This window comes from Homo sapiens, chromosome 5 (assembly GCF_000001405.40).
Source record: "Homo sapiens chromosome 5, GRCh38.p14 Primary Assembly".
NCBI classification, from domain to species: Eukaryota; Metazoa; Chordata; class Mammalia; order Primates; family Hominidae; genus Homo; species Homo sapiens.
The window spans coordinates 147,836,050-147,980,228 of NC_000005.10; the positions used below are offsets into that span (position 1 = coordinate 147,836,050).

Here is a 144,179-nt window from a genome sequence, read left to right on the forward strand (position 1 = left end):
CATAGCAGTTTGTAAAGCTATCACTTAATAATTACATTGATTACATCCTCCTCCTCATCATTATCATTATAGCCACTACTAATATTTTTCAAAAGCTTCTATTCATCAGTCACTGCAGTATTTTATTTTCATCATTTTAATCCTGATATCATTGTTATTTCTCTTTTATAAGAAAGGAAACTGAAGCACAGAGATTTCAGTTTTCTTGTTCCTGGTAACAGATTAACAGATATGGTATTTACTGATTTGTGTGTGTGTGTGTGTGTGTGTGTGTGTGTGTGTACAAACTTAATGTCATGGTTAGAACATTGGATTAAACTCCAAGAAACCAGGATTCTTAATTTAATACTGCCACAAAGAAAGGGTTGCCCCCTCGTCTATGTAAACCCTGCACTTAAGCGTCTCTGTTACAGCACTTTAAACTGGAAATTCTAATTTTTCATTTTTCTTATTTGTCTCCTTTACTAAACTCCTGGATGTCATGACCTTTTATCTACACAGTCAAGTACACTGTTAGATCCAGTGGCACCTGATAATATGTGCGAAATCCATGCCTTCTAAGCATTTGTGGGCATAGTAGACTTTAATAAGATTGCAAAGAATTGCATCACACACTAGGCAACAAAATATTTTAAAAACATGTCAGACTTTATAACTACTCTTAACTGGAAGTCTTTCTTGGTCATTTCCCGCCAAGCAGTAGCCAAACTTACAAATGTATGTTACTCCATCTTCATTCTCTTTTCTACTCTCTCCAGCCAGGAATGAAACAACCAGTTTCTTTCCTTGTCTAGAACAGAAACAGATGACACCTTGGCTCTGGAGATACCATATCTAACAAGTTCTTTTCAGGATATTTTCCCAAAAAAGACAGTTCTTTCCCTAAAATAAATTCTGGTGCCAGCTGTAAAGATAATAACATTTCCAGCATGTCATTTAATGATTGAAAGTCTAATCTTTGCAGAATGACAGACCTCAGTTCAAACCTATGTGTAACTTTGAGCTAAACTTCATATTTATGACCCTCAATTTTCATAATTTTTCCTCTAAATACCCTCAGGCTGGATGGGTTTTAAAATTCAAATTTTTTTTGTAAATTTTTGAAAAGTTATATGTGCAGTTCAGAAAGCCCAGTGGTGCCTGGCACAGCACCCTTTAATCAAATACACCAATAATTCTTCTGCAAAACGTATCATGTAGAGAAAATAATTATCCTTAAATCATCTCTTGACAGATTTTGCTGTCAAATGAGTTACAAAATGAAACAAAAGAAAAACTTCTGAAACAAAACAAAAACAAAACAAACCCCTCTGTGGGGTTTGAAATGATGAATTAGGGACTGTGGACCTGTAGATACTTCACAGAGTTGTTATGAGGAATTAAGAGGATAATGCCTTTGCATAAGGCTCATAGCTCACACCAGGACAACAAGGGGTTAATAAGTGCCTGTGCCTACTTCTACTATTGCTGCCATATGGTGGCTCATGTCAAATTTGGGATCAACTACGTGCCCTTTCTCTTTCCTTATATTGGTGTAATCTTTCCTTATTGTATGTTCAATTTATAGGAAATTTCTGAAACTGCTCTTACATTAACTTCTTTTCTTTCTTTCTTTCTTTCTTTCTTTCTTTCTTTCTTTCTTTCTTTCTTTCTTTCTTTCTTTCTTTTTTGGGATGGAGTCTCACTCTGTCACCTGGGCTGGAGTGCAGTGGCATGATCTCAGCTTACTGCAACCTCTGTCTTCCGGGTTCAAGTGATTCTCCTGCCTCAGCCTCCTGAGTAGCTGGGACTACAGGCAAGCACCGTGGCACCTGGCTAATTTTTGTATTTTTAGTGGAGAGGGGGTTTCACCATGTTGGCCAGGCTGGTCTCGAACTCCTGACCTCAGGTGATCCACCCGCCTCGGCCCCACAAAGTGCTGGGATTACAGGCATGAGCCACTGTGCCCAGCCACATTAACTTTTCTTACAGGGACAAGCCATCCGTGTTGGAGGCCACCTGTCTTGGACCCACAAGAGTTTTATGAATGCCTCCCATCAGCTCTTTTCACTGATAGACCTCTAAGTCTCGTTTTCCAGAAGCTTTGCTCTTCTCTCAATCTGGCACTGATCCCCTACAGCAATCATTAACTAAATGTTCAAACATAAGACAAGGAAGCATCCAGTTGAGAAACGTGTTTACTGGAAGAAAAAACAAATGTTTCTTGTAACCTATGAAAATCAAAGAAGAATTCTGTAGCTAAAGGTAGTAGTGTATATCTGGGGACAAAAGGTCAATTAATGAATAACCACATTTCAGATAAGGAAATATAGAATGCTGTGGAACAACTATAGCAAGAGGGAGAGTGTATGAAGATCATAAAAACAATTTCAGTAGATTCTGGCTTCTGGTCCCATACTCTTAACCAAACCTCTTATGTCTTATTAATGAATTTATTCTTGCCAATTCATATGATCTTTTTTACTTTTTCTCACTTTTCTAGATGTGTTGTATATGTCTCCAGACTCTAGTTGGCTTCACTGTACTGTGAAACATTTCCATATAATGCCCTGATATCATTTCAAACTTTTATACTTTATAAAATATATCTGATTATTTTTTAACAATTCTTCTTTCCCAAATTTCTCCAGTTCTCTTGAGAGCATAGCCATTATTTCAAATCTTTGGTTTAGAGTCTCCTGGGGTCTTGTTCTTTGCTTTTCCATGGCTCTTGATCTAATCCATCATCAACTTTCCTAATTCATCTTTCATCTACATTCATCTTTCTATTCATCTTCCATCACTCTAGGCCTACAGTATTCCCCCACGGTTCCCCATGGTCTCTCCTACTTGCTATAGGCTATCCATCTCATGGTCCTGAAGAGGGAGAGGACCTGGATTGATGACTTGATCTGCCTCTCACCAACACTGTGATCCCTGTCTCCTCTTTCCCTCACCAGCCTCCTATTTCCCCTAACATAGTCACTGGATTAGTCTGCTCTCATACTGCTAATAAAGACATACCCAAGACTGCGTACTTTATAAAGGAAAGAGGTTTAATTGACTCACAGTTCCACATGGCTGGGGAGGCCTCAGGAAACTTACAATCATGGCAGAAGGAGAAGCAAACACATCCTTCTTCACATGGCAGCAGCAAGGAGAAGTATTGAGCAAAAGGGAGAAAAGTCCCTTATAAAACTATCAGACCTTGTGAGAACTTACTCACTGTCACAAGAACAGCATGAGGGTAACCACACCCATGATTCAGTTACCTCCCCACTGGGTCCCTCCCATGACACATAGGGATTATGGGAACTACAATTCAAGATGAGACTTAGGTGGGGACACAGTCAAATCATATCAGTCATCAAACCACGTTAAACCTACTTGACTCTATCTCCATATTTGTTTTGCTGATTCTTCCTCCATTCAGATGATTATCAACTTGTTGAAGTTGCCTAACTGTTCATTGCATCCTGCTATTTTAAAAATATGAAAGTATTTTAGGATAGTTTTAGATTTGTCAAAAAATTGTAAAGTTTGTACAGAAAATGTATGGATATCCCTAACCCAGTTTTCCCTATTCTTAACATTTTACATTACCTGGGTACATTTTTCAAAACTACAAAACAAACACTGGCATATTACCATTAATTAAACACTATACTTCACTGTGATTTCAGTAGTTTTTCCACTAGTATTCTTTTCCTGTTCCAGGATCTCATCTAGGATATAACATCACATTTAGTGATTGTGTTTCCTTAGTCTCTCTGATCTGTGACAGAACAGACTAAGAAAACACAACCATTAAATGTGGGAAAAAATAACTGATTGTCCTTAGTCTCTTCTGTCACAGATTAGAAAATATTAAGGAAAATCAGTTATTCCTCGTTTTTCATTACCTGGACAAGTTTTGAGGAGTAGTCAGGTATTTTTTCAAATATCCCTCAATTTTTTAAAAATGTTTTTCTCATGAGTAGACTGGAGTTAGGGATTTGGGGAAAGAACCTCTAAATTAAAGAGATCAGATACCTTTCTCATCAGATATTATGGATACATGCTATTAATATGACATCACCCGTGATGCTAAACTTTATCATCTGGTCCAGGTGGTGTTTCTCAACTATAAAACTAATTTTGACCCCCTTTTCATAGCCCATTATTTGGAAGAAAGCCAGTAAGTGCAGCCCACATTGGGGAATGAGGAGTTAAGCTTCAACTCTTTGAGAACAGAGTATCTCCATAAACCATTTCAAATTCCTCTATAAGGAACATATGTCTCTTTCTCTTTATTGATATATTCATGTACTTAGAAAAGGATTTATATCAGTATAAATATTGAGATAGAGAAGTACAAAGTCTCGTGAATATGTATTTAATATTTTGGTTATAATTCAATAATACACTATTTATTTTGGTGGTCAAATTGTTCCAGGTTTGGTCATTCCATTGGGTGAGCTTTCAGACTGGCTCCTATAGCACTTTGACATACTTTTATTTTGTGTTTATTTTGTTTGTTGAAAATTTTGTTTTTGGGCACTACGAGATGCTCAACTCTCTCTCTCTCTCTCTCTCTCTCTCTCTCTCTCTCTATATATATATATATATATAATATATATGTTTTAAGAAAACATTTAAAAATTGTTATATATTTTAAGGTGTACAACATGTTTTTATATACATAGTTAAACGACTACTACAGTCAAGCTAATTAACACATTCATCATCTCACATTGTTACCTTTTTTAAAAAAATGATAAGAATGCTTAACATCTGTCTACTCTCTTAGAAAATTTCTGGTATACAATGAAATATTATTAATTATAGTCCTCATGCTGTATGTTAGATATTCAGACTTTTTTTTGTTGTTGTTGGAGACGGAGTTCTGCTCTGTCGCCCAGTCTGGAATGCACTGGTGCAACCTTGGCTTGCTGCAACCTCCGCCTCTTGGGTTCATGAGATTTTCCTGCCTTAACCTCCCGAGTAGCTGGGATTACAGGCACCCGCCACAATGCCCGGCTAATTTTTGTATTTTTAGTAGAGATGGGGCTTCACCATGTTGGCCAGACTGGTCTTAAACTCCTGACCTTGTGATCCACCTGCCTCGGCCTCCCAAAGTACTGGAATTACAGGCATGAGCCACCGTGCCTGGCCGATATCTAGACTTTTTCATCTGTATAACTTTGTACCCTTTGGCCTCCCTATTCCCAGTTTAATCCTGCAACTACCTTACTTAAAATTCCTTTTTGCAATTATGATAAAATGCAAATCCCTAGCATTGCATAAGAGATCCTTTGTGATTTACTCCTTACTTATGAACAAATTCATCTGTATCTCAGTTTAAATTTCAGCTATTCTGAGAAGACTTCTTTTATCAGCTGCCCCTTCCCATTAAAACATGGGTTTAGAAATCTTTCTATGTATTTCCGTAGTGTGCTGACCACATGGTAGCAGACTCTGAATAAACTATATTGAATGAATAATATTGTGATCTTCACAATGGCAATTAACCACAGTGTCTTCATTTGTAAAACAAATGTGATGGCTTTTTAGACATTAATAGTTTGGATGCAATGAAATAAGTTTTTGAAAATGCTATGTGAATTGTTATCAATTCACAGATATAAATTATGTTAGAAAATCGGGGTGAGAAAGGAAACAAATTACATTAATTTGAATCAACTCTCCCCCACGCCTCTCCAATGCAAAGCTCAAGACAAGTAGTTTACTTGGCAGCAAGCAGGAGTAGGAAACCAACTGTAAGTCAGGAAAAGGAGAAAAAGGGGTGCATCATTGTTCTGATTACATTGTGAGCAACTTGGGCTTCTTTTACACGGGAAACTTGCTATTTCTTTTACTGTTGTGAACAGTGGACTTAACATTCAATGCATGCAGGAGTGGATACGAGCAGTAAAGAAGACCTCAAGCTTATAGAAAACCTTTTTATATGTCTAACATCCCTTAAGTATCTACTTAGTATGAGGAGAATGTGAAAGTGAATGAGATATGGCCTTTCCCCAAGTTTTGGTGCTTAAATGAAGCATATGCAGTCAGAGAATAAGGAGGAAAACCAAATTCTACAAACCAGATTGGAAAGGGTCTTGCTTGAATACCAGGCTACAAAATTTGGGCTTCACTTATCATATAAAGGACACATAGCGAAGATACTTAAGCAGGAGAGTTACGAGTTACCTGATCAAAGCTGTATTTTAGGAATATTGTTTTGGTGGGGATTTGAATGGATTACAATTGGGAGGGAACATTGGTAGGTGAGAAATAATTTGATGTTAACTATTGGGAGCCTGAACTGGGAGGACAGAATGGAGCATTTCAGGGTATTTCAATGTAAATGAGAAAATAGCGTGGTCAGGGCTCAGAATCTCTGAAGCTGACTAAGGATGAATGATTTGGAGGCTATATGCCACCCAGTTGTCTCCTTTTATATTTGATAAGGAGCCAGAGGTCCTCGTTAACTTTAATTTTTTCCAGACATATTTTCATATAGCCCTTTAAATTAGATCTGCTGAACATCTGAGTCTTTTTCAAAGTTCCATCAAAGTTCACAGTGAAAGGGTTTTAGGATACATCTGTATGGTATTTCCTTGTGGAACAGTGGAGCTACTTTGTAGGCTCTAGCATGCAAAGATTTTGTTTTTTTTTTGAGTTGTGTATTTGTTTACGAGTTTATATCCCCCTAATAAATGTAATGCTTCTTTAGGGGGGCAATTTGGTTTTATATATCTTTATGGCTGCTACAGAAGCTAGCATAGTACTTATCACAAAGTACTTTAAAAAGGCTTATTTTCATTGAATGAATAGTATGTTCACTTAGGATTAAAAATGGGCAAATTCTGTTCTAGGAAATATGCAATGTGTAGGGTTTGCCAAATATCTTTCAGGAAAGAGACAGATTTTAGACAGTGAGAAAGACTTAATCATTCCCAAAGAGAGTGTTTACCCAGTAAGCTGCATTCGTTCTAGGGTCCTCAGTTCTGTTTTTGGAAACTCTTGGACACTTTGAGACCTAATCAATCAGGCTCTCCTTTGTGTTCCCAGTACCGCTGAATAGCTTCTATTATAGCTTTCCATGTGAACCAGGAGGTCCCTGGAATGCAGAGTCTGCAGCTTCCTTTTCCCAGTACCTAGTAGATCATAGGTCTTTAAAAAGTAAATGATGTGCCAAACACATAGTAGGTTCTTAAAAAGTAAATGACTGAACCAAGTAAAATTGTGTTTAAAAATTATTACCTTATTCTCAGATCTTTACCTGCTTACATTAAAGAGCCCCATGTTGTATTGTGAAATAAATAAGTTACAGGATGATCCCATTTATGTATAAAACATTGCAAATGGTTATTAACAGAAGGCTTGAATATAATTGGGTCAGAGTCAAGCAGTAATTTCACTGTGTAGTACAGTTTGGATTTTTTGAAGCAATAAGAATGTTTTCCTGTATTATTTTTTATCATGAAAGTAACATTTTAAAATATGAGAAAATTATCCTAAATGCAATTTTATTTTTGAAGTACGGCCCATAGCACTAATCATTTTGCAAAGCCTGCATTTGGAAAGAGTCTCCTATAATGGCTAATTAAGCCCTTGTAAAGTGAGAGGGAACAAGCTAATAGGAGGTATCGGGAACAAGCTAATAGGAGGTATCAGAAACAGTGAACTCAGCCTGGAGACCTCTGTCTCAAGAGAGAGGAATTATAATTGAGTTTAGTACAGCGCCAGAACCTTGAAAAGAGTGGGCAAAAGCAACTGAGTCAAACAATGATTTATCCAATATTAAGGCTGCTCTAAAATACTGCAGAGGTCCTCCAGTTGATCCTGTCACCTTTCAGATGAGGATGCTAAAGCTGAAATCAAGTAAGAAGCAAGAACACTTGCTTCCCACTTGAGGTAAAAGGAGCTGTAGAATAAAGTTGTGGGTAGAAGGTTGAGAAATTCATCAAATGCACAATCAAGACCAAAATAACAAAAAATTACTGCCTAAATCCAAGAAGTCAGTCCCCTAATTGCTTCCATTCTTGGCTGTTATGATGAACAGGTGACCTCTGCAATTTTTTCCATCCTCTCAGTTTTATCCAGTTTAGCCACATTATCTCCATCTCAACCCCAGTTGCCACATTTTATTATTACCTTTAGTGAGCTCCAATATATTATGGAGGATGGATACTCTCTTTGCTGCCATTCTCAGATATACCCAAACCCATATTGTTGATTCTTTCAGGACCCAATTTTGTCATTCCTCAACAGAATATCAAATCTTACTCTAGGAAGAGACCTTAGGCATTTATACAGTTTCCCTCTAACAAATTTAACATTGCCATTGCCACAGAAATCACTGTACTATGAGGCGAACATCATCGTTGATTACATTTAGTTGTTAGAAAGCCTTCCTTGTGTAAGCCCTCATGGATTATAACCTTTATCTCTTTCTCCTGGACTAGGCTTCTGGAGATATATGGAAAAAGCCCATTCTCTAGCTTTTATGATAGCTCATCATGTAACTGCAGGCAATGACCCATTCTTCTATGTCCTTGCCAATGTAAGTCTTCTCTTCTGCAGTCTAAACACGATAATAATAAAAATGCGTTGAACTGAGATTTTTGGCTTTAAAGAAACAGAGACTTAAAAGAAAGAGTCATTCAATAGGAGGGCTTCAAGTTGGCACTGGAAAGTCATCAGAAGCTGAGATTGCTTCTGGGATCAGCTCCTCTTTCTTCTCTCTTTTGTGGGCCACTGGCTTGCTGGTCTTTTAAGGTAACTCTGCATTATCCCTCCTCTGCTCTTTCTTTCCAGATATTAGCCTCTCTATATTATTTTTCTTATTTTTCTTAAAATTTCTACTTTCTTATGATTTCACCTTGCCATGTCCCCTGTTGGCTCAAGGCAGACTTTTATTTTTAGCTTCAACCACCTGCTGCTTCATTTTCTTGTATTAGCACTTTCATCGTCCTAAAATACAAACTCTGACCTAGTTCAGTGTGTGTGCATGCATGTGCATGTGTATATCAGGTTATGCCACAGTCCTACGGCTGTCTGTAGCTCGTCTACTCTGGAGCCATTGGAGTGGGGTTTTGTGGTGTGCCTCATGGTCTTCTAGTAATAGGGGCTGTTGGGGTAGTGGGCAGCTTCCCTCAGGTATCCTGAGACTCAGCCTGTCCAGTACAATAATCCCTTACACTGGCTTAAAGCCTTTTACAATTTTTTTATTTTAATTCACAAATAAAAATTGTATATATTTATCGCGTATAAAATTTTGTTTTAAATATATATACATTGTGGAATGGCTAAATAGATCCAATTAACATAAGCATTACTTCACATACTTATTTTGTTTGTGTGTGGTGAGAACACATACCTTGAAAGCTTTCTGTGTACAAAATGCTTTTGAATACACATGACTTATCTAATACTCACCAACACTGTAAGGTAGCTACTCTTAAGTTTTAAAAGACAGAGCAACTAATATGAAGTATCTGATCCAAAGCCACCCTGTTAACAAGAGTTGTCTAGAATCATGGTCTATTTCATCTTAAGACAAGCATTATTTCTTCTCTATCAGAGTTTCTCAAAATTAGGCATGTATCAGACTAACTTGGAGGGATAATTAAACCACAAATTGCTAAGCTCCACCCCCAGGATTTCTGATTTAGTTTGTCTACAAGGGAGCAAAAGAATTTGTTGACAAATTTCCAGGAGAGGACCTTGATGTTGGTCTGAGGACCATGCGCTGAGAACCACTGTTCGACGTAAGTGGCTTCATCTGAGGCTCTCACTGATAAGCAGTTGTAAGATGCAAATGTTTTTAGCAGCTGAGTAAGCTGGAACCAGGTGACCGGCAGATATAATTCTATTTCAGTTGCTCCTTGTTATTTGGGACCTCATGACCTTTTGTTTTTCCTGGAAGAGAATATAGACCCAGTCATTTACAAGGCTGGATCAGGGACATGGGGGCTTCCCTAAATAGCATTTTAATGTGATCAATCTAATCAATTACCTAGACCAGTATAGGTCACTTAGATTTGAGGATGGTCATAGGTTACTGGGAAATAGCCTGATGATGAGTTTGGTCTCGTGGGTATTGGGAAGAGCTATAAATTGAGATCCCAGTGATCTGGATTCTAATCCCAACTACTGACTCACTGTATGACATTGAGACCACTTCAAATAAACACCAAACCTGTTTCTTTGTCTGCATAATGGATATATTTATGCTGACCACATTCCTGTATTTTTGTGAATATTACATGAAATAATATATATATAAAAATAAACTTTGTAAAGTATAAAACTTAAATCCTAATAATGGTTATGATAATGGAATAATAATGTTGCTCCTTGAGCATTCCCATTCTGCTCTGCAAACAGGGATGTCAGAAAAAAGTTAGAGATCATAAAGGAAATTCAGATGTTAGGATAGCCATTACCACAAATCATAAAATAACAAGTATTGGAAAGGAATGGAACCCTTATGCATTGCTAGTTGGAATGTAAAATGGACAGCTACTATGAATAACAGTATGATGGTTCTTCAAAAAAAATTAAACACAGAATTACCATATGACCCAGCAATTTCACTTCTGGGTCTATACCCAAAGAATTGAAATCAGGAACTCAGAGTTTTTACACTCATATTCACAATAGCATTATTCACAATAAACAAATGTGGCAACACCCAAATGCCCATCAAAAGAAGAAATGATAAATGGAATATGGTATATACATGCAATGGAATATTATCCAGCCTTAAAAGAGAAGAAAATTCTGACACATGCTAAATATGGAAGAGTCTAGAAGACATTATGTTAAGTGAAAAAAAGCCAGTTACAAAAGACAAGTATTTTATTATTTCAATTATATGAGATAACTAGAATAGTCAAATTTATAGAGACAGAAAGTAGAATGTCGATTACTAAGGGGTGGGGGAAATGGGGAATTATTTTTTACTAGACAGGAGTTTTACTTTGGGAGGATGAAAATGTTCAGGTAATGGATGATGGTGATGGTTTCATAGCAATGTAAATGTACTTAATGCCATTGACCTGTATACTTAAACATGATTAAGATGGCCACTTGTATGTTATGTGTGTGCTACCAAAAGAAAATCTGAGAGTTGGTAAATTTGGGATAGTTATGAGAATCTAGGGAAACAGTCTGGCTGCTTTTGCCCAGTTCAGAATAACTTATCCTAGAAATGCTGTGTGCATGCCAGCTGTGTGCCAAGAGTTTTGTCTTGGGGCTCATGAAATAGCAAGTCCCATTGGGGAAGATTTGTTGGATCAGGGGAATTTGCTAGAAGAAAACTGACAGGAGCTTAGAAATTGGCAGTTGTCAGTCTCAGGGCATCTGTGGCTCTCCACATTCTTTGTCAGACACCAGTTACTTTTTTTTTTTTTTTTTGAGACCTCCAATTTTTTTGATCCCAAAGGAAAAGCTTAGAAGATTGAGTGTTGAGTCAGGGGAGACAGGGATCTGTAGATGTCTAGAATGTTAGAGCCATAAGGAAGCTTATGATTTATCGAACATGGGACCCTTCATTTGAAAACCCCTGCCCAGAAAAAATGTCTTGCCTAAGGTTAGTCAGCTACTCTTAAGGGGAACAGGGATTAGAAACAAATGGCCCTGTGTCCTAAATTCTTTCCACAACAGCAGGCTGCTTCATGGATCAACAACACATAATTCAATTCCTTTTCAAAGAAGAACCAAGATAGAAATTATAGATGTTTTTGTTATTGTTTGTCTCTTCTTACTCCTTCTCTACCCACCACCACTATTCACTCCTGCCCTGCCTCCCCGTAGTTCACATAGTTGCTAGAATAAGCTTCCCTGAACATGGTTCTCATCTCACCACTTAACACCCAAAAACTTCTCGTGGCTCCTTAGTGCCTTTAGGGAACACGTGTGTTCTTCTGATTAAGACATTAAAATCCAAAATCTTGTCCTTAGTAATGAAACTGCAATGTATCCCTACACTGGAAAAATATACAACTGAAACAGGGTTAATGAAGAAGTTCCCTGTGTATTAATCGGAAAGAGCTCCAGGTCATATTGTTAAGTGGGGGGAAAAGTAAGGTGCTGGAACGTTTATATAGTATGCCACCATTTGTGTATGAAAGAGGAGGAATAATACAATTTATTTTTTATTTACTTTTGTTTACATATAGAAATGATCCAAGGATAAATAAAAAAGGCTAAGAAAGTTTTTTGTATTATTCAAACCATGTAAATAAATGTGGTAATTTTGCAAAAATAGAATAAAATCTGACCTTGCCTAGCCCTCTTTCTCTCTCACCATTCCCTGCAAAAACCTAGAACTCCCACAGCTTTAGAATTTTCAGTTTCTCATAATCCCAAGTATCTCATGAAGCTAACTTTCACAACAATACTCTCTCTCTCTTTTACCTATCAATTTCCTATTTAATTTTTCATGTCTTGCTTAGACACATCTGCTCTGTGAAACTTTTCTTGCCTCCCCAGATGAAATTTAGTCCTACCTTCCTTGGTTTCTTAGCTTTTTGCTCTTTTCCCATTATTACTCTCTCCTGTTAGTTCCAGAAGTTGAACATTCATATACAGAAAAATGAGTCACTGAAGACAAAAGATCTGATTTCCAGCCCCTGGGACACTGCTAACCCAAAGTACAGGTAAAGCATCCATTTGTTTCCTTCGTTCACAGCACTGGCTTTAACTGAAAATTCTTTTGCAAAAAATATTTATTACTCAGCATTTATTTGTCACCATAAATGATGTTTTCCAACATTCATTGAAAGTGGCCTTCAATGTTGGTTATTTCATATAATATTTTTAGCTGTAACCCTTGTTGAGAACATATCTTAAAAAAATGCATTCGTCTTTGTTCCAAGTTACTATATAGAATGGAATGAGCTTCCTTTTCTCTTCCTTTGAGGACGAAACACTAGCTAATTACGAGGAACTGGTATGAGGGTGGGGTAAGTGAGATGGAGTTGTTCAAGCACAGGGTTGAATCCTGTCTTTATTTAAAATGTCACATTTTGTTTATCATGATGTGTTCGTATTAATTCTGACTACATTGAAGTTTTATTTATCCTGGTTGCTTGAGATTTTGGTGTCCTTTTAGATTTTGCACCTGAGGCAGGTGTCTTGCTAGCTGCTTCACCCCAGTATCTGCCCTGCTGTTGTTCTGATTACCAAATACCATTATCTTAGTTGCTTGGGTGTTTCTGGCACAAATTTAAATGAATATGAGATCCAACTGGTAGTTGTGCTTTTGACAACATTTCCATGGAAGCTACAGAGACGATGTGTAGGTGGAAATTCCTTGTGCCTTTCTTGCTTCTTCACTTAGACATTCCTAGGTTCTTCTTATCTCTCCAGGACTGGGCAAAATTCCTACTCTCCCTGAGGGCTTTCTCAGGCTTAGCCTGCATCCTTCATCTACCTACTCTCGGGGCCACTTATCCCACTTCCCATCCCAGCACTCACAATTGTTTTGCCAGGACCATGGCTGTGCTCTCCTTCCAACTTCTATTTCTTTTGTATTTAGTTCTGTCTCTGAAACTTTGACTTACAGATTTTCAAGTGTTTTCTTAGCAATAAGTCTGAATTGAGGAACAACTATCATGACTGGTTAGTTCATTTAATTTTGCCCAGGAACTCTTCTCCTTAGTTTCTAAAATTATGTATTTCAAATGTTTATCCTTTTAGGTTTTATCTATCCTGGCATAGGCCCAAATCTTGAGATTGCTGCTTACCCACGTATATCATTCTTGATAAGACAGGGCTCTCTTTGAAATGGCAAATGCCTGCTGTCTTACCTCCTTCCTATCCATTAAGGAGTTAGGTCTTCATTTTAGTATTCAATCTATTTTCTACCCTCTAGGTTTTTTCTCTTTATTGATTTAACAAAAGCTAAAATAAAAAGCTGAATCACTATCACTTCCACAGGAGATGTATTACTTCTAACCCAAAGGGAATTTGTGATATCAGATATATGAAGGGCTCCCATTTCTTTAGGCCTTGGCAGATTTGGTGTTCATTAAGCTTCCCTCTTCGTGCCCTCCCCAAACCCGTCATTTAATATATCAGAACTCTGGTGAATAGCAAAAAAAATGATCAGAGCCTGGTACCCTGGTCCTATATTGATTTATAAATACTTGTTCTAGTGACTCCCAGTTTTTCTATTATGAACAGCTTTGTGGTTCCTATAGAAGGGGAAGTCTATCACTGTCCCTTTATTTATGGGTTGGGACAAGAAAGAATGGGAGCTGACTCCTCTTCTACCTGCTGTAAGATGGAAGGGGTGGTGACTCCAGCTTCTGAGTCTACTTCAGGCAGCCAGATGGCAGCCACTTTCATAATATACATTAGTGTCCCAAGTAAGCCTGGGAGGTGGAGAGTTAAAACTGTCAAGGAACCTTGAATTTAGAAGGAAAATGCATCTTTACCATTTATCTTTTGCGGAGTACCTCCTTAGTAACTCTGGGCTTCGAACCAGGACCATTTCCAGAATGCAAAGAATTACTCCTATTAGAGAAAAATGAACAGTAGATTTACAATCCTTATATTTATAAAGATTGTTAAAAATTGTGTGTGTGTGTGTGTGTGTGTGTGTGTGTGTGCAAGAACATGCATTGAGATTTTGAAACATGCCCATGGACTACAACGAAAGGTTCTTTTTTTAAAAAACAAGTTTTCTTTTGTTTTTAATTAGCTCATAATCATTGTACCTATTTATGGGGTGCAGTGTGATGTTTATATATATGTATATGTGTGTGTGTATATATATATATATATATATATATATAAAATGACAATAAAATCAGAGTAAATACCATATCCATCACCTCAACACTCCTCTTTTCTAGCTATTTTAACTTATAATACATTATTGTTGAGTACAGTCACTGCTTTGCAACTGAGCATGAGAATTATCTCTCCTAACTGTAACTTTGTACCCATTGATACCCATTGATAAAGGTTCATTTAATGTTGGGCACGACTGAGGTTTCTTGCTAATTTTTACCCCACTCCTTTTCCTCATTACACATTCACCAAGTGCTTAGCATGTAACATACACAGAAGCAGAGTGTTGGCCCATTTTTCAAGTTCCTTGGTTCAAAAACATCCTATTAACCTCAAGTCATCAAAAGGATCTTGATGACATTGAGCTATCCCTTGAAGTTTTAAAATCAAGGTAGCTCATCTCTGCTAGGTTTTACCTGACACGTATGTCCAAACTTGACTTTGATTAAGTAAAATTTAAGCAGTTTCCTGCTAGTGCTCTGGATTCTAGCATAAAGTCATTGCTGCAGGTCCTGACCCAATTTTATGACTTGTTTTGTCACAAGATAACTATCTTTTTTTCTGTTTGAGTCTTGGTGAACTGTCTTCCTCTAAAGAATGAGACCTTGTTTGTTTCTTGCCTCCATCTTCCAGGCACTTAAGGTTGTATTCTAAAACATGACCTAGCACATAGAGCTCACTTAAAAGTTGTGGTTTATTCTCTTAAATTCTGTTGGATGTTGGATTATGGTAGAGCTGTTTGGGAAGAGGATTGAGTGGTGGGAAAATGGAGTAGGAAATTGGGTCATGTTATAAAGGACTCATCTGCCTGGGAGCTGGGATTCAGGCACTATCTGGCTCCTCACTAAGTGCCCGTTCTAAGGCAGCTAGCAGGGAGTGGAGCAAGTGCTCCCAGAAATCATGCCCAATGAAGACATAGAGAACTGGATTGAGACAGCTGTTGATAAAGGCCATAGACAAGGCCAGGGGTCTTAGGAGTAAGGCCACCTGGTTCAGGCCCTCTCTGTCTTCCCGAAATGATGTGAAGTCCAGCCACAGGGACACTTGCAAGGGCAACCAGCAGAGGAAGAAGGTGGTTACCACAGTCGCAAGGACCTGGAAGGGTCAGCTAAACTTAACCAGCTGCCTTTCTCTTAACTTCAAGGCTACAAGGATGTAGTAGCCAGTGATGATAGCCAGAGGGAGAAAGAAGCCAAAGAAAAAGTGGGCTGTTGTGACCAGCGTTTGGTGCCATGGAATGATAATCTCTTTCCAAAGTTGGTGACTTCCTTGAGTTTCATTCTGCAGATCATACTGGTTGTACAAAGAGGGTGACACTTTCCACCACGAGTTTCCTTGAAGATCAAGTAGGGAACAGAGAAACAAATTGCCAAAAGCCAGGTCCTCAAGGGCCCCAGAGTTGCCTTTGCTGGTGTGCAATTGTTCCAGGACTAGATTGGCCACAGGATCACAAGTCAGTGGTCCATGGAGATGAGGGTCAGAAGGAAGACACTGGCCAGAAAGTTAAAAATAGACATGGTGCTATTGAGTTTACAGAGCAGCTGGCCAAAGGGTTACAGAGCTACCATAACCAGCTGGAGAAGCAGTGGGAAGATGATGATGAAGTCAGCCACGGGCAGGTTGAGGTACCACCCACACCGTGTTGACTGTGCAGGACATGTGGAATCCAACTACCCAAATGACAAGGCCATTGCCAGCCAAGCCTAGGAAGAAAGTCACTGTGTAGATGATCATGGAAAAGATGTCAAGAGCAGACTTGACCCTCTCCAAAGAGTCATCACAATAGTCAAACATGGACGTGGGACTCTCCACAGTCAACAGTGACAATGCAGACACATTCTCCATGCTACCTAAAAATAGCCAAGGTATATTTAGGCTCAAACTTTCAAACTACATAAACTGCTTAAATTATCACCACTTCCTTTCTTATGATGACTGCAGACAGCTTTCATGTCCCTGCTTTAGGATGTGCCATTCTCTGTTGGTGATATTCCTCCTCCTCCCCCATGTGCTCTTGCTCCTCTTCCTCCTCTTCTTGTTTTCTTATCCATATTCTTAACCACAGTTTTCACCACTTATTCTATGCCAGCCACTATGCTAGCTATGTTCCATATATTGCATATCATGAATTAAGCAGCTACTAGGAGTCCAATGTTCTGTTCATATATTGCATTTAATTTATTTCCCATAACAAATCTGTCATATGGAAAAGAATTATTATGAATGAGAAAACTAAGGTAAAGGGAGGTTACTAAATTACTGAAAATCAAACATTCAGCAGTAAAAAAGCAGAAATGAATTTTGACGTTAGTTCTGCTTAATTAAAAATTCATATACTTTACCTGATTTTTTTCTTTTTACTGTATATTCCTCCTTCAATGGGCTGAAGGGGGGCTCATATTCGTATTTTTAATTTAGTTTACAAAAGGGCTTTCCTGTGCTTCACACTATTTAATAATTTCCAAAATGCCATGTTAGCTACGTAAGACAAATGTTTTATTATTGAAGTGATTTTTGACATATATGAAAGCAAAGACTGAAAAAGGTTGTTTTCTTTGAGCTGTAGCTCACTGCCTTAGGAACTAGCAGACCTGGTTCTTGAACCCAAACCTCCTGAAACCAAATCTTATCTTTTCCTCACCTCATTACAATGCTCTTTTTTATGGGTAAAGGACATCAGGAGGTGGGTGTCCACCCTGGAGGAAGTGGGATCTCTCCTGGTGACTGACCCTCCAAACTCTCTTAAGGGAAGATGGTCACGTCAGCTGCATTTAGGGGCCACATGAATTATTGTCTAACCCATATGAATTATTGTTTTCTCATTTCCTTATGGGAAATGCCTGCTGCATATTGTTGGCATTGCTATCTGTTTCTGTCCTATTTTCCTGTTTCAATTTTTAAGTTCCTCAATGTGTGGGGCCAGTCTTCAATTCTACCTAATGCCTGCTTTTGTTTATGCTGTTCTCGCTACCTAGAATGCCTTCCCCTCCACCATTTTCTGTTGGTGAAATCTTGCACACACACATCCTAGTAGACTTACTTGCTTCTTTCTCTGTTTGTTCATAGCACCGGATGTCTGTTTAATTCTAGCAGTCTTGCCTGCATATTAGAAATGGTTGCTTTGATATCTATCTCAGGAGTCACAGCTTATTCTACTTCTACCACTAAATACCTTAGGCAAGGCATTTACCCTCTCTGAGCTTTACAGCCTTAATTTTTAAAAGCAATATATAATATTAATACATACCTCAGAGGGTTGTTGTGGTAATATAAGGAAATATTTCAGTGAAATATTTAGAAATATATCTGATACATCAAAAACACCCAGCATGTTGGTTATTATTCTTTTTATTGATACCATCATTACTATCCTAATTTTTGTTTCATGCACCACATTTGATTTATATTAACATTCCATAAACACTTGTTTAATTATTATAGTGCTGATAAAGGATAAAGATTCAATGAGATGATACCTGTGAGTATAAATTATAGAATCAAGAGTTATATAAAGCAGAATCCTTTTTCTTGAAGGAACCAGTTATTTCCCTTGTTTTAGATGCTTACTTATTTAAGTGAAGTTTTCCTCTTCTTGCACAATCTCTTCCCAACTTTTCACCCTTCATCTGGCCCCAAATGGCCACCCCCAGACAACTGTGAAACCTGCCTATGCCTCTCTCAGTAGTGGAACCCCACACACTCACCTTCACCAGCTTGGAGCTCTGCTTCCCTGCTGGGGTTTTATAGCAGCCAAATCCATTTTGGAGGCTTTTGAATCTATGGGGCCAAGGGACTCTGAAGGCATCTGTGTCAGTTATCAGACTGGTGAAGTCTCTGTGCTAGGACCTAAGTAATACAGTCGAAAGGAGGAACCTGGGGGCTCGTGTTGAGGTTTGTCTAAACGCCTAGAATTCTTTTAGGGAGGGAGCTTGGGATACAAACAATTTTTATTCATCAGGGCCTTGAAGTTCAGTGATCACTGGTCCGGATAATTAAGACTTTAGGAAATGTGACCTCATCTTTGATGAAATTTATGTCTAAGATTTTGAAACAAATATAAAGACAATTTAAAAGTGCATGAGCATAGTAAAGCTTGACGTTAATTACAACAGCAACAGCTAATATTTATGGAGTGCTTATTATAGAGCAGGTTTAACCCCTTCACTATTCTGTACTTTGGAATCAGAAGGGTGTGATGATAGGATTTTGTAAAAACCACGTCAGAGGATCCCCTGTGGAAACGGAAAGGGTGGTTGCTTAATCACAGACGGCAATGAGATGATTGAACTTTGTAGGCTTAGTGTTGAGTCTAAACTGTGAGACCAGTCTGTAAAATGAGCTTAATCTAATTGAGCTTTAGCTATAAAATCCGTATATATTCCTCTGAAGCTTAAATAAACCCAGTAAATAAAGGTAATTGGACAACCAGAAAGCATAATACAAATGTGTGATTTACGATTTGGTTTAAAATAGTTGGACATTATTAGGATGCAATATTATTAAATAGTATTTGGAAAGGCCGTCCGCATGGGACACTGTGGTAGATGAGAAAACTGATGCTCAGAGAGCTCCTGTCTGTTTATGGCTTGGTTGTGATGGTGAGGGATCTCCCCCATGTGCAGAAAGTCAGAAGTGGATGCTTCCTCAATGATGAGAGGGGCAACTTTGTGGGAGGAACAAAGAGTGAGTGAAGTTTTAAAATTGCAAGACAGGGGAAAGGATAGTGTTGGAGGTAAATGTTGAATACAAATATATGAACGTAAATCTGAATTTAAGTATTAAATGAAATATATTTACATAAACCTGGCACATTCCTGTTAACAATAGCTCAGAACAATCTCTAGTGTACAGTAGCCTTTTTGATCCCCAGTTTGCTTTTCTCGGTTTCAGTTACCCATGGTCAACTGGAGTTCAAAAATATTACACGAAAAATTTCAGAAATATACAACTCATAAGTTTTAAATTTCACACTGCTCTGAGTAGCACGATGAAATCTCATGCCCAGGGACATGACTTGTCCCTTTGTCTGGAGTACCCGTGCTGTGGATGCTGCTTGCCTGTTACTCACTTGGCAGCCAACTCGGTTATCACACTGACTGTCTCAGTATCACAGTGATTATGTTCAAGTCACCCATATTTTATTTTGTAATGGCCCCAGAGTACAAGAGCAGTGATGCTGGCAATTTGGAAATGCCAAAGAGAAGCCACGAAGTGCTTCCTTTAAGTGAAAATATAAAAGTTCTTGACTTAATAAGGAAAGAAAAAAATAATATGCTGAAGTGGTTAAGATCTATAGTAAGAACAAATACTTTATCTGTGAAACTATGAAGAAGAAAAAATTGTGCTAGTTTTTCTGTCACACTTCAAGCTGCAAAAGTTACAGCCACAGTGCATGATAACTTTTATTTCAGTACGTTGTTATAGTTGCTCTATTTTATTATTAGCTGTTGTTGTTAATCTTTTACTGTGCCTAATTTATAAATTAAACATTATCATGGATAAGAATGTGTAGGAGAAACAGTATATATAAAGTTCAGAACTATTCGAGGTTTCAGGCATCCACTGGGGGTCTTGGAATGTATCCCTTTTGGATATGCAGGGACTCTGGTACAAAGCCTCTTCCATTATATCATCATAATGGCCATGATTACACACCCAAGGGGTCATATATCTTTGAATTGAACTTTCATCCAGAACTCTTAAAAAACAAAATATGTTGGTAAATACTTAGATGCCTAAGTATTTATTATCTCTTATCTCTTCTGACTCTTCTACCTTCCAGCAGAAGACCATGGAAGAAAGATAAACTTTTAAAGCACAGCCTTATAGGAAAGTTGTGTTAATAGATGGTAGCAGGTTTTGTAATTATTCCAATAGGTAAAATGAAAATAAACTTGGGGTCAAATAAATACTCTTAGGCCAAGCCAGTACTAGGCTTGTCTGATGCATATTCACACACCAATACAATTTTATTCTTTTAAGCTACTTTTTGTTAGTCTGATATTTTAATATTGTTTATGATGTGTTAGAACTTGATTCTGGCAGCCATTCTCTGAACTAAAAAAGCTTAATGTGATCTGGGGCCATTAATAAACTCTGATGTCTTCTTCAAAGAAGCTGATAGACCTGCTCTGCTCTGTGCTAGGCAAGACCTAAATAGTATTACATTTAGCTATGGCACCACTTTGGAGATTCTTGGAAACACTTCTGGTTGTGTTGAGGAGGTGACAATGGTTGACCTTAGGCATCCAAATGTGACCTGTACATCTTATTATTAGTGCTGCTTTCTAAGTTTCTGTCCAGGACATAAACTTAGTTCTGTCCTTTCTAAATGCTTTCCACAATTTTTGATGACAATATGTTGGAATTTCTGGAGTTGGCACTCATGGACTAAGGAATGCAAGGAGGGCTGAGTAGCAGCCTGTGTCGACCTAAATGTCTGTTGATTTATCAAAATCCTAGTGTGACAGAAGGATCCTGATGATCCCCCCTATACTGCTGAATATTTAGGGGATGCTATGAAATCTCCTAAGATTAGAGGCCTCCAGGTCTTCAAGGTACATCAGCCAATTTGAGTACTTTGTCTTTACTCTTAAATTCTCCATATTCCCAAATCCAATATAAAAGTTTCTAAGCCTCTGAGTTTCTCCATACCCCCAAATTCAATATAAAAGGTCCTAAGCCTTCTGCAGCATTTGAGGTAGTATTTCTTTTAGCTGGCTTATCATCTGAGAAGTAAAACAAAAACTAAAAACAATATTTCTTCCTCCTCTTTAAACATATATTTTTTTTCCTTTTTCAATTCATTATTTTCTTCTAGCACAGGATGTGGCACAAAGATGGCCATCACTAACATTGCCTGTTAGGTTGCTTTTGTTTTGTAAACTGTAGCACAATCCCGGAAATGGCCACAAGAGGGCATTTGTGCACCACTTTGAAAGTTACTCTTGTTCAACATCGCATTCCACAAACATTCATAGTTTCCCATGGTTTGAACTTTAATAATTCCACCCTGAAAGAAAGAAAATGAAGCTGAAGTCATATCAGACATAATCTAATCCATATTGTCATTCCAAAGATTCCAGATCTCAGGACCTGTGATAGTGTAACTCTTTAAAATATTGAAGCATTGTGAATGATTTTAAACATTTCAAAAAAAGAAATGTTTTAAATATTTTAATTAGTGTTGAGGCTTAAGTAGCTGTACTTTTGACTTAGATTATTATAGATTTGACAGTCAAAACCTTAAAATATTGAGACCCATGGGGGAAAATAATGTGTGCATCAACATTTATTGAATTTGATACTTTTTGTGATAGAGTCCCAGAAATGATATGTGAGAAGCTTAATAAGGTTTAAAGTGCTTTGTTTATTGCAGTTTTAAGTGTCTTCTTCTTGAATTAAATCTTAGGTTAAGGAGGCTGTTGGAGTCATATGATGATATTATGGTGCAAAATTAATTACCTTTGCACCAACCTCATAGACTTGGAAAGTGTAATGAAGATAATCTCATCTATTCTTATCTATTACAAGAGCCTTTTCCACAGTAAATTTGGTATTAGCTAACCTTTATTTGTAGGATTCAGTATGGAGCCATTAAACTTTATTTTCTTGTAATTTGTAGTCACATTTCAAAAACCTCTCAAATTCAATCCTAAATTCATATCTATTTTTGCTTCATGATGATAGCCCTCCAAATATCTGAACAATCTCTTAAGGGTTTCTTGGTTTATCTTCTCTCCAGGCTGGTGTCACCAAGTTTATTAACTGTCTCTCATATGATCCTTCAAAAGCCTGGATAATCTTCTTATTATGGGTTTGTTGTGAATTAAATATGACCACACATTCTTTGCAATTCCTCCTACCAAGAAGTAGAGTTTATTTTCTCTCCTCTTGGCACTGGGCACGTCCTATGGCTTCATTTGAATAATAGAATGTGGCTGAAGAGATGCCATGTGTCTTTTGAGGCTAAACATTAGGACATCTAGGGTTTTAATTTTCATATCTTGGAATGCATTTTCCTGGAACTCATGAATTACCAGATGCTTTGCAAACTGCCTCCACTGAGCTCATAGCCAAAGCCAATCACAAAATGCCAGTATTCTGGCTCTCCAGCCATCCCAGTGCCCCAGTAAACATCAATCAATGAAACAGGTGAAGCAGCTATATGGTATTTTTAAAGAATCATGAAAAAAGTACACTGTGCTTGTTTTGAACCACTGAATTTTGGAGTATTTTGTTATATGGCATTAGACAACTGAGAGGTCCAGGTTGCAAATGATCTCACTGGGTTGAGTTCAGATCTAAATAGAATGTGTTGACTGTGACTAATAACCTGTAAAATAGATTTTTTTCTTATTTGATTTTGATGGCACATTTTCATAGTAACATATTTTTTCAGCCATATTTTCATAACCTGTGATATTTGAAATGATTTGAGACCAGAGCTGTTGTTGCTTATCTTGACTTAAAAAGAAAGACCACTGAAATAGAGCCTGTGACTTTTTCCCCAGTTCCTCAGTTTTTTCTGACAGCCAAAAAATAAATCCTGAATTTTTCTAGACTTGATGGAATGACAAACATGATTTCATTAATACAATACTTAACTGTAAACCAAGGGTTTGCACATACATCATCTCACTTAATCCACACAAACGTATATGGCAGCATTAATAACCCTTTAACACACACTGAAGTATTTGTGAGTGATAGGACATTGGCTAGCAATTTACTCTCCAATGGTTCTGAAAAAAAGAGTTCTATGTACTGTATTCAAATCTTTTCTGTAAGTTTGAAATTGTCTCAAATTTAAAATCTTATACCAAAAAAAATCTTATAATTTGTTCACTGGATGCAGTGATTATCCATTCTCCTACTTCTATTCTGTGTACAAGCTAAAGAAAGGTAAAATTCTTCAAAGAGAAATTACAAATAAAACTCCCCAAACATCACTCAAAATTAAAGTGTTGAGAAGTAGTTCATGAGCTTGGTGATTGTGGCTGCTCTGACTGAGGTTATAATTATGAAGCTGGATAGCTAAAAGTAAAGATAGAGAGGGGATAATAATAATAATAGTGTAACGTATCTTGAGTGTTCATTCCCAGGTACTAATTTTTGTAAGCATTTTGCATATGTTAACTTATTACTTATAACACCCTTAGAAGGAAGGAAGTTTGTTAGCCCAACTATAAAATAGTTGGTAAAACTGAGGCCCAGCAAGGTAAATAACTTCCCCATTGGAAAAGCTGTGCCATGAATACAGACAGGCTGGCTTCAGGACCTGTGCTCTTTGTCACTAAACAAAGAACAAGGGCACTGAAAGCACAAAAGAGCAGCCTCAACCCTAGAAAGATGTGGAGAAGCTGGAGACAGTGTTTAGCAAACATCAAGCTTGTCAGGAGCCCACACACCTCAGTAAAAAGGCCTCCTCCACCCTGTACTACCAAAAGAATCATAGCGCATGTTGTTAAATCAAACTAAATATGGCCTGAGAAAGCCTCCATACTTCCATATTTGAATCCTTGTGGATGAACTATAACCACCTTAGTAGGTAGACAAGACTGAAGTATGCTTCTGTAACAATAGGTGAGTCTCAGCCAATCCCAGAAGCTATACTTAACCACTCATATGCCGCTGACTGTTCAAACTATGCTCAAATAAGACATGCACCAAGCTGTAACCAATCCATCTGTTTCTGTACCTCACCTCTGTTTTTTTATACATCACTTTCCTTTTATTGTTCTGACCGTGAGGCATCCCTGGAGTCACTCTGAATCTGCTGTGATTCTGGAGGCTGCCCAATTTTTTTCTTTTTTTTTCCCTTGCTCAATTAAACTGTTAAATTTAATTTGTCTAAAGTTTTCTTTTAACAGATCTGGTGTCAGAGTGGGATTAAAAGTAAAACTCCAGCAACCCCCAGGAACACCAGGTGACCAGGTGAGGTACCTGAGGAGACTATTGTGCTCACTGCTCTCTTGATTGTAGCTGGAGGTCATGGGTGAGTTTGCTCTCAGATTCCGAGCTCCACCAACTTGTGTTCTGAGCTCTATGTGTTTATTTGAGCAATAGTTAGGCTGGACTGAGTCCAGGATTGAATTGGATTTGATAATTAACTGAACTGGATTCAGTTAGAGGTCTCAGGCCTCAGGAAGGTACTTTATTTTTAAAATGGGATCTTTTGAATCCAAAGAGTCTGGGACTCCACCTTCCAGGACTCCATGTAAATTTTATGTATAAAAATTATGGACCCAGAACATGTGCATTTTTAGAAAAATGGGTTAACCGCACTAGAGAAAACTTAGAATTAAGATGGCCACAATGGGGAAGTTTTAATTTGGATAAAATTATTTGTGAGGCACATTAGAAAAGGGGGGATCAAAAGCCCCATGAAAACAGTGGGACGTATTCTTTCATTGGTATGCAGAGGCCTCTAAAAGACCACATGAATCAAACATTGCTTCCTTAAAAGATTCTTTGCAAAAAACAAATGAAAAGCTTAAGCAAAAGACCAAGAATGTGATAAAAGAGGACTGTACTCTGACTGAACTAACCTCAACTATTCCTTCTCTTTATGTATCTCTACCTACATAGTCTGAGTCCACTAACCTTTTTGGTAAATTACCCTTTCGCCCTGACGATGATGAAAAAAAAAGAAATCAGACAGATGTCTTACAAAGTGAGACCTTCTGACCAGCTGGGCCTGCCTGCTGTAACTACTTTCACTCCATGGTCCAAAACTAAGCTTAGAGCCATTGTGAAGTACTTTCTTGATCCAAGTGAAAATCCTCAAAACTTTACTGAGGAATTTAGAATCCTCATACAAGCTTACAATCCAGGACTTCCTGACCTTTATCAATTTATTCACATGATGTTGGGGCCTGGTGAAGCTTGGGAATGGATGGCAGCAGCAGACTGGGACAAACCTGAGGCGGATGTTAAAGACCCCTCCAAAAGTTCTTCATGAGAAGGACAAAAAGTAGCTCTAAAAATTGGTAAATACCCTTTAAATTTAATTCCTAAAATTTGTCCACAAAAAACTGATTGGCCCATCATACAATCTTGTAAACAGAAAAAGGATGAACCAGTTTCAGATTACAGAACTCGCTTAGAAACACTGTGAAACATGTAGGGCTCAAAGTATAGCAAGGAGTATTTCCTGCAGGGACTGAAACAGCGTTAACTGCTCTGTTCATACATGGACTCCATCCTGAACTTAACAGTTTGATTAGAACACATAAACTGGAATAGGAAGTTACAGGAATGACTGAATTGGTGGTCTTAACTGAACATTTGGAGATGACTCTAGAGGAAGGAAAAACTCAAAAGGCTAACAAACTTATGACCCTTCAACTACAATAGTTACAGGGGCTGGGAGCAAAAGTATGGAAGGGACCTTCTCATTCTCATTTTAAATCACAACCAAAAGGACCTAGAACAAGAAGTTCTTTACCGCAAGATGTCTGCCTTCATTGCAGACAATCAAGACACTTGAAAAGAGATTGTCTGCTTTTATTTCAGTATGCCAATAAGCCTCCCTTTAGGCCGACTGTTTCCACCCTAAAAAGAACCCAAGAGACCTCAGCCCTTCTGATAAAAATCAACATTGATGAGGCTCCAAGGGATTCTCTGGTAAATTTCTCCCTATAATACCTTTAAATAAACATGGAGAAACAAAGGTTAAAATAAATGGGGAGTCATGTACAGTCATGGTGGATACCAGAGCTACCCTATCTACCGTAAACTCCACTTCAATAAGCCAACAAATCCCTTGGAGTAAAAAGGTCATTCCTGTGGTGGGGGTTTCAAATCAAGTACAAGAGGATCTCTTATCTGAATCCATCCAATTAACTTTGGGGCCTTTTCATAATAACAAACTTTTTACTATGTGATACTGCTCCAGTAAATTGGCTAGGGCGAGATTTACTTTCAAAACTAAAAGGGCACATGCAATTTTCCTTGCTCCTTTCAAATAGCTTCTCCTGAAAATTCTCATGATAGTACTTATAATCAGAGGCCAAGGGTTTTAATCTTTATATTTTTTCTAGAGGCTTTCCAAGTTATTATGGCTTGTATTACCAGGGTAACAGTAAAAATGAGATCCTCTTTAAATCAGGCCACTTTACGGAGCGCTATGATCCTTAACTGTTCTCACTCTCTGAGCAAGGACTATGACCAATTTGACCCTAAGACTGTCGAACTGCTTATATTGTCTGAACCTTCAGTTGGTTAATTTGGTTCAGTTCATTTTCACAAGAACTCCTGTTAAGAAGTATACCTTGGTATTTTGGTATAATCCTCTTTATAGTCCTAATAATAGTCCCCTTGGTGCACTGTATCTCTCAAGTCCTAAATGTCTTGTACGTGGCTATCCATTGAGAGTTAAATGGTCTCACTCCAACTGTGTCAGCAACAACATAAACATTCAGCTGGTACAAAGCTGCGACTTGTGAATTTCCTACTGACATTAAAGAAGACTTGTGAATTCCGTAATGAGACTGAAGAAGTCTTTCATGATGGTGACAGAGAATGGTGTCAATTCCTAAAGTTTGGTCAATCTCTCTAAATGGAGAGACTGACCAAAAATGGGGAATTGTTAAATCGAACTAAATATGGCCTGAGAAAGCCTCTGTAACTCCATTTTTGAGTCCTTGTGGATGAACTGTATCCTACCTTAGTGGGTAGATAAGATTGAAAACCTAACTTAGGAATATGCTTCTATAGCAACAGCTGAGTCTCAGCCCATCCCATCAGCCATACTTCAACCACTCATATGCTGCTGACTGTTCAAACTGTGTTCAAATAAGGCAGACACTAAGCTGTAACCAATCCAGCTGTTTCTGAACCTCACTTCTGTTTTCTCTACGCCACTTTCCCTTTTTTTGTCTATAAATTTGCTGTGATCACGAGGTATCCCTGGGGTCATTCTGCATCTGCTGTGATTCTGGAGGCTGTCCAATTCATTAACCTTTTTTTTCCTTGCTCTATTAAACTCTTTTGAATTTAATTTGTCTCAAGTTTTCTTTTAACAATGTAAACATTTAGCAATGGGGAAATGATTTGTAGCCAAGACACTAATCCTGGACCTATAACTTGGCAAAGTAAAACACAAACTTTTGTTCTTCTTTGATTTGCACCCACATGATGGATGTGCAGTCTGGCATTTTTTTTGGAAGGGTGTGGAGCTTACATATACAAGACATTAGGGCCAAGGTCAAAGCCTGACTGATTACACTGGTAAAGATGCAAGAAGACACTTTTAGATTTAGCGTTTATTACTTAGATAGATATCAAAAGAGTAAACCAAAAGTGCCAAACCCCTCTCATTCATATTCCACACATCAGAAAAGACCACACCCAAACAAAAGGGCCCAATAACTGCACTGGGAACTGCTGCTGCTGAGGAGCGAACGGTAGACTTCAGCTAAAAGGTTTTGGATCAGTAGTGGGTGGGGCCAGAGTCTTCCCGGACACTGAAAAATCTTCCTGTCTTGTCTTACACTAATCTGCTTTATAATCCCCATGAGCAGATACTCCTGCTTGAGAATTCATATTTATTCCCAGTGATCAAGTCATTCCAGATCAAGGACAAAGCTTATCAGTCAATCAGAGTTTAGGGTTCTGGAGCCAGACCCTCGCATCTAACTCATCTTACACACTCTTGGCTTGTCTGATTGTAAACTAAACATTGTTCGATATCTGTCATGGGCAGATGCTATGCATGAAGAGTGGTGGGCATAGAAAAGTGAAAGACACTGTCCCATGCAGCTTTCTTGGCATACCTTATTGTCTCTGTTTGTTTTCTAAAATAAGCCTTTGTGAATTCTAATGTTATTTCTCATCAAACAAACTTGACAGTAGTTCCAAATAGCCAGAAAATGGCACTTTGAATTTTTCCATCCTGCAAGATCTAAATAATTCTTATAATAAAATAGGCAAATGGTCTGAGGTGCCTGACATCCAGGCATTCTTTTACAAATCAGTCCCTTCCTAGTCTCTGTGCCCAGTGCAACTCGTCCCAAGTCTTCCTTCTTTCCCTCCCGCCTGTCCCCTCAGTACCATCCCAAGCGTTGCTGAGTCTTTCTAATCTTCCTTTTCTACAGACCCATCTAACCTGTCCCTTCCTCCCCAGGCTGCTCCTTGCCAGGCCGAGCTAGGTCCCAATTCTTCCTCAGCCTCCGCTCCTCCACCCTATAATCTTTTTATCGCCTCCCCTCCTCACGCCTGGTCTACCTTACAGTTTCCTTCTGTGACTGGCCCTCCCCGACCTGCCCAGCAATTTACTCTTAAAAAGGTGGCTGGAGCTAAAGGCATAGTCAAAGTTAATGCTCCTTTTTCTTTATCCCAAATCAGATAGCGTTTAGGCTCTTTGTCATCAAATATAAAAACCCAGCCCAGTTCATGACTTGTTTGGCAGCAACCCTGAGACGCTTTACAGCCCTAGAACCTAAAAGGTCAAAAGGCCGTCTTATTCTCAAAATACATTTTATTACCCAATCTGCTCCCGACATTAAATAAAACTCCAAAAATTAAATTCCGGCCCTCAAACCCCACAACAGGATTTAATTAACCTCGCCTTCAAGGTGTACAATAATAGAAAAAAGTTGCAATTCCTTGCCTCCACTGTGAGACAAACCCCAGCCACATCTCCAGCACACAAGAACTTCCAAACACCTGAACCGCAGCCGCCAGGTGTTCCTCCAGAACCTCCTCCCAGAGGAGCTTGCTACACGTGCCGGAAATCTGGCCACTGGGCCAAGGAATGCCCGCAGCCTGGGATTCCTCCTAAGCTTCGTCCCATCTGTGTGGGACCCCACTGAAAATCGGACTGTTCAACTCACCTGACACCCACTCCCAGAGCCCCTGGAACTCTGGCCCAAGGCTCTCTGACTGATTCCTTCCCAGATCTTCTCGGCTTAGTGGCTGAAGACTGACACTGCCCGATCACCTCGGAAGCCCCCTAGACCATCACGGACGCCGAGCTTCGGGTAACTCTCACAGTGGAAGGTAAGCCCGTCCCCTTCTTAATCAATACGGAGGCTACCCACTCCACATTACCTTCTTTTCAAGGGCCTGTTTCCCTTGCCTCCATAACTGTTGTAGGTATTGACAGCCAGGCTTCTAAACCTCTTAAAATTCCCCAACTCTGGTGCCAACTTAGACAATACTCTTTAAAGCACCCCTTTTTAGTTATCCCCACCTGCCCAGTTCCCTTATTAGGCTGAGACACTTTAACTAAATTATGCACTTCTGTGACTATTCCTGGACTACAGCTATATCTCATTGCCGCTCTTCTTCCCAAAGAAGGCTCTTCCCAAAGCCTCTTTTGCCTCTTCCTCTTGTATCCCCCCACCTTAACCCACAAGTATAAGATACCTCTACTCCCTCCTTGGCGACCGATCATGCACCACTTACCATCTCATTAAAACCTAATCACCTTTACCCCACTCAACGCCAATATCCCATCCCGCAGCACACTTTAAAAAGATTAAAGCCTGTTATCACTCGCCTGCTAGAGCATGGCCTTTTAAAACCTATAAACTCTCCTTACAATTCCCCCATTTTACCTGTCCTAAAACCAGACAAGTCTTACAATTTAGTTCAGGATCTGCGCCTTATCAACCAAATTGTTTTGCCTATCCACCCCATGGTGCCAAACCCATATACTCTCCTATCCTCAATACCTGCCTCTACAACCCATTATTCTGTTCTAGATCTCAAACATGCTTTCTTTACTATTCCGTTGCACCCTTAATCCCAGCCTCTCTTCGCTTTCACTTGGACTGACCCTGACACCCATCAAGTTCAGCAATACCTAGGCTGTACTGCCGCAAAGCTTCACAGACAGCCCCCATTACTTCAATCAAGCCCAAATTTCTTCCTCATCTGTTACCTATCTCGGCATAATTCTCATAAAAACACACGTGCTCTCCCTGCCAATCGTGTCCAACTGATCTCTCAAACCCAAGCACCTTCTACAAAACAACAACTCCTTTCCTTCCTAGGCATGGTTAGCGCGGTCAGAATTCTTACACAACAGCCAGGACCACACCCTGTAGCCTTTCTGTCCAAACAACTTGACCTTACTCTTTTAGCCTAGCCCTCATGACTGCGTGCAGCGGCTGCCGCTGCTTTAATATTTTTAGAGGCCCTCGAAATCACAAATTGTGCTCAACTCACTCTCTACAGTTCTCATAACTTCCAAAATCTATTTTCTTCCTCATACCTGATGCATATACTTTCTGCTTCCCGGCTCCTTCAGCTATACTCACTCTTTGTTGAGTCTCCCACAATTACCATTGTTCCTGGCCCAGACTTCAATCTGGCCTCCCACATTATTCCTGATACCACACCTGACCCCCATGACTGTATCTCTCTGATCCACCTGACAATCACATTTCCCCAAATTTCCTTCTTTCCTGTTCCTTACCCTGATCACGCTTGATTTATTGATGGCGGTTCCACCAGGCCTAATCGCCACACACCAGCAAAGGCAGGTTATGCTATAGTACAAGGCACTAGCCCGCCTCTTAGAACCTCTCATTTCCTTTCCATCATGGAAATCTATCCTCAAGGAAATTACTTCTCAGTGTTCCATCTGCTATTCTACTACTCCTCAGGGATTATTCAAGCCCCCTCCCTTCCCTACACATCAAGCTCCAGGATTTGCCCCACCCAGGACTGGCAAATTAGCTTTACTCAACATGCCCTGAGTCAGATAACTAAAATACCTCTTAGTCTAGGTAGACACTTTCACTGGATAGGTACAGGCCTTTCCTACAGGGTCTGAGAAGGCCACCGCAGTCATTTCTTCCTTTCTGTTAGAGACATAATTCCTCAGTTTAGCCTTCCCACATCAATACAGTCTGGTAACAGTTGAGCCTTTATTAGTCAAATCAGCCAAGCAGTTTTTCAGGCTCTTAGTATTCAGTGAAACCTTTATATCCCTTATGGTCCTCCATCTTCAAGAAAAGTAGAATGGACCAAAGGTCTTTAAAAAACACACCTCACCAAGCTCAGCCACCAACTTAAAAAGAACTGGACAATACTTCTACCACCTTCTCTTCTCAGAATTCAGGCCTGTCCTCAGAATGCTACAGGATACAGCGCATTTAAGCTCCTGTATAGATGCTCCTTTTTATTAGGCCCCAGTCTTATTCCAGACACCAGACCAACTTAGACTGTGCCCCCCAAAAAACTTGTCATCCTTACTATCTTCTGTCTAGTCATACTCCTATTCACCGTTCTCAACTACTCATACATGCCCTGCTCTTGTTTACACTGCCGGTTTCCACTGTTTTTCCAAGCCATCCCAGCTGATATCTCCTTGAGATATCCCCAAACTGCCACTCTTAACTCTTGAAGTAAATAAATAATCTTTACTGGCAAGACTATGCTGAATCTCCTTAGGCACTCTCTAATCAGATATCCTGAGTCATCCCAATTCTTAGACCTTTTATACCTGTTTTTCTCCTTCTGTTATTCCATTTCGTTTCTCAATTCATCCAAAACCGTATCCAGGCCATCACCAATCATTATATACGACAAATATTTCTTCTAACATCCCCACAATATCACCCCTTACCACAAGACCTCCTTTCAGCTTAATCTCTCCCACTCTAGGTTCCCACGCCGCCCCTAATCCCGCTTGAAGCAGCCCTGAGAAACATCGCCCATTCTCTCTGCATACCACCCCCCAAAAATTTACACCGCCCCAACACTTCAACACTATTTTGTTTTATTTTTATTATTAATATAAGAAGGCAGGAATGTCAGGCCTCTGAGCCCAAGCCAAGTCATCGTATCCCCTGTGACTTGCACGTATACGCCCAGATGGCCTGAAGTAACTGAAGAATCACAAAAGAAGTGAATATGCCCTGCCCCACCTTAACTGATGACATTCCACCACAAAAGAAGTGTAAATGGCTGGTCCTTGCCTTAAGTGATGACATTACCTTGTGAAAGTCCTTCTCTTGGCTCATCCTGGCTCAAAAAGCACCCCCACTGAGCACCTTGCGACCCCCACTCCTGCCCGCCAGAGAACAAACTCCCTTTGACTGTAATTTTCCTTTACCTACCCAAATCCTATAAAATGGCCCCACCCCTATCTCCCTTCGCTGACTCTCTTTTCGGACTCAGCCCGCCTGCACCCAGGTGAAATAAACAGCCATGTTGCTCACACAAAGCCTGTTTGGTGGTCTCTTCACAGGGACGTGCATGAAAAAAAGCTTTTCACATAACTCTTGACCCATTGAAAAGAAGAAAAAAAAACCCAACTTAAAGTGCAGGGCTGTGTTAACTGCTGACAGGGTTGAGAAAAGGAAAAAAAAAAAAAAAAAAAAAACCCTCAAAGTGCGGGGTTGGAAAGATGCCTGAGGGAAGAAGCTCTTATTCTTATGCAAATGGTTTCTCCAAGAGGGAGAGAAACTTAATTGCTGTTTGTTCCCTGGGGTTCGCATGGAGCTGGATCCCTCAGCCAGGAGAGGGGAAGACACTGTGGATGTGTGGCTAGGAACACTGGCCAGCCTGCCACATGTGGCCTTTGGGCCATGAGCCCCAGTCTCTTCCGGGAGGGGAGTGGGGCAGAGAGCTGCTGCTCACCTGTTCATTCCAAACAAATCAGGAAAATGTCATAGAAAGCCTGGCTTGGACTGAGGCTGATATCCCCAACCACCAAGAGTGATGGCGGGATGGGGGACAGTTTCCTTTACCCTCAGAAGAAGCCTGAGGGAAGAAAGACTCTGAAACAAAAGGGAAACAACACCCCTACTTCCCCTTCTTGCCTGGGGGCTAGAATGTCTTTCTAGGACTAACATTAGCCAAAAGATTAGAAATTATGATTTAGCAGTCATGTACCTGGAAGTTACAAGATTCTGACTCTCCCCAAATTGCCCCTGGGGATAACATCACTATTGTAAAACCTGAGATCAGTGCTTGAGATATTTTGCAGACTCTGCACTTGATGGATCAGTTGGCACCACCCACATGGATAAACTGGCTCATCTGATCTTGTAGCTTTCATGCGCGTCCGTGTGAAGAGACCACCAAACAGGCTTTGTGTGAGCAACATGGCTGTTTATTTCACCTGGGTGCAGGCAGGCTGAGTCCGAAAAGAGAGTCAGAGAAGGGAGATAAGGGTGGGGCCGTTTTATAGGATTTGGGTAGGTAAAGGAAAATTACAGTTAAAGGGAGTTTGTTCTCTGGTGGGCTGGAGTGGGGGTGGCAAGGTGCTCAGTGGGGGTGCTTTTTGAGCCAGGATGAGCCAAGAGAAGGAATTTCACAAGGTAATGTCATCACTTAAGGCAAGGACCGGCCATTTACACTTCTTTTGTGGTGGAATATCATCAGTTAAGGTGGGGCAGGGCATATTCACTTCTTTTGTGATTCTTCAGTTACTTCAGGCCATCTGGGCGTATACGTGCAAGTCACAGGGGATGCGATGGCTTGGCTTGGGCTCAGAGGCCTGACATTCCTGCCTTCTTATAGTAATAATAAAAGTAAAATAAAATAGTGTTGAAGTGTTGGGGAGGCGAAAATTTTTGGGGGGGTGGTATGCAGAGAGAATGGGCGATGTTTCTCAGGGCTGCTTCAAGCGGGATTAGGGGCGGCGTGGGCACCTTGAGTGGGAGAGATTAAGATTTTAGTTTCCTGACTCCGGACAAGTTGAGTAAAGCTAATTTGCCAGTCCTGGGTGGGGGCAAATCCTCGAGCTTGATGTGTAGGGAAGGGAGGGGGCCTGAATAATCCTTGAGGAGTAGTAGAATAGCAGATGGAACACTGAGAAGTTATTTCCTTGAGGATAGATTTCCATGATGGAAAGGAAATGAGAGGTTCTAAGAGGCGGGCTAGTGCCTTGTACTATAGCATAACCTGCCTTTGCTGGTGTGTGGCGATTAGGCCTGGTGGAACCACCATCAATAAATCAAGCGTGATCAGGGTGAGGAACAGGAAAGAAGGAAATTTGGGGAAATGGGGTGAATGTCAGGTGGATCAGAGAGATACAGTCATGGGGGTCAGGTGTGGTATCAGGAATAATGTGGGAGGCCAGATTGAAGTCTGGGCCAGGAACAACGGTAATTGTGGGAGACTCAACAAAGAATGAGTACAGCTGAAGGAGCCGGGAAGCAGAAAGTATATGCATCAGGTATGAGGAAGAAAATAGATTTTGGAAGTTATGAGAACTGTAGAGAGTGAGGTGAGCACAGTTTGTGATTTTGAGGGCCTCTAAAGTATTAAAGCAGCGGCAGCCGCTGCACGCAGACATGAGGGCTAGGCTAAAACAGTAAGGTCAAGTTGTTTGGACAGAAAGGCTACAGGGTGTGGTCCTGGCTGTTGTGTAAGAATTCTGACCGCGCTAACCATGCCTAGGAAGGAAAGGAGTTGTTGTTTTGTAGAAGGTGCTTGGGTTTGAGAGATCAGTTGGACACGATTGGCAGGGAGAGCACGTGTGTTTTTGAGAATTATGCCGAGATAGGTAACAGATGAGGAAGAAATTTGGGCTTGATTGAAGTAATGGGGGCTGTCTGTGAAGCTTTGCGGCAGTACAGCCTAGGTAATTTGCTGAGCTTGATGGGTGTGTCAGGGTCAGTCCAAGTGAAAGCGAAGAGAGGCTGGGATTAAGGGCGCAACGGAATAGTAAAGAAAGCATGTTTGAGATCTAGAACAGAATAATGGGTTGTAGAGGCAGGTATTGAGGATAGGAGAGTATATGGGTTTGGCACCATGGGGTGGATAGGCAAAACAATTTGGTTGATAAGGCGCAGATCCTGAACTAAATTGTAAGACTTGTCTGGTTTTAGGACAGGTAAAATGGGGGAATTGTAAGGAGATTTTATAGGTTTTAAAAGGCCATCCTCTAGCAGGTGAGTGATAACAGGCTTTAATCTTTTTAAAGTGTGCTGCGGGATGGGATATTGGTGTTGAGTGGGGTAAGGGTGATTAGGTTTTAGTGAGATGGTAAGGGGTGCATGATCGGTCGCCAAGGAGGGAGTAGAGGTATCTTATACTTGTGGGTTAAGGTGGGGGGATACAAGAGGAAGACGCAAAGGAGGCTTTGGATTGGGAAGAATGGCGGAATGAGATATAGCTGTAGTCCAGGAGTAGACAGGGAAGCCGATAATTTAGTCAAAGTGTCTCAGCCTAATAAGGGAACTGGGCAGGTGGGGATAACTAAAAAGGAGTGCTTAAAAGAGTACTGTCTAAGTTGGCACCAGAGTTGGGGAGTTTTAAGAGGTTTAGAAGCCTGGCCGTCAATACCTACAACAGTTATGGAGGCAAGGGAAACAGGCCCTTGAAAAGAAGGTAATGTGGAGTGGGTAGCTTCCATATTGATTAACACGGGGACGGACTTACCTTCCAGTGTGAGAGTTACCCGAAGCTCCGCGTCCGTGATGGTCTAGGGGGCTTCCGAGGTGATCGGGCAGTGTCGGTCTTCAGCCGCTAAGCCGAGAAGGAGTCAGAGAGACTTAGGCCAGAGTTCCGGGGGCTCTGCGAGTGGCTGCCAGGTGAGTTGAACAGTCCGATTTCCAGAGGGGTCCTACACAGATGGGACACGGCTTAGGAGGAATCCTGGGCTGCAGGCATTCCTTGGCCTGGTGGTCAGATTTCTGGCACTTGTAGGAAGCTCCTGGGAGAGGAGGTTCTGGAGGAACACCTGGCGGCTGCGGTTCAGGTGTTTGGAAGTTCTTGTGTGCTGGAGATGTGGCTGGGGTTTGTCTCACAGTGGAGGCAAGGAATTGCAACTTTTTTCTATTATTGTACACCTTGAAGGCGAGGTTAATTAAATCTTGTTGTGGGGTTTGAGGGCCGGAATTTAATTTTTGGAGTTTTATTTAATGTCGGGAGCAGATTGGGTAATAAAATGTATATTAAGAATAAGACGGCCTTTTGACCTTTTAGGGTCTAGGGCTATAAAGTGTCTCAGGGTTGCTGCCGAACGAGCCATGAACTGGGCTGGGTTTTTATATTTGATGACAAAGAGCCTAAACGCTATCTGATTTGGGATAAAGAAAAAGGAGCATTAACCTTGACTATGCCTTTAGCTCCAGCCACCTTTTTAAGGATAAATTGCTGGGCAGGTGGGGGAGGGCTAGTCACAGAAGGAAACTGTAAGCCGGACTAGGCGTGAGGAGGGGAGGCGATAAAATGATTATAGGGTGGAGGAGCGGAGGCTGAGGAAGAATTGGGACCTAGCTCGGCCTGTCGAGGAGGGGAGAGGTCAGATGGGTCTGTAGAAAAGGAAGATTAGAAAGACTTAGCGACGCTTGGGGTTGGTACTGAGGGGACAGGCGGGAGGGAAAGAAGGAAGATTTGGGTCAAGTTGCACTGGACACAGAGACTAGGAAGGGACTGATGTGTAAAAGAATGCCTGGACGTCAGGCACCTCAGACCATTTGCCCATTTGACGACAGTTTGTATTGGGGTCAAGCGGCATTGCAGAAGAAAATAAGACATTTAGGTTTTAGGTCAGGTATGAGTTGAAGAGGTTTTAAATTTTTGAGAACACAGGCTAAGGGAGAAGGAGGAGGAATGGAAGGTGGAAGCTTACCTATAGTGAAGGAGGCAAGCCCAGAGAAAAGAGTAGAGACACGGAGGAGGGGTTGCAGGGGGGTGGTTCTTGCCCTCCAGAAAAGCAGAGAAGGGGTAGGGGCATGGAAATAAGGGATTGGGGCACAGAGATAAGAGGTTGGGGTGTGGAAATAAGCGATTGGGGGTTCTTGCCCCCTAGGAAACTGGGACTTGCCGCTAAGGGTGAAGGAGAAGGGGTTGAGGGGTACTTGCCCCTGCCCCAGGAAAGCGGGACTTGCCGCTAAGGGTGAAGGACCAAGGCAGGCGTCCCTGCGTGGTCTGACACCCTTGAAACGTGAGTGTAAAATCAGAGAGGCGTCCCTGCAATGATTAAACACCAAGGGAAGGCTGCCTTCCCAGTCGGTGACCGGTGCCGGAGTTTTGGGTTCACGGATAAAACATGTCTCTTTTGTCTCTACCAGAAAATGAAAGGAATTGAAATTAAGATAAGGGAGAGACTGAAGTGTGGCGCCAAGATTGAAAGGAGAAAGAGGTTGAGGGATAGTGAGGGAGGTTGGAGAAGAGAGTAAAAAGAGGCCGCTTACCGGATTTGAAATTGGTGAGATGTTTCTTGGGCTGGTTGGTCTGAGGACCTGAGATGGTAGGTGGATCTTTCTCACGGAGCAAAGAGCAGGAGGACAGGGGATTGATCTCCTAAGGGAGGTCCCCCGATCCGAGTCATGGCACCAAATTTCATGCGCGTCCGTGTGAAGAGACCACCAAACAGGCTTTGTGTGAGCAACATGGCTGTTTATTTCACCTGGGTGCAGGCGGGCTGAGTCCGAAAAGAGAGTCAGCGAAGGGAGATAAGGGTGGGGCCGTTTTATAGGATTTGGGTAGGTAAAGGAAAATTACAGTTAAAGGGAGTTTGTTCTCTGGCGGGTAGGAGTGGGGGTGGCAAGGTGCTCAGTGGGTGCTTTTTGAGCCAGGATGAGTCAAGAGAAGGAATTTCACAAGGTAATGTCATCACTTAAGGCAAGGACTGGCCATTTACACTTCTTTTGTGGTGGAATGTCATCAGTTAAGGTGGGGCAGGGCATATTCACTTCTTTTGTGATTCTTCAGTTACTTCAGGCCATCTGGGCTTATACGTGCAAGTCACAGGGGATACGATGGCTTGGCTTGGGCTCAGAGGCCTGACAGTAGCCCCACCCAGGAGTTGACTCAGTGCAACAGGGCAGCTTCAACTCTGGTTTCATCTCCAACCTAACCAATCAGCACTCCTGACTCACTGGCCCCTCACCCACCAAGTTATCCTTAAAAACTCTGATCCTTGAATGCCGGAGGAGACTGATTTCAGTAATAATAAAACTCCAGTCTCCTCCACAGCCAGCTCTAAGTGAATAACTCTGTCTCTATTGCAATTCCCCTGTCTTCATACATTGGCTCTGTCTAGGCAGCAGGCAAGGTGAATCTATTGAGTGGTTACAGTAACAATACCATAACAAAGGCACAAGAAAAGGCTACATGGCTGTTTTAAAATGTAGATTCTATTCTTCTTGTGAACAGATCAGGAGTTGACTGCTGTTGAAAAGAGATTTTAGTGTGCTCAGATCCCAATACAAGGGGCCATGACACACCATGGGGCTGGAGGCACACGGGAAGCACCAGGGTTATTCAAGAGACAGATGGAGTGGAGGAAAATGTGAGCAGGAGTCTTTATTGTGGTTTCTGAAGGAAGACAGGAGAGATGGGGTAAGCAGGTTTTAAATGGGCTAGTGTGAATAATTTTGGTGGGCTCTGGGATCTTGGGGCTGTCCCTAGTTGGTCATGGGGTGATTAAGGCATGGGAATAATGGCCCACAGTGCACAAGCCCAATAAAGGTCGTTGGGGCTTTGGGCTCTGGATTGGTTAATTTGCATATGAAAGGCATGCTCCTGGTGATATCTCTAGGAATTAGCTAGTCCTGGGAAGGGCAGTCCTTTCAAGGTCAGCAAGGCCCCAAGGGGTCAAAACGTTAAAAATACAGAATTAAAAGACATGATTAATACAGTGGCTCAAAACATAGGAAGCCCAGAAGTGAACAAGTCCAAGTATGTTTTCAATTCTGAGCATACCCCCAATCCACTTGTTGTCTTTCACAGCTTTCTATTTGCTTCTTCAACAGCACTAACCACTAGTGTTTTCTGTTTGTTTACATGTTTCTTGCCTGTGTATCTCACTACATTGTCAGCTCCAGGAAGGCAAGAAATTTGCTTGTCTGGTTTTCTGCACTAGTCCTAATTGCTGACACAGTGCCTGAGACACAATGGATACTCAATAAACATTTGTTGAACAAATGAGTGAAAACAATAGTGTTTGATGGTTATCTGTGTATGCATAATATGATTTGCATGTACACACACATACATACTACTATTCATATATGTATATGTATGTGGATATTTGTGGGTGCTTTTGAGTTGATGTTTTTCATGTACATTCCAGTCAAGACTGCATGGCTGGCTGACTACTAGATAGACCCAACAGAAATCTATTTGCCCAGGGGTCTCAGGAATCTCCTGGAAAGAACTTGCCCTCTAGGACCAGCAGAGAAGCCTGATACAGTACCAATCATTTCAGAGGTTAAAAGAGAGAAGCATTTCTGCATGTATAATGCTATATTTCACCTGAGGAGGCCTCGGTCCTATCCCTCATGGATTTATAACTTGGCTTTTATAAGAAGTCAGTTTAGAAACTGGAAAACCTATTTTTTATTGAAAGCGCTACAATATTTTAGGATGCTGTGTCAGTCAGAGTCCAGCCAAAAAGTTAAAACCATACCAAGTGACCACACAGAAAGAATTCAACATGTAGGGTAATTTACAAAGTGCTAGAAATGCAGTTAAAGCAACCAAGCAGAAGATGAATCAACTCTGAGATTAGAAAATGCAGAAAGTTGTTACTCCTTCTAGGTCAGGAAGGACAGTGATGAGAAGGTGGGGTCTAGGAGCTGGGGCCATGCAGTAAAAGCTGGAACAATGTTGGCCTGTGTGGCACAGGGGGAACCACAGATAAAGGACCTTTCCAAAAGGAGATGAGCCTTGGAGAGGGTGCAGCCACTACCCATGATAGCTCCTGAATTGGAGAGAGGGAGACATATCCCTTCTCCTTTTCTCTCTCTCTCCACTCTTTCACCTGTGCCTTCCCCTGGCTTAACTTAATCAGATGCAGTTGGCAAGGAAGCCTGGAAGCAAGGAAGCCTGGAAACCACATTTTAAAAAGTCAACTTTCTATAATACAGAGCCAGGAATGAAAGTGAAGAGAAAGGATTTAAAAGCAAGCAAACAAATTTGAGGGCAGCACTGGTTTAGTATTCCAAAAGAGACCATAATAAAAAACTAAAGGGCGTCATTGTGGCAGGCTGGATCTCCACAAGCAACCAAGTCTCCATAAGCCCTTTGCTGTAATGATGAATGTGTAAGTTAAACATTGAAGAACTAGAGAAACTGGTGCCTGAGTAGGAGACCTGGAATGCAGAAACAAACCCGTTAAGACCCTACCTGGGCTTTCTCATCCTCAAACCTGATTGAGTGATAAAAGCATTCATGCACATACAAACCATACCAGGACCCATGTAAAATTAAGAAACTTTCCAGCCCACAGACCACTAGTTAAAGATTAGATTTAGGCTAAGTAGAAATACTCCTGCATATAGGCATAGAGCTTGAAATTCATTTATATATACTAAAGGAAAAACTCATAACTTTTAGTTGGTCTGGTAAATTACTCCGACCTTCTCCCTGTGGCTGGTTACAAAAATAAACTCGCTTCTTTCCCAGTTCACCTGTATCTCATCATTGGACCACGAGAGCAAGCAGCTGGACCCTGTTCCTCCGGCAACGGCATCAATCTTACCACCAACCTTGGCTCTTTGAGGGGCTTGGTATATTAATATCACTGGCATCAGTGGGAATATGTGGGAGAAATGGAAGCAGTACTGGTAGAGAAAGAAGGAGAAGTGGCAGGATTGAGGTGCATGGCAGGCATTCATGGTGTCTTTCATGTAGTTTATAAAGTAGTTTATAAAGTAGCAGAAAGATAAAGAAATGACAGTTACAACATGGTAACATAAAAATTAGTAAAATGTGACATAAATTAGATATTAATTTTGGTTTGGCATAGCAGAATGCTCTGTCTGCATAATTTTATTAGATCTTCATTACAATACCACACCCTCAGATGAGGACAAATAAAGCCCCAACCTCTGGCCTTACATCTTAAGGTGTGTTTTCTCAAAATTTTCTGGGTTCCACTTTGGTGGTGGGAATGGCTGGAGCCAGCAGTACCACGTGGCCGGGGAGCCCTGAGCTGGTCCTGTGCCCATATGGACTCCGCTTTCTATTTCACCCCTTCATGGTTCTTTCTTACCCTCTTCCTTGCATGTCGGGCCCACTCGATGCCCCAAAGAACTCCAGGACTTCTGCTCACAAATGAAGTTGTCCTGAGGTCCTGTGGCTGAACCCTGGATCCAGAAAGACAGCCTTGGAAACAAATTACTACTCCTGTAGCCAGTACCTTACAATTACGTATTTTTGAATGATTTTATCGGATTTGATTGCCAAAGAATCTTGCAAAAACAATTTTTTCCCCAAGCTACACACCTTATGGTTGGTTGTGTTATTTATGTTCCCATTTTAGATGAGAGGACCAATATCCTAGATTAAAAATGTCAAATCCAAGATTACACAAACAGTGAAAATTGAATCCCAGGTTTTTCAAAAGACACTCTGATTTTAGATCTTAAGCCTATTATTCTATCCAAAGGCTCAGAGAAGACATGCTCTGAACATACTCAAAGTAACTGACACTGGAAAAGGTAACAGAGGTGTGAAAATCTTACCATAGTAGATGTGTGAGTGGGCTGGGGGCAGGTGAATTCCAGAGAAATGTGGCACTAAATGTCATGAAGCTGACTCTGTATTATACCAGAGTGGCCTCCAGATTGCTTTCACAACTGGGTAGTTCATCAGCTAATGTGATTCTCCAAACTTTAAATGATTAGAAAACTGGGGAAAAATGTAGAAAACCAGAGGAAAACACTCCTTCTAATCCAAATATAAATTCTTCACTTCTTTTCAATGTTCTTCCAGGAGAAGGATTCGTTGGGCTCTTTGCCTTCTGCTTTTATTTCTGTGCAAGGGTTTATGCAAGAGGTACTTGAGAATGCTGTACTGTAGAGCTTTGTTTCTCATGGGAACACACGGGGAAGTGGAAAACCCTCCAAATTGTTTGGTGAGAAAACATAACATTTATCCCTTTCTTTGGTGGGGTGAGTCAAGTGGTAGGGACTAGAATTCAGGTCCTCAATGGGCATATAAATATGTGTGTGCAAAAGCAGCCATCACACTTTGTATGGCAAGTGGAACCACTGGCTTGGTGGATTTTGCTAGATTTTTCTGATTTTTAAACTCCTGAAAAATATCCCAGATAACTGTCATGAAGCTGGTAACTATCTTCCTGCTGGTGACCATCAGCCTTTGTAGTTACTCTGGTAAGTAACTGGAATACATCTGGAATATGTGACATTTCTTTACTTTTCTGTTAATAAGAGCACAACTAGTAAGCCTTGCCTCACTGACAGTGGAATATGGTGGTAGGAATTGTATTTTTTTTTATTTTACTTTTAACTGACACATAATAATTGCACATATTTGCAGGGTTGGAAGAAGTTTTGGAATCACAGAAAATGGTGATGTTGGAAAGTATTTCAGATCCCCACCATCTAAGCTCTAGCCCAATATAAGTATTCTAATACATCCTACATAGGAAGTTAGCCAACTTCCACGGAGGGTCAACAAAGCACATTTCACTGCTGGATATTGGTCACCATTCGTTTTTCTTATTTTCCTCAATTTTGAGTTAAAATTTGACTTTATAATTTCTTTTGTGCTTTTGAACTATATGGAGTCATTCTTGCTATCATCTCCAGTTATCCAATTTGCTAGCTTGGTTCTCCTGAGATAGCTACATTCATCTGTTTATCCACTCAATGGATATTTATTGAATGGCTACAATTTGTTGGGCACTGGATAGGCATTGGAAGATTTAGACATGAAGCAGTCATAAATATTGTTCTTAAGGTGCTACTCTGGTAGGATAGATAGGGCTTCTGCCTAAGTTACTATAATTCTAGACTACTGTAAACGTACTGTGAGATATCCAGATAGAACTCTTTTAGTGTATTGGTGGGTGATTAGTTTAATTTTCAGGTAAGGGTATAGAAGCTGGCTTCTTGGAGGAGAATGGGAACTGATTTATTTTTTTGGAAGGAATCATTGTAACTATCAGGAAGACAGTGTGGGCACATGGGAAAAAGAGATTTCATGATAGCCACTGCTCATTGAGAGAACAGAAGGCTTTGAAGATCTTCTCCCAGGAAGCTGTAAACACATACAGAGAAGATATTTACCAAAATGTCTGAAATAAGAAGTATGGAGATTAATAATGAAAAATTGATTGCCGCCCACACCTACAATGGCAACTTTGGCTTTTGATGTTTATTGAATTTCTGAAGGAATTTGTAACTTCACCAGTTTTGGATATTTCACTGTTCTCTAATGTCCAGGGACAGGTATCTATGGGCAAAGTGGCAGCAGAAAGGAGGTGGGGAAAATAAATACCGCCCCCTCTGGGTGAGAATTTTGGAGGGACAATAGGTGATTGAAAATTTAAAAAAATATATACAGGCTCCATTTTAATAATTTGAATGGGGAAATAATAGGTTTCCAAAGGAAAATAAACTATGGCAGGTCTTAGCCAGTAGGAGGATGTGTGTTCTTACGTGTGTGCTCACATGCATGTGTGCATTTATATATCTGCACATGTTTTTGTAAAAAATACATCGTACATATTTTCCTCAATCTCTACTTTTTCCCACCATTCATCTTCTACGGGAAAGTTATCTTCCTAAAGCCAAAGATATAAAACGTAATTTTCCTATGTAAAAGCCTTGATAGCGCCCCACTGCCCTCAGGAAAAAAAAATCCAAACTCCTTTGTGTGACATCCAACACTTTAAAAAATCTGACCTCACTCAACTTTTGCAGCCTCACTCCCTTTATCTTCCATCCTTTGGTCATAGCCTATTGGAAATCTGCACTCCAGCCTTCTGGGCAGAAGGCTCACCATCCTGTGTATGCACTTTTATCCTAATGGTTCCGTGCCTTTATTGGTCATGTTTCTAAAATGCTTCTCCTCTTCTTTACCTTATGATCCTGACATTTGCCTCAAGACATAGCTCTAACAGCACTTCTGGAAAATTCCTGCAGCACTCTTTCATGTTAGAATTAGTCATCCCTTTCTTGTGTTTCCATGGAGCTTTGTCCATAATGTTAGCATAGCACATGCTACACTGTGGCATACACAGATCTTCTATCACCAACTGGACTGTGTGAAGTCTCTGAATGGGCATCCTTGTCTTATTTGTCTATGTATCTGCACAGACTAGATAGAGTTGGTGCTCAATTATGTTTGTAGCGTTGAGTTGAATTGGTTGGGAGCAGTTTCTTGGGCTGTGGTTGGGTCCATTCCTGTCTTTATGTGGAGATTCACTATAGCATCTCTCCTTTAGCCTCAAAGCTGTGAGCTGTGGAGACAGTCACATACAAAATACCATCGCCTTCAGACAATCACAATGATCTGTTGAATGCTTACGCTGCCAGGGTCAGTTGTAGGCATGGGTGCATTAGCGAAAAAACACACATTCCTTGTTCTCATGGAGCCTCCATTCTAATGAGAAAATAAAGACAATAAAAACAGCAAATGAAGAGTTGCTTTTTTTAGGTAATGGTAAGAAAAAATAAATGACGGAGAGTGACTATGGCCATTGCAGGCTTCTCCGAGGAGGTAATATTTGAAGAGAGACCAAATAATGTGAGAAAGAAAGGTAAGTAGCTAGCTAAGGAAAAAAAGTTCTAGGGAGATGGAACAGCAGGTGCAAAGGGCCAGAGGTAGAAGTTTTCAATGGAAGTAAGATGAGTGGATCTGGAATGGAGCTATTGATGGACACAGGGAAAGAAGATGAGGTCATAGTCTGGGCCCAGATGTGCCTGTCTCACCTGGTTTCTCTTTTTCCTGCAGCTACTGCCTTCCTCATCAACAAAGTGCCCCTTCCTGTTGACAAGTTGGCACCTTTACCTCTGGACAACATTCTTCCCTTTATGGATCCATTAAAGCTTCTTCTGAAAACTCTGGGCATTTCTGTTGAGCACCTTGTGGAGGGGCTAAGGAAGTGTGTAAATGAGCTGGGACCAGAGGCTTCTGAAGCTGTGAAGAAACTGCTGGTAACCACAGCTTGGGAGGCTAATCTGCCAAAGGGGAGGCATACTCACCCTGAATGTCTAGCTCCTCTTCTTGTCCCTTGTAAATGTGCATTTCCACTTTACTGATTATATTCATAGGAAGTTTGCACATCCTGGAATCTCAGGAAAAATACAATTTCTACATTTCTGGGAAGGGTTTTTGAATGATAGTGACATGTGTTATAGTTGTGACAATACCATTTACCACCTTCGTGATTTTGGATGAGACGTAATCACTCTGAGTTTTTGTTTCCCCATCAGTAAAATAGTGGCCAAACAGGACACTGGAAGTGAATATGTTTTGAAACATGCGAATTACATGTAAGCTGCTCTAAATTTTGTTGTCCTTCTACATTTCAGGAGGCGCTATCACACTTGGTGTGACATCAAGATAAAGAGCGGAGGTGGATGGGGATGGAAGATGATGCTCCTATCCTCCCTGCCTGAAACCTGTTCTACCAATTATAGATCAAATGCCCTAAAATGTAGTGACCCGTGAAAAGGACAAATAAAGCAATGAATACATTTTCAGTCGTCCTATTTTTATTTCTGGGGACTCTATTCAGAAGGACGTATCCAGATTAGTTTTCCCTTGGTTCATAAACTCGAGAGAGCCTGTTTTTATAAAGAAAACCTGGAATCTTAAGTAAGACATAATCATTCCTTCTCCTTTCCTTATCTCTAATTTAAACATCTCTATTTTTCCCAAATGTTTTATCTCACGGTGTTTTCAGACCCTTCACTTTCCTATCCCCCATCCTAAATAAATTTTTACATTTAAAAAATGAAAAAATAATTTTCAAAATATTGTCTGATAAGACTAGCATCTTACTAACTTCATTGGTTTGGCTTCTGTTTCACTAGAATGCTAGTTCTTAAGTTTGTAGTTAAGCTATGGCCACTCAATAGCTTTCACCAATCCTTCCACCAAGTTAGGCCTTTACTACATCATCCTTAGGCAAATGGGTGATGAACTATCTTTTCTTTCCTTTACTCTGTCATCTACAGTGATGACAGAATTATCTTTCCAAGGAATTATTCTGGTAATATCATGACGGCCTGTAGAGCAGATTTCAAGCTTCTGAGCATGGCATGCAAGGCTGTTCATGATCTGGCTTTTGGTTACACGTCTAGTCTTCTTATCTACATTCCTTTCTTCACATGCGCTCTACTCCAGCCACACTGAACAGATAACTAAATCCTTTTCCCTCTAACACTCTTACACCTTAATGAAAAATCAAGTTTCTTCCTACCTAGAATGTCTGCCACCATCGACCTTCAGACCTGGCCTGTGTCAGTCTTTGGACTGTTTGCTGTCAGGTCCATTTCCTCCACTTCCCCTGTTCTGCTCTGCTCTGCTCTGCTGTGTGTTGAGGCAGGACAGGAAACATGATACTGATTGCTGCAGCTTGCATTTCTCAGGTTCCCAAATCAGCTGACATTTGGGCTAGGTTCTGCCCCTGGGAGGCGCAGGCAGTAGATAGGAAGTAGGAAAAGAGGAAAACTATTGTATGACCCTTTCTGGCTCTGTATTAGGGAGAAGTCTCTGGAAATGACTGTACCACGTCTGAGCTCCAGGTCCTGCTAGATAGGCCTGCCTTGGTCCCAGCTTTTGCTGGGTGAGTCCAGCCTCTGGGCTCTGGTTACACCACCTCCTTTCTTTTTCTCTCCAGCTGAAGTTAGTGGTTTCCTCCTGTTGTCAGTTTCTGGGTGCCTTACCATCACCTACTTGACTTTTAGCTCTTCTAATGTCTATTCAATCAATTCTTTGCATTACATTCCTTCTGTTGTAAGTACTTTGAGTAGTTTCTGTTTCTTAATTGGTTTCTGACTAAGATGATGTTAAATGTTATCTCTAGGGATATTATCTTAATTTCCTTCCATTGCTTGACTTCCATTTTTTGGCAACTAAAATAGCTTTCACTCTGTGAAATTTCCTACTTTATTTCCTTATTTTACCTATGCCTATAATGATAGATTAGGTTGCCCAGCTGCAGTAATAAATAATCCCAAATCTCAGTGGCTTACGTGCACAGTGTGTCACTTGTTCCTCACAGTATGTGGCCATCTTTGGTTGGCTGTAGCTATGATCAATGTTTTATGAATTCTATACAGGAGCTGATGGAATAGTCTCTCTTGTGCATTTTGCTTATGTTTACAGGGAAAGAGAACTTGGTGAACAATGAGCTAACTCTTAAAGCTTCTTCTTAAAAGTGAAGTATATGACTTCCAATCATGTTTAATTGGCCAGAGCAAGTCATTTGACCATGTTTGACTTCTTTAGGAAGGGGATGTATAATTATCCTATAGGAAAGAGCAGTGCCAAATATGATTAATGTAATGTAATTGACCACATTACTTGATGACTTCAAAGTAATTGTCACCTTAGATGACTCTCATACTTGCAATTTTCTTTTCTATTGAATTACATGCCATCTTTCCGCCTACCTTAGTTTTCTGCTATTTGACCACTATTTTTCAGTTTCTTTAAATGGCCCTTATTATTTTTGACTTCCCTTGGACATTGATACCTCCAAAGATACTAAACTTGATTCCCCTTCTATTTTTACTCTGTGTATAACCTTTATTGGAGAATCTTATGTACTACCATGGACGCCAATATAATCTTTATGTTAGGAACTCTAAAATCTATGGCTACAATCTATACCTTTTTTTTTTTTTTAAAGAAGAGATTTAGTTACCTATAAGACACCTCCAAGGGATGCTCTTTTTTAGGTTCAACTCAAACATTTTTACCTGAACTCATTGTCTCTCTTTCAAAACCCACTCCTATGTTTTAATTTGCTATTCAGTTTACAGCACAGACATTTTAGTGGTTGCCTGAGACAGAAACTTGGGAATAATCCTAAGTACTCTCTGTCATCAGCCTCCTTTCTGATTGGTAAGCAAGCCTTATCAACCCTTTTCACAACTATTGCACACATTTTTCATGATCACCACTGGTACTGTTCCTAAAACTTACTTTCTTTCTTTCTTCTTTCTTTTTTCTTTCTTTCTCTCTCTCTCTCTCTTCTTTCTTTCTTTCTTTTCTTTTTTTGAAGTGCTATAGTGCCATCACAGCTCACTGCAGCCTGGACCTCCTGGGTTCAGGTGATCCTCCCACCTCAGCCTCCTGAGTAGCTAGGACTATAGGCACATACCATCATGCCTGGCTAATGTTTTTTGTATTTTTTTAGATACCATGTTGCCCAGGCTAGTCTTGAACTCCTGGGCACAAGCGATCCTCCTGCCTCAGCTTCCCAGAGTGCTGGGATTAGAGGCATGAGCCACTGTTCCCAGCTGCAGATCTTGTCATTTCCCTTCAAACTACTGTGTTAATCTCTCAAGTGACTTTTGTATTCCCAAAGGTCCCCTTCTAATCCATCATCCATACACAGAAGGAGACTTCCTAAAATACAGGAATTATTCCCCAACTTCAAATTCATCCATAGTTTTTTAATGCTGATTGAAAAAAAAAGAGTCAGACACTATGTTAAATCAATAGACACATTAATAATATAAGTTTAAACGTATTTGTTTTCATACTTATTTCAAAGTCTCTTTTCTAGACTGTCAAGTTAAATGGTTAGTGACTCTAATGTACATGTCTGTATCCTCAGCACATCGCACAGAGCCTGAAGATAGTCGGTGTTGGTTCTGTTGAATAAATGGGATTGTTTCTGTTAAGTTGTATCTGATTGGGTTGGCCCCTTTGTTTTGTTCCACTAGTCATATTATTAAGCCTTTCATTGCTCTCTCTCTCCCAGTGTTTTGCATATTTGAGAAGGATGCCTCTCTATGTCTTCACTAAGGTATTAAATGGAAAAGATTGGGGATAAAGTTCTCTGCCATTGTACTCTGAGTAATAGCAGTAATCTGACAGTTTACTGGGTTGGAAGGTTTTTTTTCCAGGGGTGTATCAAACAGAGGGATTAAGAAGGAATCTGGGGACAAATTATGTTTGGGAAGGCAGGCAGAAACTGATGATAAACATTATCATAAAAGTGACAACACCAAATGCTGGTGAGGATGTAGACAAGCTGGATCACTCACACATTGCTGGTGTGAAAGTAAAACAGTACAGCTACTCTGGTAAAATAGTTTGACATTTTGTTAAAAAACTAAACATGCAACTACCATAAAACCCAGCAATTGTACTCTTGGGCATTTATCCCAGAGAAACAAAAACTTATATTTATGCAAAAACCTGTACACAAATGGTCATAACAATTTTATTTTAGTAGCCAAAAACTGGAAACAACACAGTTGTTCTTCAGTGGATGAATGGATAAATTTTGGACATCTTTGTAAAGAAATACTATTCAACAAAAAAGGAGAACAAACTATTTATATACACAGTAACCTGGATGCATCCTTAGAGAATTATGCTGAGTGAAAAAATGTCAAACCCCAAAGGTTAAATTTTGTATACTTTTATTTATGTAACATTCTCAAAATGACAAAATTATAGAAATAAAGAACAAATTTGTAATTTCCAGGGGTTAAGGAGACGATGGGGGCAGGAAGGAAGTGAGTGTGTTATATAAGAGCTGTATGAGAGATCCTTATGAGGACAGAAATATTCTGTGTTTTACCTGTATCAATGTCAGCATACTGGTTTTGATGTAGCAGCATAGTTTTGCAAGATACTACCATTGGAGGAAACTTGGTAGAAAATATGCTGGATTGCTCTGTATGATTTCTTAAAACTTCATGTGAATCTATAGTTATCTTAAAAAGTTTAAAAATTATTTTAAAGATCATCAGAATATAGAAATATATACATATAATTATCATATAATCATATGGAATATAATTAACATGTTATATATAATTATATACAACTATAATTATGTATAACTGTAGTTACATATATGCATATATGTAACTTTCATTCTCTTCATCCATAAATTCCACAAATTAGAGGAAACCACTGTTCACATTGATGTGCTTTTTTCAAGACATTTTCTAAATATTTACAAACATACATGAATGATACATTGCACATATGAATGACATATGCCTTATTTAAATTGTTATCTATGTGAATATTAATTTAATTTATATAATGTATATTATATTGTTTCTAATATCTAATTATATTTTTTGTTATTATAAAAAGTGCTATAGTGAGCATGCATATTTTGCATACATTTTTGTCTTTATGTCTTCAGAAAAACCTTGAAAGTGGAAATGCAAGGTCCAGAATTACATGGTGTCTAAAATTTTGATAACTAGTCACACATTTCAATGGGGAAGAACAGTTGGTATCTCAGGTGACTGAGGTCGGAGAAGTGCCATTTCCAAAGATGGGATTAGGGACCCAAGACAATGCCTAGGGTATGATTGTTCTCCCTAAGCTAGCTGTAAATCCCTTTTTATTATGTGCTGGAGGGTCAAGCCATGCAAGGTATGAATTATATGATTTCTTAGTTTCATGTCTAAGATAGGCAGTACAACCAGACAGGTAAGTACAATTTATTTGCTACATTATTTTTTATTTTAGAAAGCAACCAGATGAAGAGCTCGCAGGCTATTGAGGCAGATTAAAGACAGCAGAGGGCGCTCATTATTAGCAAAATCAAGGAAAACATTTGTGTATATATGCAAGGTAGATAATGAGAAATATCAGCACCTTCTATTGCATTAAATTTTTCACTGGGGATTCACAACTAAATGGCAACTACCTGATGCTCCCCCTTTCTAGTAACTACCTCTGACTTCATTTCAAGCATTGTTAAATGGTGCATTCTTTGTTCTGTCCTTAACTCTCTCATTATCAAATGAGAACTTGTTTTCTGATACTGACAATGACCATAATAACAGTGATAGCTATTGGTCATTCATTGTTTCCTCCATATATTTTCGATTCAGCAAATAATTATTGAATATTAGTTGCAGGATCTTTGCTGGACAGGAAGCATACAGTAATAAATTGTCATGACCCATATCTCCATAGATTTCACAGTGTAAAGGGAGAGATAGAAACCACACAAATAAACATGGGTAAAAGGATAATTATAAGTTATGATAATAACAATAAAGGAAAAGAATAGGATCCTAAGAAAGGTCACAGTGACAAGAGATTGCCTGTTTATTTTAGGTCATTTCTATGGACATGCCAAGTTGGGACTTGAGGTTGGAAGAACCCATCTTAACCAAATAATATTCTGTGTGGAAGGTACTAAGTGCATGAATATCCTGAGGATAAGGAGAACTTGGCTTCTTCAAAGAACTGAAACATCACCTGTGTTTCAGTGCACAGGTGGCAGCAGGAGCACAGGGACACAAGCCAAGGTCAAACCATGCATTAGGTGTCATGGTCATGGCCCTGTATTTATCCTAAGAGCCCAGAAAAGCCTTGGGAAATTTTGTATCCAATGTTCTCCATATACCTGAGTGGCAACACTGCATATGCAACCATATCCACTTGCATTAGTCAGACTCCTACGAGTCATTCCTGATACTTCCCTCTCCCTGACACGTCATGTAGAACTAATCACCATGTCCTGTCAACCTAATGTCTTAATATTCTCTTGAATCCTTCCACATGGTTCTGTCTGCATTGACCCTCCCTTGCTCAAGAGCTTTTGGCTGGCTTCTTGCTTTACTCTGGACCCCTCTGTCTAGCCTGCACAACAGCCAACTGATATTTTTAAAATGCAACAATGATCATATGTGTTCCAATGCTCAAAATCCTTTGGTGGCTTTCCATTGTTCTTGGATTTAAGAATAAAATCCTGACCATAACCTATGAGGTCCTGTAAGACTTACTTTCTTCCTTCTTATTTGCTTTCCAGCCACCTTGACGTTTCTTCATGGCTAGAGAACAGTATACCTAGCACAGGGCTTTTGCAAATGCCATTCACTCAACTATAAATGCCTCTTCTCCTTCATTGCCTTATGAATTTTGTCCTATTCAACCACTTTATTATTTCTCTTTTGAGATCTCAGCACATGTCTCCCTTCCTTAGGAACCTTCCTTCACCCAGTTGATACACATCTGTGACAGCTTCCAAGAGAACCATCTTCCTTCCTTCCCAAGCAAGTCTCTCAAAATGTAATTATAGGTTTATGTAGGATTATCTGATGATTTTTTGTATCTCCCACTTATTTGTGAGCTCCAAGATTGTTCAGTATTTAAATTGTGTGGTTTTGGGAGTATATGCATATGTTTAAATTCTTTAAGTGTATACTTTAAATGCATGCAGTTTTTGTACATCAGTTATAAGTTTAGAAAATTACTTATATGCTGTGAGTCCATAAAGTGTCCATTTGGGCCAATAAGGGAGTGGCTACATTTTGAAGGCTTTTTCACAATGTCCATTAGCATTTTTTAAAATGCCCTTTGATCTTGCAATTCAATTTTTGAAAACCTTTTATAAAAACATTAAATAAAAATATTTATATATAAATATTAGTGCATGTGCTTATACATATAAGCTTGTTTATTGCAGAATCCTTTGAAAAGCTGAAAAAATAGAAATGATATGAAAGTCTATCAATAGGGAAATAATGAGATATTGAATAGCTTTTTAAAGATTTCTATCTGTTTACCTAAACTAAATGCCATGAGAAATTATTCAGTGACAGTCAAGCTGCAGAGTAAAGCACTCACCCAAACCCCACTCTACATGTGAATATGTTTGGATATGTTTGAACAGTCAGGGACAACAGCAACAATATTGGTTGCTGATATGGCTGGTTTGGGAATAATCGGATTAGTGTGGGAGATTGTTAACTTTTAGAAGTATATACACATTTCCATATTCCCCTCATTTTTCCCTCTCACATGGTAACATATGCCACTTTAATAATTTTTGGATCTAAATTTTGAAGAAAACATTCTGTCAATTAGTACATATTAAAAAGTAATTCCTCTCACCTAGGTAATGGGTTGATAGATACAGCAAACCACCATGGCACACGTTTATCTATGTAACAAACCTGCATGTCCTGCACATGTATCCCAGAACATAAAATAAAATTAATTTTCTTAAAAAGAAAGTAATTCCTCTCACTCTCAAAATAAATACAAAAGGAAATCAGTCACACAGACTTTTGTTCGAGTTTGGCTCCAGCGTTACTCAACTGGGTGATCTTGTCAGATTCTCAATTGCATCATTTCAAAAGGGAATAATCATATCTAATTTTTGTACTAAGTATGAGGATTCAATGAGGTAGCATTTATGCAGGACCAAGCATGGAAGGTATCCTAATGAAATCTGTTTCTTAATAAAGGTAGGTAAGTTTGAAGGATTATAAGGCTATCCTTGAATGTCAAGCATTGCCATAGTCTGAGTTTTGGTTTAAGCTTTCTTCTGTGGTTGAAATGCCCTTCCTTCTCCTTCTCCATGTCTTCAAATCCTTTATCATTCATCAAGTCATGGATCAAATATTATTACATCAGAGAAATCTTTCCGGATTTCCGAGGGAGCATGAATGGTTCTTTGTGCTGGTTCCCATGTTCCCATGTCCGTGCCTCTGTTATGCTGCACCGTGTTGAGTATGTTTAGTTGGTTATGCACGCATATCTTCTGCATCAAGACTGTGAGGCACTTGAAAGCAAAAATCATGAGATATTCAACTGTGTACCCTTACTATCTTGCCCTTGGGTAGAAGCTCTATCATTTAAATTTCTTCACTTTTTGCAAAATACAAGAAACATTTACAGAACAGCTGCTCTCTGCTAGACACTGTTCTAATTGCTCATGATTGCACCAGAAACATTGAACAAAAAAGGCCAAATTCTTGCCTCGTGGAGATTACATTTTAATGAAGGTAGGCAGAAAAAGGAATGAAATAAATAAAGTTTTAACATTGTGTTAAAAGACATATATTAAAAAATATATATCCATAGGAGGAAAAATTAAGCAGCCAAAGAATATAGACGTATTAGGGCAGAAGATGCAGTTTTAAATAAAATGATCAATGAAGGCTTCACTGAGAAGGTGATATTTAGTACAAGACCTTAAGAAATGAAGGAGCAAGCCATGTGGCCACCTCGCGAAAGAGTAATTTAGGCACAGGGAAGAGGAAATGTAAGGCCCTATAAAAAGAACATACTTGGACTATTTAAAGACTGACAAGGATCCCAATATGGCTGGAGTGAAAAGAGAAAGCTAATGAGTAGGAGAAAGGAAGGGAAGTGAATAACTCAGGTAGGATCTTTGCCACATTGTAAAGAAATTTTTAAATGAAGTGTTTGTTTCAAATGAGATGGGAAATGGCAGAAGGAATTAATCTGAATTGAATTTTATTTAAATAGAATTACTCTATCTACTCAGCATTTCTGTAAAAAGTCAAGCATAAATTCCCTCAAGCACTTGAGTCATGATAGAAAGTTTGGGATTTGGGACAGAATAGTGATGATGTAGATTGTGTCCTCAGCATGTCACAGGGGAATTCTCTGCTGGGAGTTAGACACACTTGGCTGGAGCTCCCATGTAGCCTCTACCAATTTTGGTATCTTAGGCATGATACCAATCAGCCTCCTGAGCCTCAGTTTCTTCACCTGTCATATGCAGAAAACAATACCTCCCTAATTCACTTCAATCGCATTGCAGTTATGAGATTACAAGGAGATGATACTGGGAAAGAGTCCCAAAAGAAAAATTCTATGCAGATGAAAGAGATTCTTGATCTTTAAGAACAGGTGTACCTGCTGGCTGAAGACATGGGTCTTATTGGAGGGTAGGGGAAGAAGGCAATGAAGGGGAGGAAGAGGAAACACACATTGTAAAGCAGTTGGGAAATCTTCAAAATCTCTATAGATCGTTGGAGATCTTTGTCAGCGACCCGTTAGGAATTTACCAAATCTTGTATTGATATGGCACTTTCCCAACCCTCAACATGAAAAAGTGATTTCAAAATGTACAATAGACAGGTGAAGATAAAGGCAGGAAAGTTCTGGTAGAGTATGTTTCTCACATATAAGTAGTGTATTAATTAATATAGTTGTAGTAAATATGTTATCTAGGCACAAATCAGTGAGTCAACATTGGAAAAGAGATTTTGCAGCCACATTTGATGGGGAGAAGCAGTTTGTGTGCCAGATACTGAATATAATAGACATTCTAAGTAATTTAGTTAAGTGGGATGTGATATTTGAAATTGACACAATCCCTAGAAAATGCAGAGTGTGAGTTGTCTGAATTTATTGTAGAAAGTAACATGCATTTTTCAACATTTAGTAGGAATTCACTCTTGGTTTATCTACCTGTATTATTAAAATTATTTGTGCTGCATGCACACCTCTTCTGGCTAAGTAAAAACAGGAAGACAGACAAACAAAACATTTATTAAACATACATTTGAGTTACTTTCAGAGTTTATGTGTTTGGGAAGGACAAAACCCAAGATAGCTTTTGAGAACTCAGTAGAAGCACATAGAAACTTTATTCTAGATTAGAGCACTGCTTTAACTGGCATCTTGCTCTATAATAAGATTTCAGTCTTGTCTTACTGTCCACAGTAAACAATTCTGGGAGATTACTGTATTTCTAGCTCTGCTATGTCACATTTTACTTCTGGTAAGTGGGCAAGAACCATAGCCATGGCTGCAGAGGATCCACCTCTGTGTAATAAGGTGGTGGCACGAAAGGCCTGCAACTAAACATTTCAATGACTCTTCCATCCCTGACACTGCTATTTTATGAGAAAAATAGTGACTCTGTGGGAAGGCAATGATTTTATTAATTTTAAAAAGGTCAGTTTTTAAGTTTACTAGCATAGGAGAGTGGGCTCAGATAGTTTTAAAATACTTTCTAAAAAAGATGTGTAAAACTTTTAACTCTGAAATTGCATACATTTTTAGGAGTTGAGAGCTTGTTTTGAGGTCAGGTTTTAATCCTCTTTCTGTCACTTATTGGCTCTGTGAATTCGAACTTGCTACATTATCTGGGCTTTAGTCCTCTTATTTTGAACCATTCTTTGGTTATCCTGTTGAATATATAAATATATAAATATTCACCAAGAGATATATATTTGCATCATTAAAACTTTAAACATGGCCAGAAAAAATTACTAATAGCAACACAAATCCTCTCCATCAACTATGTGATCCCAAAGCGCCATATTTATTCTAACTTTCTAAAAGCAAAAATGCAGTCAGGGTGTTCAAAATGAGTTCTGTTTGGTTGAAGCCAGAGCCTGAATCCTGAGAACTCGTTGGGAGTTGCTTTGAGGGCTCTGTCCTGGAGGACTTGTGGAGCCAAACTGGAAAAGCAGGATTTGGCTGCTCTTGGATTGTCCAGGAGCCACATGGGTGTGTCCTTTGAAACACAAGCCAAAGAGAGGAAAACAATTACCAAGTAGAGCTGGTTTAAGACGTTAAATAAACCAAATAACTTTTAACCTTTCCCTTAAAATTTTTATGCTTCTGCACTTTAAAATAGAAGAGGTTTCATAATAAAATCAACTATAATACATTCTTGAGGAAATGAGCAACAAAAACAACAAAGCAAAAATTCAGAGTATATAAAGAAAGAATCAGAAACAAGAATGAAGGGAGAATGTACATTGAATAAACTCCTAAGGATAAGTTGAGTCACCAGTTTCACTGAGTTTCTGGATAGATAGGTGATGAAAAAGAAAAAAACTAAGTCACATAAATCTTTTTTTTTTTTTTTTTTTTGAGACAGAGTCCCTCTCTGTTGCCCAGGCTGGAGTGCAGTGGCTGTGATCCTGGCTCACTGCAGCTTCTGCCTCCCAGGTTCAAGCGATTCTTCTGCCTCAGCCTCCCGAGTAGCTGGGACTACAGGCACCCGCTACCACACCTGGCTAATTTTTTGTATTTTTAGTAGAGACAGGGTTTCACAGTTTTAGCCAGAATGGTCTCGATCTCCTGATCTCATGATTTGCCTGCCTCAGCCTCCCAAAGTGCTGGGATTACGAGCCACAGTTTCGCTCTTGTTGCCCTGGCTGGAGTGCAGTGGCTTGATCTTGGTTTACCACAACCTCTGCCTCCCTGGTTCAAGCGATTCTCCTGCCTCAGCCTCATGAGTAGCTGGGATTACTGGCATGTGCCACCATGCCCGGCTAATTTTGTATTTTTAGTAGAGACAGTGTTTCTCCATGTTGGTCAGGCTGGTTTCCACCTCCCGACCTCAGGTGATCTGCCCGCTCGGCCTCCCAAAGCGCTGGGATTTGGTAGGCACCTGTAATGGCATGAGGCACTATGCCCAGCCATCACATAAATCTTATAAGCAGAAAAGAGGAATCTGACTTTAGGGAAGGCATATTTTTTTTTTTTTTGCCTGATTTCTAAAAGAAAAATTTTCCATAAGACTTCATGAAAACGTAATCAAGTGACATTGTGGCCACGGGCAATTTTGCTTATCAGGTGCACTGGAATTTCCTGTCTGACTTACTTATTCCTAGATCCCTCCCTAGGAAGTTCTGACTGAGCAAGTCTAAGCATAAAAGTCTAGTGTGTCCTATAGTACATTTTGCCTTAATCCAAAACACTTGTATAAAAATTAAGAATTCATAAAGTGACTTTCTATCCATTACCTCTTTTGATAATTTTAGTAATCTAGTGAGGTTTGTCCAAATTTGTTTTTAAGCAGGAAAGAAAATTTATACTTAAAATATCAAATGACTTAAGACACAAAAAAAGATGACTTGAATTCATATGGTTTTAAACAATGCAGGACAAATGGAGTTAAAATTTTAATTTTATTGAAAATATTAAAGCCAGTAAAAATCATGCCAATGTTGTTCAGTAGAGGCTGAGAGGTTCTCAGATGAACCAGGTATTCGGTTATTGGATATTTTTCCAAATACTGTACCTCTCTCTACTCATCATATCAGGTTGTGTGTAGAATCTCTTCTCTCAGAGTTCACCTTATTTGTAGAGCATTCATAATGCTTATCCCCTCCTCCAGATATTCCTTCTTATCTTTTCCAAGGCATTCCCAAGGCCCCTTTATGCATAACTTTATCATTTCCTTCCACAGTTATGAGATACACAGAGCTATGTGATTGCTGAGTCCATAAACTTCTCAACAGCCAGCTAGTTATTCATTTTGGTAGCATTGGCTGATTGATATAGTAGGTATGGATTAAAGAAGCATTAAAGAAATGTGTAAAAAAAAAAAAAAGGGAGGGATCGGCCGGGAATGGTGGCTCACACCTGTAATTCCAGCATTTTGGGAGGCCGAAGGGGGGTGAATCACTGTCAGGAGTTCAAGACCATCATGGCCAACATGGTGAAACCTCATTTCTACTAAAGGAAAATACAAAAATTAGCCGGGTGTGGTGATGCACACCTGTAGTCCCAGCTACTCGGGAGGCTGAGTCAGGAGAATCACTTGAACCCAGGAGGCAGAGGTTGCAGTGAGCCGAGATGGCACCACTGCACTCCAACCTGGGTGACAGAGTGAGACTCTGTCTCAAAAAAAAAAAAATCAATGTTAATAAGAGAAACATAAGATCTATCTATCCAACTACCTATCTTAATTTAGGAAATTCTGGCTGCATGCCATGTCTCATGCCTATAATCGGAACAGTTTAGGAGGCTGAGGTGGGCATCCAAGTGATCACTTAGATCACTTGAGGCCAGGAGTTCAACACCAGCCTGGGCAGCATGGTGAAACCCTGTCTCTACTAAGAATACAAAAATTAGTCTCTCCCTTAGTTGCTTCCTTCTCCCTAGTTTAATGTTTTTTATATTACAACCCTAGATTGAGCCATTCCTCCCTGCTCATCAGGGCATCTTAGGTTGGTTCATGCATCAATTCCAAGTTTTTCATGTGCAGTTAAAAAATTTATGGCATTAAGATTCCCTATGTTTTAAAAATTCATAAGGAGAAAAGTGGGGCTCAGGCAGGTAAAGTGGCCTGACCACGGTTACATAACCATTAAGTGGCTGATTTAGAAGTTGAATTTACATCTTGTCTATGTCTTCTGTTCTTTCTGCTCCTCCATGTGGCCTTGCCTATTAGACTACATCATAGACCAGACCTGTAGGATGTACTCCAAGGATTTGGGGTGTGGGTACCAAAAATTATAGGTGTGTACCAGAAGCCGGAATGAAGGCAAAGTATTAGGACACCTGCAAGAAGAGGCAGGCTGTTCTCTGAGAAGATGGGAATGAAGACATACAAACATAAGTGACTGAGTTTAAAAGCTTAATTGGCCTTAGGGTAAGAGTCAGGAGTGTCGGGGTTGGGCATGTTTTGATTTCAATGCCCAAGCCTGATTCTCATCCTTAGAAGCACATGGGAAAGGGTGGGCTAAGTTCCGGGGGAATATGATAGTAGCTTTCTGAACTTACATTAATCACACCCAGGTTATGAAATGGAGCCAATGGGGAAAAGGAGCATTTCCAGACCAGATCACAAACAGAAGTTGGGAAAGGCCATGCTTCCTGAATATGCAGATAAAGTAACTCAACTAAGCAAAGGGGTGGTGTTGTATTTCTATGAACATCTTGAGGTATGACTTAGATTACTTAGCTTAATCATTATTCTCCACTGCCTTCTCCTATACTATTCTGCTCTGTTTCCAGTAGCACTATGGCTTAGAGATACAGCACAGGCCTTGGAATCAGGCTGCTTAAATTCAAATTGTGTCTTCATCCTTTATCAATATAGCCACATTAGCAAACCTCCCTGAACCTTCATTTCCTTATTTATAAAATTTAAGAATAATAATATCTATTTTGCATAGTGATTATGAATTAAATACTACAAGCCCTTAGTCATTAATCACTTAGCTTAATGCCTAAAACAGAGTAAGAACACAGTTCATACCAGCTACTAATATTACTACTTTTCCAGATCTAACACTTTTGTTTTCGTATTTCAATATGCATTTTCAGGAGAGACCCGAGTAGGGAAAAAGCAAGTATTTCTGAGCACTCAAACTATATTGTTTGCCCATATATCTAACTGCGTGAGATAGAAAGTTTGTTATCCTTTCTCTCTGAATTAGGTTCAGCAAATTTCACTCTTCTTATGAGTAACTAACTGCATGATTACGTGGGTCCTTAGATTGCTAGTGCGTGCTAGCCCCTCATTTCACAGGCTGAACTTGTACAAAGCAAGTTCCTAGCAGATTTGTGACAGGAATCAGGTCTCCAAACTTGCCATCCTTATTCACTTCATCTCACAGCTCTACCTCCTCTCTTAAGAAAATTTTATTATTAGAAACTTGTACATGAAAAAAATATATTCATTTATTTTTTTAAAATGTACTTTTTCTGCTTGTAGGTAGACATGGGTAACCAAAATTATTAAATAAAACTGGACAGACTCTTTTTCCTTTGTCCAATACACTGTTATTTCAGTTGTAAATTTTAAGTGAAAAATCACCTGAGGATGTCACTTTGATGAATGTTTTCCTTCATTATCATCAAATTCCATAAATCCTCTTGAGAAAAAAAGAGAAAATAAGAATTACAATTGAGACTGAACAGGAGTGTTAGAATGATCACTAAGGCGCTGTATAATGTTTGAGCCACACTGTTCTTCTCTAGATTTTTCTATGTCAGAAAGAAATAAGACCTAAAATTTCTACATAGTTCATAGTGGGCAAGTAATTTATGCATAATTATCTTTTTTGCATCTGCCAACAAACCCATTAGTTAGGTATCTATTCACACATAAACTCCATAAAGTCATATATTTTGGTATATTTTTCCAGTAATATATCCCCAGCACTTAGAACAGTGCATGGCAAATAGTAGAAATTAATAAATATTTGTTGAATGCATCTTTATTATCTCTTTTTATGTGTGAGAAAACCTTTGAAGCTTAAAGATTAAACAACCTGTCCAAAGCACATGGCTGGTAAGTTACAAAGAAAATTTAAAAATTTGGCTCTCCAGAGTCATTACTAAATGCTAGAAACATTATGCCCTATGGCTTAAGGACTGGGTACCAGGGTATCTGCTGAGATCGTAAAAGATAACTAAAATATGGTTTGTGAATTGCAGTCTAGTGGAGAAAACAGACAACTCAGATACAAGTAATTTAATACAATGTGGGGATAAAAGTTGTTATGAAGATTTCTGCAAAGGATTATGAAATCCCTGAATATGAAAAACTGAAATTTCTGATGTTAAGTGTCTATGACTTTTTTACAGAGTTTGTTTTTGAATTGGGCTTTAGAAAATGATTAGACTTGCCAAGTGAACAGAGTGGGGTTTTGGCTTTGGGGCTAGGCATTTTCAGCAGAGGGAAAAATCACACGCACAGATATTGGGGGTTTATACAAACATGACCTGCTTTAAAATGAAACTCATTAGTCATTGGGGCTTCAGGTTGCAGAGGTGAGAAATGTGACTGAAAGATACATTGGCATCAGAGAAGGACATTTGACATCAGCCTAATGCATTTGCTTGAATTTTGGAGGCAATGGAAATTCATGAAAAACTTTCAAGCATGGCAGTGATATGACCAAATTTAAATTTTTTTGATATAAAGTTCTGGTAGTAGGTAGAAGATGAATTGATGAGACAGAAGGTGGAACTTATTAGAAATCCAATAAAAAGAGAGACAGAGAAAAGTGAAACTTATTAGAAATCCAATAAAAGGAACTTGGGAAAGAGATGATAAAGGACTCAACTTGACCAACTAGTCAGTGGAGCTGAGGAAGAGAAATGTATATAGGGTGCATATACATATACCCGAGGAAGGTATATAGGGTAGAATATTCAGCAATTCGATGAAGGTGATGATGAGCAGGAAGGATTTGAGAAGATCCTTAGATTTCTGGATTCTGGGTGGATGATGATGTGACTTAATGAGATATGGAGGAAGGTTTTGAGTGAGATGATGGGCTTGGGTTTAGACCAGTGGAATTTGAAATAGTGGTAGAAAAACGATGGAATTTTGTAGCAAGCAATCAGTTATTCCATCTGGAGCTCAGGAAAAAATTGCAACAGAAATGTGAATTTGAAACTCATTAGATTATAGGCAGTGTTCCCAATGTGTAAACTGCAATGTGAAGAACCAAGCACGTTTGGAATTCTGAGGAACAATGACATTTGGAGGGCAGGTGCATGAAGAAAAGTCAAATAAAAAGAATGAGAAAGAATGGCTAGTGGTAGAGAGAGAACCAGGAAAATACATCATGGAACCCAGAGGGGAAAATATTCCCTAGAATTAAGGGCTCTCAAAGGGTGAGAGGAGTTAAGAATATGTATATTTTTCAGAAAAATGATGAGCAAAATGCAGTCTAGGTAGCTCCAAGCTGATCCAAAAGCAAGTGGAGAGAACAATCCAGTCTATTCATTGTTTCAAATGCATGTCTCTAGCATTTACTATGCATCTGACACACCACTTAGGCATCAGACATATTGGAGTAAATAAAGTAAAATTCCCACCTTTATGAATCATTGTTATTCCTCTCATTCTCTCTTCCAAATCAAATATTGTTTAGTCATTCAAGGCCCAAATTACATCTTGCTTTTGCCATAAACACTTCCCTAAGCACACTGGACCCATTGAGAACTCCTTTCGCTGGAAACTGCCTGTGATCTTTGGCTGACATTTATCTTGCTACTCATTTTTATTTATGGCATTGTGCATTGGCTTAAGTAATTTTACCATAAGGACTGCAAATTATTTGAGGAGAAGGGATTAAGAGCCTAGACTATTCCTTCACAATCCGTGTCCCTGCTTTGTACATGTTAAGTGCTTAGCAATACTTTCTGACGTCTCCTCCTATCCTCCACCCCCTATTTTGCTTATGGTCTTCCCTTGAGCAGGGAGTTATGGGTATGTTTTAGATCCTGGCTCTACCACCCGCAGATTTATCTCTTGAGCAGATATTGCTGTGTCTTTGAGCAAAGATCCTTCAGGATTTCTCAGTCAAATTGAGGTAGATGGGCTTTAGGTCTGATCTGCAAGATATCTTTCCTTAATTAATTAATTCAAGTGCCTGACACTATATGCCATGTACTGTGCTCTTGCAACCAGTCAGGTGATTTGGTCTCTACTTTCACTTAGCTACTTGATTAAAAATAAATAAGTCATTTCGGATGGTAACAAATATTATGACACTGTAACAAGGTAAAGTGATAGAGAATAACAGGCAGTGGGAATGGAAGAAGACAGTATTAACAAGAATGGTCATAGAATAGTTTCTGAGGAAGTGACTTTTAGATTAGCTGTAAGCTCAAGAACTAGTCATTAGAAAAGGAGAGTATTTTAGTAAGGAGGGAGAGCAAGGGAAGAGAGCCTGAGATGGTAATAATTTCTAGCAACAGAAAGAAGGTCATTTACTCAGAATGTAATGAGGGAAAGGGAAACCAGTAGATGAAGGGCCATTTCTGAGCCTAGAGCGGACAGCAATTCTTTAGCATATCAGAGAGTCGACTCTTATGGTTAACACAGAGAAAAATGTCCTATTTTATACTTGGAAAATTCCCTAGGGAAGGAATGAAAAGAACTCTTAGTGTTCTAACTCCTTGTTTTGCTGTGTGGATGTAACAATACTAATTCAACTGGAGTCTAATCTTTAGTTTGTATGTAATGGGTGGTGCTCCTATTGTCGGCCTATGACTTTCCTTCTTGTTTACATTAACAGTCTTGGAAAAATAACAGTTGCAAAAGCAACCACAGTAGGAAATGTAACAATTAAAAAAAAGCACCTGTGAGTTTTAACAATTTGTGGAGAAGGATTGCCTGTAGAACACTGCCCAATCAGATGACAATCTATCCCTTTAAGCAGATCAGAGATTACAAAACCCCTGATTACTCCTACATGGAAGTGGTTCTTAATCTGCTATTGGTTAAAGACCCCTTTGAAAATCTAATAGAAGTCATGAACACTTTCCCCGGGAAAATGCAAAAATAAATAAATAAATAAATCACACTGACACAAAATATTAATAAAAATGTAAAGGTTTTGTGGATCTTTAAGGCCCATCCATGCAACCCAGAACATCTGATCAAGGCATGGCTTTTGAAAATTTCTGTATATCAGAATTACCTGAAAAGCTTGTTGAAAACCATATCCATGGCCTTGTCCCCAGAAAGATGCAAAATGGGATGCAGAAATCTGCATTTTTAAAAATAAATTCCCCCAAGGGATTCTGTATCAGGTGGGTATACCACACCTAGTCAAACTCTGCTTAAGGATCTATATGGGAGAAAATTAGAGAGCAGAGGCTTAGAGCAGTGGAAATTGAAAGCACCTGGAAATTTGGAAGAGTGAATTTCATCTTGGAGAACTGAAATTTGGGAGATTAATATGGGGAGAATAAAGCATACAGTGTAGTAGTGTCAAATCAAAACTATGTAGGCAAAAATAATATGTATTGGGAATTAGACACAGGCTTGGAAGCAGGCTGAGAACATTGGGAAGACTCTGGGATTGGTGATCTGCCCGAAGGCAGTCTCTCATGATGAAAACCAACACTCATGTTGAGAGGTTCTCTAGATTGTCTTTAAAGAGAGGTTATCTACTGTCTCTGCTAACCTTCTTGAGCTACTCAAGCTAGAAAATATAGGCAGGACTCCTCACACCCATCACTAACGAACATATCACTACCTCTTACCTTCATCACGTAATCACAGTGCTTACAAGGGGCGGGCCATCTATTATTTTAACTTCACAGTTAAAATATGAGCAAATAGAGGCCTTCAGAGTGGGAGGGCCTTGTTCAAGACCACCTAGTAAAATAGCAACTGAGTTAGGATCAGAACTTGGCTTTTTGTTCCTTAGTCTAGTGTTCTTCCTCCTCCCTATTTGCTCCTGAGATTAAAAAGAAAAAAAAAAAAAAATCCTGTATGGAACCACTTGATGGGAATGTCCTTTCCCCCAAAAAGCTCAGGGCAGTTGATTCAGATGCAAAATATATTTTAAGTAGGGCAACATTTTTCAATGAAAAATAACACATTTACTTATGCCACAAATTTTGTTTCTCATGTATTTTAATGCCATGAGGTCATTGTGTGGTCATTATCAACAGAGAATTGGACAAAAAGCAACGTTTTTCTCAGTGCTTACGTGCTCCTGGACATGGAGCGGAGGATGAACTCGACTGCATTCTCAATGATCTCTGTGCCCAGGAGGCTTAGGAATTTGGGGAAGTCTGGCTTTGGGTCTTTGCCCGAGTCGTCTGGCTTGTCGTCTGGCTTGTCTGGTTTGTCGTCTGAAAAACAACAGAATCTCAGAGGTGATTCTCAGCAACAAAGAAGGAATCATTCTTTCTGTGTGGGGAACGCTTGGGATTCTTTCTGACCCACTCACAAATTTCATAGCCTTATATGGTTATATTCATCGAACATTTAATGCCTGTCTGGATAAAATCTTCACATGCATTGTCTCATTTATTTGTAAAAACAAACAAATAGACCGACTGATATTGATACTTAGGTAGACACTGGCACCGCCTGGTGAGTGAGAAAACCAAAGTTCCCAGAAGCTAAGTACTTATCTCAGAGTTAAGCAGCCAGTAAGTGCCAGTGCCAGGACTGACATACAGAATGTCTGTTTTTCCATATGATCTCCATGCCCATGGTAATAATAATATTAAAGATAAATTATCAACTGGGTGAGGTGGCTCATGCCTGTAATCCCAGCACTTTGGGAGGGTGAGATGGGAGAATTGCTTGAGGCCAGAAGTTTGAGACCAGCCTGGGTAACATAGTGAGACTTCCATCTCTACAAAAAGTAAAAAGTAGCCAGGTGTGATGGTGCACACCTGTAATCCCAGCTACTTGGGAGGCTGAGGCAGGAGGATCTCTTGAGCCCAGAAGATAGGGGCTGTAGTGAGCCATGATCGTTCCACTGCACTCCAAGCCTGGGTGACAAAGTGAGACCCTGTCTCTGAGAAATAAAATAAATAAATAAAAATGAAATATCAATGGGTAACATTTGTTGAATACATGCCTATGACGATCTACATGGATTGTCTTATTTTATCCTCATAGCAATTCTACAAGGTAGGAACAATTATCCCAATTTAAAGGTAAAGTAATATAATTTGAGAGATGTTTAGAAACTGGTTGAAAGTCACATAGTTAGTAAGTGGCAGAAATACAATTCAAACCCATGTCAGTTTGGCATTAAAATTTGGATTCTAAAGTACTCTATGATGAGCTGCACAGTCTTTGATGGAAAAGTTATGCAATTTGCACTTCTTTTAGAAGATTCAAAATAGTATAACAATAATGATGACAAAGCAATTCTATCCCTTGCATATCACCTAGTAGTTTCATAAATAGTGATTTTACAAATGTTGTGTAATTTTATCCCCTGAGCAATCTTACAGAGTATGCATTTTTTAGCTCACTGAACTGAAAAGTGAAAGGATTAAGAGGCTTACAGAAGACCTCATAGACAGTAAGAAAAATGCTAAGATGATAACTGCAGGCCTCTTAACACTAGATTCTTAAGGGCCCATTGGAATGAGGGCCAAGGATCCAGAGTGAGGTTGATTATATTCAAGGTCCCTTGGGGGCTTTTTGACTTTGCTTGATTGTCTTTATTCCCAGGAGATGAGAAGAGATGGAAGAGTGACAGTAGCTACATGTGGTCGCCCCTCTGAGCCCTGGTCACAGGATAAAGTGGGACCTTTATTTTTTAATTGTATTGTACCCTGACAAGTAATGTTACCAGACTGGGTACATAAAAATACAGGATGCCTAGTTAAATTTAAATTTCAGATAAACAACAAATGCTTTTCTGGTACTATAAAAAAGATCCATGCAATAATTAGGACACCCTGATGCTGAAAGATTATTCATTGCATATCAGAAATCCAAATCTAACTGTGTTTCTCGTAGTTTATCTAGCAACCTCAGCACAAGTTTTAACTCAAGAAGTCCCAACTTCTAGACAATGTACCCCTGACTTTGGATAAAGGAGATGTAACTACCTTTTGTGTGGAGGCTGCCAAATTATGTCAGAAACTTTACATCTATATTATATCCTAAAATGGAAACTATTAGTAAAAAAGATTGGCAGGCAATTCTATGAGCATTTATTGTTTACTATGACACAACTAAAGATTTGATAGAAGCACCAGTTTGGGACATATAACCAAAATCAATATACTAATCATCACCTATTCATATATCCAATGATTGGTTCCTTCATTCAAAAAGTATTTTTGGGCCTACTTTTTTAATGTTTTATTTTTGAAACAGGGCTTCACTCTCTCGTCCAGGCTGAAGGGCAGTGAAGTGATTACAGCTCACTGCAGGCTCAACGTCCTGGGCTCAAGACATCCTCCCACCTCAGCCTCCTGAGTAGCAGGGACGACAGGCATATGCCACCACAGCTGGCTAATTCTTGTATTTTGTGTAGAGACGGGGTTTCGCCATATTGCCCAGGCTGGTCTCGAACTCCTGGGCTTGAGTGATCTGCCCACGTCGGCCTCCTGAAGTGCTGGGGTCACAGGTGTGAGCCATCCTGCCTGGCCTGAGCCTACTATTATGTGCATAGTTATGCTAAGAGTCAAGGTAAAAAAAAAAAAAGACAACTGTAGATATGACCTTCACATAAAGTGCTGGGCAACCCAGGTACTCAGAAGGATTGGTTTGTTTTTATTGTGGGAAGGAGGCGGAAGCGGAACTCATGTGTAAGGTGCCTATCGTGCAGGTACTCCATCAGTGCTTTCAGCACATGCCTTAATCGTCATTTAGCTCAGCAGTGGTATCACAGTTACAGCAGAGAAGACAGATGCTCAGGAAAATTAAATGACTCACCTGAAATCACTCATCTAGAAAGTGGCTGACCCAGGGTTTGAACCTAATTTTTTTTAACTCCACAAAGCACATTATTCACATTGTATAATACAACCTCCAAACAATTGTTCTGTAAAGACATTTGCCAAATGCAAAGCAGTAATTTCTTGCATGAAAGATGAGATTTTTTCTCCTGTGTTTCTATCTGGCTACTTGCATAATAAATTCTATTGACTTGTTATTTTAATATGACACTAAAACCTGGCTTTTCAAGATGCAAGAAGCCTGGGATTGGAGTGGGCGGAAATCAAAATCTTGGCCTTAGCTTGTGAACCCCATATATATTGAGAGGTATTAAAGTGTGATGGATTGCATGCTCTGGAGTTTTATAGATCTGTCTGATTCCTGCCTTTAACAAAAAATTAGCCATGTAAACTTGCACACAGTGCTTAACTTTGCATCTCTCAGTTTCCTCATATGTTGTCAGGATTGAAAGATATTTTATATATTATATATCTATATATATATACACACACATACATATATCTATATTATATATACATACATATATCATATATATACCACTTATCGTAGTACCAATCCCAAGATAAACTTACCTTATATAAATAAATAATAAATGAAAGAATGAATAAATAAATGTTATCTGTTTTATTGTTACTATTAATAATAATAGCAGCAAAATGATTTATAATTCACTTTCTCCTCTAGTGCTTTAGAAGATAATATAAATTTTAAAAATGCTATTAAAATATTAAACGATTGATATCCTAGAAACAATCTTCAAAGTCAATAGTTTAATATTTTCTTTTTTCAAGTATTATATGGGATAGCCTTTATTTACAGTAACTACTTTGTTGAGTTTCTTAGTGAATGTGAATATAATGTTCTTAATAAACAGTATTGCTGATATTTGTAGAGTTTTAATAGTTTACAAAGTAATTAAAAAGCATATTCATTTGACCTGGTGAAGTTGATAGTTATCCCGTTTTACAGATAAAGAAACTGAGGTTCAAAGCAGTGAACGATTTAACCAGTTTCAGAGTTTATAAGAGACAGGGTGGTGCCTGGTCTTGGTATCAAATCTCTCCTTTCACTTCACTGTAGTGATTTCTTTAGGAGTAGAATGGACTGAATAATATCCGTGGCCATGTCTAGAGTAATTCTGTTGTAATGTCTGTCTGTGTGTTCTTCAGCCAAGTTACATTCAAAGGATTCTGTCACTAAATGTTTGCACTCCCTCTGTTTTCTGGTCTATCATTCTGAATGGAGCTCACAGACTTTTGCAGACAAACAGTAAATTAATTAATGAGAAGGCAGCATACAGCATGAGCTTCTATGTGCTTGGAAAAGGTGGGAAAGAAATAGTTGCTCGATAATAGTAGAAAGAATCTAGGAACCTAGGTTTCACTCCCAGATGCCACTTTCACCTGTATGTATGCTCAAGTAACTTGCCCTCTGCAACCTGTTTATTAACCTGCAAAAAGGAAAATGATAAAACTGTACATGTTTACATCATTGGATTACTATGAGAACCAAATGAGATTATACATGACAACAATAGCAGGTAGTATTTATTGCATGCTTACTATCAACCAGGTACCCTTCCAATTTGTTTCATTCCTTTTATTTAATTTTCATGATAACTTTACGAGAAAGTTAAATGTCCCCATTTATATGTGAGGCCTAGAGAGATTGAATAGCATTCCTAAAGTCACATTTCTGGTTAGTGGTAGAGCCAGGTACAGGAGTTTTATTCCAGAGTACATATTCTTCACCAATGAACATTATTAGGAATAATTATCAAAAAATAAATGCCAGTCAGCTCCCATGGAATTTATACTAGAATAGTGTCATTATATCATAAGAGCACATAAAAAAATTTCAAACTTCATACATCCACTGAAAATAGAGGCTAGGTTTTTATTAAAATTCTACTTTCTTTGTGTTAGAAGATACACCTCTTGTCTCCCAGGCCAGTGCTCTTTCTGGAGTGCCCAAAGACCCCTTCTTTCTTTTATGTTCTGAATCAGTGCCATCAGCTTTCTCTAGTCACTGCTAACTACTGAACAATTCATGGGCTGTGATCAGAAGCACTTACCTGCATAGCAGGTCAGGAATAAGACAAGCAGTCCCAGGACAACTGTCAGGCGAAGTACTGAGACAGCCATTCTGGTAGCACGGGGTATTCGTGCAGATAAATTGTTCAGATACATGTGAAACAATGCTCCATTTATAGGGCATAGATAGGTGACATCATCTGCTTTGGAATTTAGATTGTTGCACAAGATGTCTGCACAGCTTGCTTTTGGATCTGTACTAATGAGACATACCCTATCATTCAAACCAAACATTTTACATATAGGGAAAGAAAAACCCTCTTGATTTTTAAAATTTGTATCTATAAAGGGTTCTGGAGTGAATCTCTTGAGGCTAGTTTCAAGGCCAGCATTGATAATTAAAGGGATATCAGGTAGAATTGCTCGTCAGTGCCAAGCAGCAGGCAACAAATCAGATTGGCAAGGCAAGCCTACACCCTCCCTTTACACTCTATGCCTTCCCTCGTGCTCTGGGACAATCCCTTGTTCCCACATGGGCATGCCCTTTCACACCCCATGCGTCTGCTCTTGCTCTTCCTTCTTCCTCAGATACCCTCCTCCTTGTCTCCCTTCGGATCACTCCTACGTATTCCTCAGTTCAAATGGTCCTTCTTTGTGATACCTTCATGATAACCACTCCACCCTTCTCCAGGCAGTTTGTTACTTCATCATCTGCCCTATAGCACACTTGACCCCATTGTATAAGAACTAAGTGTTGGCTGGGCGCGGTGGCTCACACCTATAATCCAAGCACTTTGGGAGGCTGAGGTGGGCGAATCACGAAGTCAGGAGTTCAAGACCATCCTGGCCAACATGGTGAAACCCCGTCTCTACTAAAAATACAAAAAATTAGCTGGTCGTAGTGGCAGATACCTGTAATCCCAACTACTTGGGAGGCTGAGGCAGGAGAATCGCTTGAACCCTGGGAGGCGGAGATTGCAGTGAGCGGAGATCACACCACTGCACTCCAGCCTGGGTGACAGAGTGAGACTCTGTCTCAAAACAAACAGAAAACGACAACATAAACTGTCTTATTTATTTTACTTTTATTTTTCTCTTTTTTTTCCATCAACTTTTATTTGAAGTTCCAGGCTACACATGTAGCCAGCAGGATGTGCAGGTTTGTTACATAGGGAAACATGTGCCATGATGATGATTTGCTGCACAGATCAACCTGTCACCTAGGTTTCTTTCTTTCTTTTTTTTTTTTTTTTTTTTTGAGACTGAGTCTCGCTCTGTTGCCAGGCTGGAGTGCAGTGGCGCGATCTCAGTTCACTGCAACCTCCGACTCCCTGGTTCAAGTGATTCTCCTGCCTCAGCCTCCCTAGTAGCTGGGACTACAGGCATGTGCCACCATGCCCAGCTAAGTTTTGTATTTTTAGTAGAGACAGGGTTTCACTATGTTGGCCAGGATCATCTCAATCTCCTGACCTCGTGATCTGCCCGCCTCAGCCTTCCCAAGTGTTGGGATTACAGGCGTGAGCTACCGTGCCTGGCTGGCACCTAGGTATTAAGCCCAGCATCCATTAGCTATTCTTCCTGATGCTCTCTTTCCCCTTGAAACCCTGACAGACCCCAGTGTGTGTTGCTCCCCTGAATGTGCCCATGTGTTCTCATAGGAGAACTAAGTGTTTTAACAGCTCTCTTCTCTTTCAGCTTGTGGATCCACTTATTTGTTTATTGGCAAAATATTGTACATATTCGTGGTGCACAATATGATGTTTTGAAATATGCATATATTGTGCAAAGGCTATATCTGGCTATTTAATACCCAGACTACTCATACTTATCTTTTTTTGTGTGGCGAGAACACTTAAAATCTGCTCTCTTAGCAATTTTCAAGTATACAATACAATGTTATTAACTATAGCCACCATGATGTAAAATAGATGTCTCAAACTCATTCCTCCTATTTAGCTCAAATTTTATATCTTTTGACCAACATCTCCCCAATCCCTCCCACTACCCAACTCCCGGTCTCTGGTAACTATCATTCTACTCTTTGCCTCTGTGAGTTCATCTTGTTTAGAGTCTGCATGTAAATGAGATCATGTGGTATGTATTTGTCTTTCTTTGTCTTTCAGTGCCTGGTTTATTTCATGTAACATCATGTCCTCCAGGTTCAACTGTGTTGCAAATGATAGAATTTCCTTCTTTTTTAAGGCTCTATAGTAAATAGTATTCCAGTGTATACATATCATGGTTTCTTTTTCTATTCACCTGTTGATGGACACTTAGGTTGATTCCTAGCCTGTAGGTCTCAAGAGAAGAATGTTTTATTACTGCTGAATCCTCATGGAGCCTACTCTATTGCCTGGTCTTGGTCTCACCTTTGACTTCACCTCCTCTGAAAGTTTGTTCCGGTTTTTCCAAATAGAGATAGATGATCCTCTGATGTACCTGCTAGGTCCTTTTTAAATGTCTTTACCAATAGGCTGTAGGCTTCTCGAAGGCAAAACTATCTTTTTTAGAGTTGAATACATATTAACTGAGGCACATGGCAAATACCAAAACACATACATACACACACACACACAAAACAAAACAAAACAAAACAAAACAAAAAAACAGCAGCAGAAGAAAAAATAATCTGGGAATTGATTAAGACCAGTCTTTCTCCCCGACTGCCAGACTCCATTGCCTTGGTCTCTATACCCATACCCATCACCATGGTTCCCCTTGAATAAAGTCTACCTTACCATCTTTTTTTTTTTAAAAGAAATAATTAACTGGATTAAATATATTTGCACTTGGTGAAACAGAATGTTGGATTTGAGATGCTGCTATGTATTTCAGATGTAAAATAATCTCCCTTTGCAATACACGCAAGAGAATAAAGTTTGGTTCAAGTCTAGATGATATTGGTTATCCTGAGGAATGCTATAAATTCATTTAATTGGAATGTGGACTTGGGAATACCTAAACTTATTGATTTACCAATACTTATACTTTGCATGTGTCAAAATACCATTTTATAAATGGGAAAGTTAACTAAAGTATGGACAAAAGGAGGTTCATCCAGCATCTCAGAGCCAAGGCTAGGGCAATGTTTCTTACTTACTAGTTATACTCTTCACAAGGCACCAAACCACTTCTGGAACATAATCAGGCAGCTCTGTTGCACCTTGTGTGGTGTGGCCTTCCAAGGCCTTCCCAACGTATCTTCTCAGGAAAACACTGGTCTTGTCTCTCTTGCACAAAGGGTTGAATCTAGACTCTAGACTCTAGATCACCACTGTTTGTATAGGACAGACAAGGCCAGAGTCTCTAATAAAATCTAGACATTAAAAGGCCTTCATTGAGGTAGATTTATGTCATCAGGGTCACTACTGATGACTGAGCACTGTGATTGTCCAAGAGGCTAGTAGGGGAATGACATTCAAGTGTCCTCTATCAGTTAGGCCATGGATCCTGACACATTGCTGTGTTTGCCTGGGAAAGGGTACATATTTTTCTAATCATCACAAGGGCACTCTATAGATAAGAGCAGGCTGTAGATACAGCAACTTAAGACAGAAATTTGCTGGCTTCTTAGGAATAGCAGCTGGACAGGGCAAGCAGACAAATCCTAAATCAGCTGCTTTTGGAGGTCTGGTGTCAAAAAGCTAGCACTGTCCTGAGTGTCAGGATAGCTGGCCTCGATTCCTGTCAGTAACACTAGCTCATTGCATGGTCCTGATTCAATACCCTCCGTTTTCCCTGCTTCTTGTTCTTATTCTTTCTCTCCTCTTGGTTTGTTCCTCATAGCTTCAGGTCTCAGCTAAAATGTCTTGTCTTTGGTGAAAACTTCTATGACTCTCTAATCCAATTCAGATCCCTATGTGATTAAGTTTTCTACACTCTGTATTCTTTCTTCTCAGCACTTAATTTTTGATGATTTAATGTCTCTCTTTCCAAGGAATGTTAACATCTCAAAGGGAAGCATTCTGATCAGTCTTGTTCAGGGAGATGGCTTTGCTGTCTAGGATAGTGCTTTGTTTGTAAAAGATACCCAACAAATATGCATTGAATCAATGAGCTAATAAACAATTCTGAGAAGAGGAACCAGGTTCTTTTGGTTATTATCTGTGTGACTCTGGCAAATGACAGGTACCCTGTGGGTCTCAGTTTCTACATCTGTAAAGGGACATAATATAAATTTCTGCCTATATATCAGCACCATTGTAAGAATATAGGAGATAAAAATGAAACACCTGATAACTGTAAAGAGCCCTTAATGTTGGCCGTATAAATAACAGTTAAAAAGCTGTGATTTATCTTCCATTGCCATAAACAAGTGAATTTGCTTTAGGTTAGATGAGAAACTGAGATTATGAAAGAGGGTTTTATCCAAGCTGGGAAGAAAAAGAGAACCTTCTTCTACAACACTATTCTAGCTTGGGAAGAAGGTATAGGAATGAAGGAAATAAGAAATGTTTTAATTCCTACAGACTTTTCCAGACTTAATTAAAAATCATCTGAGTGGTTTTTTTTCTCAAGGTAGAAAAGAATTACAATTTGGGTTGGCAATCTCATGGAGAGATTTCAATGTATGCATTAGTGTTAAAAGCACAGGTTTTGGGATCACACAGAACTGAGTTTGAATTTCAGATTTGCCCCTTACGAGCTGTGTGACACTGTAACCTTAAGATATTTTTAATTTCTCTGTGCTTTGGATCCAGTGTCCATAAAATAGGAATAATGATACCTCTTGGTGTTGTTATAAAGATTAGATAAGAAAATTTGTAAAACTAGCACAGTGCCTTGCAAATACTAAGTGAAAAATAAATAATAAACTTGTCTATTCTATTCTATTCTATTCTATTCTATTCTATTCTATTCTATTCTATTCTATTCTATTCTATTCTACATTGAGTTGTCTTAGAGGAGGGAGAGAGACATTTTAGGACCACCACCACCACCACCACCACCACCACCACCACCACCACCACCACCACTAATAATAATAATAATAGGCTGCCTCCTCTGGTCAGGTGCTGAATTAGATACAATGTATCAATACAATTGTTGAGAGGCTACCATTTCCTCATTTTATACAAGGAAATTTAAGCTTAGAGGAGTTTTCCCAAGGTTACAAATTATATACGAGCCAGAGCAGGGAATTGGACACACGAACGTGTGATTCCAATGTTCCTGCTTTCAGCTATTCTGTTAAGTTGCACTGGCATATGCTCATGGTTGCTACTGGCAAAATGCCTGGGCCAAGCGAGGAACACCATGTTACCAACCTGTTTGCCCACAGATTCATCTGTGCCAACTCTGCTTTTTTTCATTAGCCTCTGAATAAAGTTCTGGCCTATTTCATTCACTATATTTTTGCTCAGTTTGATATAGCAAACATGCAGTTTACACGGTGTCTTTTTTATCCTCGGCAGAAATAGGACTGGAGATAGGGCTGTAGGATAAAATACATGATGCCCAATTAAATGTGAATTTCAGATAACAATGAGGAATTTTTTAGGATAAATATATACCAAATATTTCACAGGAATTCTTATACTAAAAAATTATTTGTTGTTTAGCTGAAATTAATTTTTTCTTACATTTTTAGCTGAAATTTAAATGTAACCGGGCATCTGGTACTTTTATTTGTGAATCTACCTGGAGAAGCCCTCATAATTCTTCTCTTATTAAAAAACCCGTGATCAGGGAGTGCAGAATAGGACTGAGAGAGGTTACATAAAGGATTAAAGAATAGTATGTGAGAAGTTGAAATCAAATGAGGAAACTAGAAGTCATTAAAGGGCTCTAGTTCCTCTTTAACATCACATCTGGAATATGTTTCCTCCTTGAAAGCCTCATAAAGAAATCATAAAACCCTCTCTTGTTCTTGGTTCATTCCAGCTAAAGTTTCAGACTAGTCTTGGAAGGGATGCATGTGGCTTCAGCTAGGGGTGCCATTCCCATGGTGTCTACATGCTAAGGAGTGGTCACACTCTTTGTTACCCTAATCACCTTCCTCTATGTAGCTTATACATTAGTCAATCTTCATGCCATAGATCCATTTAACAGTTACTTTTTCAGTGAACATTTATTTATTGAGCTTATACTATTTGCCAGGTACTCTGCCAGACACTGGGGACAAGAAAATACAAAACAACAGTCCCTGACCTACCTTTGTTGAGGAGGCAAACACGTAACCAAATAATTGCAATTTAAATATGAGAAATGCTAATGGAGTTGTGAACAGATTCCTATAGAAGACTAACAGGGAGTGGTTAACGTTGCCTGCGGGAGGGGGTCACAGACAAATCATTGTTTGGGCCTTGAAAAGTGATTGTGTAGGTGTTTACTATGCAACCAAGGTGTGGAGAAGACACCTCAGGTAGGAGGAATGACATCTGTGAAGACACAGAAGCATGGAAGAGCATTGCATATTTCTAGGAATGAACCTCAAATTCTTCAGTGTTATTAGAAGTGAAGATTGAAGTGAAATAACTTAATCTCAAAATTTGTTTTAATTAATGAGCATGTTGGAAGGAAAAAAATGGAGGGGAAAGAGAAGAGAGAAGGAACAGAATGTTTGGGAGTGGAGAGTAAAAAATCATTAAGTATTTAAACTCTTAGCTAGGAATTTTTTCTCTCTTCCTGTTCCCTAATTAGAATTTCAGATAAGGACATTGCCATGCATCAAATTATGTTAGAAATGTGAATTTTCTTTACCTTTTATTATCACAGAACCGATTTTCTCACAAAGTGCTATCAATTTTCCTCTTAAATATCCTTAAAATTTATCAACTTCTTTCACGTCCACAATAAGAGTCACAGTTTGGGGCTTCGTCTTGACTCTTGCAGTAACAATCTAAAGTCTCTCTGATGTTTGCCTCTCCCCATTCCAGGCTGTCTTCCACATTGCTGCCATTTTTATCACTCTATAACATAATTATGTTTACATCCTCTGTCATTTCTCTAATAATTTCTGTGGCTCCTGATTGCATATAAATAAGGCCTTTCATACTTCTTTCACAATCAATATCTCTAACTTCACTTTAGGAGTAGTATAATTTTAATGCATGAGTTCTAGAGTCAGGTAGCCTGCATTCAATTTCTGACTTCACCAGGGCTGGTATTTACTGGGCATGTACTGGGATGCTCATATCCAGTCTACTAGGCTGGGTTGGTGTTTGCACCCTAGTTGTTGAATAATTTAATATCTTCTCAGCTGCTAACAATGTGATTTGGCAGTTAGCTTATACTCTCTAAACTTTAGTTCTCTATCTTCAATATAAAGATAATAAAAGTATCAGTCCCAAAAATTTTAATAAATCTGAAATAAAATATTAATGAAATAAATAAATTATAAATGAAGTCATGCTATACAAAGTTTAGCATCATGTATGTTTAACAAATGCTGACTATTTGCATTATCGCCTCCCACCACTCTCTAACCATGTTACCTCCTGTTTTACCTTACCAGGCATGCTCCAGAACTTGACTTATTTTATCACTCTACTTGTTCTGCTTGAACCAATTCATCCCCACCAATTCATCCTTCAAACATTAAATCCTTCGGAAAGACATTGTAACCACAACCCTGACTTAATCCATGGTACAATTAATCACTTTTCCTGTGTGCTCACTGTGCACACATCTCTATTATATTAAATCATGAGTTATTGTTTATATATCTGCCACTGCCATTAAGTTACGAAAGCATTCTTTGCATCATTTCAATTTTGTTAAATTTGTTAAGGTTGGTTGAATGACTCCATAAAGTCTATCCTGATTAATGTTTCCTCTGCACATACTAAAATTTATATTTAAGTTGGAGTATTTTATAAAAGTTAATTAGGTCATTTTTCATTAATTGTGATAATCAGATTTTCTTTATCTTTACTGATTTTCTATCTGTTTATTCTATCAATCACTGAGAGACTAGTTTTGAAGTCTCCAACTAGAATTTTAAATTTGTATACTTCTCTTTTCTTGTCTGTCAAATTTTACTTTGTAGATTTGAGAATCTATTGTTACTTGCTTATACATATAGGATTGTTATGTTTTCTTAGTTAATTGACTCCTTTCTGATTATGCAGTGTTCCTTTTTTTTTGTTTGTTTGGTTTTTTTTTTTTGTTGTTGGAGATGGAGTCTCACTTTGTCACCCACGCTGGAGTGGAGGGCTATGGCGCGATCTAGGCTCATTGCAACCTCCACCCCCGGGGTTCAAGCAATTCTCCTGCCTCAGCCTCCCGAGTAGCTGGGACTACAGGCGCACCCCGCCACGCCTGGCTACTTTTTTGTATTTTAGTAGACAGTGGCTAAGTTTTTGTATTTTAGTAGAGACGATCTAATTTTTCGTATTTTAGTAGAGACGGGATTTCACCGTGTTGCCGATGCTGGTCTTGAACTCCTGAGCTCAGGCAATCCGCCCGCCTCTGCCTCCCAAAGTGCTAGGATTACAAACATGAGCCGCCGTGCCCTGCCGCAATGTTCTTTTTTATCTCTGATAGTATTCTTTGTTCTGAATACTATCTGTTCTCATGTTAATATAACCATTCCAAGTTTTTTGTGTGTGTTTAATGATAAATCTTTTTGAATTCACTTACTCTCATCTATGTTTTTATATTTAAAGTGGATTTTTTTGTAAACAGCATAATCTATCTCTGTTTTATAATTAATGTGATTAGATTGCTTACATTAATGTAATTATTAATATAATTGCTTTTAAATCTACAATGTTGCTAGATGTTTTATTTTCCATCTTTTGGCCTACTTTTGGATTAACTGACTGTTTGTTTACAGATCTGTGTTACCTCTATTATTGACTCAGTAGATAAACCTACTTTAATTGATCACAGTTACTCTTCGATTTATAGTTTTCGATTTATAGTTTGACAATTTATAGCTTTCATGTCAATTATGTATTTATTACCTCATTTGGTCCCACAAAAACCTTGTAATTTAGCTATTATTATACACTTATCTGGCATAGATAAATTATGCATAATTGGCATAGAAATATTTACACTATTAATTTGGTACTATGGCCTTCTTAATTTAGGTGGGAGTCACTATTTCCATGTAATTAATTTATAATTTTGTAAAATGTTCCCTTCACTCCATCCTATGTACCAAAGTGAGGCATGACATAGTACCTGTTTTGAAATGTTGCCTCCACCCTCAGCCATGGCTCCAGCTGCTAGAAAAACAAAAGCCACTGGACTCTTAACTGCCTTCCTTGTTTACATCTGATTCCTTGGCTTGAGATTTGGCTATTGTTCCAGTGGGGCTCTGGAATCACCTCTGCCACTGACATTTTATATAAAACAAATCATACAATATGTGGCTTTTTGCGTCCAGCTTCTTTTATTTATCATGTTTTCAAGGTTCTTCTGCGTAATAGTATGTATCAGTACTTCATTCTTTATTACTGCTAAATAATATTCCAGTGTATAGATATACCACATTTTATTTATCTATTCATCTGTTGATAAACACTTGGTTTGTTCTACTACTATTTGGCTATTATGAATAATGCTACTGTGAACATTCCTGGATAAGTGTATGAATGAACATATATTTTCATTTTTCATGGGTATACACATAGGAATGGAATTGCTGGGTCATATGATAACTCGTTTTAAACTTGTGAGAAACTTCCAGACTCTTCAAAGCATCTACACTATTTCACATTCCCACTAGCAATTTAAGAGAATTCCAGTTTCTCCATATTATAACCTACCCTTGTTATTGCATCCTTTTTATTCTAGTCATCATAGTAGGTATGGAGTGGTATATAATTTTGCTTTTGATGTGCTTTTCCCTAATGGCTAATGATATTGATCATACTTCATTGAGCTTATTGGCCCAATCATTTTGGGAGGCCAACATTACCCTGAGGCCAAAATCAGAATGAGAAATGACAAGACAATTACAAATTAATATCCCTCAGAAACATAAAAATAAAAATCCCCCCAAAAGTACTAGCAAATCAACTAAGTAGGGTTTATATCTGAAATGCGAATCTTATTCAACATTTGAAAAATCAATAAATTCAATTTATCATATGGTCAGATTAAAGATGAAAAAGCATATAATCATTTCAATAGATACAGAAAAGTCATTTGACAAGATTCAGTATCTATTATATAATATACATATATAGTTATATACATATATATAAAATAGTATGTCTTTATGCATATACCTCTCAGAAGACTAGCAATAGAAGGGAAATTCCTCTACTTGATAAGGAACATCTATAAAACACTCATGCTTAAAGATTTTAACATCACTCTTAATGATGAAAGATTAATGCATTCCTCTTGGATCAAGCACAAGACACAAATATCCTCTCTCCCTATTCCTTTTTGATGTTGAAGGGAAGGTCCTTACTAGTGCAATAATGGAAGAAAAAGAAGTAAGAGGATGGAAAAGGGAGAGGTAAAACTGTCTGTATTTACAGAAGGCGTGACTGGCTATGTGGAAAATCTCAAAGAATCTACAAAAATGCTATTAGAAATAATAAGTGCATTTAACAAGTTTGAAGGATACATGGTTAACCTACAAAAATCAATTGCATTTCTACATACTTGCACAGAACAATTGGAAATTGGAATTAAAATGCGCCTTTTCTAATAACACCAAAACCATAAAATTCTTAGATATATGTCTAACAAAATAACTACAAATTATGTTTGCTTATAACTATACAGTTCTGTTAAAAGAAGTAAAAAATGACCCCTAAATAAATGAAGATATTTATTGTATTCATGAATTAGAAGATGTTGACTCTTCCTAATGTGATCTATAGATTCAACAGAGATCTAATCATAATTCTAGCATGATTTTGTATAAAAACAAGCAAACTAATTTTAATATTAAACGGAAAGGCAAATAACTAGAATAACAAAAAAAATGAAAACAATAAAACCATGTAGAACGAAGTCTGAGGCACCACTCAAACTATTATCAAGGCTTCCATAAAGCTCAATGATTAAGACAGTATTATATTGGAGAAAGGCTAGGCATATTGATGGAACAGAAGGCAGTCCAGAAATATACTTACATTTGTATGGTCAATTGCTTTGCAATGAAGGTGCACAGGTCAACCAATGAAGAAAAGATAACGCTTTCGATACATAATGGGAAGCAATTGGACAAAAAGAAATAAGGAATAAATGTTGATCTATATATTGTTATATAAAAAGTAACTCAAAATGGGTCACAGTCCTAAATGTAAAAACTTATACTCTAAAATTTCTTGAAAAAAATATAGAGGGAAAAATTTGTATCCTTGGATTAGATAAAGGTTTCTTAGACATAATACCAAAAACATGATTGTCACAGACAGAAATACACTGTTAAACAGCAAAGATAAACCACAGATTAGGAAAAAACTCTATATCTGTTAAAAGATTTGGAACCAGTATACATAAATTATGGTTTCAAAACTAAGTAATATGAAAACAACCCAATTTAAACAAAAGGCACAAAATATTTGAATAGAAATTCAGAGTAGACATGTGGAGGACAAGTATATGAAAAGATAATCTGCACCATTTGACATTAGAGAAATGAAAATCAAAACCATAATGAGATATTGCTACCCACCTATCTAAAACTAAAACATTAAAAACAAAATTTAAAAAGCTAAAAGAACAAAAACAAAATAAAAAAATAGCAAGTGCTAAAGAGTATATAGAGAAACTAAAACTCTCATACCTTGTTGGTGGGAATGTAACATAAGAAAATAGTTTGGCAGTATGTATACTTATTGTATAACCATATAAGTATTTACCCAGCAATCTCACTCTTAGATATATACTAAAGTGAAATCAATACTTACATTTACACAAAAACCACAGATGAATGTTTATAGTGGCTGTAATAGCCCTAAACATAAGCTCTAGTACGTCCACATAATAAGATATTACTCAGCACCATTAGGAATGAATCACTAATCTGTGCAACACCAAGAATGAATTTCAAAGTATTATTCCAAGTGGTAGGAGCCAGACTCAAAATGCTGTAACTGTATAATTCTAATTTCATTCATACAATGTTTTCAAAAAGCAAAACTGTAGCAACAAAAAGCAGAACTTTGGTGGTTAGGGGCTGAGCAGGGAGGGGAAGGCTTACTACAAATGAGCACAAAGGAATTCTTTTGGATGGTGGACATTTTGTGTCGTGAGTATATAGTCTGGTGACAAAATTGTTTGTGTTTGACAAAACTCACAGAACTTACTTTAAAGGGTAAATTTAAACTGTATGTAAAATATACCTTGATGTTTAGCTATGTGTAAATTATACCCTAATAAAGGAAAAAACATATTTATAATAGCCTTGTTGATGGTGGTGGTAGTGATTAGACTACATGTGAAGCGGTAGTTATGTTTACATGCCATCTCTGCAGTGAACGTTCTGCGTAATCTTGAATACCTCTTTTCCCCCTTGCTACGTCCAAGTTTCTTCATTTTCCAATGATAAATTTGGATGGGATGATGACTAGAGTTTCTTCTGGCACTGGCATTCTGTGAAGACTGAAGAGGTGATTTCTGAGGTTGCTTTTATGTTCCCTCAATCTTTGAAACCTATGCTTTTGTTGAGATCTGGGCTGGGCCCACATTCTGAGACATTTCCATACATGACAGGTAGGTGTGTGTTTGTGCATGAGGATGGCTAGAGGTAATCAGGCCACCACCCTTTATCTTTCTCATGCCTCCTTCACCAAGCTGTTTATGACTAATCTCTGAACAGCTGCCATCAACAGCAACCCAGAGCCCGAAGATGAATTTAAAAAAACAAAAACCCCAAACATCTTGTACACTATCAGGTATCCTGTTGTGTCTCTTGATTGAACAGCTCAATAGAGTATAACAAAAATAATTCCCATTCGTAATGCCTGCTCCCAGGTGGGAACTCACGCATTCTTTACAATTACCCTACCCACAAATGTAGGTCATTGTGGATGTAATTATCCTCATTTTGCAAATTATTAAAAAGAAAAAAAACTAACAGCAGCAAAGACACAATAAAACAAAGGCGTGAACATTTTAATTCACTACCCTATTGTCAATCTACTAGTAAGTGGCAGAGCTAGGACTTAAACTCACTGCTATCTGATACTAAAACCATTAATAAAAATGCGTCTAACAGGGTTCCAGTCTGAAAAATGAGAACCCGGTTACTGTTCATATACTTATTTATCTATTCCTTAATTTATGCATTTATCGACAGATATTTTGTAACTGCAAAGTGTCAGGAAATATACTGTGCACAAGAGATATAACAGGAGATTGGATAGGCACTATCCCTGCCACCGTGGAACCTACATTTTAGTCAGGGGGAGCGAAAAAATTCAGCAGGGAATTATGCTTCAGCATCGTAATTGCTACAATAGAATATTGTGGGCAGATAAAGGAAGACCAAAGAAATCTCCCAGAGGAAAGTTATCTATGCTGAGATGTGAGAGATAAGTAGGTGTTAGGCAAAGATTTACAGGTAGGAAAAAGCATGACAATAAATGAGAAACTTAAGTAGTTCAGTAGGACAGGGACTTGAAGTAAAGTGTCACGGAACAGGATAAAAAAAAACTGAAAAATATCTAGGGCTTGACTCATCCAGAATTCTGAGAAGTTTTTAAAATGGCTGGGACTTTTTCTAACAGCAATATGCAAGGGTTTTAAATAGAGAAGTGACATGATCAGATTTTATTTTCCAGTTTCTTTAATTGGTAGTAGAAAATGAGAGTGAACCAACACTGAAGGCAAAGAGACCATTTAGGAAATCATTATTATCATTATAATCACATTGTTATAATAATGACCATAATGATAGTGCTTGGAGATGGGGTTGGAGCCAGTGGTAATGTAACCAAGTGGATGGACTTGAGCAGTAAGTTTTTGTAACTTTATTAGCCCTAATGCTGCAATCTTGACATATATTTTGTAATATACCTTCCATTCTATTAAAATTAGTAGATAAAATATCCTACTAACACATAATTTCAGAAGTCCATAAAAAATTAAAAATAAAACAAGAATTAAAATAAATAATATAATATGTATTTTAATACAGGTAATAAATAAATAAATGTATAATATAGTATGTATCTTAATAATATAATATGTATTTTAATATAATATGTATTTTAATATGTATTTTAATTTAATAATATAATATGTATTTTAATATGTATTTAATATTTAAATATAATCTTATTTTAAAATAAGAATTAAAATAAATAATAATATAATATGTATTTTAATATAATAATATAATATGTAATTTAATATAGTATGTATTTTAATTTCCACCAGGAAATTAAGTCCTCCATAGAATTACAAAGTGCCTCCCTGAAGCATTGCCATTTCAATAGAGAACTACGAGATTTGAATGACATTCAGTCAGTCCCATTGACAGGTGTCAGTGATGACTGGATTTGTTGTGTGAGGCCCAGGGAGATGTCAAGTATGTTTCTGTCTTTGGTGGCCGTGTGGTTGTGGTATATTACTCAGCGTTGTGGATACCCAGTGAAGAGAGCTGGGGACAAGGGAAAGATCATGGGTTCCGTATTGGACAGGTTGAATTTAAAGTGATTCTGAGACATTTACATTGGAGATGATTGGCAATTAAGAATTTTGTATGAGTAAATATAAACCTTAAGCCCAGAAGGGAAGACTTTACTTGAGAGATGGATTCGGGGTCATCATTTTACAAATGGAGGAAAAAAAAAAGCCATAGAGCAGATGAGACTCTCCAGGGATAGTGGGTAGAATTAGAAGAGTACTTAGGTAGGTGCTTGAGGACCACACATAGCAAGAAAGCCCTGCAGGAGAAATTTCAAAACGGCTACTCAAGAGAAAAAAGAAAAAAGAGGATACTTGGATCCCATAGAAATGAAGGAAAGAGAGAGTTTATGAAAAGAGGAACTGTTCTGCTGTGTTGGCTACTGCTTAGAGATCTAGGAAGATAAGGTTTGGGTTGCTTTACTCATCTAGAAACAAGGAAGTCTTTAGTCACCTACAGGAAAATTGTCAGTGTAACGGTGGGATCAGCCTCATTACATTGGTGCCTGGAGGTAGCAGAAGGCAAGGAAATAGATTCCATCAGGTTCCACATCTCTCCAAGGTCTTGCATATCTGTGAAACATGTGTGTTGATGTCCCCTGTCCACTTCAAATGAGGTACATTTGAAGTACCTCAAATGTAAAGAACTTCAACATAAAGCAGAATAAAATACATCTGTAATGCTGGCGTACGTAGGAGAAAGGGAGAAATCATACTCTGCTTTTGCTAATTCTTCTGCTTCCATCGTAACTGTCCTCTTAAACTCATCTCTGAATGTTGTAAAACTACTCCAAACTTAAAGTTCTCATGTTATTGGGAAGGCTAAAAGCCCACAGTTGTAATCGTTCTCAAAAATGTTTTCCACCGGGTCTGTGGCTCATGCCCGTATCCAAGTAATTTGGGAGGCGGAGGCGGGTGGATCACCTGAGATCAAGAGATTGAGACCAGCCTGGCCAACATAGTGAAGCCCCGTATCTACTAAAAATACAAAAATTAGCTGGGCGTGGTGGCAGGTGCCTGTAATCCCAGCTACTCGGGAGGCTGAGACAGGAGAATCGCTTGAACCCGGGAGGCGGAGGTTGCTGTGAGCTGAGATCGTGCCATTGCATTCCACCAGCCTGGGCGACAAGAGTGAAACTCTGTCTCAAAAAAAAAAAATTAAAAAAAAAAGATGTTTTCGTTTACTTTGCTTACTTTGCTGCAGCGTGGAGAACCCTACTCGCTTTCTCTGCGAAATCACCAAGGCAGCTGGGAGCCTGAACACATGTCCTGAAAACCGGAGGGCGGGTGTATGATGAGCAGGCCCTCATTCTGCTTGGTAATGCGGGGCTCAGATTCGCGTCCTCTACGCTCACTTTTACTTTGGCCAAACCAACTGTACCCCTGAATTTCCTTCCCACAAGGTTCTAGCATTTAAGGGTGATGATGGATTCTCTGTGTGGGAGAGCAATGCTATTGCCACCTATGTGAGCAATGAGGAGCTGTGGGGAAGTGCTCCAGAGGCAGCAGCCCAGGCTGTGCAGTGGGTGAACTTTGCTGATGATAGCCAGTACCAGGGTGTTCCCACCTTGGGCAAAATGCACCATGACAAACAGGCCACCCAGGATGCAGGGGAAGAGGTGAGGTGAAGTCTGGGGCTGCTAGATGCTCACTTGAAGATGAAGACTTTTTCTGGTGGGTGAGTGAGTGACATTGGCTGACATCATAGTTATCTGCACCTTGTTGTGACTCTATAAGCAGGTAGGTTCTAGAGCCTTCTTTCTACCAGGCCATTCCCATTATCAACTGCTGGTTCCTCACCTACATTTACCAGCCCCAGTTCCAGGCTGTCTTGGGTGGAAATGAAACTGTGTGAGAACATGGCCCACTTTGATGCTAAAATATTTGCAGAGAGCCAGCCTAAAAAGGACACTCCACGGAAAGAGAAAGGTTCACGGGAAGAGAAGCAGAAGCCCCAGGCTGAGCGGAAGGAGGAGAAAAAGGTGGCCACCCCTGCTCCTTAAGCGGAGATGAAGGAATGTGAGCAGCCCAAGAACACCTTTGAGTTGGATGAATTTAAGCACAAGTACTCCATCGAGGACACACTCTGAGGCAATGACATGTTTTGGAGAGCACTTTGATAAAGACGGCTGGTCCCTGAGGTACTCTGAGTATCGCTTCCCTGAAGAACTCACCAGACCTTCATGAGTTGCAGTCTCATCACTGGAATGTTCCAGCGATTGGACGAGCTGAAGAACATGTCTTTGCTAGTGTCATCCTCTTTAGAGTCAACAATAGCAGCTCCATTTCTTGAGTCTGGGTCTTCCAAGGCCAGGAGCTTGCCTTTCTGCTGAGTCCAGATTGGCAGATGGACTCCGAGTCATATAAAAGGCAGAAACTGGATCCTGGAAGCAAAGAGGCCCAGACACTGGTTGGAGAGTACTTTTCCTGGGAGGGGGTCTTCAAGCATTTGGGCAAAGCCTTCAGTCAGCACAAGATCTCCAAGAGAATATTTTTTTTTACCATTGCCAAGCAGCCTGCACTTGCCCTTCACGAAGATGGGAATCATTAAAGGAAACTGAACATTGACAATAAAAAGATGTTTTCGTTCAACGGCTCATCAGCTATTTAGAACCCCATTCTATTGTTTCCCTGAGTGTAATCCAGATTTTGTTTTCACACTTCCAAAGGTGAGTGGTTCACGAGGGCAACTTACCAGGTGCTAGATAGCATGGACTCTGAAATCAGACGAAAGTTGGTTTGGATGCTGCCTCTGCCAAATCTTTGACTGTGATATCTTGGACAAGGAATTTAAGCTAAGAGTCTTTTTTTTTTTTTTAATGTGAAATGGGAATTATAACACCTAGCTCTCAGACCTGTTAAAAGACTCACATATGATGATGCATGTAAACAGAAAATAGCATAGCCTTTGGCACAGAGAATATGTTAACATATAATAGATCTAAAATTTTTCCATTTTTAATTGAAAAAAGTACAATTAAAAAAGAATTATTTAATTGAAAAAGCATTCTTTTCAATTACAAGATTCTTTTCTAATTGAGAAGAATTTTAATTTAATTTTCAAGTAAAAAACAATTATTTTTAATTAAAGAAGAATTCTGTAATTAAACAAGAATTCTTTTTCAATTAAAAAAGAATTTTTAATTAAAAATACAAGAAAGATTCTACCAGTCTTTGATTGCTGAAATATTTCTTAATCGTTTTGGCTGAAAGTGTCTTTCTGTAATTCCCAAGCATTGGCCTTAGTTATTGCTCTTGGACCTGGCCAATAAGTGTAATCTATTTTCCCATTATAGCTCTCCAATCATTAAATCTTCTCCCCTCCACGGTAAGCATCTCAATTTCTTCAAACTTTCCTTAAAGAGCATGCTTTTAAGACCCCTCTCTATCATTGTTGCTACTTTTTTGAATTCACTCCAAGGTGTCCCTATTCATCCAGAATGGAGAAGGTGGAATTTGATCTGATAGTTGAAGGATTATTGGATTTTATGGAATATATTCAGAGACTTTAGTCTGTTTGTGGATCATCTGAGGTCAGGAGTTTGAGATCAGCCTGGCCAACATAGTGAAACCCCCTCTCCACAAAAATACAAAAATTAGCTGGGCGCCGTGGTGCTTGCCTGTAATTCCAGCTACTCGGTAAGCTGAGGCAGGAGAACCACTTGAACCCAGAAAGCAGAGGTTGCAGTGAGCTGAGATCATGCACTCCAGCCTGGGAGACAGGGCGAGAATCATCTCAAAAAAAAATCAATTATATTCATTTGACAGCAAAGTCTCCTCAATGTGTTTGGAGTGGGTGTGAGACATGATCAGATGGTCATTTTGGTGCATTATTCATATGGTGGGTGTAAGGGAAAAGAGAGAGAAATAAGGGAATCGTTCATGTGTATTAATTGAGAATCAATATTAATAGTAGTGTGACTTGGAGAAAGGTACAGATTTGAGGTCTACGTTAGCTATTTACAGGAATTATTTTAACTTTCCCTATTTCCTAGAATATCAGATATGAATATACTTGTCCACTTTTCTCCTTTTAAAACAAATGCTTATTAAATGTCAATTTTTTTAAAAACAGAGCATTGTTTATACATGCCAGGACTTTAGTCTGTTTGTGTTGTTACAAAGGAATACCTGAGGCTGTAATTAAAAAGGAAAGAAGTTTATTTGGCTCGCAGCTTTGCAGGCTGTACAAGAAGCATGACACCAGCATCTGCTTCCAGTGAGGGCCTTAGGAAGCTTCCACTCATGCGGGAAGGTGCAGGGGAGCAAGTATCACATGGTGAGAGAGGAGGGAGAGGAGGAGGAGCCAGGCTCCTTTTAACAGTCAAATCTCACAGAAATGAATAGAGCAAGAACTCCTTCATTATCGTGAGGACAGTTCATGACAGATCTGCCTCCATGACCCAAACACCTTCTACCAGGCCCCATCTCCAACATTAAGGATCAAATTTCAACATGAGATTTGAAGGGGACAAATACGCAACTAGATCATGCAAGGAATTTAAAAAAATCAAAAATAAAACATTAGGGATGTTTATAGTTTGGGACAATGTGATTTTAAAAAAGCTTCATAGAACATGGGGCATTTGAACTTTACTTATAAGGATGGTTATATATTATGTATTTAATTAATTATGCATTTATTTAATTATGTATTAATTACACATTAATTAATTATGTATTTCTTTTGTCTTATTTGACAAAAGAAAAGAAGACATTCCAAGTGGAAAAAACAAGGTGAGCAAAGGCAGGTGGAAAGACTAGGTTACAGTCAGGGAAAATTTTATTAGTTTACAGTTGTATTGTCTAATACTATAGCCACTAGCCATATATGAGCACTTAAAATTAGTTAAATCAAATTAAAAATTCATTTCCACAGCCACACTAGTCACATTCCAAGTGCTAGTAAGTTGTATATAGCTAATCGCTAGTATACTGAACAGCACAGCTATAGAACATTTTCATCATTACAGAAAGTTCGATTGAGTAGTGCTGGGCTAAAGAATGATGCTGCGTATAGAGAGTAAGAAATTATCAGATTTACACACACACACACACACACACACACACACACCAGATTTGGAGTCTGAATTTTATTGTGTTGGTGTATCAACATCTGTTTTGGTTAAAAGAAACAAAATGTAACTTAAACTGGCTTAAACAACAAATGGAGTTTATTAGCTCAATTATCTGAAAAGTCCAGAAATAACCTCAGCTTCAGAAATAGCTGCTTCAGAGTTTCTGCTGAGCTTTTATTTGATTTTCTCTTGTCTTTTTTCTTCTATGTATTGGCTTTATTCTCAGGCTGGCTTTCCAATATAGAAAAACAGCTGAAGTAGTTCTAGGTCTCAAGCTCCCAAATGACATTGTCTTTGTTTTATGTTGCTATAACAAACTACCTGAGACTGGGTAATTTATAAAGAACAGAAATGTGTTGGCTCGCAGTTCTGGAGGCTGGGAAGTCCAAGACTGAAGGATTGCACCTAGAGAGGCTCTTCCTCTTGCACCATCACATGGTGGGAGGTATTGTGTGGGTGAGAGAAAGAAAGAGAGAAAATGAGAGAGACAGAGAGAGCGCCAAACTCACTTTTATAACAAATCCAGTCTTCTGATAATAAACCCACTCCTGTGATAACAACATTAATCTATTTATAAGGAAAGAGCCTTCATGACCTAATCACCTCTTAAAGGTCTCACCCCTCAACACTGTTGCATTGGGGTTTAAGCTTCCAACACTTGAACTTTGGGGGACACATTCAAACCACAGCGCACATGATTCAGAAGAAAAGAGCTGCTCTTCTTCTTCTTTTTTTTTTTTTCTTTTTTTTGACGGAGTTTTGTTCTTCTTGCCCAGGCTGGAGTGCAATGGCACAGTCTCGGCTCACTGAAAACTCTGTCTACCGGGTTCAAGCAATTCTCTTGCCTTAGCCTCCCAAGTAGCTGGGATTACAGGTGCCCACCATCATGCCCAGCTAAGTTTTTTTATATTTTTACTAGAGATGGGGTTTCACCATGTTGGCGAGGCTGGTCTTGAACTCCTGACCTCAGCTGATCCACCCGCCTCAGCCTCCCAAAGTGCTCTTCTTCTTGATCTTGACCACAGGAAAATAAATTCCTGCACCTTTTTGAACTTGCCCCATTTATGTCCCTGCCCACTCCTGCACTGTTTTGCTATGGCCAAGGGAGTGTCATGTACTGACTGATGCCTGACACAATCAGCGTGGCATGAGAGATAGGATAATGTAGATGGGCTTAGGCTGGTCTGGGTCAATCTTTGAGGTGAGGGTGGAGTCAGTTCTACCCATAAGCCATCTGGGTGCCACCCAGCCTGGGTGGGGTTAAATGGGGCTCTTTTTAAAAAGCAATTCCTGTTGCAATTCCCAATACGAAATCATTATGTAATTTTATTTTTTTAAATAACAAATCTTTATTTGACTTGATTAGGTTTGAAAAACTTTAAACTGTAATACAGATAAAACAGAGAAGAGATACAGCAAAGAATAACCAGAATTGCCTTTTTTTATAAAAAGTGTTATGATTTTATTTAAAACATAAATTCACAGAAGATAATTAAGTTCAAAACTTTAAGGAACGATTTCTAAGGCACTTAACACACAATATACATACTGCTATAAAAAGAATATTAAAATCCATGCACCACATAGTCAAATAAAATCTTCATTATCTTATTGCTACTCTCTAAACTACTCTTGTGACAAAACAAATGAACAAATAAACAAATTGTAAGTTATTAAAAACATTACCAAGCAAACAAACAAACAAAAAGCCTTCAAACTAGAGATCTTAGAGTCAGCTGTGAAAATGATCAACTTGTCATGAAAAAAATGGTTTGACACATTATGAATGAAATGAACCACATTAAACCTGTGTAAAATTAGTCATGTCTTAATTGATGGCTAATCAGCACTAACAAAAAAAGGAGAAAAGCTAAAATTCCGTATAAATATATATGGAACTTGACAATGATCTCAATGAACATTTTCTCCCTATAAAATATTATCACTAACATATTAATAAATCTTATTTTGCATAATGACAATATGAAAATAGTAGAACACATACTTCCCATAAAAAGTGACATGTTACTTTCTACAGAAATAACCATTAACGACCATCCTATTGCAAAACTAGCAAGATCAGGAAGTCTGGTTTTAGAATGATCTTGTTATCTCTTTCGCTCTCTTATGCCTAACGTCTTTTTTCCTCTTTTTCCCTCAAAAGTATTCTGTTTATCTTCCACTCTTTCTCTGTCAACATAGCTATCATAATATTTATTCTAAAATTATTCTTTCTTTGAAAATGAGCAGCCTATTTCCTGTTTTCCCTTTTCCAATTCTGAGCTTGCTCTCTTGTCCTCATTCTCCTCTTCCTCTTCCTCAAATTTTCTGGGTGGACCAGCTCATCTTCCACATCATCTTTATTATCATTATTTTCATACTCATCCTCTTCCTCTTCTGAGTTGGCATTCATTAGCTTTCTTACCAAATCCCTCTAAATATGTTTTGCTGCATCAGTTGAAAAATATACTTTCTCTAAGAATGTTTAGGACTGCTAAATAAGTCAAGGTTTTGCAGAACTCTACTAAACTGAGCTTTCTAAGTTTTGGTTTCATTCCAAATGAAATCGTTAGAATTTTGGCATTTCTTTGCCAGGACTTCTAAGTCTCCAGAAATAGCATTGTTTCTAAGAAAACCAGTCAAAGAAGGACTTATGCTTCAGCCATACATAGAAACACTGGTTCTTTGAAAAGATCATTCCTCCCTTCAATTTCTCCATGGATGACTGGCAACTATTAATGACCAGTTTGGTCACTCAGGCTTTTCACGACTCCCTCCTCCTCTGTTACCACTAGTCTCATTTTTCCCCTTCCTCCTTCTTGTACTAATTCTAATATCAAAATTTAAAAAAAAATAGAAAATGAATGAAAAGGGAAACAAATATACCACTCACCTCCAACGAAAAGATGTGTAAGATAAAGAACAAAATAGCCAACGGAGTTCAAATAGGTGGAATGTTAACTTGGCCTCCCTTTTCTCTTCATCCGTAAACATCCATAGCTCCTTTCCCTTCGATGGCTGTTCAGAGACTTGCATTATTTTAAAAATATATAATGTGATCAGAACTGTAATTCTGGAATATTATTTGGATGGTGGTGTGTGTAAATTGCACCAGAGAGGAAAAAACCAAGAAGCAGGGAATTAATTATGAAAGTATTCTATTAACCCAGGCAAGAAAAAAGGTGGATTAAACATGATTTTTTTTTCTCAGTGGAAAGTAAGCAGAGGATAAAATTCCTGGCAGTGTTATTAAGCTAAAATTTGTTAGACCTGTCTTGGAATCTAGGTGATCGGCAGGGAAATTATAGTGACTTTACCATGAAAAGGGAGCACAGAAGGAAGATTAGAGGAATGATGGTAAATTTTGGTTGGGCACTTATCGAAATTGAGGGGCATCTTCAGCGTTTAGGTAGTTTTCCCACAGGTAGATGGCAAAATGGAACTGAAAGAATGGAGTTGAGAGTGGATCCCCAAAGATAGAAAGGCTTGAACAGGCAAAAACAAAAAAATGTTGATAGAGTACCATAAAAAACTGTTATGTATAAGAAGAGGTACTTAGCAGTGAATCTGAGAAGAAACAGTAAGGTAACTTGCAGGAGAATTCTGAGAGTTAATTATCTGGAGTTTGAGAGAGGAGTGAATTTAAGGTGGTAAAGCATGTCTATTTGGGGGGAGAAAAGAGTGAGAGGGTTTTGTGATTATTCTATAAGCACTTGCAAAGGGTTTAACCTCCCAAATAAAAAGACGTATTTCTTTTCCACAGATAAGAGATAAGAGTTCTAGATGAAATATATAGGCACGGAGTAGAAAAAAACACCTTCCATCCCTACTTTTTTTTCTTATTGTTTTTTTCCACTCCAGATAAAAGAGAAAGTTGAAATCAGCTTGGTGTGGTCTCCACAGAGAGTCAAATACCTCAGCTAGCTTCAGTTTGCACTTCCAGAACCACCGTCCACCTTTGTTTACCCTGCTTGTGACCCATTGAGGCTTACTTAGTTGAATTATGTCAAGGGGCTTCCTTGCCTCCTGTTTTCCTGTTGGGTTTGGACAAGGGTGAACACTGTTGGACCATCACAGGGCAGTAGTAAAGTGTTATTGAGTATTTTCCTTCCGGTTTTCTCCATGCTGCTTCATTGCGTGTTGACTCTGTCCCACTGTGGTGTCTTGTCTACAGTAGGGACCAATGGGATTGGGGTCTGGTTTTAGCTCAGTGTTGTGATGTAAGCATTAATAAACCACCTATGCATAAGCACTTTGTAATACCCAGGCTCCATATTTCCAGTTTGACTGCCTAAGTTTCCCTTTAAACCTCTGACATTCTGTGAGTGTGGATAGTGCTTTGCTGTTCAGTACAATCTGTGAAACAGCAGGATCTACTTTTCCTAGCAAGTTGTTAGAAATGTAGAATTATAGACCTTACTCCAAATCTACTGAATTGGAATCTACATTCTCAAAAGATACCCAGATGATTTATATGTATTTTAGGACTTGGGAAATACTGAGATAGTATACAATTATAGTTAAAGAGTATGGAGTTTAGGGTCAGAGTGACCTGGTTATGAGTTTTGACTCTTCTACTATTTACTAGCTCTATGAACTTGTGACAAGTTGTTGACTTTTTTGAATCTCAAGGTCTAACCTGAAAATAATAACCCTAGGGATGTTGTGAAGAGTCAGTAAGACAATGCGACAATGCGATTCTTATTGTTGTGCAGCACTTATTCATTAAATACTTATAGTTAAAGCAAGTAAGAAGGAGGCCATTAGCCTGAGATTGTCTCTGTAATAGGAACTCCAACATAGGCAAACCAAAACTCAATTAAATGTAAACGGTAAAACACAAGTTAAGTTTAACCAATTAGAAACCTCCAGCTAACCTCTAGCTTGGGACTCTCCACTGCAACACACCCCAGTAAAGCAAATGCCTAGCTGTAGCCTATCAAGTAACTTCCTTATTTTGCTTTCATGGTCTAAAAAAGCTTGCTACTCCCACTGCAGCGAGGGGCTGTCTGAACTTCTGGTTCTGTTTTCCTTTTGACTTTCCTGCTTGATTCATGAATCATTCTTTGCTTAAATAAATTCTGTTAAATTTTTGCCTAAGGTTTTTCTTTTAACATTATGGATACCTTCAATGTTCCAGACACTGTGCTGGGTGCTCAGCAGTCAACAACACAGACAGTCCCTGGCCTCATGAAGCTTAGGTTGTTTTCAAGTCCTATGGACCAAAGTTATGCTTTGGTCCTGGAACAAGGAAGCATGATGCAGTAGATAGATCATTGACCTCAAGGGTGAAAATACATAGATTGCAACCCTCCTTCTTTTAAAGGCATACTGAAGGGCCTTAAACAAGTCATTTCAGCTTTCTGAACCTTGTCTGAAAATGGGATCTTAAGAATATTGGACTACATGAGCATATTCCAAACTGTGTTTCATAGAACACTAAACTTATGAGCTTCTCCATGGAGGAGATAAGAAAGACACGTGGCCAAATAAGTTTGGGAACTTATTTCCTTATAAGGAAATCACAAGTAAAACATCTCTTTAACTTGAAGTAATTTTGCATTTCTGACACTCATTATTGACAGACTTTCTTTCCTCCTTTCCTTCTTCTTTCTCTCTCTCTCCTTCCCTCCTTTCTTCTTGCCTTTCCTCCCTTCTTTCCTTCCTTTTTCTTTCTTTCTGTTGCAGTAATTTGGGAAGATGTTAGACCGTTTCCCTAAGGCCATTTATGGATATGATAGTTTGAGGATCTATTTTAGTCAGGAGGGAAGGAGAATTTTGTCAAGGGCAGTTCTCCATAGCCATTGGTCAAGATGACCCCATGGTTGTCAGATTTCCCAAAAGAAAGCACCAAGGGTTAATTGAAGGGCAAGAAGGGATTTGGAGCATAGTCTTTAAGAGTTGTTTGACATTGAGCAAGTCTCTGGCCTCCCAATTTCTGAGTCTGGAAGAGGGTGTGGGGTCAGTCTGGTGGCTCTGCCATGGTCTGGGAGGCTAAGGGTGTGTCTGAGCTGTATAAAAATCTAATTTTGGAAATGCTTCCTTGCCTGTGTTTGAGTGGAGAGTTGTGAGTTGGTGTTCATGAATTTTAGAGGCAAACTCTAGTGTTTGTCTTCTTGTTTCAGTTGGAAACTGGGTTTTCTCCAGTGAAAGCTGGCCTTTCTCTCCCAGTTTAAGGACTGGGATGTCCTGTATTTAGTTCAACAAGGGCCTACTACTTACTTAGATTAAGTACCCAAACCTGTACCACTTGCTTAGAGTGTTGATTTCAGAAATATGGACACAATCCAGAATGATGCCTGAAGCTTGTCACAACTGGTAATTTGTGATTGTTCTCTCACGTAAAGTTCTCAAGCCTTTATTGTGAAGAGAAATATGTCTTATCAAGTTCTAATGTCTCAAGCTTATTTTTCTTCGTACTATAAATGGAATAGAAACTGTATAAATAAGTATATTCTAGTTTAGTGCAGTGGGAAAGGAAGGAAGAGGCGATGCATCAACAATTTAGGGCAGGAGATACAGCAGAGGAGAGGGGTTAGGCATGGAGAAATGGGCACTGAGGTTAGAGAGGAGGGGCCTCTGCTCACATTCAGAGGAGAGGATCTTCTACCCACATAAATTCAAGACAAGGGCTCAGGTACAGGGGCCACAGAAAAGCCCCACTTATTCAGAAAGTACAAGGCAGTTGTTAAGAACATAGATTCTGTGGAAGACAAACCCAGATGTAAACTCAAGCTCTACAACTTACTGAATAGGGTAGAGAAATTTATTCCTTTTAGTTCTTGGTTTGCTATTTTTTAAAATGTGGATAATAAAAGCACCTACCACATAAAGCTGCTTCAAGGATTAAATATGATAGTGCATATACTTTATATAATTTTATGTGCTTAGCAATTGATTTATAGACAGCACTTAATACAATTTGCTACTGCTTTTATTTTTATATTATTGTCATTATTATTATAACTTTCATTTAACAAATTAGTATGTACACTAAGTATGCCAAGTCAGCATCATGCCTGAGAGAAGAAAGCCTCATAGCCACTCACATATTTTCATAATTCAACAGAGATTTTTAGGCAATTTAGTACTATGAAAATAGAATCTTTCTGACCTGTATGCAAATCCTGGTTCTGCTATTTGACAGCTTGGGAAAATTATTTTAACTTCTCCGAAAATTTGCTAGGTTATGAAGATTAAATGGATGATAAATCTGTATACCTAACAGAGGTGCCTATCTTAAATAAGCCTTAGTAATAATAGCTAATATCATTACGAAGTAAAATATTTTACTTCTAAAACACGCACAGCTGAAGAAGTTGATAAACAGGCACAGAGCAGAAAAACGACTTACCCAACATTATAGAAAGGGCAGGACTGGAACCAAGATCTTCAAGCTTTAGGCCCATTGGTTTTGCCTATACATACATAGAACTCTCCATGAAGGAGTATTTGAAGTACGTTTGAGCGGTGTGGAGCCTAGTGAACTTGCAGTGAGAGACCAAAGTTAAAATCCAGCTCTGCCACTTAGTGACTGGGTGACTTTGTGCAACCCATGCAACTTCTATGAACTTCTCTTCCCGCATCTTATAAAATGGTGATAATGACCCTTGTTTGCTTTCCAGGAATGTTGCGAAGTTCAAATGAGATTAAAGAGACGTTTGAAAATTATAGAGAGCAGCAGATGTATAAGGGATTTATATTTATATTACATACTTTAAAGTGGCAAGGGAACATATGCTTAATATTAGTTTATTAGCATATTGAAAATAATTTATTTTCTAGCTTCTGCTTTGGAGCAGGAAGGAGCAAAAGCAGTATTGTTTTAGGTACCCTTCATGCCAGCACGGTGTGTGCATATGTGGATGCCTCCAAGTGTTGCTGTAACGAGAAAAACCTGGGAGCTCCAGCTGCCTGGAGTTCTTGTGCATTCAACTTCAAAGAAACCAAACCTGATATTTAAAGTAATTAAAGGTGATTCAAATCTTTTCTTGAATCTCCTGGCAAAGATTAACAGGGATATAATTTATAACTGAAATCTTCTGACCATCCCCCTTTTCCTGATTCCTCCAATCCTCATATCTCTTATACTCTGAAGCCACTCCAAACCTTTTCTTTAAACCTTCTCTATCACATAAAAACTCAACTTGATTAACAAAAACAAAACAACCAAAGAAAACGAACCTTAGTGACTCTTCATTTTTCTTCTCATCTCTTGTCTTTCAGCTTCCATATCTCAGCTTTTAATTGACTAAATATGTGTCTTTCTGATAAAAATTCCATCTCTTTACTTTTCAATTTGTCTCTCTGCTCATTTGCCAATTCTATGTCAAAAATTGGCCAGAGACGAACTGGAGTGGCTGAAATTCATCTTCTGAAGGTGGGAAAGAATTGAGGCATAGTAGGAAATGCTGAAAATGCAGAATTCTCATTAATACATTGGGGAAGGGTAGAAGACAATAAATACTTACAGGTTTATATGTGCATAGTTTAAATTCATTGCAATTTTGTTTCCTTTCTCCCTTTCTTTTTTTTTTTTTTTTTTTTTTTTTGACACAGTTATGCTCCTGTTGCCCAGGCTGGAGTGCAATGGTGTGATCTGGGCTCACTGCAACCTCTGCCTCCAGGATTCAAGTGATTATCCTGCCTCAGGCTCCTGAGTAGCTGGGATTACAGGTGCCTGCCACCACACCCAGCTAATTTTTGTATTTTTAGTAGAGATGGGGTTTCGCCATATTGGCCAGGCTGGTCTCGAACTCTTGACCTCAGGTGATCTGCCCGCCTCAGCCTCCCAAGGTGCTAGGATTACAGGCATGAGCCCTGCGCCCAGCTGCAATTTTGTTTTCATCTGTCCAAAGGAATGACTGAATTGTGGATATGGGGATGTGAAGTGTATATTACGACTCCAGTTGTGGAGTAGTTGTCGGAAGCTGCTTATTTTTTGATTACTTTTCACAAGGGTTTTTCCTTCACATTTTCTTCAAGCGCCTATCTTGTGCTCTAAATTTCTACTGAACAAACCTCTTTAATACTGGCTACAAGTATCCTTATTTAAGTATATATCTTTTATCTCCAAATATTTAGTTTCCTTAAATACTGAAAGCTCTCCTGCAAGAAAATGCCTTTTTAATAAGGGTTAAGTACTGACTAACCACCATGGGACATCATTTTGATTTATTAAGAGGGTGTAGGAGGACAAGCCATTCTCTATTGTTGATCGCCATCTTGTGGAAATAACGATCAAAACGGCATAATTCAGATGTTGCAATCCTGCATGGGTCAGAATTCTTGGATTAGGATTCCTTCTTTGTCATATACTTTGAGCCAGCTACTTAATCTGTCTCAGTTTTTTTCATCTGTAAATGGGGGTAATCTACCAACCTCATGGTGCCTGACTTTATTGAACACATGGAGCTACTACTATGATGTATATTACAATTTGAGGAGCATTGACAAATAAAACTAGGTTGCTAAATAAGAGCAATCATAATAACAAGTAGTAATAATATTGAAAATATAAAAATGGTTAGTATTTACTGAATGTCTACCTTGTGGAAGATTAGTAGATGCTGTTCTATGTTCTTTACATGAAGTATTTTCTTTAATGCTCCCCACAGCCCTTTTTATTGAATACTGTTTCTATATTCAATGCACAGATGAGGAAACTGAGACTCTGAGGTTAACTAATTTGTCCAGTCTCATGGTGAATGAATAGTAAAGGTGGAATCAAACTCAAGTCTGATGTCACTATGTGAAATCTTTACTGCTCTAGGATGCTTGTGAGAGGATTGGGCCTGGAAATCATATTTTATAGGGAGAAAACTGTGTGTGTGTGTGTGTGTGTGTGTGTGTGTGAGAGAGAGAGAGAGAGAGAGTGTGTGTGTGTGTTGGGAACATTTCAAGTACTCTCTTCTAGCTACTTTAAAATATACAATACATTTTTGCTAACTATAGTCACCCTATGAAAAAGTGGTGGCTCATGCCTGTAATCCCAACACTTTGGGAGGCTGAGGCAGGCAGATCACCTGAGGTCAGGAGTTCGAGACCAGCCTGGCCAACATGGTGAAACCCTATCTCTAGTAAAAATACAAAAAATTAGCCAGGCATGGTGGCAGGCACCTGTAATCCCAGCTACTTGGGAGGCTGAGGCAGGAGAATCGCTTGAACCTGGGAGGCGGAGGTTGCAGTAAGCCAAGATCGTGCCATTGCACTCCAGCCTGGGCAACAGAGCATGACTCCATCTCAAAAAAAAAAAAAAAATGGGCAAACAACATTAGAACTTATATCTTCAATCTAACCATATGTTTATATCCGTTACTGAAATGTTTTCCATCTCCCTGCCCTCACATGCCTTCTCAGCCTCTAGTATCTATAATTCTATGCTATACCTCCATAAGATCAACTTTTTTAGTTTTCACATATTAGTGAGAACATGTGATATTTGTCTTTTTGTGACTGGCTTATTTCACTGAACATAGTAATCTCCAGTTCCATCCATTTTGCTGCAAATGACAGGATTTCATAGTTTTTAAACGGCTGAATAGTATTCTATTATGTATATATTCCACATTTTTAAAATCAGTTTGTCCATTGATAGACATTGAGGTTGATTTCATATCTTTGCTGTTGTACTAGTGCTGCAATAGACATATGGGTGCACATATCGCTTTGATATACTGATTTCTTTTCCTTGGTATAAGTATCCAATAGTGGGATTGGCAGATTATATAGTAGTTCTATGTTTGGTTTCTTGAGAAATCTCCATAACATTTTCCATAGTGGCTGTATTAATTTACACTTACATGAACACTGAAATTTATTTTATCGGGTAGAAGTATAGCTATTCTCGCTCTTTTTTGGTTTCCACTGGCATGGAATATCTTTTTTTTTCATCCCTTTATTTTCAGTCTGTGTGTGTCTTTATAGGTTAAGTGTGTTTCTTGGAGGCAACAGATTATGTTTTTTTTTTTAAATTCATTCAGCCAGTCTGTGTTTTGATTGGAGATTTAGTTGATTTACATTCCATATTATTGTTCATAAATAAGGATTTACTCCTGCCGTTTTGTTATTTCTTTTCCAGTTGTTTTGTGATCTTCTCTTCCTTATTTCTTTCCTTTCTGTCTTCCTTTTAGTGAAGATGATTTTCTCTGAAGACATGATTTAGTTTCTTGCTTTTTATCTTTCGTGTATCCATTGTATGTATTTTGGTTTGAGGTTACCATGAGGCCAGAACATACTATCTTATAACCCATTATTTTAAGCTGATAACAACCTAACATGATTTGCATAAACAAACAAACAAGCCAAATAACCTAATAAATACTCTACACCTTAACTTTATCCCCCGCTTTTTAACTTTTTGTTGTCTCTATTTACATTGTATTGTACAGTCTATGTCTTGAAAAGTTGTTGTAGTTATTATTTTTGATTGGTTCATTGTGTAGTCATTCTACTGAAGATAAGAGTAGTTTACTCACCCCAGTTACAGTGTTATGATATTCTGCGTTTTTCTGCGTACTTACTATTACTAGTGAGTTTTGTACCTGCAGATGATTTCTTATTGCTCATTAACATCCTTTTCTTTCTGATTGAAGTACTCCCTTTAGCATTTCTTGTAGGACAGGTCTGGTGTTGATGATATCCCTCAGCTTTTGTTTGTTTGGGAAAGCCTTTATTTCTCCTTCGTGTTTGAAGGATAATTTCACTGGATATACTATTCTAGGGTAAACTTTTTTTTTCTTTCAGCACCTTTAATTAATCATGCCACTCTCTCCTGTCCTGCAAGGTTTCCACTGAAAAATCTGCTTCCAAGTATATTAGCGTTCCATTGTATGTTATTTGTTTCTTTTCTCTTGCTGCTTTTAGGATGCTTTCTTTACCTTTGGGAGTTTGACTATTAAATGCCTTGAAGTAGTCTTCTTCGGTTAAATCTTCTTGTACTTGGATATCGATATCTTTCTCTAGCTTTGGGGCATTCTCTGTTATTATCCCTATGAATAAACTCTCTACCTCTATCTCTTTCTCTGCCTCCTCTTTAATACCAATAAACCTTAGATTTGCCATTTTGCAGCTATTTTTTTCTAGATCCTGTCGGCATGCTTCATTTTTTAAATTCTGTTTTCATTTTTCTCCCATATATATTTTAAATAGCCTCTCTTCAAATTCACTAATTATTCTGCTTGATCAATTCTGCTATTAAGACTCGGATGCATTCCTTAGTATGCCAATTGCATTTTTCAACTCCAGAACTTCTGCTTAATTCTTTTTAGGTATTTCAATCTCTTTGCTAAATTTATCTGATATTCTGAATTTCTTCTCTGTGTTATATTGAATTTCTTTGCGTTTCCTGAAAACGGCAATTTTGAATTATCTGTCTGAAAGGTTACATATCTCTGTTCCTTCAGGACTGGTCCCTGGTGCCTTACTTAGTTCATCTGGTAAGGTCATGTTTTCCTGGATCATCTTGATGCCTGTAGATGTTCGTTTATGTCTGGTCATTGAAGAGTTAGGTATTTATTGTAGTTTTTGCAGTCCAGGTTTACTTGTATTTATCCTTCTTGGGAAGGCTTTCAGATATTTGAAAGGACTTGGGTGTTGTGATCAAAACTGAATCTGCTTTAGTGGTGACCCCAAGCCCAGTAGCATTGTAATTCTTTTTTTTTTTTTTTTTTTTTTTTTTTTTTGAGACGGAGTCTCGCTCTGTCGCCCAGGCTGGAGTGCAGTGGCGCGATCTCGGCTCACTGCAAGCTCCGCCTCCCGGGTTCACGCCATTCTCCTGCCTCAGCCTCCCGCGCAGCTGGGACTACAGGCGCCCGCCACCACGCCCGGCTAATTTTTTTGTGTTTTTTAGTAGAGACGGGGTTTCACTGTGTTAGCCAGGATGGTCTCGATCTCCTGACCTCGTGATCCGCCTGCCTCGGCCTCCCAAAGTGCTGGGATTACAGGCGTGAGCCACCGCGCCCGGCCAGCATTGTAATTCTTGTAGACTCATAGAGATAACCTCCTTGATGGTCTTGGACAACATCTGGAAGAATTCTCTGGATTGCCAGACAGAGAATTTTGTTCTTTTCCCTTATTTTCTCTCAAACAGATGGAGTCTGTCTCTGTTTTGAGCAACTTGGAGCTGGGTTGGAGTGACATAAGAACCTCTGTGGCCATCACCCCTACGACTGCATTGGATCAGTCCTAAAGCCAGTACCGCACTGGGTATTACACAAGGCCTGCTGTAACCACTCTCTGACTACCACCTATGTTCACTCAAAGCCCTGGGGCTCTACAATCAGCAGGTGGCAAAGCCAACCAGGCTTATATTATTCTCTTCAGGGTGGCAAACTCCCCCAGGCCCCAGGTGGGTGCCAAGGTGCTGTCCAGGAGCCAGGGACTAGATTCAAAATCATAGAACTCCACCTGGTATTTTATTGTACTGTGGCTGAGCTGGCACTAAAACCATTAGACACAGTTCTTCTCACTCTTCTCTCCCCTTTCCAAAGGCAAAGGAGCCTCTCCCCATGGCCACCGCCATGTCAGGCTCATGGGGAATACTGCCAGACTACTACTGATGTTCCCTTAAGGCCTGAGGGCTCTTGAGTCAGCTTGTGGTGAATGCTGTCTGGCCTGGGACTCACCCTGCAGGGATGCAGCCTCCCCTCTGGTACAAAGCAGGCCCGGAAGTGCTGTCTAAGAGCCAAGTCCTGGAACCAGGGACTCCAAAAGCGCACTTGGTGCTCTACCCACTGTGGCCAAGCTAGTACCTAAGGTGCAAGGCAAATTCTCCTTAACTTTTCCCCTTGTTTTTATCAAGCAGAAGGAGTCTCACCCCATAGCCACTACAGCTGGGAATGTGTTGAGTCTTACCTGAGGCTAGCAAGTCTCAGAGACTCACCCAAGGGCCTCAGTGTAGTACCTGGGTACTGCTGACGCTTATTCAGAGCTCAAGGGCTCTTCAGTTAGCAGGTGATTAATCCTGTCAGGATTGGGTCCTTCTCTTCAAGGCAGCAGGTTCCCTTCTAACCCAGGGTGTGTCTAGAAATGTCTGGGAGCTAGGGCCTGGAAGGGGGGCCTCACAGCTCTGACCATACTCTATGCTGCTGTAGCTAGGCTGGTATCCAAGATGCAAGACAAAATTCTCCCCACTCCTGTCTCTGCTCTCCTCAAGAGGAAGGAAGGGATCTCTTTTGGAGCTGCAAGCTATACAGCTTGGGGTTACGGGAGGGTTAGCACTGCTTAAATTGTCCTGGCTGGTGATCAGTAGGTTTTGTGCCCTCCAACCCCCAGTTCACTGCGGGCCCAGTTCAGCCCTAGGACTCACCTAGGTGTTGCAGTCCTTGTGGCCTAGATTCTTTTTCAAATTTATTTGGTGCCCCAGAGCACTTTAGCCCACAGTGGTGAGGCTTGTGGGAACTGAAGTTTGGACCTCTGGGATCTGTGATTTCCCTCTGGCCAGGGCTGATTTAAATGCATCCTCTATGGGCCAGCATCAGCTAAGTTTGGTCTAGTTTTACTTTCTGCTATAACAAGGGCAGTGCTGAGTTTAACGCCTCATAATTGCTGGCTCTCCATCTCCCCGGGGAACAGAAATACTCTCTGTACCACACTGCCCCTGCCAGGGAGGTGGGGGAGAAGTGGCATCAGTGATTCTAGACTGTATTTCCTCCCTCTTCAGTGCCTCTTTCAGTGATATGAAGTTAAAATCAGGTATTGTGAGAGCTTACTTGACTTTTGGTTCTTACGAAGGTTTTTTTTTTTGAGCGTAGATAGTTTTTACATTGGTTTCTTTGCAGGGGGAACAATTGGTGGAGCCTTCTATTCTGCCATATTGCTCCACCTCTCCATCTGTTTCTTGATGTGTTTCTTTCTCAAACATATAACTCAACTTACAGAAATTTCTTTCTTTTCTGCTAACACTTTAGCATTAAATGTTAGAGATGGAATGAAACTTAAAAGAAAAAAAAAGCTAGCCAACTCTAGCCACACACCATGCATGCTTCTATATCACCCTTGCTTGTTTTGTTACTTCCACACCAGCAGTGTATGAAAGTTCCTTTTTCTTTACAACCTCACCAGCATCTATTATTTTTTGTCTTTTTATTTTTATTTTATTTTATTTTTCTTTTATTATTATACTTTAAGTTTTAGGGTACATGTGCACATTGTGCAGGTTAGTTACATATGTATACATGTGCCATGCTGGTGCGCTGCACCCACTAACTCATCATCTAGCATTAGGTATATCTCCCAGTGCTATCCCTCCCCCCTCCCCCCACCCCACAACAGTCCCCAGAGTGTGATGTTCCCCTTCCTGTGTCCATGTGATCTCATTGTTCAGTTCCCACCTATGAGTGAGAATATGCGGTGTTTGGTTTTTTGTTCTTGCGATAGTTTACTGAGAATGATGATTTCCAATTTCATCCATGTCCCTACAAAGGACATGAACTCATCATTTTTTATGGCTGCATAGTATTCCATGGTGTATATATGCCACATTTTCTTAATCCAGTCTATCATTGTTGGACATTTGGGTTGGTTCCAAGTCTTTGCTATTGTGAATAATGCCGCAATAAACATACGTGTGCATGTGTCTTTATAGCAGCATGATTTACAGTCCTTTGGGTAATGGGATGGCTGGGTCAAATGGTATTTCTAGCTCTAGATCCCTGAGGAATCGCCACACTGACTTCCACAATGGTTGAACTAGTTTACAGTCCCACCAACAGTGTAAAAGTGTTCCTATTTCTCCACATCCTCTCCAGCACCTGTTGTTTCCTGACTTTTTAATGATTGCCATTCTAACTGGTGTGAGATGGTATCTCATTGTGGTTTTGATTTGCATTTCTCTGATGGCCAGTGATGATGAGCATTTTTTCATGTGTTTTTTGGCTGCATAAATGTCTTCTTTTGAGAAGTGTCTGTTCATGTCCTTCGCCCACTTTTTGATGGGGTTGTTTGTTTTTTCTTGTAAATTTGTTTGAGTTCATTGTAGATTCTGGATATTAGCCCTTTGTCAGATGAGTAGGTTGCGAAAATTTTCTCCCATTTTGTAGGTTGCCTGTTCACTCTGATGGTAGTTTCTTTTGCTGTGCAGAAGCTCTTCAGTTTAATTAGATCCCATTTGTCAATTTTGTCTTTTGTTGCCATTGCTTTTGGTGTTTTAGACATGAAGTCCTTGCCCATGCCTATGTCCTGAATGGTAATGCCTAGGTTTTCTTCTAGGGTTTTTATGGTTTTAGGTCTAACGTTTAAGTCTTTAATCCATCTTGAACTGATTTTTGTATAAGGTGTAAGGAAGGGATCCAGTTTCAGCTTTCTACACATGGCTAGCCAGTTTTCCCAGCACCATTTATTAAATAGGGAATCCTTTCCCCATTGCTTGTTTTTCTCAGGTTTGTCAAAGATCAGATAGTTGTAGATAAGCGGCGTTATTTCTGAGGGCTCTGTTCTGTTCCATTGATCTATATCTCTGTTTTGGTACCAGTAACATGCTGTTTTGATTACTGTAGCCTTGTAGTATAGTTTGAAGTCAGGTAGCGTGATGCCTCCAGCTTTGTTCTTTTGGCTTAGGATTGACTTGGCGATGTGGGCTCTTTTTTGGTTCCAGATGAACTTTAAAGTAGTTTTTTTCCAATTCTGTGAAGAAACGCATTGGTAGCTTGATGGGGATGGCATTGAATCTGTAAATTACCTTGGGCAGTATGGCCATTTTCAGATATTGATTCTTCCTACCCATGAGCATGGAATGTTCTTCCATTTGTTTGTATCCTCTTTTATTTCCTTGAGCAGTGGTTTGTAGTTCTCCTTGAAGAGGTCCTTCACATCCCTTGTAAGTTGGATTCCTAGGTATTTTATTCTCTTTGAAGCAATTGTGAATGGGAGTTCACTCATGATTTGGCTCTCTGTTTGTCTGTTGTTGGTGTATAAGAATGCTTGTGATTTTTGTACATTGATTTTGTATCCTGAGACTTTGCTGAAGTTGCTGATCAGCTTAAGGACATTTTGGGCTGAGACAATGGGGTTTTCTAGATATACAATCATGTCATCTGCAAACAGGGACAATTTGACTTCCTCTTTTCCTAATTGAATACCCTTTATTTCCTTCTCCTGCCTAATTGCCCTGGCCAGAATTTCCAACACTATGTTGAATAGGAGTGGTGAGAGAGGGCATCCCTGTCTTATGCCAGTTTTCAAAGGGAATGCTTCCAGTTTTTGCCCATTCAGTATGATATTGGCTGTGGGTTTGTCATAGATAGCTCCTATTATTTTGAAATACGTTCCATCAATACCTAATTTATTGAGAGTTTTTAGCATGAAGGGTTGTTGAATTTTGTCAAAGGCCTTTTTTGCATCTATTGAGATAATCATGTGGTTTTTGTCTTTGGTTCTGTTTATATGCTGAATTACACGTATTGATTTGCGTATATTGAACCAGCCTTGCATCCCAGGGATGAAGCCCACTTGATCATGGTGGATAAGCTTTTTGATGTGCTGCTGGATTCGGTTTGCCAGTATTTTATTGAGGATTTTTGCATCAATGTTCATCAAGGATATTGGTCTAAAATTCTCTTTTTTGGTTGTGTCTCTGCCAGGCTTTGGTATCAGAATGATGCTGGCCTCATAAAATGAGTTAGGGAGGATTCCCTCTTTTTCTATTGATTGGAATAGTTTCAGAAGGAATGGTACCAGTTCCTCCTTGTACCTCTGGTAGGATTCGGCTGTGAATCCATCTGCTCCTGGACTCTTTTTGGTTGGTAAGCTATTGATTATTGCCACAATTTCAGATCCTGTTATTGGTCTATTCAGAAATTCAACTTCTTCCTGGTTTAGTCTTGGGAGAGTGTATGTGTCAAGGAATTTATCCATTTCTTCTAGATTTTCTAGTTTATTTGCATAGAGGTGTTTGTAGTATTCTCTGATGGTAGTTTGTATTTCTGTGGGATCGGTGGTGATATCCCCTTTATCATTTTTTATTGCAACTATTTGATTCTTCTCTCTTTTTTTCTTTATTAGTCTTGCTAGCGGTCTATCAATTTTGTTGATCCTTTCAAAAAACCAGCTCCTGGATTCATTAATTTTTTGAAGGGTTTTTTATGTCTCTATTTCCTTCAGTTCTGCTCTGATTTTAGTTATTTCTTGCCTTCTGCTAGCTTTTGAATGTGTTTGCTCTTGCTTTTCTAGTTCTTTTAATTGTGATGTTAGGGTGTCAATTTTGGATCTTTCCTGCTTTCTCTTGTGGGCATTTAGTGCTATAAATTTCCCTCTACACACCGCTTTGAATGTGTCCCAGAGATTCTGGTATGTTGTGTCTTTGTTCTCGTTGGTTTCAAAGAACATCTTTATTTCTGCCTTCATTTCGTTAAGTACCCAGTAGTCACTCAGGAGCAGGTTGTTCAGTTTCCATGTTGTTGAGCAGTTTTGAGTGAGATTCTTAATCCTGAGTTCTAGTTTGATTTCACTGTGGTCTGAGAGATAGTTTGTTATAATTTGTGTTCTTTTACATTTGCTGAGGAGAGCTTTACTTCCAAGTATGTGGTCAATTTTGGAATAGGTGTGGTGTGGTGCTGAAAAAAATGTATATTCTGTTGATTTGGGGTGGAGAGTTCTGTAGATGTCTATTAGGTCTGCTTGGTGCAGAGCTGAGTTCAATTCCTTGGTATCCTTGTTGACTTTCTGTCTCGTTGATCTGTCTAATGTTGACAGTGGGGTGTTAAATTCTCCCACTATTAATGTGTGGGAGTCTAAGTCTCTTTGTAGGTCACTCAGGACTTGCTTTATGAATCTGGGTGCTCCTGTGTTGGGTGCATATATATTTAGGATAGTTAGCTCTTCTTGTTGAATTGATCCCTTTACCATTATGTAATGGCCTTCTTTGTCTCTTTTGATCTTTGTTGGTTTAAAGTCTGTTTTATCAGAGACTAGGATTGCAACCCCTGCCTTTTTTTGTTTTCCATTTGCTTGGTAGATCTTCCTCCATCCTTTTATTTTGAGCCTATGTGTGTCTCTGCACGTGAGATGGGTTTCCTGAATACAGCACACTGATGGGTCTTGACTCTTTATCCAATTTGCCAGTCTGTGTCTTTTAATTGGAACATTTAGTCCATTTACATTTAAAGTTAACATTGTTATGTGTGAATTTGATCCTGTCATGATGATGTTAGCTGGTGATTTTGCTCGTTAGTTGATGCAGTTTCTTCCTAGTCTCAATGGTCTTTACATTTTGGCATGATTTTGCAGCGGCTGGTACCGGTTGTTCCTTTCCATGTTTAGCGCTTCCTTCAGGAGCTCTTTTAGCGCAGGCCTGGTGGTGACAAAATCTCTCAGAATTTGCTTGTCTGTAAAGTATTTTATTTCTCTTTCACTTATGAAGCTTAGTTTGGCTGGATATGAAATTCTGGGTTGAAAATTCTTGTCTTTAAGAATGTTGAATACTGGCCCCCACTCTCTTCTGGCTTGTAGGGTTTCTTCCGAGAGATCTGCTGTTAGTCTGATGGGCTTCCCTTTGAGGGTAACCTGACCTTTCTCTCTGGCTGCCCTTAACATTTTTTCCTTCATTTCAACTTTGGTGAATCTGACAATTATGTGTCTTGGAGTTGCTCTTCTCGAGGAGTATCTTTGTGGCATTCTCTGTATTTCCTGAATCTGAATGTTGGCCTGCCTTGCTAGATTGGGGAAGTTCTCCTGGATAATATCCTGCAGAGTGTTTTCCAACTTGGTTCCATTCTCCCCATCACTTTCAGGTACACCAATCAGACGTAGATTTGGTCTTTTCACATAGTCCCATATTTCTTGGAGGCTTTGCTCATTTCTTTTTATTCTTTTTTCTCTAAACTTCCCTTCTCACTTCATTTCATTCATTTCATCTTCCATCGCTGATACCCTTTCTTCCAGTTGATGGCATTGGCTCCTGAGGCTTCTGCATTCTTCACGTAGTTCTCGAGCCTTGGTTTTCAGCTCCATCAGCTCCTTTAAGCACTTCTCTGTATTGGTTATTCTAGTTATACATTCTTCTAAATTTTTTTCAAAGTTTTCAACTTCTTTGCCTTTGGTTTGAATATCCTCCCGTAGCTCAGAGTAATTTGATCGTCTGAAGCCTTCTTCTCTCAGCTCGTCAAAGTCATTCTCCGTCCAGCTTTGTTCCGTTGCTGGTGAGGAACTGTGTTCCTTTGGAGGAGGACAGGTGCTCTGCTTTTTAGAGTTTCCAGTTTTTCTGTTCTGTTTTTTCCCCATCTTTGTGGTTTTATCTACTTTTGGTCTTTGATGATGGTGATGTACAGATGGGTTTTTGGTGTGGATGTCCTTTCTGTTTGTTAGTTTTCCTTGTAACAGACAGGACCCTCAGCTGCAGGTCTGTTGGAATACCCTGCCGTGTGAGGTATCAGTGTGTCCCTGCTGGGGGGTGCCTCCCAGTTAGGCTGCTCGGGGGTCAGGGGTCAGGCACCCACTTGAGGAGGCAGTCTGCCCCTTCTCAGATCTCCAGCTGCGTACTGGGAGAACCACTGCTCTCTTCAAAGCTGTCAGATAGGGACATTTAAGTCTGCAGAGGTTACTGCTGTCTTTTTGTTTGTCTGTGCCCTGCCCCAAGAGGTGGAGCCTACAGAGGCAGGCAGGCCTCCTTGAGCTGTGGTGGGCTCCACCCAGTTGGAGCTTCGAGGCTGCTTTGTTTACCTAAGCAAGCCTGGGCAATGGAGGGCGCCCCTCCCCCAGCCTCGCTGCCGCCTTGCAGTTTGATCTCAGACTGCTGTGCTAGCAATCAGCGAGACTCCGTGGGCGTAAGACCCTCCGAACCAGGTGTGGGACATAATCTCGTAGTGCGCCGTTTTTTAAGCCCGACGGAAAAGAGCAGTATTCGTGTGGGAGTGACCCGATTTTCCAGGTGCCATCCATCACCCCTTTCTTTGACTCTGAAAGGGAACTCCCTGACCCCTTGCGCTTCCCAAGTGAGGCAATGCCTCACCCTGCTTCGGCTCGCGCACGGTGTGCACACCCACTGGCCTGCGCCCGCTGTCTGGCACTCCCTAGTGAGATGAACCCGGTATCTAACATGGAAATGCAGAAATCACCCGTCTTCTGTGTCAGTCATGCTGGGAGCTGTAGACCGGAGCTGTTCCTATTCGGCCATCTTGGCTCCCTATTTTTTGTCTTTTTAATAACAGCCATTCTCACTGGGTAAGATGATATCTCATGGTGGTTTTGGTGTGTATTTCCCTGTTGATTAATAATATTGGAATTGTTTTATGTGTCTTCTTTTGAGAAGTGTCTTTTCATGTCCTTTGTACACTTTTCAATGGGGTTTTTTTTGCTTGTATATGTGCTTAAGTTCCTCATAGATTCTGGATCTTAGACTTTTGTTGGATGCATAGTTTGCAAAAGTTTTCCCTTATTCTGAAGGTTGTCTGTTTACTCTTTTGGTAGTTTCCTTTGCTGTGCAGAAGCTGGTTATTTCAATTAGGTCTCCATTGTCACTTTCTGTTTTTGTTGCATTTGCTTGTGAGGGCTTAGTCATAAATTCTTTGCTTAGACCAGTGTCCAAAAAAGTGTTTCCTAGGTTTTCTTCTAGGATTTTTATTGGTTGAGGCATTATATTTAAGTTTAAAATCCATCTTCAGTTAATTTTTGTATATGGTGAAAGGCAGGGTTCCAGTTTCGTTCATTTGCATAGGGTTAGCCAGTTATCCTAGCACCATTTATTAAATAGAAAATTCTTTCCCAATTGTTTCTTTTTGTCAGCTTTGTCAGGTCAGATGGTTTTAGATTTATGGCTTTATTTCTGTGCTATCTATTTTGTTCCACTGGTCTATTTTTGTACCAGTACCATACTATTTTGACTACTGTAGCCTTGTAGTATAGTTTGAAGTCAGGTAATGTGATGCCTCCAGTTTTATTCTTTTTACTCAAGATTGCTCTGACTGGGCTCTTTTGGCTTCATATGAATTTTAGAATTTTGTTTTCTAATTTGTGAAAAGTGATGTTGGTAATTTAATAGGAATTGCATTGAATCTATAGATTGCTTTGGCCAGTATGGTCATTTTAACAACATTGATTCTTTCTTTCTTTCTTTTCTTTTTTTTTTTTTTTTTTTGAAACAGAGTCTCGCTCTGTCACCCAGGCTGGAGTACAGTTGCATGACCTTGGCTCACTGCAGCTTCTCCTCCCAGGTTCAAGTGATTCACCTGCCACAGCCTCAGCCTCCCGAGTAGCTAGGATTACAGGCATGCACCACCACTCCCAGCTAATTTTTTTTGTATTTTTAGTAGTGACGGGGTTTCGTCATGTTGGCCAGGCTGGTCTCGAACTCCTGACCTCAAGTGATGTGCCTGCCTCGGCCTCCCAAACTGCTGGGATTATAGATGTGAGCCACCATGCCCAGCCAATGTTGATTCTTTCAACCCATTAGCATAAAATATTTTTCCATTTGTTTGTGTCATTTATGATTTATTTCAACTGTGTTTTGTAGTTCACCTTATAGAGATCTTTCACCTCCTTGCTTATATGTATTCCTAGATACTGTATTTTATTTTTGTGAGCTGCCCATGTTTTAATTGGCTCATTTTTTATTGAGTTGTAACAGTTCTTTATATATCTTAGATAATAGACCCTTATCAAATATAGCCGATTCTCACTATTTGTAGGTTTTATATTTGTGAATTTGCCTATTTGCTAAAATTATTTGTATTCCCCAAATCAGTGGTCATTTGAAGATATGCAGAGCAGTGAAAAATTTAGTTGCTAGAGGTGCACATTCTTAGCTGAGGTTGACTAAGGCATTGCTCTATCTTCTTGTTTCAGCTTTCATACAGAGATTACCAGAAGATTGCCAGTGCAGTATACTGCAAAAAGTTTCAGCTCTGGGGTCAGTTGCACGGGTTTGAGTCTCAACTCAGACCTGTGAGGCAGCCTCAGGTAAGTTTCTTATCTCTTCTGAACCTTGTTTCCCCTTTTGTAAATTAAAGAAAATAGAGTCTACCAAAATGAGTTACTTTTAGGATATAAGATTATAATCTATGATATATATCCAAACATTATATATGATGTAAATATATATACATTATATATACAATGTAAATATATATACATTATATATACAATGTAAATATATAATGCAAATATATATATAATTGGGATATACATATACACACACATACACACAGAGTGTATATAAAAATGTGTATATTTCTCTAGGAACAACGTTCCAATATTTGCTAATTCAATGTCTGCAGTGACTTTTAGAACCTGAGTATTACAAATAACACAAATAAGAAGAATCCACTATGTATAATTTGTAAATACTGTTTCCCATTTGGTAGGTGGTCATTTCACTTTCTTGATAGTGTCTTTTGATACAAAAAAGTTATTAATTTTGATGAAGTGCAATTTGTCTATTCTTTATTTTGTTGTTTGTGTCTCCAGTTCTAACTTTTAAGTCAAAGTGATTTTTAGTTCAGTCACAGGTGAAACAACTATGCTGATATGGGTGGGGTTCCATTCATTCATAAACGGCTGCATAAACACTTAGAAGAGAAGGTTGATTGATTTGCGGAGAGTTATACAGCTAATAGAGGGCAGAGTTAAGAATCAAACCCATGTCTGATGTTGAAACCTATAATCTCAAGTGCTTTAATTATGCAGAAAGGATATTTATGATGAGCTAAAGTTGATGGTAAACTTTTTTTTAAAGAGTGGGTAGCATTTAAACCAAAGGAAGAAAGGAAGTGTTTTTCTTTTCAGGGAACTGTTATTTGTAGAAGATATGTTCAAATATAACAGATAAGTACAAATAAGCATTGGCAAACCCTTGTTATCACTTCTAGTTCTTTGTTGCAAGAATATTATCCCACTATCTGAGAACTTAGATGTTATTAATAGAGGGGTAGGCTGTTGTAATCACTACTTATGGACACAAGAGGGTGCTAAAAGATCTCAGTTCTCCTAGTTCTTTATGTCCAGGTGTAGAAAATCTGTTCCCTTTCCTTAATGTTGTTTCTCTGTGTGAAAATAAACTTAGATTTAAAAGTTCAGAAAGACATTAATAGAGATAAATGAAAATACTGCCTAATATACAAATATTATTCAGATTTCCAGAATAACAGAAATTTAGTAGAGTTCTTAAAGATTTGGTACTATTTTACATGAATGTAGTAAAATGTCAGATCTAGAGAGAACATTTGAGATTACTCTTTTTTCCCCTTCCTGCTCTCTTTCTTCCTTCCCTCTCCCTTCTTTTTTCCTTCCATTTTGTTAAGCAATATTTCCAATCTGACAAACAAAACAAACTATAAGTACAACTATTCTTCATGAAATGAAGACAGGGCACTGAAGCCCAATCTCTGACCTTATTTCACCACCATGGCTGGCCTGGTGATATGTCTGGGTAGCCTCAGGGTGTCACGTAAAAGAGTTTAAAGTATAATTGCCGATGTCCAGGTGGTTGGAAAACTATGCACTCAGATTGAATCCTGCCCCTGACTGTTTTCATATAATTTGTGAGCCAAAGTAGTTTTTACTTATTTAAGTGGTTGGAAAAAAATGACAGACTATCTCATGATGTAAAAATGACATAAAATGCAAATTTCAATGCCTATATACAAAGTTTTATTGGAACACAGCAATGTTCATCATGTAAGTGTTGCCTATGGCTGTTTTCATGCTATAGTTGCAGAGTTGAGTAGTTGCAACAGACATCATATCTCAGCTTCTTTAATAGACATAAAATCATATGAAGTAAAAATTAAAATACAATATTGTTAGATTTGCAGCATATATTATGTAACATATTTGTAACATGTATGATGTTATATAAAGTTATATATATATACACACACATACAACAATAAGTACAATAGCTATGGTAGTATAAATTTAAAGTAGACTGTGATAATTAAAATATGTATAGTAAACTCTAGAGCAGCCGTTAACAAAACAAAACCATTAATGATTGTAGAAGAAATTAAAGGAATTAATATATTACATTAGAAAATATTCTCTCAATGCAAAAAAAAGCAGTAAAGGAGAAATAGAGGAACAAAAAGACATGAAACGTAGAGAAATAAACAAGCTAAAAGGTAGATGCAAATCCAATTATATCAATAATAATGTTAAATTTGAACGGATTAAATAGTTTAGTCAAAAATTGTCAAACTCAAATAAAAAACAAGATGCAATTATTTGCTGTGTTTAGGAGACTTTGTTTTTGTTTTTTTGTTTTAGATTTTAGTTTTAATTGACAAATAATTATATATATTATGTGGTACAATGTTATGTTATAATACATGTGTACTTTGTGCGATGATTAAATCAGACTAATTAACATATTTACCACATCACATACTTATCATTTCTTTATTGTGAGAACATTTGAAATCTACTTTTTTAAAGAAATTTTGAAATATACAATAATTATTATTAACTGTAGTCACTATGCTATGCAACAGATCACTAGAATCAGTCCTCCTAACCAACTGAAACTTTGTACCCTTTGAGTAACGTATCCAGTTTTCCCATCCACCCTCCAATTCCCTGATCCCTCCCAGGCTCTAGTAACCACCATTTTACTCTCTACTTCTATGAGTTTGACTTTCATAGAGTCCACATGTATGTGATATCAAGCAGTCTTTGTCTTTCTAAGCCTGGCTTATTTCACTTGGATAACGTCCTCCATGTTTATCCTTGTTGTCACAATAACAGCATTTTCTTTATTTATAAGACTGAATAATATTCCATTATGCATATACCACATTCTTTTTACCCATTCATCCATCAATGGACATTTAGGTTGCTTCCATGTCTTAACTATTGTGAATATCACTTCAATAAAATATGAGAATGCAGATAATCTTTATGAGATCCTGATTTCAATCTCTTTAGGTATAAACCTAGAAGTGGGCTTGCTGGATCATATGGTAATTTTTTTTTTCTTTTTGAGAAACTTTCATACTGTTTTCTAAAATGACTATATTAATTTACATCCCCATCAACCATGTATAAGGGGTCCCTATAGGAGATACTATTTTAGATTCAAGGATACAAATTGGTTGAAAGTAAAAGAATAGAAAATTATATGTCTTGCAAATAGCAACCACAAGAAAGCTGAAATGGCTATACTAACATCAGACAAAATCATCTTTACAAGAGAAAGAATATGGCCGGCAAAGCCTAACGTATTTACTACCTGGCCCTTTATAGAAAAAGTTTGCCACTCCATGCTCTAGGTGCTTATGATGACTCACTGGGATAAAATGAAATATATTACACTCATTATTATATTTTAAAATTCAAATTATTATTATTATTTTATTTATTTATTTATTTTTGAGACAGAGTCTCACTCTGTTGCCCAGGCTGGAGTGCAGTGGCGCGATCTCAGCTCACTGTAACCTCCACCTCCCGGGTTCAAGCAATTCTGCCTCAGTCTCCTGAGTAGCTGGGATTACAGGTGCGCGCCACCATGCCCGGCTAATTTTTGTTGTTGTTGTCGTTGTATTTTTAGTACAGACGGGGTTTCGCCATGTTGGTCAGGCTAGTCTCGAACTCCTGACCGCCTGATCCACCCGCCTCAGCCTCCTAAAGTGCTGGGATTACAGGTGTGAGCCACTGCGCCTGGCCAAAATTCAAATTATTTTAAAAGTTTTACTTGTGGTATGTTTTATACTATATATGTTAGCGTAGCTTATGTATATAATTTATGGGTAAGTAAAAAATATATATTTTTGGTGTTCATGTGCAGAAATGTTTTCCTCATTGCAGTGAGTAAATAAACACCTTAAGAAACTACTCTAGAGGGTTGTGGGATAAACAATTACATATTAGGTACAATATATACTACTCAGGTGAGGAGTGCGCTAAAATCTCAAGATTTGCTTTTATATAATTCATCCACATAACCAAAAGCCACTGCACCTCTAAAGCTATAAAAATAAAAAAAGTGTTTTAAAAATCTCACTCTGTCTTAATCCTATTGTTTTACAAGTGGGAAAAAGAAAATCAAAAGAGGTAAAATCATTATTCAAGGGCCCAAAGTGAAATTTTTGCAGAATCAGCTACAGGCTCCTGCTTTTTGTACTGTACTTTTTTTTTCAAACTTTTAATTTTAATGGGTACATAGTAGGTATACCGTCATTTTGCCGACATGCCCACCCCATCCCCTGCTGCCTTACAGTCTGGGGCTTCTGACATAAGGAGCACTTGTGGTAATTTCAGATTCTCACTATTGCTGGACTAATTACTACATAACACATGCAGAACCTTTTTCCTAGTCTTTGTATAAATCTTGGTATGCTATAGCATTAGGAGTGCATTTTTGCTCTAGAGAGAGGTTGAAGAATATCCTCAATTGATCCCAAGCACCTTCTCTGAGGTTGGAAATATCTCCTAGAAAGATGCAGTAGAAGCCTATACACATTCTGCATGGTACAGTCATATTTCAATTTGGAAGTGTGGTGCCAGGAACAATGATATTGGGAAAGTGTCTGTAGTTAACTTTAGACCTCCCTAATTGGAATGATGCAGCTTGATTGAGAAAGTCACAAGTCAAGAGAGACACACAAAAACTTGTGCACTTCCAGAAGAAGGTCCAGGAAGATGAAAAGATGGACAATATTATGTCTAGGAAGAACAGTAGAGGAGTTAGATGGTGTTTAGCTTATAGATGGCTCAGGTGCCAAAATAGTTATTTTCAAATATCCAAATGACTATCTTGAGAAAGAAGGAACAAAGCTGCTCCATAGGCCCAGACTAGGACCTTTGAGTAGAATTTGCAGTGATTTAGAGTTGGGCATGCTAGTCAGAGAGGTCTAATGATGGACTGGATGTCACATCAGAGAGACCACATCAGAGAGACCACATCAGAGAGATGTGGATGTAATGCCTGCCTTCATCTCTTATTGCCTGTATGGCCCTGGGATTATAAATAGTAATCATGTTTTGCAATATTGTTTATGTGGTTCGTTTCTTACTCTTCCACACATCCTTGTACCTCATGCTCCCACCTCTAGCTTATATTGCCAGGATTTTGAAACTCAAGACTGGGAGAGTAGTTTGAGAAAAATAGTTCTTATACCCAAAGTTTGACTTTTAGAGTCAAAGGCCAGAAAATCTAGAATAAAGTAGAACATAAAACATATGCTAAAATAACAGATCGGAAAATACGCTGCACTGTCCCTTGAGACCAAATAAAAATTACAAGGGCTAAAGGTTAAGATATGGAGGAAAGGCAATGTTGAGGGAAGAGGTTGGTGGGGTCCAACATGCCAAGGGCTCAACATACCTGGAGGAACCAGACAGACAGAGGGGAATCAGTACTGTGACTCATCAACTGCTAATAGAAGGATGTTATCAACCGTGAGCTGGGAGTCAAGTTATTGAATGCAGATCATGGGATCACGTTAGACATTTGGGCCAGTGTCACAAATCATCCATGCCATTGAGTTACGTTAGCTCTCCTTATAATGTCCCGTAAAGGCCTCCCACTGACAGCACCACCAGAGCTCTGCTCATGGTCTTCTAGGAGTGAGGGGTCTTTGGGACTGAAATTTTGCTCAGCCCTATTGAACTGGCTCCGTGTGGTATAACTTTTTGTTTGTCAGATATATTCTAAGGCTCCTTGGAGACGATGAGATGTTTCGTGAACACCAACAGAAGGATTACATGGAAGAGAAGCCTCACTGTGCCTTGGCAGGAATTAATAGAACTGGTTTTGAGGTCTGTTCCATGCCACTCAATTGCATTCCAGATTGTATATAAACTATATTTTTACCTTTGTAATCCAGCTGCAGTTAATTATTCTAGAACTTAAAAAATTATAGATTATAACATTAGTCATTATTTTATAGGGTGACTGTAAGATTAAATGACATAAAGCACGAAAGTATCAGCATACTGATTGTCTTAGAATATATATGTTCATTAGTCATTATTTCATAGGGTGACTGTAAGATTAAATGACATGAAGTATGAACGTATCAGCACACTGATTGTCTTAGAATACATATGTTCAGTAAGTGGAAGTTGTTATTTTTTTTCAAGGTGTGATGAGATCTTGTGAAACCGAACGACAATTTGATCTTTTTGTGGTAAAAGACCATTCAAATTCCTGAATGTGATAATGGTCATGGTGAGTGATTTGTCGATTTAGAGTTAGTACTTTTTTTTTAACCTCCTGTGCACAGGCTGCAGGCAGTATCACAATAACATTGGACAGTTTTACACAACAAAGTCTGGGCCCAAATCGAGATAATGTGATTTCGTAGACATAGAACAGGGTTCAAAATTTCATATTATTAACAAGCTACTTCCTTCTGGAGGTCGCAGGGGAAAATCAGTTTCCTTTTCCTTGCCAGCTGTTAGAGGCTGCCAACATTTCTTGGTTCATGGCTCTGGGTCACCCCAAATTCTTCTTCTATTGTCACTTCTGCTTCTATTGTCACATCTTCCTCTCTGACTCTGACTCTCCTGCCTCCCTTTTATAAAAACACTTGTGATTATATTGAACTCTCCAGGATAATCCAAAGTAATGTTTCTATCTGAGTATCCTAAATTTGATTGCCTATACCTATTCTTAGGGCCCAGAACCTAAGAATATGTTACCTTACATGGCAAAAGGGACTTATTCTCCCACATCTTTGGGAGCCATTACTTTGTGTACTGCAAATGGAAACTTTTTTTTGGCTGCTAAATACACAGAAAAACCCCTAGATAATTTCCTTTTTTTCCACCTATGTATATGAGTAAAGGACTTTTTGTTATATGCTACCACCCTTGTAAGTATCCATTTCATAGGTATACAGTTGTCCCAGGATGCTGATAAAGAGTAGACAATTCTAGGGTAAGTGGATGCCAACAGAACACGCTTAAGAGTGGGCTTATGAATGGCTATCACTCCTGATACATGACCAGTGGGCTAGGTGCTGACTTCTGTCAAAGGGGGGACCTCATCATAGCTCCTCAGTGCAGGCAATACATAAGACTTCATGTCTAAAGCCTGCTGTCCCTAGGTTCTGAGCTACAGATGATGTACAGTCAAATGGACTCTGGTCATTCCCCAGATGCTGATTCAATACAGTCATCATGGTCCATCTGCCTATGTTTCCTTATTCTTTCTCCAACCAACTTTTAAGTTTCTTCTATATCTTTCTTCCCAAGCTTTGGACTCCATTCTTTGTCTTTGAGATCAGAACATTTTTTCTTATTCCATATTCTCTCAAAATCTCATGTTTTCATAGCTGAGTCATAATATCTGTATTGCTAAACTCAAAAGCCAACAACTGACTCTGCTTTCTGCTGTCAGTTCACCCCTAAGGCACTGATGAAGAATACTTAGCTGACTGAATGAGAAAAGGAACAAGGGTTGAAGCAAATTCGAGAAACAGAAGCATATTAATTAGCATTTCAAAACATTATTCATCTACATGATTTTTAAAATAAGTTCCAGCATTGAAATTAAAAGGCACAATATCCTAAGTTCATGATTAGAGCTTATTCTGCTGTGCTATACCCCTTGGGTTCTGTCTTTAGCTTATTCATTTAAATAAGTTTTTCAGCAACTTCAGGACCTTGGATTTCCAAATAGGCACCAGCATACTACACCTTTACCAATGTATCTCCCCACTGTCACTAAACCTCCAGTCTCACTGTTGTGATGGCATCCTGCTCTGTAACTCATAGGAAAGGCTGAATAATAGACCTGCATTATCCTGGGGTAAGCTGCCCATTTGCCTTTCTATAATGTCAGCTAACTCCCTCTGACTCAGCAATCTGTCTGCAAAGCCAGGCAATGATTTGTAGAAATCATCTCCTACTGCTCCTCCTCTCCCAAGGAGAATAGGATTAGCACACAGTACACCTGAACACAGGACAGCTTCATTTTAGTTTTTTTGTCTCATATTAAAAGGGGATGAGAATTAGCTTAAGGTCTGAAATGAGTTCCTTCCCACGGGTACCTGTCTGCCCTCTAATACCCAGGTACACATCAAGAATGTGGACTCTGCTTGGCAGTTCAACTCGTCCAGCTTCCTGAAGGCAAGTGACTGCTTGTCTAACCATGTCTCACCCTTCCAGCTTTTCTCTTTCAATTTTATAACAAAATAGTCAATACAGGAAGGCAGCCTAGATTAGTGTGTAAGTTACCCCATGTTTAAATCAGAAAAAATATGGATTGAGTCCCAACTCTGCTGCTTACTAATTATGTGACCTTGGGCAAGTTACTTAATTTCCCAAAGCTTCAGTTTCCTCCCCTGTAAAACAAGGATGAAGACACCTACATCATTCAATTGTTATAAGGATAAAATCAAATCAAATACAAAGAGCACCTAACATCACAAATGACACACATTGCTCTATAAACGGTAGCCATTATTATATTCTGTTTTGTTAAATAAAAACATGCTGAGCATCTATTATGAAAAATATCATGCTTCGTACTTTGAAAGTTGGAGACTTGATTGCTGCCTCAAAAACACTGCAGACTAATGGGAGGGATAGGAAAAATCGAAGTAAGTAAAAGGAATGAATGAAAAGGGGTAAAGTAAGAGGGATAGAACTGGATGGGAATGAAGCTAGAATAACACAATGGGAAAAGGGTCCTAAGGGAATTCTCGTTGTCGAGGTGTGGGAAAAGCCACCTTGATATTGTATCCTATCCTGGGGCAAACCTTCTCCCATGTCCTTGTGTGGAACTCTTCTAATCGATGATGCTGCATCAGGACCGTGAAAATGCATGGTCCTATTCTTTTGTATTTTCTGGGATACTCACAGGTTAGAGCTACAGTTACCTAGGGGCCTCTGGTAAAATGAACAAAAAGACATCTCTTTGTTCCTGGTCAATCTGTCTTTCCCTCATCCCTTTATGACCATTTGGTTTGTAATTTTAAAGTTTAAATATTTTTGGCAAGCTGGCACCCATTCACAGATAATTTTCTGGACAGCTTTCAGTCAGCTCTAAGGTTTGGAATGAAAATTCACTGACGTGTAGTATGCCATGCTGAGTGCATATACATGTACTCTCTCTACACTAACTATGCAAATTAGTGTAGACAAGCGCTTGACAAGATACTCATTGGCATGTGTGGGCTGAATGCCTTAAGTAGTTTGTGGGAAGCTGGCTGGGTTGCTCCTTAGCTGACTTGATGAAAGTTACAAAATTTCCCCATTCCCTGAATGTCACAAGGAGACAGTGACACCGCGGAGACAGCGAGAATCCGGGCATCTATACTTTAGTGCTAGTCCAGCTGTGACAAATGCATGTAAAATCAGGCAAATTTTCATAATTCCTTTCTCAGTCAGCAAAATAGGTGAAATAATCTTTGCCCATGGCTCTGTTAAACATAAATTAATTTTCTTTATGGAATCTGACACTTCTTACTTATGGGAAATGATAACTTCAGCTTGGTCCACTTGACCTGGTTGTTGTGAAGATCAGATGAGATAAAGGATAAAGTCTTGGCTACCTTGTTTCCAGGCTGGTGTTTTTTTTTTTTTGTTTGTTTGTTTTTGTTTGTTTTTTATATTGTTACTGTTTTTATTTTTTTTTTCTTTTTTTTTTCTTTTTTTTTTTTTTTATTATACTCTAAGTTTTAGGGTACATGTGCACATTGTGCAGGTTAGTTACATATGTATACATGTGCCATGCTGGTGCGCTGCACCCACTAATGTGTCATCTTGCATTAGGTATATCTCCCAATGCTATCCCTCCCCCCTCCCCCGACCCCACCACAGTCCCCAGAGTGTGATATTCCCCTTCCTGTGTCCATGTGATCTCATTGTTCAATTCCCACCTATGAGTGAGAATATGCAGTGTTTGGTTTTTTGTTCTTGCGATAGTTTACTGAGAATGATGGTTTCCAATTTCATCCATGTCCCTACAAAGGATATGAACTCATCATTTTTTATGGCTGCATAGTATTCCATGGTGTATATGTGCCACATTTTCTTAATCCAGTCTATCATTGTTGGACATTTGGGTTGGTTCCAAGTCTTTGCTATTGTGAATAGTGCCGCAATAAACATACGTGTGCATGTGTCTTTATAGCAGCATGATTTATACTCATTTGGGTATATACCCAGTAGTGGGATGGCTGGGTCAAATGGTATTTCTAGTTCTAGATCCCTGAGGAATCACCACACTGACTTCCACAATGGTTGAACTAGTTTACAGTCCCACCAACAGTGTAAAAGTGTTCCTATTTCTCCGCATCCTCTCCAGCACCTGTTGTTTCCTGACTTTTTAATGATTGCCATTCTAACTGGTGTGAGATGATATCTCATAGTGGTTTTGATTTGCATTTCTCTGATGGCCAGTGATGATGAGCATTTTTTCATGTGTTTTTTGGCTGCATAAATGTCTTCTTTTGAGAAGTGTCTGTTCATGTCCTTCGCCCACTTTTTGATGGGGTTGTTTGTTTTTTTGTTGTAAATTTGTTTGAGTTCATTGTAGATTCTGGATATTAGCCCTTTGTCAGATGAGTAGGTTGCGAAAATTTTCTCCCATGTTGTAGGTTGCCTGTTCACTCTGATGGTAGTTTCTTTTGCTGTGCAGAAGCTCTTTAGTTTAATTAGATCCCATTTGTCAATTTTGTCTTCTGTTGCCATTGCTTTTGGTGTTTTGGACATGAAGTCCTTGCCTACGCCTATGTCCTGAATGGTAATGCCTAGGTTTTCTTCTAGGGTTTTTATGGTTTTAGGTTTAACGTTTAAATCTTTAATCCATCTTGAATTGATTTTTGTATAAGGTGTAAGGAAGGGATCCAGTTTCAGCTTTCTACATATGGCTAGCCAGTTTTCCCAGCACCATTTATTAAATAGGGAATCCTTTCCCCATTGCTTGTTTTTCTCAGGTTTGTCAAAGATCAGATAGTTGTAGATATGCGGCATTATTTCTGAGGGCTCTGTTCTGTTCCATTGATCTATATCTCTGTTTTGGTACCAGTACCATGCTGTTTTGATTACTGTAGCCTTGTAGTATAGTTTGAAGTCAGGTAGTGTGATGCCTCCAGCTTTGTTCTTTTGGCTTAGGATTGACTTGGCAATGCGGGCTCTTTTTTGGTTCCATATGAACTTTAAAGTAGTTTTTTCCAATTCTGTGAAGAAAGTCATTGGTAGCTTGATGGGGATGGCATTGAATCTGTAAATTACCTTGGGCAGTATGGCCATTTTCACGATATTGATTCTTCCTACCCATGAGCATGGAATGTTCTTCCATTTGTTTGTGTCCTCTTTTATTTCCTTGAGCAGTGGTTTGTAGTTCTCCTTGAAGAGGTCCTTCACATCCCTTGTAAGTTGGATTCCTAGGTATTTTATTCTCTTTGAAGCAATTGTGAATGGGAGTTCACCCATGATTTGGCTCTCTGTTTGTCTCTTGTTGGTGTATAAGAATGCTTGTGATTTTTGTACATTGATTTTGTATCCTGAGACTTTGATGCAAAAATCCTCAATAAAATACTGGCAAACCGAATCCAGCAGCACATCAAAAAGCTTATCCACCATGATCAAGTGGGCTTCATCCCTGGGATGCAAGGCTGGTTCAATATACGCAAATCAATAAATGTAATCCAGCATATAAACAGAGCCAAAGACAAAAACCACATGATTATCTCAATAGATGCAGAAAAAGCCTTTGACAAAATTCAACAACCCTTCATGCTAAAAACTCTCAATAAATTAGGTATTGATGGGACGTATTTCAAAATAATAAGAGCTATCTATGACAAACCCACAGCCAATATCATACTGAATGGGCAAAAACTGGAAGCATTCCCTTTGAAAACTGGCACAAGACAGGGATGCCCTCTCTCACCGCTCCTATTCAACATAGTGTTGGAAGTTCTGGCCAGGGCAATCAGGCAGGAGAAGGAAATAAAGGGTATTCAATTAGGAAAAGAGGAAGTCAAATTGTCCCTGTTTGCAGACGACATGATTGTTTATCTAGAAAACCCCATCGTCTCAGCCCAAAATCTCCTTAAGCTGATAAGCAACTCCAGGCTGGTTTTAAAGTGTCCCAAAAGATTGCCTGTCCTCATTAAAGTTTCTCCCAATTGGTAATTTCCTGTTCTTAAGGTCCCTAAGCTGTAGACCCTTATAGGTTGGTCCCTCTAGGCTGGTGAATGGCTTGTTATCATCCGCCACATACACCTAGCAGAAGATGAATCAGCCTCAGGTTTCTCGATTGCAGTAGAGGGACAATATGAGAGTGCCTTCTGAGACCTGAATTTCTCAGAATAAGGTATTTTGTAAATATGGTAACCACATTTTAACATATTTAAGTCATTCTAATGGTTTTTCCTCATACTTGGAATAAAATCCAGGCTACCAAAGACTGCAGCACACAAATGCTCCAGCCATGCCTACCTTGGGCAACCTGCATTATCATCTGATCACATGGGCTGTCTTTCTATTCTTCATACATGCCAAACCCATTCCTGCCCAAGGGCTTTTGCTCCTATTCTTCCCTCTGTGGCAATGCTCCTCCCTTGGATCATTGCATGGCTGGCTCTAGTTTTCTTATTCCCATTCCTGTCTCAACTCACATCTTACTTCCTCATGGAGACCTTTCCTGATCATGCTATCTAAGATTTCGCCTCTCCACCCCAGCACGACTCATTTCTTTATAGTTCTTATCATAGTCTGCAATTGAATTATGCATTGTTTCATTCACTTGTTTACTATCTCTTCTCAATAGAATGGAACCTGTTCTCCCAGAGTGATATTCAAACTATTTAACAACCAGTGCAACATGGCACTAATCAATCATAATTGACAGTGGGCAAATTCCTGGAACAGAGTCTGCTGGGGGCGGCAGAGGTGGGGGCAGGTGAAGGGCAGCAGGTGGGGGCTGCAGTCTGGACTTTAACCCTTCAGTTGCTGGCTTGTGGGGAGGTCTGGAAGTTCTGAGTGAGGGGCTGGAGTAGATAGGGTAATGTGTGTGAACTATAAGACTCAAGGAAATGGCATGCATCTATTAGTATGAAAGTATTTAGATATTGTAGCAATCAGTACGTCCACTAGTTTCTACTGGTTGAATATCAGCTCTGCTTCTCTCCCCCATTCAACATTGTATCTTAAGGCCTGGAATAGCAACTGACACACAGCAGTTCCTCACCTAATCAATTACGTGAGTATCATTGAGTCTTGTCCACATACCACTTCTCCACCTTCATATTTTATAGAAGAGCTAGAAAGTGTCCTGGGTTTATAGATCACTCAAGGAGGTAAGTAAGGGTATATTTAGGCCATGAAGTCTGCCCCAGCAATGACTAATATCTATGACTTTTCACGGTTTACAAAATCTACAATCCATCGTCTCATTTTTATTCTCACAACCATCCTGAGACGCTGGCAGGACAAGAATTATTATATTCGTATTTTAGTTTAGTGAACTCAGACTCCCATAATTCATGTGATAGCTAAAAGACAGGCAGGAATGGGAAAGGGCTCCTGTCTTCTGGGCTGAGACTATGATCCTTCCATTAGGATGTGTATTCTGCCCCTAGCCCTGGATGGAGCTGGGCCTGCGCGTGGAAGCAGCTTCTGGATACAGGCGTGAAGATTCTGGGCTCTATAACTAGGGTTGTATATGCCCTTATAGAACAACTGTGGCTACTTTACAAAATAGAGTATTTCAGGCAAAAGTTACAGCCCAGGGGAGTCTAGTGGAACCTAGACCTCCCTGTGGAAGAAGTTAAAAGAACAGAAAATGACACACCTGAAGAATTTTTTTTTTTTTTGAGACGGAGTCTCGCTCTTATTGCCCAGGCTGGAGTGCAATAGCGTGATCTTGGCTCACTGCAGCCTCCGCCTTCCAGGTTCAAGCGATTCTCCTGCCTCAGCCTCCCGAGTAGCTGGGATTACAGGAGCCACCACGCCCAGCTAATTTTTGTATTTTTAGTAGAGACAGGGTTTCACCATGTTGTCCAGGCTGGTCTCGAACTCCTGACCTCCAGTGATCAGCCTGCCTCGGCCTCCCAAAGTTCTGGGATTAGAGGCGTGAGCCACCATGCCCTGCCACACCTGGAGAATTCTTAATGGGGATATAGACAATCTTCTTAGACACTCTATAACCAGCCTTGGACTTTTCCAAGATCGCCAAGACTTTTCCTTGGCAAGCTCACAAGGCAGAGCTAACACCAACAGTGAAAAATTACCACAAAATCAATCAGGTTTGGGTTTAAAAATAAATATGTAAAAATGAGAAGAAATATACCTTAGAGTAATGTTTACCAAAATATGGTACATACAAAAATGGCATTTAGATATTTGTACTTAGCATGTGGATGAACATTTTGTAGCTTTTTATTACTTATGAACTTGTTTTAATACACATATTTAGAGAAAAATACACAACTACACCGATTTTGTGATTTCAGATGTATAAGAAATGATTAAAAGTAGGTATTTAAGTTTTTGTTAATACAAGAGAATTTAAAGAAAAAGGTAAAAAATAGTAAAGGTGATTCTCAGACATGTTACAAATGAAGTGATTTTGTGAAAATCATATTCTTTAAAGACAGTTCTATCAGTTTGTGTGACCTTGAACACATTCTTAACATGGTGATACTTAATTTCCTCACTTCCTGACAAATGAGGATAACACTAAAGCTGTTTAATAATTTTGTGGCAAGGATTCAAGATTTCAATACATGGAAAGTATTCAGCCCGGTGTTCAGCACACAGTGAGAATGCAATAAATCTGAACTATTGTTTTTACTTTTCATCGATAACAGTGAGAACTCTTGAACCATGGAAAGCTGCCTTGCAGAAAGCTCATCACTGAAGATTTGTAAACAGGACCAGGAGGACATTTATCAGGGATGCTGCAAGGGAGATTCTCACATAGGTAAGAGCCAAGCTAGTGCTTTGAGGTCCTTCCAACCTGGAGATTCCAACCCTGCTTTTCAGTGAAATCCAAGGGACTTGGAACCAGAGTTTTCCTCTTATGTTTTGAGAGGACACTTAGTTACTGATCATCGGCATTGAAAAGCCATTGCTCTGTGAACACTATTGTTGGCTGTGACACCGAGACTTGGCCTTTTCATCACCCACATCACTGTCAAGAAGAGCTGTTTGAGAACCACACAGCTATTGTCCCATAGTTCTTGCCCAACCAGGAAAATCCCTATTCTGTCCTCACATCCTTCCTCATAACCGTGGGAATTGCTGTGAGGGTTTCTCATGGGTACAGAGAGGAACCATCCTGTCTCACTCTCAAGTGGAAACTGGCCTTTTCCCAGTGGAGGATACTGGCAGGCAACCAGTTCCACACTGAGAGCCCTGGCTATGGGAAATCCTTCTTCATACAAGCTGAAATATGCTTCTCTGCAGCTTTCACCCACATGTCCTAGTTTCATCTCCTCGAACCACAAAGAACAAGTCTATCCAGTGCCCCCCATGTAAACCCCTCAGAATTCTGTAGACTAAAGGAGCATTTGCCCTGTTGTTTTTGTTCCCCATTGTTCCACAGACACACATTGTTCCTTCTGAGCATAGTTTCCAGCCCCCACCCCTTCCTTATCACTGACATCATTTCTAACACAGTTCCTCTTTGCCCTTTTTGCATGCCAGAGATTGTGGACTCTGGGCTCCTTTTTCTTTATAGAGGGACAGACACTCTCAGTAAACAGTTCAACTGCAAAGGATCCAGCAAATATACTCATTTGAAGCCTTCAGTGACAGATCATGATGTGTTTGCTGCTCTTTAGGGCTCTGGTCCCTTTCTTACTCTGTGCACACTTCCAAGAAATCTCCTCCAGTCCACCTGGTTTTATTCCATCAACTGAAGATTCTAGTATCTAATTCTAATGTTGTTTCTCTTCTGAGTTCCAAGATTGTGTACAATAGGCTCCTGAATATCCACACATAAATATCTCACAGGTGTTTCAATCTCACTGAGTTCAAAACTGAACCTACTCACTTTCTCCCAGTTTCTCTATCTCTGCAGTGGGGATATTAATGATACTTAAATCACAAGGTTGTTTTAAAGATTAAATAAATAAATGTGTGTTAAGCACTTAAGATAGTACCTGATAAAAAATAGATAGTATGTATATTGCCATTATTGGTGGGCACAGAAAAACAAGCAAAGATAAAATATGCTGGTGCTGATATTTTATGAGGAAAAAAAACATGAAGCATGAGAGGCTGAGAAGTGCCAATAGAGACAGAAGGATACCACAAGGCAATTTTGGAAAGCGGTTGTAATATGTTCTCGATGCATTCTTCTTGTAGAAAACAAATGTCTAAGAAAATTATTGATAACTCACTAAGTATATATATATATGTCATTATCGTTGGTTGGCCATTCTGAGTGTTTTTCAGTTGCTCAACATGCTCAGCATGAGGGGCCTTCTGTTCTATGGCTAAAGTCACTTCTAGGGTCAGTATCTCTTTTTCTGGGCTTCTCAGAGGAAGTGAGTTCATGGTGAGGTTTATATCCAAAGAAGAAAGGATCGCCTTTGGAGATGGCAGCAGTCTGCTTTGTAAGTGCTTATGCAAGTCAAGCATCAACTTGCTATGGAGAAGCATCTCATGAACCTGCAAGAGTGGTTGGTTAGGACATGCAAAGCTGTGCTACTCAAAGTGCTGCCTACAGATTGGTGCTGATCCACAAACTGTTACTGGTCTGCAGTGTAGTAAGTACAGAACTGAGAATAAGCATAAGACATAAAGTATCTTTATGTCTTAAATCTAACAGTGGTAAAATGTAGACTTGTATTTAACATATGTGAATATATTTTCATTTAATTTAAAGCATTAAATTGTGATGAATAGAAAACAAACAAAAGAAAAAAGGAAAAAAAATAAATTAGCTCCTCATAACATATTGTTTGAAAGCATTGAGTCTGAGTGTGCATCCCTGAGTTCTGGTCCTGGCTTTGACACCACCTCATGAGAGATCCCAGGCAACTCAGTCCTCTTTGTATAAATACCACCCACTGATTGCACAACTGGAGCAATTACTCTGTGCACAGAGTAATTTCCAAACACTCACTCCTGTTTGGAAATTACTTTCCATGTATATGAATTAAGGATCTTGGAGTAGCTTATTCTTAATTTTCTTCATCTTTGAAGATGCCATAATCCTAATAATCCTTTAAAATATTTTTTAAAATAAACTGAATAAAGCTCCATTGCTTGCTTTTGAGCTAAATAATCCTGCTTTCTGATAAAAACCTAACCACAGCCTAGACTTTGACTGCTTTTCTTCAGATCTCCATAAGGAACATATTATTTTCTTTGGGTGACTATCTCCCAGCTTTCCTCTTTCACTGTGAACATCTCCTTTTCTTGCTGTTCTCAGGTCTTCCCCCAAATCAAAGTATTTTACAGGAATATCTTCCTCTGCTGTCTGTTCATGGACTTATGATCTTGAATTTTCCAAGTATTTATCTAAGACATTCTCTGAATAAAATCTAAGCAACCAGGCTTTGTAAGGAGTTTGGATTTTATTCTGAGTAATGGGAAGCCATCGGGTATTGCTAAGAAGGGGAGTGACGATATGATTTATGCTTTCAGATAACCCATGGCTGGTCTTTGGAGATTAGATTGTAGGGGTCAAATATGTGCACAGAGAATACCCTGGAGGCTAATACAGTACTGAAGGTAGGCTGTGATGGTGGTTTTGTCTATGAGACATAAAGAATAGGCCTTTATCTTGTTCTTATCTAGCTTATTCACCACTCTTGGTAGTGCTATAGTATAGAATGGTGTATATGTCTCAGATATGGCTTTGCTTAACTGGATTGGGATTGCAGTTGTTTCTGGGTAGTTATTTAACACTAATGCTAAATAATGTAACAGGAGTTAACATTAATTCACAAGAAGTTATGTCTTGAAATCATTGCCCAATGTCTCATTCATATGAGTGTATGTAATCAGAAAACATGCAGGCGAAAGACTGTTGATGCAGGGTTTCAGATGGAAAAAGCTTCCTATCCTTCTGTCTTTTCACTTTGAAAACAAAGGTGGCAAACAAGATTTCTGCACTCTAAAGGCCATCCCAGACAATGTGCTGGTTTGTTGAAGCAGCCCTGGGGCTGCTGAGGAGATGAAGAGGTCTGCCTTTGGGAATCAACTGCCTTCAGTCACGCAGACCCATAGACCGTGCATCAGCTGACTCAGCAATAGATGGCACTGAGCTATTCACTCCATTTCACCTTGGGCTGTATCTAGGCATTTCACTGAGAAGTGAAAGAGTTAGGAAAAAAATTAAGGACTATATCCCGGTAAAATCATTCTAGTAATAGAATTGGTTGGAGATTTCTATCTGGGGAAATGTTCAGCTTCATAGATGACCACGATCAGCAACCACACTGAGAATAATTTAGGATAAGGGAAGAATCCATGAAATACATAAAAAGAGGCAGTGGGAAGTGATGTAGATCCCCAACTTTGAAGTTTGAACCAAGATTCAATTCCCCTGTCTTTGTTTTGCTAGCTTCTAACTTCAGATTGTTTTCTGATTATTAGAAGCTGTATCTTTTCTGCAAAATATGATAATTTCACATTCATGGTTGATACAAGCATCAAATGAGAACTAGATGACAGTGTTTATAAACTATAAAAAGCCATGAACAGTTTAGTTATAATAATAAAGCTTCCACTGAATTGCATCTTCTTATCAATGCTATTTGTGGAATTCATACAGCTTGCTTGGTCGCAACATTGCTAAGTGAAACTTGAAAGACACTGTAAGAAAATACCTGTAGGTATCAAATTACATAATGCATAAATATGATGATTTTATGTGCATGCATGTGTGTACATGTTTGCATTATATCAGTGTTATATTCAAATTTTGAATAATAAAATTTTGATGGGGTGGGATCAGATGCAATATGGGAAGCAGGTTTGCAACCAGGGCTTTGCAGACAGAAAGACCAGTGTTCAAACATCAGTTTTCAGGGTTGGTGAGTTTAGACAAAATTGCTTAATTTGTATGATAATCTGCAAACTGGTGATAGCAATATCTATTTAACAGTGTGGATGTGAAAAAGTAATAAGGTAAAGAATATTAAACATTTTGCAAGTACTGAGAAAAAGGAGACCCCAATAAATGCTAGTTTTTTTCATTATTACCAATAATAAAACCCACTCCATGCATATGTGTGGGTAGATGGAGACTCTTGCCTGAGTGACAGTCCCTGGAATGGTACAAAGAGATGTTCACTTGTATGAGAAAGAAACATCCTTTCTTGAGTCTGCCTCTCTTGCTTTGTGGAGGAAGTGCCAGAATTTGATTATTCCTTTTCTTCCTGACTTCTTTCAGAAATGGAACAGGCCAATGGGTTCTAGGAATGTAATTTTTTAAAACATTCTAAGCTTTAGGGGTACAAATGGTTTTTGGTTACATGGATGAACTGTTCCAGTGGTGAAATCTGGGCTCTTAGTGGACCCATCACCCAAATAATGCCCATTATAACCAGTAGTTTTTAATCCCAGACCCTCTCTCCCAGCCTGTCCCATCTGAGTCTCTAATGTCCATGATACCACTCTGTATGTCTTTTCGTATCCTTCGCTTAGCTCCCACTTACAAGTGAGAACATGCAGTATTTGGTTTTCCATTCCAGAGTTACTTCACTTAGAATAATGGCCTCCAGTTCCATCCAAATTCCTACAAAAGACATTACTTTGTTCTTTTTTTTGTGACTGAATAGTATTCCACGGTATAGGTATATCACATTTTCTTTATCCACTCATCAGTTGATGGGCACTTAGGTGGATTCCATATCTTTGCAATTGTGAATTGTGCTGTGCTAAAAATACACATGCAGGTGTCTTTGATATGGTGACTTCTTTTCCTTTGGGTAGATACCTGGTAGTGGGATTGCTGGATTGAATGGCAGTTCTTTGAAAAATCTCCACACTGTTTTCCATAGAGATTGTACTAATTTACATTTCCACCAGCAGTGTTCAAGCGTTCTGTTTTGGGAATTTTGAATGAGCAAAACAAAGGAGTAAAAAAAGTTTTCTGTAATCTCTTCTGAAATCACTCAAGTAATGAAGCAAGATAGAGAAATGAGCAAGGGAGGTAATGGCACTGCGCCCATGGAGAGGGGCCGACGGAAAATGACTCATAAGCATGGTTGGGACTGTCCTTGGGAAGAAGTTGGGAGACTCTAAGACATATAATTAATAGAAGTGACTTTAAAAACAGGATAATATGCATTCACATTCCAGTTCTACCACTCACCATGTGTAGTTCAGCAAGTTACTTAAATTCTCTGTAAAATACAAAATGGAAATAAAAATAATATCATTCTCACTGGGATGAGGTAATGTATATAAAGTGTTTGGCAAATATTTTTGTTTTATCATAGTTTTCTATTTTTAATAGCTAAGAACCAGAAATTTCTCCTTTGGAAACCTGTTTAGTTCTATTTCTTAAAGTTATTATCTTATTGCACTATTTGGCATAGACTAATATTCGTTTTGAAAATATAGTTCTGATGTTTTTTCACACTAACATCATAAGAAAAAGGATTTTGGTCCAAATAGAGACACAATTTTAAATGGAGGAAGAAGCAGAGTCCATCTGGTTTTGAGCACAGAAATGGCAGCAGATAACAAAGGGAGAATTCTCCAAGGGAAGGGAGAATTCTGGACGGTTGAGTCAAGGCTGTTAGAACAGTCATGCCTCTTCTAGTAATTATGGGGCTGGTGTACCTTCCTTTTAAAACCTTGGAAATATTTATAGTTTGATTAACTAAATAAATTGTTGCCCAACTTCTTTTCTGTTTCTGTTCTATGTTCTATTTTCTTTGCTCCACAAATAATTATAAAATGACTACTTTGAATAATGACAGTTCTTGGCATTGGAAGAAACAGAGAGGGCTATGATGTCTGTCCCGAAATAACTACAACCCAAGGTGGCAAGCAATAAGAAACTGAAGAAAAAAGGTCAAGAATAATACTTCAGAGTTTCATAAGGAAAGGTGACCCAGAGCTAGAATTTGAATTACAGAAGTATTCTAATAAGTAATTCATGAAAATCAAATTTTAGAAAGAGACAGTGATGTGGAGAGAACTCAAAGGCTCAAGTATAGCCTGTTTCCAAAGACTATTAAGTAGCTTAGTTTGGAGGGGTCGGTTCTTAGGAATGATTCTGTAATTAATCTTTTATTAAAATATTAATTCATTTAAGAACATTGGCATTAGAGTGTGGACCTCCTTGTTTCAATCCAGCTTTATTTCTTAACTAGCTTGTGTGACATGTGGTAAGATAAATAATGTCTCTGTGCCTCAGTTTCTACATCTGTAAAATGGAATCATAATTTAGTTAACTCTTAAAGTAATCTGGGAGGATTAGATTAGGTAATCAATGTAACACAGGGCCTGGCACATTGTACGCCCTCAATAACTCTAAGTAGGTATTATTATTATTAAGATGATCTGAATTATTTTTAAGGAAACAAAAAAGAGAAGATTTGAAGTTCACATTAAGGTTTTTTTTTTTTTTTTTTTTTTTGAGACAGAATCTCACTCTTGTTGCCCAGGCTGGCATGCAATGGCGTGATCTCAGTTCACTGCAACCTCTGCCTCCCAGGTTCAAGAGATTCTCCTGCCTCAGCCTCCTGAGTAGCTGGGATTACAGGCATGGGCTGCCACGCCTAGCTAATTTTTGTCTTTTTAGGAGAGACGGCGTTTCACCATGTTGATCAGGCTGGTCTCGAACTCCTGACCTCGTGATTAGCCCTCCTAGGCCTTCCAAAGTGCTGGGACTACAGGTGTGAGCCACCACACCCGGCCAAGGTTTGTTTTAAGTTACACATCAATTTCATGAAACTTGGACTATAGAAGCTTTACTCAGAAGACATAACAGTGAAGGGATTCTTTTAGGATATATATCCTTTTAAAGATAAAAGTTGAACCTGCATTTCTTTGTAAAAAGCACATGTGATATTGCTGCTTCTATATCTGTTGTACTGTAAACCCACAGAACATAAATGTGCTTCGTGATATGATGTTGAAAAGTAAGGCACTAGTACCGCTGTGCCCATTTAAACTCAGCCAGCCTTCTACACTCTTCCTCATTTGGGTTATTCTGGTGATTCTTCCAAGCCTGACTAAATAGTCTTTCTTTTGATTTAGTGTTTCTGGTAAACTTAATCACCAGACTTTTCTTTTAAATTATATTTAATTAGCATACTGTATCCTAAGCAAGAAATTCAAAATAAAATTAGTTATTTTAATATTTATAATTGTTTATTAAAATACGAGTTAATATTTTTGCATCTGTGCTGTACTTCCCAGTTAAGCAAGTGGTAGAGCATTAGGTTCAAGAGCTTGATTTTAATCCTGGCTCTGGCACACGGGACTATGGTGCTCCATGCTTACAGGGGACACCATGCACATGGACTGTGATAAGGATGGTGCCAACTAGAGTTGCATATTATGACAGGTCTTACTATGGCAGTTTTCTTCAAACCAAAAGCAAAGTCTGCTTCTAAATTGAGTGATTTTTCCACAGTTACAGTTAATTACTTCAAAATTGTGATATTTATTTACTTAATTAAATGGTGCTGTTTTCTGTCGTGTGAACATATATAGAAACTAGAATTTAAAGCTTAAGTACCAAAACAGCTGAATGGCTGCTTCACCCACTTTGGCCATGAAAAGTTAGGTGGGAATGTGCTATTATCCTCACATTCCTGAAGGCTGAGAAGCCCTAGGCAGGTTGACTTGGTTAGACAAGTCACTTTGAATGCAGCTTTCTCCTGATGACACCAGATGAAACAATAGAAGCACTGACTATTATAATTTTTCTCCCTTACAGAATAATGTGAAAGTACAGATGGGGAAACTATTTTCTTAGTCATTAGATTTGTTAATGGAAGGCATTAGTACTCTACGGGTTAAAATGATGCATTTATTGCTGAGTGTTATTTTGAAAGATTCTTATAAGTGCAGTGAAATAATTTGTAATGTTTAGTAATGATGGGAACAAACTGACTCAAGAGTGAGAGATATAAGGAGTCAAGAAAAAAATAATGTGTGGTCTCTTGGACAGGTCAACTTTGTTTTAGAATGATTTCTTCACAAAAATTTCAATTTTGCGTTTTCCATTAATTAAGATTTCTCATTTGCCCCGAGAATACTCTTGTCTCTAATCCTAATGTAACACAAATGCATATGATGTTACATTAGGATTAGAGACAAGTTCTGTTTAGAAATAACTCCAAGAACAGTTTTTATATTTTATTTTCACGTTGAAAATCAGTCAGATTTTCTTCAGCTTCAAAGAGCGTGTTTATGTAAAATTAAGTGAGCGCTGGCAGTGAGCTGCAGTTTATTTTCCTAAGCCGGAAATGAGTTAATATCATCATCACTTTGAATACTACAGTAATGCTTCACTTAACAATGGAGATGCATTCTGAGAAATGTGTCGTTGAACGATATCATGCTTGCGCACTTACACAAACCTGGATGGCACAGCCTACTACAACACCTAGGCTGTATGGTATAGCCTATTGCTCCTAGGCTACAAACCTGTACAGCATGTTGCTATCTTAAATACTGTAGGCAACTGTAACACAGTGGTAAGTATTTGTGCCTGTAACCATAGAAAAAGTACAGTAAAAATATTATATAAAAGATGAAGAGTGATACACCTATATAGGACACCTACCATGAGTAGAGCTTGCAAGACAGGATGTTGCTCTCAGTGAGTCAGTGAATGAATGGTGAGGGAATATGAAGGCCTAGGACATTATTGTATGCTATTGTAGACTTTACAGATGCTGTACACTTTGGCTACACTGTTTATAAAAATACTTTTTCTTCAATAATAAGTTAACCTTAGTTTACTGTAACTTTTTTTTGTAAATTTAAAAAATTTTTAAACTTTTTGACTCTTGTAATAATGCTTAGCTTAAAACACAAACACATTGTACAACTGTAGAAAAATAATTTCTTTCTTTATATCACTATTTTAAAAGCTTTTTTTCTATTTTTAAATGAAACTTTTAAAAATTCTTAAACTTTATTAAAAACTAAGATATAAACACACACATTAGCCTAGTCCTACACAGGGTCAGGATCATCAAGATATCACCAGTGATAGGAATTTTTCAGTTCCGTTTTAAGCTTATAGGACCACTGTCATCACTGACCAAAAGTTATTATATGGTGCACAACTGTATTTTAATAACTCTTTTATGGGATTAAATTTTATTAAGTACCAATCATATGGCCTGCACCCTTCTAGGAGTTGGGGGCAGAATGTGGGATGAAACAAACAATTCATGTCCTGCCATAAGCAGGGAAGACAAATAATTAAACAAATGACTTAAAGTAAACAAAGAGTGCAGGGGGATCATCTTACAGGGAGAGCTTTCGTTGTCTAGAGGGTCAGGGAGGGCCTTGCTTGCAGAAGTCATGTGCAAGTTGATAGCTGAAAGATAAACAAAAATTAGCTGCATTCTAAGGCAGACCTGGTCTGTGCATTAATTAATTAATGAATTGATTTTGTCACTCTTTCTTATGACATATGTATATTGTTTTTCTACTATGAGGCATACCCTATTCCAAGCTCTGAAGACTCGGAAATGAACAAGAACTCCCTTTCTTTTTAAAAATTATTAATAATTTTGTATTGCTGCTGTAACAAATTACCATAAAATCAGTGATTTAAACAATACAAAACTATTATAGCTCTGTAGATCAGAAGTTCAACACAGATCTCTCAAAGGGCTAAGATTAAGATATCAGCAGGGTACCTTCTTTTCTGGAGCCTCTGGGGGGAGAATCCGTTTCCACATTCTAGAAGTGATCCACTTTCCTTGACTCATGGCCCCTTTCTCCAGCTTCAAAGGCAGTAACATTAAAATAAGTTTTTTACATTTGTCCTTCTTTGGCTCTCTCTATTCTGCCTCCCTCTTCCACTTTTAGGAACCCCTGTGTTTACCCTGGGCCCATCTGGTTAATCCAGGATAATCTTCCTTTTTAAAGGTCAGCTAACTAACAAACTTAATTTCATTCTCAACCTTAATTCTCTTTGCTATGTAACCTAACATATTCCTAGGTTCCAGGGATGAAGCCATGGACATCTTTGATGGGCCATTATTCTGCCTAATACAGAGATGTTTAAGGGCTGATGAATAAAGTTACACTAAACGGAAAAGTGGGCCTTCGGAATTTGCTTGTCCATTGTATCAATATTTGTTGAATGCTTACAAGATGTCAGGAATTGTAGGTGACACAGATTCAATAGAAAACATGGCAGACTGGTCTGTCTTCATTGAGATTACAGTATAGTGTATTATAGGTTATAATACACTTTTAAAAATTCCTGTTAAAATGAAACAACATAGTAATATGACTGACCATTATATTGGCTCAGCACCCAATATGGAGCTGCTTTAGCTTTCACAGTTAGGTTTGACAAGAATGACTCAATTCATATAATCAACTTTCGCATCTGTAATTATTTCCCATTTTTTATTATGAAGTTTGCATTTACTCTCTCTAGGTTGGTTTTCTTGTTGATTTTTCTCTTGCCTTCCTCAAATTTTGCCAGATGTCTGTCTAGCAGAAATGCCTTTGGTTTGAGAAATAAAAATAAAATTCTAGGCTCCCCAACTAACTGAATAGACCATCTCTTAGCCATGGAGACCCCAGAGAAACCTTAAAAAATGAGAAGAATTCCCTTTCTAAAACAAGAATACAAATAAGCAAGTAAAGAAATATATAAGGTAATTTCAGGTTATGGTAAGGAATAAAAAGGAGAATGAAAAGGAGGAGGAGGAGAAAATTACAACAGAAAGATTTGTTATGGGAAGATGATCTGGAAGGTCTGTCTGAGGAGATGGCATTGTAGATGACCCTCAAATTAAGCAGAATCTGCCATGCAAAGAGCTTTTTAAAGTTATTCTCAGTATTTAGTGCACCTTCCTTTCATTATCCACAAAGCTTCAGTAAATTCTAGTCAAAAAAAAAAAAAGCTTTTGTTCAGGGATGTTTTGAGTAGGAAAGACAAGCCAATTTAAGGAATCCACCTTCTCCAGCTGATGCCAGAAAAGAATGGTAGTGGTGATCTTTGGACAATAACTGTGTCCAAGCAAGGAATGATTTCCCTGGGTCATTGGAAATAGAGACTTTGGCTTGATAAAATGTTGAGGGTGAAAGAACCACAAGATCCATTTCCTAACTATATAAATAGCAGTAGTGGGGGAAATCTCGGAAATACCTGGCTGATTTTTGACCAGAGAATCATTAGTCCCTTTATAATTTGTTTGTAAAAAGGAACTATAACCTCGCTTTGTTGTTACATCCTGGTGAAGCCTGACATATGTGGCCTATATTTAACTATGGACATTTTTATTGAACATTCAATAAAATGTTCATTCATTGTTTTACTTTTATGTATTTATTTATTTATTTTTAGAGATGGGGTTCTCAGTATGTTGATCAGTTTGGTCTCAAACTCTTGGCCTAAAGTGATCCTTCCATCTTGGCCTCCCAAAGTGCTGGATTACTGGCATGAGCCACTACATACGTTCAAAGACAACTTATGCAATAATCATAGCTAAAATGTATTGAGCATGAACTATGTGTCACCCTCTAATCTAAGTTCTTATATATGTTAATTCATGTAATACTTATAACATCTCTGTGAGTAGCTACTATTGCATTTTGTATTTTATATATGGTGCAGAGTTTGCCTGACTTCACAGAGTTGGTAAGTAGATGTTCTAAGAGTCAAGCGCAGGCAGTTCAGAACCAGGGCACTTAACTAATTTTTTAGCCTTTCCCTTATATATCACATTGACTATCAGCTGCAAGGTAAGCTCCCCACATCAGCTATTAGCTAAGCATAAATGTGCTATTCTTTAAATGGTGAGGAGTGAATTGTGTGTGTGTGTGACAGAGAGAGAGAGAGAGAGAGAGAGAGAGAGAGAGAGAGAATTACCCCTCTTAAAACAATTCCTAATAAGGAAAAAATAAAATAATAATTTCATTAGTAATGAAAATAGTTAAGGTAAATCTGACTTAACCAAAATCCTGTAGTCACTATCTATCTTTTAATTTTCTGTAACAGTGGCATATAAGTTTAAAACCTCCGATTTAGGCTTTGAGAAGTAGAAAGGAGTCTGCCAATTGTTTATCTCCTCTTATTTCCCAGTTACTAATCCAGATGTGGTCCTTATTTCTTCTAAGTGTCGAGGCAAAACAAACAAAATGGTATGTTTAATCTTATTTTACAACTGTGAAAACTGAGCTGAGAGAAGTTTAGCAACTTGGGTCTGTCTTATGCCTAAGTATATGATCTTTATGGTACTACTCTCTAGGGATAATTTAGAAAAAAAATGAATGCAAACATGAAGCCATTGTCTGGCCTATCCTTCAGCCATAGACATGTGATGCAGAGATAGACTTTTACATAAAGAATAAATAAAGAAAGCTTTTAATTATAGACCACATAAGGCATATTTTAACCTACAGAAGTCTGTATGACCCACTACCAAAATACACTTTATGGAAGAAGTGAGGATCCTTACTAGTAATACATTGAGAATGTTGGAGTATCCTTACTTCTTCCACTAGTACCAAGAATATATATATGTACATATATACATAGACACATAAAAAAATACATGAATATAGGTATATATATTCATGTATGTGTGTGTGTACACACATGAAAGGATAATGAATATTCTTTTGTTGCATGAAAAAAACATACATTCTAAATAGGGCCGTTATTCTTATCATAAAATATTAAAAAGATAAAAGATAATCACCTAGATTAATTTACATTATATTTAGTATATTTATGATTATTATTTTTAGAGAGGAGTAATTCAACTTTTTTCTTGCATTATATTTTTAATATTTTGGTTTTTTGACATAAAGTCATCCATGTTTCAAAAACTCATACTCTTTTAAATGACCATTTTATAATTATAATCTCACAACAATAACATAAAGTTTATGCTACTGCTTTTTTCTTGATTTCTTGATTTGGTTTATATTAGTAATAAACTGGACTTGATTAATATAAATGTGCACATAATTTCTAAATTGGATATAACAACTTTTAGATAATGGGTTTTCTTCTCTTTACTTTCTTTTGGAATAGTTTTATTTCTTGCTCTAAGTAATTTTACTAGATTCTATAAATTCTGGTATATAAAATTTAATCTTTAATTATTCTGAATATTTTTATTCTGCTTTTGTCAGAAACTTCCGTTTCATCTGCAATAGATTCATTTTGTTGTGTTAATATAAAACGTATATTGTTTCTGACCATTCTTTTAATATATATAATGTGTTTTGCTTTACACATTTCTTTGTTTCATAATGGTTTTGTATCTTTTAATTATAACTTTAATTATTATAAAGTAAGCCTCTGAAACTTGCTTAATATTTTTTGCTTAATTTCTTCTTTGAGATTGACATTGGCAGCTCTGTTTTTTTTATTTAAACTATCTTTAGCCTTTTAGATTAATTAACTTTTTTCTTTTTTTACACAGAGTCTTGCTCTGTCACCTAGGCTGGGTGAAGTGGCATGATCTTGACTCACTGCAACCTCTGCCTCCCGGGTTCAAGTGATTCTTGTGCCTCAGCCTCCCGAGGAACTGGGACTGTAGATGAGTGCCACCATGCCTGGCTAGTTTTTTTGTATTTTTAGTAGAGATGGGGTTTTGCCATGTTGGCCAAGCTGGTCTCAAACTCCTGAGCCCAAGTAATTCATCTGCCTCTACCTCCCAAAGTGCTAGGATTACAGGTGTGAGTCACCACACCTAGACAATTTGTTTTAAAAATGTCTTTTAAAAGGTGTGTTGCTAAATTTCTTTTAAGATAGAGTCAGAAACTTCTTGCTTTTTATTGTGAAAATTTACACCATTTATATTTATTGAATAATTTTCATAATTTGATTTCTGATCTTTTTGTATATCTTTAAATTTACTCACATGTATTTATTGTTTGTTTTGTTTATTAGTGCATGGACTGTGTTCTATTTGATTTTATATTCAAAATTATTTACAAAGAGAAAGAGTCTCTCTGCTATCACATTAGTTATTTTCTTATATAATTTCAAGCATTATTAGCCATAAAGTTATCTATCTATGCTTATCTACAATGTATTTTTAATTTGTATTCATAAAAAGTTATTATTAAAGACCATTCTTAATGGTTTTAAAGACAATTTTTTTTGTTTTTTACTTTTTTGTGTTGTTTTGTTTAATTTGAAGAATGAGGCTCTATCTTTGACTCTTTATTTTTTAGTAGTCATGACTTAAAATTTCTTCAAAGCATTACATTACTTTGGAATGGTTATTAGCTTCAACTCTTTATGTTTGCAGTTAATGTTTTATTTTATTTTTTCTCTTAAATGTTAGTTGGTTTCTTTGGTCATCATCAGATTTTTTTATTGTTAATATTTTGTGTTAGGTCTGTATTCGTTTTCTATTACTGCAAAACAAATTGTCACCAAACAAGACAGCCTTAAAGCAACACAAATATGTTCTTTCACTCAGTTCCTATGGGTCAGGAGTCCAGGACGGGTTATCTTGATACCAAGTTTATGGTCTTACCAGGCTGAAGCCAAGACAGCAGTTTATACTAAAATCTCATCCGAGGCTCTGGGTCTTCTACAAGATCACCGGTTGTTGAGAAAATTTACTTTTTTGCAACTGTTTAACTGAGGCCTTCAGCTCCTGGAGATTACCTGGTATTTCCTGGGAGGTGACCCTCTTCAAAATATGGCTGTATGCTTCTTCATGATCTGCAGCAGTGTGTCTGCTATTGCCCCGAAACTTTCTGGCTCTTCTGTCTCTGAACTCTAGACCCTCTTTCTAAGACTCACCTGATTAGATTACATACCAGGGTAATCTTCCGTTCAATTAACTTTTTCAATACATGAAGGACTTTATACCTGCAAAATTACATTACCTCTGCCATATAACATAACCTCATCTTGGTGGAGTATGCTCTTATATTTATAGGATCTGCCGCACTCAAGGGGAGGGGACTATACAGGGCACTTGCAATAGAGAATATGGGGGCCATCTTAGAATTCCTCCTGCCACACGGTCTAATTTATATTATACCAATTTCTATGTTCTTTGAAGAAATATTTTAAAGACTTATTTAAGGATTTTTTTTCCTGTATGGATAACTTTTGTGTTGTTTGAAAAAAATTTTTGACACATTCTTTCTAAAAGTTTTGTACAAGCAATATATATATTGACAAATATAGAAGAAAAATATACTATATAATATTGGTACATTTATAATGAAATGGGTGGAATAATATACTATCTGATTCTAATTCTAACATCTGTTGGTATCATTATAAATTAGTACAGCATTATAAAATATGAATTTTCTCTAAATTGTTGCAAAAATATGCCTTTTGTGTCAATCCGACTCACAAAATTCCACACTAAGAACACGATTGAGGACAACAACAAAAAACATTTCTGTATAAGAGTTTATTTTCACACTGTATCATAAATTTACAGTAACCTTAAATTACAAAGTTGTAGAAATATTAAGGATCATAAGGTAAGCCCTCTGGATATATATTTTATTATAAATATGAATAACATAAGAATATAAAAGATATATGCAATATATATGAAATACAGAACACAAAATTATATATGTACTGTGATTACAACTATGTAAAATATGTAATCAGTTGTGATAGGACTGGAATATTTATGAGAGATTAGAAATGGTTGATATAGCCGGTTGATATATATGTGTAAAATTTGAAACTATTTCATTAAGGCTACCAAAAGGCTTATACAATGTATAAAACAAAATTAGGTCAGATTCCCAAGTGTCTGGAAAAGGGTAGGTGTAGACCTCTTTGACTTCTGATTCTCTTTCGTCTGAAATTTGCTGAGCCTTTACTAAGAGAAGGGTGAAATCTTTCTTCTATTGCCACTGATGAGAAATAAGTGAATTATATTGGGAGTAGACAGACCCAGCCCTTCCCTCAAGTTAATGACTAATTGGCAAAACCTCCTGATTGGGTGTGACCTAGGGCTGACCCTTGATGACTAGGGTTGGGTTAAATGTAGGATGGTCACTTTTCCCTGCTTTTCTATGAGGTTTCAAATGGGAGTACATCATATGAATGAGAAGAAATTATGAGATTTCTTTTAATAAAAATATCAGTATGAAGGGAGCAGAGAGCATAATTTAGTTATATAGTCAATTCTTTCATCCAATGTGAAAATCCCTTCTAATGCATGTGTGAGAGTGACTACCATCTTGTTTTTGCTTGTACAA

At 38.6% G+C, this 144,179-nt stretch overlaps 3 protein-coding genes and 2 pseudogenes across 8 annotated transcripts in view, besides 10 other annotated features; 2 read left to right on the top strand and 3 right to left on the bottom strand.

The window, feature by feature from the left end:
* SPINK1 (serine peptidase inhibitor Kazal type 1) overlaps positions 1-3,147 on the bottom strand; it is a 14,615-nt gene extending 11,468 nt beyond the window's left edge. For 2 of the 4 annotated variants that reach the window (XM_047417625.1, XM_047417626.1), the window contains exons 1-2: positions 3,085-3,147; positions 714-790 (exon numbers count right to left, since the gene is read on the bottom strand). The gene's annotated coding sequence lies outside the window, so the exon portion shown is untranslated. The remainder of the gene's footprint in view (positions 1-713; positions 791-3,084) is intronic. The other 2 variants (NM_003122.5, NM_001354966.2) reach the window with 1 other exon arrangement.
* Positions 15,607-16,500, bottom strand: LOC100288484 (formyl peptide receptor 1 pseudogene; annotated as a pseudogene).
* Positions 28,987-29,528: an enhancer, noted in NCBI's record as "H3K27ac-H3K4me1 hESC enhancer chr5:147244599-147245140 (GRCh37/hg19 assembly coordinates)". NCBI's record gives its function as "activates a minimal SCP1, AML or CMV promoter by ChIP-STARR-seq in naive H9 embryonic stem cells {active_cell/tissue: H9 hESC(naive)}" and the evidence as "EXISTENCE:reporter gene assay evidence [ECO:0000049][PMID:30033119]".
* Positions 32,160-32,825: an enhancer, noted in NCBI's record as "OCT4-NANOG-H3K27ac hESC enhancer chr5:147247772-147248437 (GRCh37/hg19 assembly coordinates)". NCBI's record gives its function as "activates a minimal SCP1, AML or CMV promoter by ChIP-STARR-seq in naive and primed H9 embryonic stem cells {active_cell/tissue: H9 hESC(naive and primed)}" and the evidence as "EXISTENCE:reporter gene assay evidence [ECO:0000049][PMID:30033119]".
* Positions 32,826-33,492: an enhancer, noted in NCBI's record as "OCT4-NANOG-H3K27ac-H3K4me1 hESC enhancer chr5:147248438-147249104 (GRCh37/hg19 assembly coordinates)". NCBI's record gives its function as "activates a minimal SCP1, AML or CMV promoter by ChIP-STARR-seq in naive and primed H9 embryonic stem cells {active_cell/tissue: H9 hESC(naive and primed)}" and the evidence as "EXISTENCE:reporter gene assay evidence [ECO:0000049][PMID:30033119]".
* Positions 33,493-34,159: an enhancer, noted in NCBI's record as "OCT4-NANOG-H3K27ac-H3K4me1 hESC enhancer chr5:147249105-147249771 (GRCh37/hg19 assembly coordinates)". NCBI's record gives its function as "activates a minimal SCP1, AML or CMV promoter by ChIP-STARR-seq in naive and primed H9 embryonic stem cells {active_cell/tissue: H9 hESC(naive and primed)}" and the evidence as "EXISTENCE:reporter gene assay evidence [ECO:0000049][PMID:30033119]".
* Positions 33,817-34,111: a silencer, noted in NCBI's record as "tiled region #332; HepG2 Repressive non-DNase unmatched - State 24:Quies". NCBI's record gives its function as "represses a minimal TATA promoter and a strong SV40 promoter by Sharpr-MPRA in HepG2 cells {active_cell/tissue: HepG2}" and the evidence as "EXISTENCE:reporter gene assay evidence [ECO:0000049][PMID:27701403]".
* Positions 34,160-34,826: an enhancer, noted in NCBI's record as "OCT4-NANOG-H3K27ac-H3K4me1 hESC enhancer chr5:147249772-147250438 (GRCh37/hg19 assembly coordinates)". NCBI's record gives its function as "activates a minimal SCP1, AML or CMV promoter by ChIP-STARR-seq in naive H9 embryonic stem cells {active_cell/tissue: H9 hESC(naive)}" and the evidence as "EXISTENCE:reporter gene assay evidence [ECO:0000049][PMID:30033119]".
* Positions 37,495-38,160: an enhancer, noted in NCBI's record as "OCT4-NANOG-H3K27ac-H3K4me1 hESC enhancer chr5:147253107-147253772 (GRCh37/hg19 assembly coordinates)". NCBI's record gives its function as "activates a minimal SCP1, AML or CMV promoter by ChIP-STARR-seq in naive and primed H9 embryonic stem cells {active_cell/tissue: H9 hESC(naive and primed)}" and the evidence as "EXISTENCE:reporter gene assay evidence [ECO:0000049][PMID:30033119]".
* Positions 38,161-38,828: an enhancer, noted in NCBI's record as "OCT4-NANOG-H3K27ac hESC enhancer chr5:147253773-147254440 (GRCh37/hg19 assembly coordinates)". NCBI's record gives its function as "activates a minimal SCP1, AML or CMV promoter by ChIP-STARR-seq in naive and primed H9 embryonic stem cells {active_cell/tissue: H9 hESC(naive and primed)}" and the evidence as "EXISTENCE:reporter gene assay evidence [ECO:0000049][PMID:30033119]".
* Positions 38,829-39,494: an enhancer, noted in NCBI's record as "OCT4-NANOG-H3K27ac hESC enhancer chr5:147254441-147255106 (GRCh37/hg19 assembly coordinates)". NCBI's record gives its function as "activates a minimal SCP1, AML or CMV promoter by ChIP-STARR-seq in primed H9 embryonic stem cells {active_cell/tissue: H9 hESC(primed)}" and the evidence as "EXISTENCE:reporter gene assay evidence [ECO:0000049][PMID:30033119]".
* Positions 42,662-46,142, top strand: SCGB3A2 (secretoglobin family 3A member 2). Its single transcript, NM_054023.5, has 3 exons — positions 42,662-42,809; positions 45,397-45,599; positions 45,978-46,142. The coding sequence occupies exons 1-3, from the start codon at positions 42,755-42,757 to the stop codon at positions 45,999-46,001; spliced, it is 282 nt and encodes a 93-aa protein (NP_473364.1). The 5' UTR covers positions 42,662-42,754; the 3' UTR covers positions 46,002-46,142.
* C5orf46 (chromosome 5 open reading frame 46) lies at positions 49,836-70,489 on the bottom strand. 3 transcript variants are annotated; one of them, XM_005268446.4, is made up of 4 exons: positions 70,383-70,489; positions 65,580-65,724; positions 60,935-60,992; positions 49,836-54,175 (listed from the first exon to the last, which is right to left on the bottom strand). In XM_005268446.4, exons 1-3 carry the CDS (start codon positions 70,450-70,452, stop codon positions 60,944-60,946), a joined length of 264 nt encoding a protein of 87 aa, XP_005268503.3. In that variant the 5' UTR covers positions 70,453-70,489; the 3' UTR covers positions 49,836-54,175; positions 60,935-60,943. The 3 variants fall into 3 exon arrangements, with proteins under 3 accessions (XP_005268503.3, NP_996849.2, XP_047273125.1); NM_206966.3 differs by lacking the exon at positions 49,836-54,175 and adding an exon at positions 56,673-56,890; XM_047417169.1 differs by lacking the exon at positions 49,836-54,175 and having other exon boundaries at positions 58,282-60,992.
* On the top strand, positions 86,081-86,915 carry EEF1GP2 (eukaryotic translation elongation factor 1 gamma pseudogene 2; annotated as a pseudogene).
* Positions 110,282-110,854: an enhancer, noted in NCBI's record as "NANOG-H3K27ac-H3K4me1 hESC enhancer chr5:147325894-147326466 (GRCh37/hg19 assembly coordinates)". NCBI's record gives its function as "activates a minimal SCP1, AML or CMV promoter by ChIP-STARR-seq in naive H9 embryonic stem cells {active_cell/tissue: H9 hESC(naive)}" and the evidence as "EXISTENCE:reporter gene assay evidence [ECO:0000049][PMID:30033119]".

Coding starts and splice junctions, on each gene's coding strand:
- SCGB3A2 (NM_054023.5), top strand. CDS start 42,755: ATGAAGCTGGTAACTATCTTCCTGCTGGTGACCATCAGCCTTTGTAGT. Junction 42,810..45,396: donor CAGCCTTTGTAGTTACTCTG/GTAAGTAACTGG, acceptor TTTTTCCTGCAG/CTACTGCCTTCCTCATCAAC. Junction 45,600..45,977: donor AAGCTGTGAAGAAACTGCTG/GTAACCACAGCT, acceptor TCTACATTTCAG/GAGGCGCTATCACACTTGGT.
- C5orf46 (XM_005268446.4), bottom strand. CDS start 70,452: ATGGCTGTCTCAGTACTTCGCCTGACAGTTGTCCTGGGACTGCTTGTC. Junction 65,725..70,382: donor ATTCCTGACCTGCTATGCAG/GTAAGTGCTTCT, acceptor GTTGTTTTTCAG/ACGACAAACCAGACAAGCCA. Junction 60,993..65,579: donor CGCTCCATGTCCAGGAGCAC/GTAAGCACTGAG, acceptor TTTTTTCTCAAG/AGGATTTATGGAATTTGATG.